General features: G+C 43.3%; 1 protein-coding gene and 2 non-coding genes across 3 annotated transcripts; all 3 read left to right on the forward strand.

Annotated features, from left to right (window-relative positions):
* Positions 1-31,610: 31,610 nt before the first annotated feature.
* Positions 31,611-110,903, forward strand: SUPT16H (SPT16 homolog, facilitates chromatin remodeling subunit). Its single transcript, XM_073631619.1, has 26 exons — positions 31,611-31,963; positions 32,439-32,531; positions 36,159-36,329; positions 37,528-37,683; positions 38,425-38,571; positions 40,430-40,581; positions 43,913-44,085; positions 47,193-47,283; positions 50,398-50,471; positions 63,321-63,433; positions 76,641-76,706; positions 77,194-77,289; positions 77,431-77,546; positions 79,052-79,205; positions 82,690-82,817; positions 83,330-83,465; positions 83,645-83,771; positions 84,243-84,361; positions 84,449-84,574; positions 102,309-102,421; positions 102,541-102,616; positions 102,734-102,903; positions 105,461-105,590; positions 105,683-105,812; positions 105,964-106,041; positions 110,027-110,903. Exons 1-26 carry the CDS (start codon positions 31,898-31,900, stop codon positions 110,134-110,136), a joined length of 3,111 nt encoding a protein of 1,036 aa, XP_073487720.1. The 5' UTR covers positions 31,611-31,897; the 3' UTR covers positions 110,137-110,903.
* LOC141125039 (small nucleolar RNA U6-53/MBII-28) lies at positions 32,228-32,324 on the forward strand. The gene has a single exon (XR_012241341.1). It is a non-coding gene; the product is annotated as a small nucleolar RNA U6-53/MBII-28 (small nucleolar RNA).
* LOC141125038 (small nucleolar RNA U6-53/MBII-28) lies at positions 50,736-50,833 on the forward strand. Its single transcript, XR_012241340.1, has one exon. It is a non-coding gene; the product is annotated as a small nucleolar RNA U6-53/MBII-28 (small nucleolar RNA).
* Positions 110,904-121,896: the final 10,993 nt, after the last annotated feature.

The following is a 121,896-nucleotide window of genomic DNA, read 5'->3' on the forward strand; positions in this document are numbered from 1 at the left end:
CCTATAAACTTGCCACAAAGGTAGATAACAATCCAGGGAATGCCTTACATACCAGGCAGATACTAGTTCCAGACTTAAAAAGAAGGCAGGAGGGACATTAATAGGCACCAGTAGATAATCACCACAGGTAGCAGTTTAGGCAGTATATCAATCGGATAGCCAAGTTATTATAAAAGATTGTTCAAAACATTGGCATAAACAGTATATGCCCAAGGTTGTAGCTACATCTAAAAATATACCAATGATACACTAGGTAAGGATGCAATAATATTGCATTTACTAAAGATATACCGTATATACTCGAGTATAAGTCGTTCCGAGTATAAGTCGAGGCCCTAATTTACCACAAAAAAATGGGAAAAACTTAGTGACCTGAGTATAAGACGAGGGTGAGAAATGCACAGCTACTGTAAGTGGAAAAGAGGGTCAACAATGCCCATTTGCAGCCTCACTGTGCCCATTTGCAGCCATAGGTCCCCCAAACTTCCCAAAAGGGTTCCTAGATGCCCCCTAGCTGCAGCCAAAATTTGGGGTCTCTGAACCCAAATGGTCCCGAAATGACATTGCTGCAGATGGACACAGTTGACCGATTTTGGGGCCCCGTATCTCACTTAGTTCTAGGAACCCCAAATTTGGTGTGCAAACTCAGTGGAACTAGCACCATAAAATATTCAAAGCTGGGGTTTCTAGCACCAAGTGTCCCCGAGATACAGGGCCCCAAAAATCGGTTCAGAAAATGTCAAGCACTTTTCTGCAGCAGAGAATGACATTTTCCGAACCGATTTTGGGGCCCTGTATCTCTGGGCCACTTAGTGCTAGGAACCCCAGCTTTGGATATGTTGTGGTACCAGTTCCACTGGGTTTGCACACCAAATTTGGGGGTTCCTAGCACAAAGTAGCCCTGAGATACGGGGCCCCAAAGTCGGTTCAAAAAATGAAATTTATTGCTGCAGAAAAGTGCTTGACTCGAGTATAAGTCGAGGGGGGCACTTTCAGCACAAAAAAATGTGCTGAAAAACTCGACTTATACTCGAGTATATACGGTACATTCACTTTTGAACAGTGATCATTAAAAGAAAATTATAATCTCACCTAATCAATCAAGATAATTTGAGTAGAAATCACAATAGATGGATCAAACACCACGATCAATGGTCACAGCAGAGGAAGTAATCAAGAAGCAGACCCTGAGAGACAACAGAACATGTAAGGCAACTGTGACAAGGTGCTCCCAAATACACTCACCGGCCACTTTAGTAGGTATACCTTGCTAGTACCGGGTTGGACCTTTTTTTCCCTTCAGAACTGCCTTAATTCTTCGTGGCATAGATTCAACAGGGTGTTGATTTTGGTCCATATGGACATGATAGCATCACACAGGTGCTGCAGATTTGTCAGCTTCACATCCATGATGTGAATCTCCTCTTCCACTACATCCCAAATGTGCTCTATTGGATTGAGATCTGGTGACTGTGGAGGCCATTGGAGTACAGTGAGCTAATTTTCGTGTTCAAGAAATCAGTTTGAGATGATTTGAGCTTTGTGGCACGGTGAATTATGCTGCTGAAAGTTGCCATCAAAAGATGGGTACACTGGGTATGAACATGGTCAGCAACAATACTTAGGTAGGCTGTGGCATTTAAACAATGCTCAATTGATACAAAGGTCCCCAAAGTGTGCCAAGAAAATGTAGCGATGATGGACTATAATCGTAATATAGTATGTTTCCTCGTCATTCCCTACCTGTAGTTGTATATCTTTAATGCTGGGCGCCAGTGACTGTCATCATATTGGTGAGCCCAACCCAATGGATTGTGGGATTAGTAGTCTTTCTGACCAGCGATTCCATTGCCTAACCATACACCAGGACTACACATCCCAGGGATCCTTGCTACCAGTCGAGGAGACTTGTGGGAAAGCCTATAAAGGAGACCAGAGATCCGCCCCATGCTCGCTTCTTCCTGGGCTTGCGGAATGCACACCTCTCTGTGACGGGGAGAGAGAGGCCTACCACGCGGTGTTCAAGTGATTCCAGCCTGGCCACGGAAGGCCCAACTCTAATTGCTGTTCACCAGACATCTATGTGGCACCAACTCAGCAGCTCGACATCACATTAATCCACACTCTGCACCCGTGGGTCATTGCTGGTGGTTCCACTGATGGACGTTCCCGGTTCGCTGTATGCAAGGCATCTAATTCGGTTCAGTCGTTGGTGAGAGGGCAATTGCCCAACTTATGCAATCTTTCCCTGGCCACTGTATTTGAACACTGTATACAGACACCTTTACCTTGGGACCATTTACTGCAATTCTATTTGAACACTGTACATAGACACCTTTACCTACAACCATTTCAAGGAGTACCTGCACAACATCTGAATCCAGTAATGGCTGGGCATCATCAAGGAGCAAGTGGCTGACGCTGTGGTCAAATAACTACGGTGACTCCTCAATGGCTGATGTTGGGGCTATGGCAGGAATAGATGTGGACAAGGAGGCAGGTTTATCCACTCTGGCAACTGCAGGGGACTGCACACTTGTCTCTGCTTGCCTGACAGAGGATGAGGAGGATGAGGAAGGTTTAGTAAGCCAGTCCACCACCTCCTCTGCATGCTGTGGCTGGATAGCACGGGCAAACTTACTAAACAGAGGAAATGATGCCCTGCCTGAGGACTGACCACAATGTCCACCTTTGCCTGTGGACACATTTGTTGCTGGTCCCCTTACAGTGCCAAAGGAATGTCTGCCTCTCCTTGTTGTCCTCCCAGACATTATTGGGAGGGAGGGGGCGGTGCTTATAAGCAGATGTAAAGAAGAAGTTGAAATCTGTATGTAGATGCACTTTAATCAATGTAAAGAGGTGTTTGGTGCACTTTCATTTGAGTACTCACACTACACAGACACACTCCACGGATACTCTATAATATACTGCAATATAATGCGCCAAACGTACAGTGACACACAGAACTACAGTGGGGACGGAAAGTATTCAGACCCCCTTACATTTTTCACTCTTTGTTATATTGCAGTCATTTGCTAAAATCATTTAAGTTCATTTTTTTTCCTCATTAATGTACACACACAGCACCCCATATTGACAGAAAAACACAGAACTGTTGACATTTTTGCAGATTTTATTAAAAAAGAAAAACTGAAATATCACATGGTCCTAAGTATTCAGACCCTTTGCTCAGTATTTAGTAGAAGCACCCTTTTGATCTAATACAGCCATGAGTCTTTTTGGGAAAGATGTAACAAGTTTTGCACACCTGGATTTGGGGATCCTCTGCCATTCCTCCTTGCAGATCCTCTCCAGTTCTGTCAGGTTGGATGGTATACGTTGGTGGACAGCCACTTTTAGGTCTCTCCAGAGATGCTCAATTGGGTTTAAGTCAGGGCTCTGGCTGGGCCATTCAAGAACACTCACGGAGTTGTTGTGAAGCCACTCTTTCATTATTTTAGCTGTGTGCTTAGGGTCATTGTCTTGTTGGAAGGTAAACCTTTGGCCCAGTCTGAGGTCCTGAGCACTCTGGAGAAGGTTTTCGTCCAGGATATCCCTCCCTCGATTGCAACCAGTCGTCCTGTCCCTGCAGCTGAAAAACACCCCCACAGCATGATGCTGCCACCAACATGCTTCACTGTTGGGACTGTATTGGACAGGTGATGAGCAGTGCCTGGTTTTCTCCACACATACCGCTTAGAATTAAGGCTAAAAAGTTCTATCTTGGTCTCATCAGACCAAAGAATCTTATTTCTCACCATCTTGGAGTCCTTCAGGTGTTTTTTTTAGCAAACTCCATGCGGGCTTTCATGTGTCTTGCACTGAGGAGAGGCTTCCGTCGGGTAACTCTGCCATAAAGCACCGACTGGTGGAGGGCTGCAGTGATGGTTGACTTTCTATAACTTTCTCCCATCTCCTGACTATCTCTGGAGCTCAGCCACAGTGATCTTTGGGTTATTCTTTACCTTTCTCACCAAGGCTCTTCTCCCCCGATAGCTCAGTTTGGCCAGACGGCCAGCTCTAGGAAGGGTTCTGGTTGTCCCAAACGTCTTCCATTTAAGGATTATGGAGGCCACTGTGCTCTTAGGAACCTTAGGTGCAGCAGAAATTTTTTTGTAACCTTGGCCAGATCTGTGCCTTGCCACAATTCTGTCTCTGAGCTCTTCAGACAGTTCCTTTGACCTCATGATTCTCATTTGTTCTGACATACACTGTGAGCTGTAAGGTCTTATATAGACAGGTGTGTGGCTTTCCTAATCAAGTCCAATCAGTATAATCAAACATAGCTGGACTCAAATGAAGGCGTAGAAACATCTCAAGGATGATCAGAAGAAATGGACAGCACCTGAGTTAAATATATGACATGTCACAGCAAAGGGACTGAATACTTAGGACCATGCGATATTTCAGTTTTTCTTTTTTTAAAAATCTGCAAAAATGTCAACAATTCTGTGTTTTTCTGTCAATATGGGGTGCTGTGTGTACATTAATGAGGAAAAAAATGAACTTAAATGATTTTAGCAAATGGATGCAATATAACAAAGAATGAAACATTTAAGGGGGTCTGAATACTTTCCGTTCCCACTGTATATGGCATTAAACTGGCAGTATCGCAAACAAAACTGTATGACGTTAAACTGGCAGTAACGCACACAGAACTATATGACGTTAAACTGGCAGTAACACACACAGAAGTAAATGGCGTTAACTTGGCTTTAAAGCACACAAAACTATATGGCGTTAAACTGCCAGTAACGCACACAAAATTATATGGTGTTAAACTGGCAGTAGCGCACACAAAACTATATGGCATTAAACTGGCAGTAACGCAATTTAAATAGATGGTGTTCAACCATCACTACACTGACACTATCTGAACTGTCCCTACTCTACACTAATGTATGTATGAATGACACGGTCTCACTACACTGCAGTGAAACTATCTGAGCTGTCCCTACTCTAACTGCACACTATGCAAAGCTGAATGATGGTCCTCCTCACTACACTCACACTATCCCTAGACTGACACTAAACTAATATTCTACACCAACAATTGAAGCAAAATAGCACAGTATAGCACACTAATAGCACTGAACAGAGCCCTGTTCTAACTCTCGCCACGCTAAAATCGCACTGAAAATGTCTGCCATTGAAAGAATACTTTTATACTGTGGGGCGGGAATGAGCCATGATTGGATAAAGTCATGATGACAGTGTCCAATCGTGACTCTGACAGTGCTCTGTGCCCTGATTGGCTGAAGCTTTCACTGCTTCAGCCAATCAGAGCTTGCAATGCACTGTTCAGCTACGCAATGCATTGTGGTCGGTTCGGGGGGCCGAACAAACGGTCGAACGACCCGTTTGCTCGGATGTTTGCCGAACAACCGAACGAAAGTTCAGCCCGAACTTATGCTCAGGCTGAACCATTCGTCCATCCCTAACCAGCACATGCGCAGTGCCAATACTGAAGCCGCCAAAGAGCTGGGCGAAACCCTGCTCAGCGGTCAGACAGGCAAGTGGAATGAATTTCCACCGCTCAAGAGATCGCATGCTCTCCAAACGAGAAACCACCAGCGCCACCTATGAGCTTGGCTCATAATTCCATCAAGCCCACGAAAAAAGATGACCAAAACACCACCAGCAAAGCTCATCAATAGCAGGAATGACGTAAATCAAACTGCATCAAAAAACAATTTGTATGGTACAACAAAAACCATATACAAGGAATTGGCATATATACAGGGCTTTTTTCCTGGCAGAATGCCGTTCTGCCACCTATGCCAGACATTCCTCCTAATCCTAACTGTATAGCCTGTGCCCTGCCTCCTGCAGAGGGATCAAACAAAACCGCCGTATCTGTATAGTCCCGCTCGGCTCCTCCTCCACCTCCTATGCCGTCTGCTGCGCACTGCCCCGAGGGATGAAACGGAGGTTGTGAGAGCGGAAGGCGGAGTGAGCTGTACTCTGCGGCTCTGCCCCGCCTCTCAGTGCTGTGTGGGAGATCGGGTTGGCGCCGTATGTCGGATGATGGATCGTGGATAGTGGTAGGTTACGGTAGCCTGTCAGGTGGTCTTCCTCCTCCTCCTCACTAGCTGGTCTGTGGGCTGGGTGGTCTCCTGACTGGGTTGGGCAGTCTCTTTCCTGGGCACTCTTTGCTGGGCAGTCTCTTTGCTGGGCAATCTCTTTACTAGGCAATCTCTTTGCTGGGCAGTCTTTTTGCTGGGCAGTCTTTTTGCTGGATTAATCTGGGCAGTCTCTTTGCTGGGCTGGGTGGTCTGTTTGCTGGGCAGTCTTTTTGCTGGTGATCTTTTTGCTGGATTAATCTGAGCAGTCTCTTTGCTGGGCTGGGCAGTCTCTTTGCTAGACTAAGCTGGGCGGTCTTTTTGCTGACAGTCTCTTTGCTGGACTAAGCTGGGCAGTCTCTTTGTTGGGCTGGGCGGTCTCTTTGCTGGACTAAGCTGGGCGGTCTCTGTTGGGTCTGTCTCTTTGTTGGACTAAGCTGGGCGGTCTTTTTGCTGGCGGTCTCTTTGCTGGACTAAGTTGGGCGGTCTTTTTGCTGATGGTCTCTTTGCTGGGCTGGGGGGGTCTCTTTGCTGGACTAAGCTGGGCGTTCTTTTTGCTGACGGTCTCTTTGCTGGGATGGGCGGTCTCTTTGCTGGACTAAGCTGGGTGGCTTTTTTGCTGGCGGTCTCTTTGCTGGACTGAGCTGGGTGGTCTCTTTGCTGGGAATGTCTCTCTGCTGCACATCTGAGAATGTCTCTTTGCTCAATATATGGGGGTGCATGCTTTGGTCCATGTGAGTCACAGGCCTAAGCTGGGCGCTCCTTTTGCTAGGCTATCGGTCTCTTTGCTGGACTAAGCTGGGTGGTCTTTTTGCTAGGCTGGCTGTCTCTTTGCTGGACCAAGCTGGGCAGTCTTTTTGCTGGCAGTTTCTTTTGCTGGGCTGGGCAGTCTGTTTGCTGGACTAAGCTGGGTGGTCTTTTTGCTGGCGGTCTCTTTGCTGGGCTGGATGGTCTCTTTGTTGAGTAGTCTCTTTCCTGGGCTGGGCAGTCTCTTTGCTGGACTAAGCTGGGTGGTCTTTTTGCTGGCAGTCTCTTTTGCTGGGCTGGTCAGTCTCTTTGCTTGACTAAGCTGGGTGGTCTCTTTGCTGGGTAGTCTGCTGGGCAGTCTCTTTGCTGGACTAAGCTGGATGGTCTCTTTGCTGGTGGTCTCTTTGCTGGACTGGGTGGTCTTTTTGCTGGACTGTGGCTGTCTCTAATGCACTAGGAATGTCTTCCTGCTGCAGATTTGGGAATGTCTCCCTGCTGCACATTTGGGAATGTCTTTCTGCTGCACATTATTTGTATAGCCCCCAAATTTTACTTGCATTCCTGTTCTCTAAAGGGGCAGTTCTAGGGGGCGGTCCTAGGGGGTGGGTAGAGGTGTGACCAGGGGAGGGGGGTGAGTTCCATCAACTTTTCTCTGGGAAAAAAAAGCCCCATATATATATATATATATATATATATATATATATATATATATATATATATATATATATATATCAATAACTCACGGTGGAGCTGCTGATTTATTACTGGGCCTATCCTCTGATCTTTTCACCCCTCTTAACTCATTCAATCCCCTTGACACAACTGTAGTGCAGTGTTGTAATGACACTAAAGCCAACTTTAGCCCACAATATACACTTATACATATATTTACCTCTACCTGATTGCTTGTAGCTCCACCTGCAGGAGAAATAACAACACTGCACTCCAACTTCTGTAATAACCAAAATAACTTCTTTTTTACTGAAATGATATATGTATATAAAAGTTATTATGGCTACACTATCACACCAATGTAGTGTGACAGTATAGTGAATAATTATGACAGTCTTTGTAACATACACAAATATACCTAAATATATATATATATATATATATATATATATATATATATATATATATATATTAGGGAGCCCCCCCCTGCTTTAAACCATAAAGTCACTATCCTTTATAACTAGATGCAGGGCCCTGCAATAGAAAAAAAATAGTCCTGACGTCTTGAATCTTCGCTAGCTATGAATCAGTAATTGTAATCCACAGAGAGTTCTTCTGGAGTGTTGCTCAGTGCAAGGTGATACACAAAGGCAATTATAATCCAGCAAATTGATTAAATGTTCTTATTTGAAGAAGACAGACATCCAGTATCAGTTCTTGGATATTGAAGTCTGTGTAAGTGTAATGTTTTCCAACTCAATTGTTCCGTGGGACTATCAGTCCCAGCAACACTCTGTAACAGTTTTAAATGTGTGTAGTGTTAAACAAACTTCTGGGTGTTAACCCTCTCACCGCACCAGATCCGGACAAATGGGTGTCTCCGTTTCAGCAGTTCTCAGTCCGTGTGGAGCCCCAACCACGCTGTCACGCTGTTCCGTTTTCTAACGGCCAGGAGTCCTCAGTTACCTCCTCCATGGGTCTCCGGAAAGATCACTTCTGTTACTTCAACACACTGTGATATGATGGCGGATCCTTGCTGCTGCTCCGCTCCTTCACAAGGTAGGCTGCAGCCCTGTGGGACACACACACCCACAGAGTTCTGCTGGAAGGCCACGCGTCCCAGGAACAAGAGACCTAAGATGGCCGCTCCCAGCCCTTTTATATCCTCCCCACAATGCAGTTCAGTTTTCTTCTGGTCCTTGAGCATTGTGGGTAGGTCATAGTTGATGTCCAGAAGTAAACAATCAATCACTTCCATGTCACTTCTCAAAATAATGAAAAATAAGCAGATTGCATCCTTATAATTAGCCACTAGATAGCGCTATATCAACTTATTACCTTTACAACAATACTTATGACTAGAAACAAAAGTTGTCAGCGCTATATATATATATATATATATATATATATATATATATATATATATATATATATATACATATACACACACACATATGGTACTGATCATCAATTCATTAAACAGATCTTAATCCAGGTAACCAAATCTGGGCAGATAAGAGTCAAAACCAAGAAATATCCTCTACTTATAGGGACTCTGCTTTGGTGGCTCTAACTACTACTAAGCTGGAGTGTACTGTTTGTTTCAAGCCTGGACTTCAAAATAGCTTATCCTGAAGAATATTTAAGTCCTCAGTTGTACATAGTTCTTGTCTTTGGTGTATCCCACCACTACCCTCAACCCTGTCCAAGTTCTCCAAAAAATAAAAAAACACAAAAACAACATCCCTGAAACTGGTTACTGAAGAAATATGAAAAATTAGCCTGTGTGCCTGTCGGGAAGACCTGGACAGTAATCCTGCGGCTCCTATGGGAATAGCGCTAAACATACAGTGCTTGAAAAAATATTTATAACCCATTTTCACATTTTGTCATGTTACAACCAAAAATGTAAATATATTCTACTGGGATTTTATGTGATAGACCAACACAAAGTGGCACATAATTGTGAAGTGGAAGGAAAATGATACATTTTTTAAAATTTTTTTTTACAAATAAATATCTGAAAAGTGTGGCGTGCATTTGTATTCAGCCCCCCTGAGTCAATACTTTGTAGAACCACCTTTCACTGCAATTACAGCTACAAGTCTTTTTGGGTATGTCTCTACCAGCTTTGGACATCTAGAGAAGGACATTTTTGCCCATTCTTTGGAAAATAGCTCAAGCTATGTCAGATTGGATAAAGAGCGTCTGTGAACAGCCATTTATAAGTCTTACCACAAATTCCCAATTGGATTTAGGTCTGGACTTTGACTGGGCCATTCTAACACATGAATATGCTTTGATCTAAACCATTCCAATGTAGCTCTGGCTGTATGTTTAGGGTCAATGCCTTGCTGGAAGGTGAACCTCCTCCCCAGTCTTAAGTCTTTTGCAGACTAACAGGTTTTCTTCTACAATTGCCTGTATTTGGCTCCATCCATCTTCCCATCAACTCTGACCAGCTTCCCTGTCCCTGCTGAAGAAAAGCATCCCCATAATATGATGCTGCCACCACCATGTTTCACAGTGGGGATGCTGTGTTCAGGGTGATGTGCAGTGTTCATTTTCTGCCACATATAGCGTTTTGCTTTAGGCCAAAAAGTAAAATTTTGGTCCCATTTGACCAGAGCATATTCTTACACATGTTTGCTGTATCCCCCCACATGGTTTCTCGCAAACTGCAAACAAGACTTCTTATGACTTTCTTCCTGCCACTCTTCCATAAAGGCCAGATTTGTGGAGTGCATGACTAATAGTTGTCCTGTGGACAGATTCTCCCACCTGAGCTGTGGATCTCTGCAGTCTCCTCCAAAGTTACCATGGGCCTCTTGGCTGCTTCTCTGATTAATACTCTCCTTGCCCGGCCTGTCAGTTTAGGTAGACGACCATGTCTTGGTAAGTTTGCTGTTGTGCCATACTCTTTCCGTTTTCGGATGATGGATGAAACAGTGCTCCGTGAAATGTTCAAAGCTTGGGCAGAATGAGCTCCACTGATTTCCACTGTATTTTATTGCTTGACAATATATCGCTACCATTATCTTTTTGTCAGTTGTGTATCACCACTGTTGCCTGCGCCAAGTCGCCATTGACTGTCATTTGTAAAATTCTACCACTGCTCCTTTGTTGCTCATATATTTTATATATATACATATATATACAGTAGTTCTCTTCCTCAGAATCTGAGGCTTATGTAGTTCCAAAGTGTTTAGGTATGTTGGGGAGCATACACATGTCTGATTTCAAACCAGATCAGAGGTCAATGATTCAGAAAACTAGCGGTAAATATAGCATTTTCAAAAAAAGTTAAAGTGATTGTATGGACACACAGAAGCAGCTGAGGAGCGAGCACGCATACTGTATGTATCCTCATAGCGAGCAGCTTGCTATGGTGGGCACTCGCTGGGGGGGAGGTCCCAGGAGCACCGGCGGGGGACCTGAGAAGAGGAAGATCGGGATTGCTCTGCAAAATCATTGCACAGAGCAGATAAGTATGACATGTCTGTTATTAGAAAAAACAAACAAACACTTATGCCCCGTACACACGGTCGGACATTGATCGGACATTCCGACAACAAAATCCTAGGATTTTTTCCGACAGATGTTGGCTCAAACTTGTTTTGCGTACACACGGTCGCACAAAGTTGGCGGAATTTCCGATTGCCAAGAACGCGGTGACGTCAACCATGTACGATGAGACTAGAAAAGGCCAGTTCAGAACCAAACGCGGCACCCTTTGGGCTCCTTTTGCTAATCTCGTGTTAGTAAAAGTTTGGTGAGAGACAATTCGCGCTTTTTCAGACTCATGGCTTTCAGATCGTTTTCTGCGGTTCAGTTTGTGCTTGTGGGTTTGTATCTGCTCTTCAGTGCGTGCAAGCAAGCTACGCGTGACTTTCATTAGTCATTGTGTTCTTGTTCGTTCGTTGCTGTTTTTCAGGTCGCTCTTCACAGGCCTTGCTGTTCTTCAGTGCGTTCTGTTACTTTGTTCTGAGCAGCCGACCATTTTCTAGCCATGTTTCGTATACGTACTCCTCGTAGAGTTCTTGCTGTGCGGGGGCTTGGTGTTGGGGTCCTTACCTTGACACAAGTCCAGTCCATGAACAGGGTGGGGAGGAGTTCATGGACCAAGAATTGGTTGCTTCAGCGTGACCAGTTCTGTCATATGCCTTTGCTCCGTGAGATCCGTGAGAATAATCCTGATGATTTCAGGAACTTTCTCCGGATGACGGACCCCGTTTTTCACCGTTTGTTGTCTTTGCTGACCCCCTATATCAGCAGGCAGGATACCTGCATGAGGCAAGCCATCACTCTGGAGCAGAGGCTCATCACCACCCTGCGGTACTTGGCGACGGGGAGAAGCCTGCAGGACCTCAAGTTTTTCGACAGGCATCTCCCCCCCAGGCTCTGGGAATCATTATCCCAGAGACCTGTTCTGCCATCATCCAGGTCCTGCAGAAGGAGTATATTAAGGTAAGATTTTTATCCTTTAATATCACATTGTATTTAATGTTTGATAATATATTGTATTTCTTTCCTCATTCCCTAATTACCATGATTGTAATATGCTGTGAATGTCCCCTTTGTTCTCATGCATGCTGGATTTTTATGTAATTATTTTTGTTGTCCTTCATACATATTTGCCTTCACTTACCTCCCCAGCATGCTCTCCTGGCCCTCTTTTCACCTCATGTAGTCACTTAACAATGTATTTTATCAGCTCCATAGTAGTGCTTTAGCCCAAACGCCCCTAAAATGTTATTAAAAGTGATTTGTGCTTTAAATTCAGGCAGAGTGCCAGAGGCTTTTTTTTGGGGTGTCCCCAAATCATTTTTAACCCTCCCTCCCCCCAACTGCTAAGTCAGCTGATAACAATTCTCTATCTATCCTCAATCATCTATCTGCTGACTTTGCCAAACCCATACACACTATACCCACCTCTTTTGTGCTCAGATTTATGGATGAATTCCCCAAAGCATGTAGTGCAAGGGCCTGCCTGTATACTTTCAAATGGTAATGTTAAAAGTTTTTGTATCCTATTATTATCTTGATAGGTAATAGCAGAATGTCCAAATGTGCTCAAATGTGTACAATGTGTATTTATATCTTTGTATTATGACACTTCTTACCTGTCCAGTGGGCTGCCAATAGTGTAACTAAGGAGGGGCTGTTCAAAGTAATACACATTATTTAGGCATTCATCTCTCAATGAAGTGGAGAGGGTTACCTGTCCAAGAGTCCCCCCCCCTATAATGTTAGAAATGGCCCAGGAGAGGGGGGGGGATGGGGAATATGATAGGTGTACCTTATACTTTGTTTGGTGTTGTAAAATTCCCCTTAACCACTTGAGCCCCGGACCATTATGCTGCCTAAGGACCAGAGGTCTTTTTCCAATTTGGCACTGCGTCGCTTTAACTGCTAATTGCGCGGTCATGCAATGCTGTACCAAAAAGAAATTTGCGTCCTTTTCTTCCCACAAATAGAGCTTTCTTTTGATGGTATTTGATCACCTCTGCAGTTTTTATTTTTTGCGCTATAAATGGAAAAAGACCGAAAATTTTGAAAAAAAATGATATTTTCTACTTTTTGTTATAAAAAAAATCCAATAAACTAAATTTTAGTCATACATTTAGGCCAAAATGTATTTGGCCACATGTCTTTGGTAAAAAAAAATGTCAATAAGCGTATATTTATTGGTTTGCGCAAAAGTTATAGCGTCTACAAACTAGGGTACATTTTCTGTAATTTACACAGCTTTTAGTTTATGACTGCCTATGTCATTTCTTGAGGTGCTAAAATGGCAGGGCAGTACAAACCCCCCCCAAATGACCCCATTTTGGAAAGTAGACACCCCAAGGAAATTGCTGAGAGGCATGTTGAACCCATTGAATATTTATTTTTTTTGTCCCAAGTGATTGAATAATGACAAAAAAAAAAAAAAATATTTACAAAAAGTTGTCACTAAATGATATATTGCTCACACAGGCCATGGGCCTATGTGGAATTGCACCCCAAAATACATTCAGCTGCTTCTCCTGAGTATGGGGATACCACATGTGTGGGACTTTTTGGGAGCTTAGCCGCGTACGGGGCCCCGAAAACCAAGCACCGCCTTCAGGATTTCTAAGGGTGTAAATTTTTGATTTCACTCTTCACTGCCTATCACAGTTTCGGAGGCCATGGAATGCCCAGGTGGCACAAAACCCCCCCAAATGACCCCATTTTGGAAAGTAGACACCCCAAGCTATTTGCTGAGAGGCATATTGAGTCCATGGAATATTTTATATTTTGACACAAGTTGCGGGAAAGTGACACTTTTTTTTTTTTTTTTTGCACAAAGTTGTCACTAAATGATATATTGCTCACACAGGCCATGGGCATATGTGGAATTGCACCCCAAAATACATTTAGCTGCTTCTCCTGAGTATGGGGATACCACATGTGTGGGACTTTTTGGGAGCCAACCGCGTACGGGGCCCCAAAATCCAATCACCGCCTTCAGGATTTCTAAGGGTGAAAATTTTTTATTTCACTCTTCACTGCCTATCACAGTTTCGGAGGCCATGGAATGCCCAGGTGGCACAAAACCCCCCCAAATGACCCCATTTTGGAAAGTAGACACCCCAAGATATTTGCTGAGAGGCATGGTGAGTATTTTGCAGCTCTCATTTGTTTTTGAAAATGAAGAAAGACAAGAAAAAACATTTTTTTTTTCTTTTTTCAATTTTCAAAACTTTGTGACAAAAAGTGAGGTCTGCAAAATACTCACTATACCTCTCAGCAAATAGCTTGGGGTGTCTACTTTCCAAAATGGGGTCATTTGGGGGGGTTTTGTGCCACCTGGGCATTCCATGGCCTCCGAAACTGTGATAGGCAGTGAAGAGTGAAATCAAAAATTCACGCCCTTAGAAAGCCTGAAGGCGGTGCTTGGTTTTCGGGGTCCCGTACGCGGCTAGGCTCCCAAAAAGTCTCACACATGTGGTATCCCCATACTCAGGAGAAGCAGCAGAATGTATTTTGGGGTGTAATTTCACATATTCCCATGGCATGTTAGAGCAATATATCATTTAGTGACAACTTTGTGCAAAAAAAAAAAAAAAATTTGTCTCTTTCCCGCAACTTGTGTCGCAATATAAAATATTCCATGGACTCGACATGACTCTCAGCAAATAGCTTGGGGTGTCTACTTTCCAAAATGGGGTCATTTGGGGGGGTTTTGAACTGTCCTGGCATTTTATGCACAACATTTAGAAGCTTATGTCACACATCACTCACTCTTCTAACCACTTGAAGACAAAGCCCTTTCTGACACTCATTGTTTACATGAAAAAGTTATTTTTTTTTGCAAAAAATTTACTTTGAACCCCCAAACATTATATATTTTTTTAAAGCAAATGCCCTACAGATTAAAATGGTGGGTGTTTCAATTTTTTTTTTTTCACACAGTATTTGCGCAGCGATTTTTCAAACGCATTTTTTGGGGAAAAAACACACTTTTTAAAATTTTAATGCACTAAAACACACTATATTGCCCAAATGTTTGATGAAATAAAAAAGATGATCTTAGGCCGAGTACATGGATACCAAACATGACATGCTTTAAAATTGCGCACAAACGTGCAGTGGCAACAAAATAAATATATTTTTAAAAGCCTTTAAAAGCCTTTACAGGTTACCACTTTAGATTTACAGAGGAGGTCTACTGCAAAAATTACTGCCCTCGATCTGACCTTCGCGGCGATACCTCACATGCATGGTGCAATTGCTGTTTACGTTTGATGACAGACCGCCGCTTGCGTTCGCCTTAGCGCGAGAGCAGGGGGCGACAGGGGTGCTTTTTTTTTTTTTTTTTCTTTATTTTTTTGCTTTTTTATCTTATTTTTAAACTGTTCCTTTCATTTTTTTTTTTTTTAATCATTTTTATTGTTATCTCGGGGAATGTAAATATCCCCTATGATAGCAATAGGTAGTGACAGGTACTCTTTTTTGAAAAAATTGGGGTCTATTAGACCCTAGATCTCTCCTCTGCCCTCAAAGCATCTGACGACACCAAGATCGGTGTGATAAAATGCTTCCCCAATTTCCCAATGGCGCTATTTACATCCGGCGAAATCTAAGTCATAAAATGCTCGTAGCTTCCGGTTTCTTAGGCCATAGAGATGTTTGGAGCCACTCTGGTCTCTGATCAGCTCTATGGTCAGCTGGCTGAATCACCGGCTGCATTCTCAGGTTCCCTGTCGAGACAGGAGAGCCAGAGAAAAACACGGAAGACGGTGGGGGGGGGGGCATTCCCTCCCACGGCTTGTAAAAGCAGTCTAGAGGCTAATTAGCCGCTAGGATTGCTTTTACATGAAAGCCGACCGCTGGCTGAAAAGAATGATACCAAGATGATACCTAAACCTGCAGGCATCATTCTGGTATAACCATTCAAAGTCGTGAATGGCGTACCTGAAGACAAAAAAATGGTTAACAATAAAGCACAGTAAACGGTAAAGTATAAAAAATTGCATACCTGAAAAGCAAACATGATAAAACATAATAACAATAAAACATTGCAGAATAGAATACAGTAAAAAAGAGCAGAACAATAGAGAGAGAGAATAGAGAGAGAGAGAACAATGAAACGACAACTATTTTTTTTTATTTTATATATTTTTTTTTTTTTTTACACTATTTTGTAACTAACTTTTATAACGGTAACCGGTTCCAGGTTCGGGTCTCTCAAAATGCGATGGCATCTTGGGAGACCCTGTGAAAGTGTGCCTAGTCTGTGCAATGCTGTACCCTACGTTAATACTCAACTAATGAATGGTAGCGTTCAAAACATTCACCAATGCAAAGACCAGGATTGTCAGGACAGGAGGGACAATAATAGCGGGTGTCACGCCTATATCCGCGCTTGCTGCAGACACAACATCTTTTTTGGGGGGGGTTCGTTGGGTAGGGGTACTCGGGAGGACATAAAGAAAATGCCTCTCATGCAGCCGACTGCATTTGGTTGGGGATGTGAATGGGGGAAGTACGGGCGCTGCAGAAGCGGTGGGTTCCCAATTAGGATTGGCGAATGCAACAGGAAGGGCACTATGGGCACGACGGGCCTGTGTTTGTCTTCTTGGTGGCAGCGCGACACTACTTGTGCTTGCCACCTCACCAGCTTGAACTGCACTTATGGGACTCGCCACGTCACCAAGTGTTACTGCAGTGCTGGTTTGACTACGACCGGGGTGTACTAGGCTGCTGGCGCTTGCCAGTTCAATAAAAAGCTACCAAAAAAACTGTTAGCGATCGCAGGGATCAGGCCTGACTCTGCGAACGCTGCAGTTATGCGTTAAGTGTTTTGTAAGTGACAGTGATCGATCGATACTGCATTTGGGTGGGCTGGGCCGGGCGGAGGGGCAAAATGCAGGTGCTAGCAGGTATCTGGGCTGATCCCGCTAACACTGCGTTTTTGGGAACCCTAAACTGCTGGGGACGCTAGTATAGATCTGATCGGATCAGATATTGATCCAATCAGATACTATACCACTAAGGGAGGCGTATGCTGCGTGCGTGGGTGTTAGCGGTACTGGCGCTAATCTGACGCTGCTTGGGGCTGGTGCTTGCCAGTTCACCAAAATACTACCAAAAAAACTGTTATGCCGCGTACACACGGTCAGACTTTTCGTCTACAAAAGTCCAACGGACGCTGACGGACTAAAGCTGGCTGGTAATCCGATCGTGTGTGGGCTTCTCCGGACTTTCAACTGACTTTTTCAGCCTCAAATCCGACGGACTTTAGATTTGAAACATGCTTCAAATCTTTCCGACGGACTCGAGTCCAGTCGAAAAATCCGCTCGTCTGTATGCTAGTCTGACGGACAAAAACCCACGCTAGGGCAGCTATTGGCTACTGGCTATCAACTTCCTTATTTTAGTCCGGTGTACGTCATCACGTAAGAATTCGACGGACTTTTGTGTGATCGTGTGTAGGCAAGTCTGTTCGTTAGAAAGTCCGCCGCAAGTCCGTCGAAAGTCCGTCGAAAGTCTGTCGGACAGGCTGTCGGACTTTTGTAGCTGAAAAGTCCGACCGTGTGTACGCCCCATTAGCGATCGCAGGGATCAGGCCTGACTCTGCGGACGCTGCAGTTATGCGTTTAGTGCCTTGTAAGTGACAGTGATCGATCGATACTGCACTTGGGTGGGCTGGGCTGGGCCGGGCGGAGGGGCAAAACGCAGGTGCTAGCAGGTATCTGGGCTGATCCCGCTAACACTGAGTTTTTGGGAACCCTAAACTGCTGGGGACGCTAGTATAGATCTGATCGGACCAGATATTGATCCGTTCAGATACTATACCACTAAGGGAGCTGTACGGTGCTTGCGTGTGTGTTAGCGCTACTGGCGCTAACCTGACGCTGCCTGGGGCTGGTGCTTGCCAGTTCACCAAAATGCTACCAAAAAAACTGTTAGCGATCGCAGGGATCAGGCCTGACTCTGCGAACGCTGCAGTTATGCGTTTAGTGCCTTGTAAGTGACAGTGATCGATCGATACTGCACTTGGGTGGGCTGGGGGAGGGGCAAAACGCAGGTGCTAGCAGGTATCTGGGCTGATCCCGCTAACACTGCGTTTTTGGGAACCCTAAACTGCTGGGGACACTAGTACAGATCTGATCGGATCAGATATTGATCCGATCAGATACTATACCACTAAGGGAGGCGTATGCTGCGTGCGTGGGTGTTAGCGGTACTGGCGCTAATCTGACGCTGCCTGGGGCGACGCATATCACCGCCGGGCGATCAGGGGGCTAAACCTTTATTCGGTAATAAACGGCGGGTGCCCTGACACTATAAAAAATAAACAAACTAACCAGCGTCGCCCGTAACATTTATACGGTGATCAGTGGTGAAAGGGTTAACTAGGGGGCCATCAAGCGGTTAAAACATTTATTAGGTAGTATATGGGGGTCCCTGTCGCTATAAAACGCTGACGGCGAACCTAAATATTTAGGTCCCTAACTAGCGTCACCAGCGACACTAATACAGCGATCAGAAAAATGATCGCTTAGCGACACTGGTGACAGGGGGTGATCAAGGGGTTAAAACTTTATTAGGGGGGGTAGGGGGGTATCCTAGACCTACAGGGGGCTAATACTAACTGTCCCAACACTGTAACTGTCACAAACTGACACCAATGCAGTAATCAGAAAAAAAAAAAAAACAAAAACAAAAAACTGCTGGTGTCAGTTTGTGACAGGGGGGGTGATTGGGGAGGGATCGGGGGGCGATCGGGGGGGGGGGATCGGGGTGTTTTGTGTGCCTGGCATGTTCTACTGTGTGTGTGTAGTGTTGTGCACTCACATACCTGTTTTCTCTCCTCGGGCCGGAACGGAAATTACCGAGCCGAGGAGAGATGACATCATTTCCTTTGCTGCTGTTTAGCATACAGCAGCAAAGGAATGATTCGATTGGCCGGCGGCGATCGCGAGGGGGGGGCCACAAACGGATGCCTCCCCCTCACCTCCGATCGCCGTGGGACAAAAGACGACCGCCTCGGGCACCGTATATGTACGTGATTTTGCCTGTCCGTGCCACCTTGCCGACGTACATCGGCGTGAGGCGGTCGTCAAGTGGTTAATAAATGTTATCTTGATGTTGGCCAAGAATGTTTGTGTCTAATCTGCTTTCCATGTTTTAATGTGCAAAAAGACTAATTTTTATTTTTTTTTCCTCCACAGTTTCCTTCCACACCACAGGAATGGCAGACTGTGGCCTCCCACTTTGCCCAGGGACTTTCCTAACTGCGGAGGGGCAATTGATGGGAAACATGTCCACATCGTCCCACCACCCAATTCGGGGTCGTACTATTATAATTATAAGGGGTTCAGCAGTATTGTGATGTTGGCTGTGGTGTCGGCTAATTATCAGTTCCTGTATGTGGACGTGGGGAAGAATGGCCGGATGTCCGATGGTGGAGTCATCGCCCAGACGGAGTTCTACAGGCGTCTCCAGAATGGCAGCTTGGACTTGCCACCTCCAGAAGACAATGTGGAAGGACTCCCATTCGTCTTCGTAGCGGATGAAGAAATTGCGCTGGGGGACCATCTTATGCGGCCATTCCCTATGAGGACCCTCACCCCGGACCAGAGGGTTTTTAATTACCGGCTGGCCAGAGCCAGAAGAGTGGTGGAGAACACATTTGCAATCATGGCCAGCCGGTTCTGCCTATTTCTTACACCCATCCATATGGCGGAGTATAAACTGAATCATATAATCCTGGCGTGCTGTGTTCTACATAACTTTTTACGGCAACATTCTGCCAACTATGCTGGCTCAGTTGGGCCTGAGGCCAGAATTATAAATGAAACAACCTTGACGGCGCTTGAAAGTGGCCGTCCTGGCTTGCCCTCCCTGAGTGCCCGTGATGTCCGGCTAAGATACCTTGAGTTCTTTGCGGGTAGGGGGGCCATCAATATACCAATTTGTGAAACCTTGATCAAATAAAAAAAAAATAAGCAAATCTTTGGTGACATTTACTGCTTGTGTTTGTTTTAGCTGACCCCGACAGAAATGTGGTGACTCCAGAAAATGGCGTGATTGAGTAACCTTACAAAGCACTGTTGGATGTTATTTACTAAAGGCAAAGACACTTTGCACTACAAGTGCACTTGAAACTGCACTGAAACTGCACTTATAGTGCAAAGTGGATTTGCCCTTAGGAAATAACACCCATTGTCACAGAAAGCAGCAATTAGAGCACCACAAAAGTGTTGTAGCGTTGAGACAATTATCCACACATTCTTGATTAATAACAATCTTTTTAATACCAGCACAATCACATGTGCATTTAGATAAGGTTTTTAAAACAAACCAACATGTTTGTTGTATAACAATTTTTGGGGTGGCATTATCAAAAATAGAAATGTCCATTTAAGATAAAACAGGCATGTTTCAAAACAACAAGAAAGACACAAATCTTGAACTTACAAAGTTCACATTTGGGAGAACTTGAAGGCAATATCAGACATGAGTATTTAGAAACTGTGTTTGATATTGCGTTCAGATGGGGTGAAGTCACCCCAGGAAAAGCCAAATTTTAAAGATGCACACCAATTTACGAATGTCAACATGTGCTAGCTGCCATCATGGGGGATCAAGGGACGTGTTTTGGGGGAGCAACCCCTTCCTCTCAGCTACTTTATTATTGAGGAAGGGGTTGCACCCCCAAAACGCGTCCATTGATCTCCCGTGATGGCAGATAGCACATGTTGACACACTGTGTGCCTCTTCAAAATTTGTCTTTTCTAAAAATCGCTAAAACATTTTTATCATTGTAGCACACCAAAAAACAAAGGGATTTGGAGGGGTTTTAAACTCCCCAAAACATCAATAATGTTCTTGTTTTTTTTAATAACATCATTGATGTTTTTCTTGAGGTTTTCCAATGCTAAATTACACCCCATGATCTCCCCGATCAGGATCTGTGCACTTTCCGAGGTGAAATGCCCTGGATCCACAACATCACGATCACCTAAAAAGAGAGAAACCAAAAAAAACATGTATTATAAATATGCCGGCATCCATCTCTTACCTGAGCCTGTGGTCGCAGACACTCACCTGTTGTGGTGACTAGTTCCACCACGTCTTCTTCCTCCTGCTCTGCTTGTGTTTGGGGTATTTCCCCTTCTTCCCGAGGTGGGGGGTCTCTGGTCTTCTCGGATGAGGGGTGTCCTCCGAGTCTTTTCTCCCCTATGTAAAAAAAAATAAGAAATGGTATACTTAGCACACAGATATTTGATGGCAGAACTATAAAGATGAAACATTGCTTGGAAGTGGGGTACAATTGTCTATTTCGGCAGAGTTCAAAGATGTATAATTTTGAGTGCCCTTTGTCAAGCTTCAATACTTTACCTGTTTAGTACAAGCTTCACAGATGGAGTCACCCCTATAGCATACACTGGAGCACCTGTGTGGGCCCCCTAATAAAAATGGTGTTCTTGTGTCCCACACTAGTGCTCCTGCGTCCAGATGTGAAAACTGCTGCTGAGTGTCCTCTCCTTACACAGAATCTAGTTTGCATTTCATTCTAGTAACAAACCCATCTACACAACCAAATTATTTTCATACAAGTAGGCCCTAAAAAATGTGGGCAAATGCATATGGCCAAAACAATGGTGTTTTATAGGCCGAAAGAAAAATGTTTGATACGAACGAATAATGTGCCCATGAACAGGAAAGTTGCCATTTTAAACTGTACAACACTTAAGAAAAGCACATGGAGCAGCACGAATGTAATAAAGACAAAAAGATTAGGAACACAGCACAACTACTTACTTTTTTGCAGCACTCTCCGGATTTTTCTGTACTGCTCGTGTTCTCATAATTTCAGGTCCGACCACCGCTTCCTGAGCTGATCTTTCGATCGTCGTACCCCGAAATTCCGGTGCAGACTTTTGACCACTTTCGCCATGATCTTGGCCTTTCTGACATTGGGGTTGGGGTAAGGTCCATACTTCCCATCATAGTCGGCCTTCTTCAAGACGTTGACCATCTCCAACATCTCACCAAAGGACATATTTGAGGCCTTAAATCTTCTCCTTCTTGATCCAGATGTTTCTGGCTCCGGGCTTTCCTCCCCCTGCTCCTCGTTGCTATAATTAGCACGCACCTGCTCTGACTCTGCCATGTGCTCTTCCCCCACTGCGCCGAATGAAAAGAGGCGGGGAATAGACTAGAAAGAACGTCAGGGGCTGGCGCAGTTACACGCATGCGCAGTGTGTATAAAGGGTAACACGCGTGCGTAGTACGTACGATCTGTGAGCGGAGGAAGGAGTATCGGAGGCGCCGATTGTGATAACGAAGGTAAGAGCCTATACTGCTTCTAGATTGAGGCCTATATTGTAACAAGATTAGGAGAGTTTTGCCTGACATTAGGGTTTGTCTTGTGTTGTGTCTTGCAGTGAAAATGGATATCTTGAAAGATACCGACTTTATGGCAATCTTTATAGATATGTTCAGGGAGCTGCCTTGTCTATGGGAGATAAACCGCCCACATTATAAGAACCAAACAAAAAGGAAGGCAGCACTGGATCAATTGCTGGAATTTGTGAAGACGGTGATCCCCACGGCAGACATGACCTATTTGAAGATCCTAATTGGTGGCCCGAAGAGCACTTATCTAAGGGAGCACAAGAAGGTCCAAGATTCCCAGAGATCCGGAGCAGCAGATGACATCTATGTCCCCAGGCTGTGGTACTATGACCAGACTGAACCCAGGTCATCACTCTCCAGTCTTCTTTCCACGCTTCCTTCCCCCCCAGCTGAGGCTTCTGACGCCCAACCTGGGCCTTCCAGGCAGCAACATGTGGAGGAGCCCAGCTTGAGCCAGGTATAGCATTCCTCTAAATATTTCTGATTGTCCAATCAATGATGTTAACTAGATGTTAGTTTGGAGTACTAATTTATGATTGTGATTGATGATGCAAAAACTAAAACCATGTCCCTTTTTCATACACAGGGAAGTCTCAGCCAGGAGGTGGCCGGGCCAAGCAGGCTGCCTGATATCCAGGTCCCTCCCCTACACCTGCAAAAACAAAGTGGCAGGAAGAGGAGTACCCTGGAGGAGGCTGCCATAGGCCTCTTTTGGAAGGCTACAGAGGCCCTGAGAGCCCCCCACACTGTGGAGGAGGACTTTGCTGGCATAATTGCCTGCAAAATGCAGCGGATGGAGGAGGGCCAACGACTACTGTGTGAGTCATTAATTTTGGAAGCTCTCAATAAGGGGTTGAGGGGCCAAATAACATCTGCTACCCACATTTGTGACCTCACACATGGTCCTCCTCCTCCTCCAGGTCCTACTACTCCTCCTCCTCCTCCAGGTCCTACTAGTCCTCCTCCTCCTCCAGGTCCTACTCCTCCTCCTGCCACATCTCCAACAGCAGAGCCACAGCCAGGAAGGAAGCGTGGAAAGAAGACCAGAAAGTGATGACCTTGGGTCCAGTCTGGTCTGGCAAAAGATGCAGGCTCTTGTAGTACCACAGCCTGGGGACACAGATGTCATCTGCTGCTTTCCGGTTCTTGGGGACTTCTGGACCAGACTGCACTCCCTTAGATAAGGACTCCTCAGGCCACCAACTTTGATGTTAAATAATTGATGTCTGCCCTGGGGGTCCAAGGCTTCACCCATTTCTGCTGTTTATCCAGCGTTGCCTCCCTCTTTGTTTGGTTCTGAGCCCTTAATAAACGATTTTTGGTTTCAATTATACTCGCCTATGTGTTTTTTCCTTCAAAAAAGGACAGTTTGTTTGTGAGGATTCAGGTACATTTCTAAAGTACAATGAGAAATTAACAAGGGACACCAACACCAAACAATCTCCTTGAGATTAAATAATACAAGATAATAATGGTGTTGTGGTAACTTGACACACAAAACACACCCAAAAAAATAATGGAGTAAAACTAAAAATAAAATAAAACAAAGATCAACCTTGAAAAAAATACAAACCTAAAAAAAAAAATTTAAATTCTGCCTTTAAACAAAAAAAATAAGAAAATAAAACAACCCAAAAATAATTTTGTCAGATGTGACAAATCCAAATATATTGAGGGAATCCCAATAAATAATAAAGAAAGAAGTTTGTGAGAAGTCTGTGTGAATATGAACAGCAAAACTACTTCATTCTCACATTATAAAGAAGAAGAGAGTGCGCTGTATTAAACTATTTTTGACATTGCAGCGTGACAAATAACGAAAGTGCTGTATCCATTCCGAACGCTAATTTTACCAGACCGAGCTGTTCCGTCTCGGAATTTCTTCTGAGCATGCGTGGCATTTTGTGCATCGGAACTGGCCACACACGGTCGGAATTGACGCGATCGGATTTTGTTGTCGGAATTTTATAGCCTGCTCTCAAACTTTGTGTGTCGGAAAATCCAATGGAAAATGTCCGATGGAGCCCACACACGGTCGGAATTTCCGACAACGCGCTCTGATCTGACATTTTCCATCGGAAAATCCGACCGTGTGTACGGGGCATTACAATCACTTTAAAGTAGAGCTAAAGGCAAAACTTTCTTTCATTTTGGATGGAATAAAGGAGGGATAAAACCCCTGTAAGGTTTATTTTGCCATCTGTGTCCCATTCAGGAGATTTTGCTTCACTTCCTGTCCCTTAGCCAATACAGGAAATGAGTGAAAATCACTCTAAAGTGAAGGAATCCCTGAATCCATGGGAAGTCATCCCCACTATTCCTGTTCTGGGGACAACTCAAACTTTTGAGAGGGGTCTGGCTGCAGGCTGGAGCTCCACTCTAGACACTCAAGCAGTGATCAGACAGTAGTGAAGGGGTGTGCTAAAGGGGCTTTTATTACTGTAATTCAAAGTGTTCTCTTTACAGGAACACATCTTGTTCTGAGTGCACTAAATTGTGGCCTCGTCATATAGACTGGCTCCCCAAGCCTTTGTTTACTAAATAAAGAAAATCTATTTAAAAGTTTATTTTTTTTCTTTATAAATGTCAGTTTTGCTGCAGCAGGTTCTATACACAGTACAGATGCGCCACTTTACAGACAGACCAAGGGGCCCCCCAGGCCCTATATTTAAAGGAAGTTTTCATTTTTATTGTTTCACCTTAGGCATTATTAAAATCATTGCTCCTTTAAAAATATTATTTTAAACTTTTTTTTGCATTGGTACATGTCCCCCGAGGGCAGTACCTGGGCCCCCATACCCTTTTTATGGCCAATAAATTGCATATAAGCCTTCAAAATGGGGAGTTTTGATTTTACAAGATCGGGTCCTATAGACTTCAATGGGATTTGCAGTTAGGGTCCGAACTTTTATGATGTTTGAGAGTTCTGGCGTGAACCGAACCGGGGGGATATTCAGCCATCTCTAATTCTAAGTGTTCTTGTAACGAGAACACTGTAATCTGTTAAAATTAACCCCCGATCGCTGTGGTTAGGGTCTGAGGCACACAGACACCCCCAAATTCGGATCTCACAGCACAGTTATCAAACAAAATGAACCCCTTCACTGCTTGCATGCAACAGTACCTGGCTGTGGACTGGAGCTCCACTCTAGACAGGAAACATGACAGGAAATGCAGATGTGACAGGAAACATGTGACCTCCACTTACAATAGGGAATATTCATTTGCTACAATAGGGAATATTCATTTGCTGTTGTAACACATTTGGGTGGGCTGTGAGCGCATTCTCTGCACCCCATGCCCACCCTAATTTGAAGCCTATTAGAGCCTCAGTGCTTCAAAAAAACACCCACCCCACATTAGAGTCCATGCATCCCACGTCCTGAAAGGGGCTGGATGCATGGATAGGGGGAGGCGGTGATGGACAGGGGGGAGGCACCCGTGCGCCCTTAATGGACGGACCACCCCTGGTCCAGGAATATATGGACCATCCTATCAGGTCTGCCTGAAAAACTGACATGTGGACCTGATCAGATCACCCGTGTGAAAGGGGCCTTATGCCTTGGTTGTTCTTTTTGGTCTTAAGCATTCATTCCTGTATATAAATGTACTATTTAACTGAAACAAATGTTGTACTGCACTTAACCTTTCAGTCAACCTTTAAATTAGTGTAGTTTTTATTTTGAAAATTATATGAAGGAAATGTAGCAGTGAAGTTTATCCTTCTGTTCCTCCAAATGATGACCTGCTCTGGCTGTACCTAATATCATTGACATGCAATCCAAAGTAGCAACACAAAAATAACACCGCTCTGATTTACGCTATATGGATAACAGGTAACTGGTAACTTCGGCACACCCAGAATCCAGGTGCTCTAGGACTCAAGATGTCCTTCTTACATCCAAATAGGCAAACTTGAGAAAAACTGAAGGAAGAGCCGGTGTTCTGCCGAGAAAGTTCCGCTTGGCGGATAAGGACCCCCCTCTACTGCGCAGGTGCAGCGCTTGCGCAGTAGGAACCGGCGGAAATAGCCGAAGCGGAATAGTTCTAAATCAGCTGTACACGGCGCCTGTAAGAGGGCCCCTCGTGGGCTCGCTTCGCTCGCCACACTTTGGGCACGGCCTCGCTTCGCTCGGCACTTTTATATTCTCCCTCTAGGTCCACTTGGATGGTGGGGCTTGAACCTGGACCTAGGGCGCAGGTGCCGTGTACAGCTGATTGAATGTTTTCAGCTTCGGCTACTTTCGGCGGCTCCTTAGTCGTTGGTACTGCGCAATCGCTGCGCCTGCGCAGTACAGGGGGGTCCTAATCTGCCGGGGAACTTTCTCGGCAAGACACTGGTACTGCTGGATATAAAATCTGTGATCTTTATGGTATCATAACAAGTATAAAAAGGACAAGCAGACGCGTTTTGGAACAAGCATTGTTCATAGCTCTCAGAGCTGTGAACAAGGCTTGTGCCGAAACGTGTCTGCTTATCCTTTTTATGTCCTTTTTTCACCAATGCTTATTATTCCAGCCACCGATACCGAACATAGGTCTTATTTTACTCACAATTTCTATTGTAAAACATTGCAAAGGGGGAAAGGTGCCACACTACTAGTCATACACCGTAAGGCAACAACCACTTTCTTGGGAATGCCTACTTTTTGGATGCACAGTTTTCCTTTCTGTATCTTTAACCCCTTTTCTGTCCAGCCCCTGTCCCTGTACACCAGGTGGGTGGGAAGGATCATGTGACCACAGTGATTAGCTTCATAAATCTCGCCAAAAAGGCACTAACAAATGTTTAAAAAAATTTTCACGAATGGAGGAAAAGTAAATGACAAAGGAGGGTACAGAAAAACGTAATGTGAAACTGTCATCATGGTACCTCCTCAACAATGCTGAAAACCGTTGTGGGGATGGAACAGCTGTTAGGGAACATCAGGCTGCAGTGCACGATCCAGTAACGGATCGGCGCCAGTGCTGGGATCGGATGCTGCGGGACGAGATTCCAATGTTAAACATAGGACGCGCTTGCGTCATGCAGTGGTAGCCGGGGCAACAGGAGACGCTGAAGTCCCTGGCATAACAGCGTGTGAGGGAGGTAACAGCGGCCGCCGACCTGTTGCCCAGCTACGACCGGCCCATCGCGCATGCGCGGTCGGCGGCCACTGCTGTTACCTCCCTCACATGCTGTTATGCCAGGGACTTCAGCGTCTCCTGTTGCCCCGGCTACTGCTGCGTGACGCAAGCGCGTCTTATGTTTAACACTGGAATCTCGTCCCACGGCATCCGATCCCAGCACTGGCGCCGATCCGTTACTGGATCGTGCACTGCAGCCTGATGTTCCCTAACAGCTGTTCCATCCCCACAACGGTTTTCAGCATTGTTGAGGAGGTACCATGATAACAGTTTCACATTACTTTTTTCTGTACCCTCCTTTGTCATTTACTTTTCCTCCATTCGTGAAAATTTTTTTAAACATTTGTTAGTGCCTTTTTGGCGGGATTTATGACGTCATACCAGTCTGGAGGTGGGAGGAGTCTTTGTTTTTTTTTTTCCTTTTCTCTTTTCCTGATTGGTTGATGTTTCTTTATATAATTTTCACTGTTTTTTTCACATTTATCACAGGTCCTGCGTGACTCCGAAATGTTGCACTCTCCTTGTGTTGTGATCATGCAATAAATTACACGTTTGGACGCTATCTACGCCGTTCCATGGTGTGCTGGCAAATATTTTCATTTTGACTTGAACCAGTATCCAGCTGGTTGTGGCTGCAGCACCCATATTTCATTAAGCCCATCCAGGAAAGTGTGCGATGGGAATATGAAGTATCACAGTGATTAGCTGTGACATGATCAGGACCCCACCTTACTGGCCCGTGTGAGCTGTCTTTAACAGCTGTGGCACTGTGGCGGAAGCATGCAGCAGGCGTGCTCTCAGCACAGAAAACTTGGCCACTCATGAATGCATATGTGCAGCATGTGGGCATCACAATCTGCTCTTTGCCACTGCACATAAGCATTATGCGAGCAGCGGAAGTAAGTTTCCCCGCCCAAGTGCTGGGCACAGCAGCCCATGGACTCGATTGAAAATTTAGCATAAGCAGCAGATTGAACATTTTCTATCTTCTGTATATGTCTGCATGCTATAGTTGTGTTTACCAATGCTCCAGTGTATACCTGAGTACAGTTATTCAAGTCTATGGTTGGCTGCACCTGGGCTTTCTGTGCAGGGGAAATACGCTGGAATCGACACTGATCAGTCATAACATTATGACCACCCACCATAACTCATTGAAGCAAGGACTTTATTAGATCTCTGAAGGTATGCCATCCCAAATAGCAAGGATAGCTTGCCACAAATTTGTGGCAGTGTTGAATTGTAAGTCTTGTTAACTTGCTGCACATTTTCATTGCTACGTTGTACACTTGCAGAGCACTTGAAGCACAAATTCTACTTGACACTTTTACAATGTGTAGCAAATTTGCTTGGCAAGACTCTAACAAGAGCAAAGTTGCAGTGGTGAGTCTACAGCAAGAGCTCTGCAAATCACAGTGACCCCCTGTGGTGGGATGACTATTGCACAACATAACTGAACCAGAACTTGCAGAAGACTTGCAGAATGTCTCCAAAGAACGTTCATCTGGAGTCATGCAATGCAGATTTGCTGCAATTGTGCAACAAACTTGTGAAGCCTGGCAAGTCTAGCAAAAGCTTAGCAAGTCATTTTCAAACTTGCAGCACAATTGCTTGCTATCCGGGGTGGTATCTGGCATCAAGCTGTCGGTAGCAGATCCTTCAAATTCCTGTAAATTACAAGGTGGGGCCTCTATGGATTAGATCTGTTATTCCAGCACATCACACAGATGCTCAATGGATTGAGATGTGGGGAATTTGGAGGCTAAGTCAACACCTTGAACTTGTTAATTCTTTCCTCTAACCATTTTTGAATTCATTAGCCCAGGTCACCTTCTTTCATTGTGTAAATATATAAAGCAGGTGAAACGAGCTGTCTCTTTAAAAAATAGCAGCTGACACAGCAAAAGATCAGTTTGCAAAGTTAAAAGACTATGGGGAAATTTCACCAGCACTGCATTTTTTTATACACATGGGGGTTATTTACTAAAGAAAAATCCACTTTGCACTGAAAGTGCACTTGGAAGGACAGTCGCTCTAAATCTGAGGGGTAGATCTGAAATGAGTGGAAGCTCTGCTGATTTTATCATCCAATCATGTGCAAGCTAAAATGCTGTTTTTATTTTCCTTGCATCTCCCCCTCGGATCTACAGCGACTTTACTTCCAAGTGCACTTTCAGTGCAAAGTGGATTTTCCTTTAGTAAATAACCCCCATGTGTATAAAAAATGCAGTGCTGGTGAAATTTCACCAGCGCTGCACTTTTTATACACATCACCTTCTTTTATTGGTCTGTGGTCCTGTTCATGTGCCCATTATAGGTGCTTTTGGCTGTGGGCGCGGGTCAGCATGTACACTCTGACCGGGCTGCAGTGACGCGGTCCTATATGCAACAAACTGATGTACTGTGTGTTCTGACACCTTTCTATGGGTAACAGCATTGAAGTAGAAGTCCACCCTAAAACTAAAATCCCTGCATCTACAGACATCGACGATCTAACACTAACCTATCTAACCCTGTGAAGAAGAAATCAGTATACATTCCTTTTTTTGCAGGCGATCCAACCGGATCCCACGCTGATCTGTCAGCCGTGGCTTCTCTGTAGATGCGGGTGCAGAGGACACGTCCGAGAACGGAAGCCCCATAGTAACTTTATGGGTGATGTCACTCCCCATTTATTTTACAGCAGTTGTTGGCCGTGTCCTCTGCAGAGCTTCCGCCTCTGGAGATCGGGTCAGAACGGCTTCAGAAAAGGTATGTATACTTTTTTCTTTTACAAGGCTAGATAGGTTAGTGTTAAAATGTGCAGGTCTGTAGATGATTGTGATTTTTAGTTTTAGGGTGGACTCACACTTTAACTTTTTCAGCACTTTGAGCTCCAGTAGCTCTTCTATTGGGTCAGACTATACAGGCCAGCCTTGGCTTCCCACCTGGATGACCCAACCTTGGCCGCTCATGACCCTGTTGCAGATTTACTGGTTTTCCTTCCTTGGACCACTTTTGGTAAATCCTGACCACAGCACTGGGAACACCCCACAAGAGCTGCAGTTTTGGACTTGCTCTGACCCGGTCGTCACCATTTCGGCCTATGTCAAACTCGCTCAGATCCTTAAGCTTGCTCATTTTTTTTCTGTTTTCAACACATGAACTTCAGGGACAACATGTTCACTTGCTGCCTAATATATACCGCTCACTTTTAGATGCCATTGTAACCAGCTAATCCATGGTATTACCTTTCCATGTCAATGGTCATAATGTTTTGGCTGATTGGTGTATGTGGCAGAGGTTCAGGTGCCTAGTTACAGAATGGAATAAATAAGGCTTGCAGCAATGAAGGATGAGGGGGTGATAAAAAAAATGATGTGCTCCTGCCACTAGTGATGTCTTATTATATAATGTAACAATGTACAAAGCGCCAGCTTCATTAAATAAGCTGGGGGGGGGGCTCTAACATCACTCTTCCACTTGCCCGGGTGGGGAAATGACACACGTGACCGAGGTAAACATCGAGCACCACCCACAGCCTCGTCGGATGGCCCTGTGAAATGCCTAAAGCCGGTGTTTCGTCAGATTCGGCGACCTATCAGTATGTGTAACGGAAGTGACGTTCCGTCGCCGCCATCTTGCTACACCCTGCACTTCACACACAGTAAGGAAACACTGAGAAGGGGAAAGCGGACATCTTGTTACACCCACCGGAGTTTTGCATTTTACACTTATTTTTAACAGTAAAGTGAGTTTATATAGTGAAATACAGTACTTAGACTTCCGTCTGGCTGGTTAGATGTTGAATTTTAAAAGCAGTGGACGTCTGTCAAATTATCAAACCTATGAGATGAGCAGTTCTTGTCGCTGCTTTTAAAATTAAACATCTTACTAGTCAGACGGAGTTCTAAGTACTTTATTTCACTATATAAACTCACTATAATGTTAAAAATAAAATGCAAAACTCCGGTGGGTGTAACAAGATGTCCGCTTGCCCCTTCTCACTGTATCCTTACTGTGGACGAGTGTGGGGTGTAACAAGATGGCGGCGACGAAACGTCACTTCCGTTACACATTCTGACGGGTCGCCTAATCTGATGGAACACCTGCTGTAGGGGGCGCTGTAGGCCGCGCGCTTTCTCCGCCTCTCTCTTAGTCCTTTCTCTCCGCCCCCCCCGTTCTCGCTGTCTTTCTGAGGTCGGCCTTTCCCGCTCTCCTTTGCTGTCGGTGCTGCCTGACGTGTTGCGGTCCCTCGCACAGGCGGTTGGCCCTTTCAGCCCGTGGCGTTTCCTAGGCCGGCTCACCTCAGCGAGCGCGCCCGGGTCGGTGTGTAGGGTAGAGGGAAGAAAGGCAGGCGGGAAACCCGGCCTGCTCCGGAGGGAGGAGAGGAGCCCCGGCCCGGGTGGAGGATGGCGGTCAGCCTGGATAAAGAGGCCTATTACCGGCGGGTCAAGAGGCTGTACAGTAACTGGAAGGTGATGGGGCCGCCATATTTGTGGATGGGAGATGAGTGGGCTTGGCTCCATGTGGTGTGTGTGGGGAGATCGGGGCCTGGTGTGGAAGGGGCTCGGTGTGGTAAGGGAGGAAGCATCGCTCGTCTATAGTGGAGGATACTTGGATTGATTCCTAGTGGACAATACAAACACGTGTGAGACATGGCTGTTATGTAAATAGACGTTACATTGTATCGTTGGAGAATGTTGTTGTTTGTGGTGGTGCCTGGCTCTCCTAGCTGGCCTTTCCTGTGATGATTTGCCATGCTAATACTGAGGCAGCAAGGAGCCTTTTAGGTTCTGCGCTGGCCACAACTGAGTGTCACATGCTTTACTGAGGAGGCCAACATGGAGAGCGCCAAACATCCCACCACTTACATCACCTTCACAAAATGTTTGGCTTTCATTGATTTTTTTTTTTTTTTTTTTTAATTTAAATTTTTTTCTTTTCCAACAGAAAGGCGAAGATGAGTTCTCCAATGTTGATGCCATTGTGGTTTCGGTGGGAGTGGATGAGGAGATTGTTTATGCCAAGTCTACTGCCCTACAGGTGAGAGTGATCAGTAGGACTGTTGATGCCTAAAGCTAATAGTACTTAATAATTTAAAGTGTTTGTAGACCCGAAAGCAAAAAAAAAAAAAAACCCCTGTAAAACAAAGGCATAACGAGCTAGTATGCATCACATACTAGCTCATTATGAAATACCTTATATCAAAGCTGTTGCAGCGGCCCTGCACACCGGCATGTCTCCTGGAATTATTTACGGGTCTGCGGGCTCCAGTTCTGTGATTGGCCTGGGTCGCAATGACGTCACTCCCACGCATGTGTGGCGGAGCCACCGGGCACAGCTGCTGAAGATTTGGCATGAGCAAACCATTTCTTCAGTGCGCATGCGCTTATTATTATTATTCAGGATTTATATAGCGCCAACAGTTTACGCAGCACTTTACAATATAAAAGGGAGACAACACAGTTATAATACAATACAATAGGATTAAGAGGGCCCTGCTTAGAAGAGCTTACAATCTATTAGGGTGGGGCAGGTGGTACAAAAGTTTGTAACTGTGGGGAATGAGCTGGTGGAAGTGGTAGGAGATTAGTTGGAGACGTGATAGGCTTTCCTGAAGAGATGAGTTTTCAGGGATTGCCTGAAGGTAGCAATAGTAGGGGATAGCCGGATAGATGAAGGTAGCGAGTTCCAGAGGATGGGAGAGGCTCTGGAGAAATCCTGGAGACGAGCATGGGAGGAGGAGACGAGAGAGCTTGAAAGCAGGAGGTCTTGAGATTTCGGCGTGAGCGTATATTGTAAATCTCTCCTAAACCGCACAGGTTTAGGAGCTATTTACAGTACCTACAGGTAAGTCTTATAGTTGTAACTAGGTTTACAACTACTTTAAGCCCTAGTTCACTCTGCTCCAACATGAAAGTCATGTGGCTTCCGATCCGACTTAGTGATTGTAGTCTCTTTTTTTTTTTTTCTATAAAAATAACTGGGCTGCTCTGTTGCAGTGGATTTGCAAAGAGCAGCCCAGATCTCTTCTGGCCACTCCCTCCTTTTCAGTTCCCCCACAGCAAGCAGCTTGCTGTAGGGGCATCCAAGCCAAGTCACAGCTGTGCCTCGCCCCCCCTCTCCCCTGATTGGCTAGCTGACTTTAAAAGCAGCGGGAGCCAATGGCACCGCTGCTGTGTCTCAGCCAATCAGGAAGGAGAATCTGGGACGGCTGAGACACTCGTGGACAGAGGGACCTCAGGTAAGTATTGGGGGGGTGCTGTGGGAGGCTGCTGCACACAGAAGGCATTTTATCTTAATGCATAGAATGCATTAAGATAACAAAAAACTTGCCTTTACAACCTCTTTATTGTGACTTTTTTACACTCTATGACATTGATGTCGGACCACTAGAGTGCAGGAACCTTTTCTAAACTCTGCGAGATTTGTCGGATCAGTTAAGACGGCTCTCGTAGGGATACGGTAAATTAGACCTATCATGCGACTTGTGCTCTTACAAGCCGGATCCCATGTCGCACCAGTGTGAACCAGTCCTAAAGTGGTTCTAAGTGCTCAAGATTCTTTTTACCTTTTATGCATTCTATGAATGAAGATAAAAAACCTTCTGTGCGCAGCCTACTAATAAAGCATTAACATCATAAAGTGCATGAAAAGTGCAATATCATAAACGGCCACTAGATGTCCCTAGCTGATTACATGCAAGTTTTAAGGGGTTGTAAAGGTTCAGGGTTTAAAAAAACAAACATGTTATACTGGCAGTGCAGTTGGTTTTGCACAGAGTGGCCCCGATCCTCCTCTTCTGGGGTCCCTCAGCGGTGCTCCTGGCTCCTCCTCTTCTCAAGTGCCCCGTCGGAGAAGCACTCTTCTTTGTGGACACCTGTGTGGGTGCACTCCCGTGTCCTGCTTCTGTGTCTATTGACTGTGTCAAATGACGGAGGGGTGGTGCGGCTCTTGTTCTGGGACGACATATGACATCGTCCCAGAACAGCCGCTCGCAGGGACGCGTGGTGTGGCAATTACAGCTAAGCCGTGTTGCTAGGACACGCGTGACCCCAATGTCTGTAAAGAGCCGCGCCCTCAGCTCATTAATCATGTGATTGGCAGTGTCCAATCACAGCCGGCCACATGTAAACACGGAGATGCCGGTAATCAGCGCTCCTTGCCTCACACTGAGAGACAAGTACACATGTAATCAGGGCACTGATCATCAGTGCCCTTATTACAATGGTGCCACCATTTCTTCTTCCAAAAATTTAGTGTTTTGTTTTTGTTTTTTGTAGAAAATAAACCCAGCATTGATTAAATACCACCAAAAGAAAGCTCTATTTGTGTGAAGAAAATGATAAGTTCACATAGTTGCAGTATCGCGTGACCGTGCAGTTGTCATTTAAAGTGTGACAGCGCTGAAAAATGGCCTTGGTAGGAAGGGGGTGTAAGTGCCCTGTATTGAGGTGGTTAAATAATACAATCACATAAAATGAACTCTAAAATGCTTATTAGTAAATATGCATAGAGTTACCACCAGATATCTCCAGTGGGTGACAATAAATTTAAAGTGCAGTGTCCAAAAAATTAATATTATTGTTAATAAAAAGTGCAAAGTCCAAAAACTTCTATCAAATGATTTCCAATGGTGCATTTGATTTAATTGATCCAACACTGAAGTTGGACTTTTTATTAACAATATAATAAGATTTTTGGACACTGCACTTTCAATTTATTGTCATATCTGGTGGTAATTCTATGCATATTTACGTAAAAGCACTTTAGGGTTCATTTTATGTGATTGTATTATTTAATTTTGCACGTAATCTGCGAGGGACATCTAGTGGTCGTTTATGATATTGCACTTTATGATGTTAATGCTTTATTAATTAGTAGGGTGCGCGGTTAATCTAATTTCAGTGAGCCAATGAACAAAGAGGGGGCACGGCTGAGTCGTGGCTCTGTGTGAATGGACACGCAGAGCAGCGGCTCAGGAGGGGCGTTTGGCAGGAGGTGGCATCCGGGAGCGCTGGCGAGGGACCTGAGAAGTGGATCGCGGCTGCTCTGTGCAACATTTTCTACTTCTTTTGCGATTTTTTTCATGCCGATTAGCTGTATTTGATATAAGAATTGAATTTTCCTTCCACTTGACAATTATTATTAATTATTAGGTGAATAATGATTATGCACTAAAGATGTTTAGTTTTACATTTAGGGGTGGTTGTAGGTATAACAGGTGAAACCATTCCTTGAGTAAAAGCGGTAATTGAATTAATGTGCTACAGCCTGTAGTGTTTAGTATAAAAGTATGTTAGAATTAGATCATTGCACAAAGCCTGATGAAGAGCATGCGATGCTTGTAACTGTACAGTAGCATGTAACCCATTTATGCCTTGAAGAGCATTCAATATAAATAAAGTCTTTCAGAAAATGTTTGCAAGTTTTAACTAATCTTCAGGCCTTTTTTTTTTTTTTGGCAGTAAAAGTTATTGGGTGTAAGCTTGTGACCACTGGGACTCTATAAATGATATATTCTGTAAGCTCAATATGTATACATTAATAAAATGTATTATATAATTTTATAACCTGCTAGCATTGATTCAGTTTTGCATAAAAAAAAATACATTTTGAGTACGAGTTGCCTTTTTACTATGCCAACATATTTTTGTTTTAATTTTTTAGACATGGCTTTTTGGATATGAGTTAACAGACACCATAATGGTATTTTGTGAGGACAAGATTATTTTTATGGCCAGCAAGAAGAAAGTTGAATTCCTGAAGCAGATTGCAAACACAAAGGGCAATGAGAATGCAAATGGCACTCCAGCTATCACACTGCTTGTTCGAGAGAAGGTAAATGCTTGACTTATTGACATTGTTTATTAAAGGGTTCATTTTGCTCTCTTGCGTTTATTGTTTGACGTGGTTTTCATTTTGTTTTGCAGTTTAGTTGTTGATGGGAAGAGTTGGTGAGGTTAATATAGCCACTTTCCTTGCAGAGCCTAAACCTGAATTTTTACCTCTTGTAAAAGGACTTTTACAACTGCAAGTTGCCAAATGGTGGAAACTTATTTACACTGTCCTTGTGTGTTGTAATGCGTAGGTGTACATGACTCTCTATATAGCAGTGATGGTGAACTTTGGCACCCCAGATGTTTTGGAACTACATTTCCCATGATGCTCATGCAGTGTAGTCGAGCATCATGGGAAATGTAGTTCAAAAACATCTGGGGTGCCAAGGTTTGCCATCACTGCTATATAGTTTCTTTTCCACAGTAAGTTACAGTGCATATGAATCATCCCCATAGAGAAAGAAATTTGATTTCTAATATGTCTTCAGCAAAATCCACGAGCTTTGCTGTTTGAAATGGACACGTGTCAATAGGCTCTAGAACTTAACTTAAAACGCACAGTACAATTTCCTCATGCAAAATTCATGTCCCATATAGTTAAAGCATTTTCTTGCCTGCAATGCTATTTCTGTTCTGATGGAGGAAAATATAGCCTAGAAATTACCTTATTTACTTTCCTCCTGCCAGCTGGTGGAGCCCAGTTATCACTGTGCTCAGGAGCACAGCATGACCAAATTTTAAATTTCCTGTATCATGACTGCACATGGATAAGTGCTTTTAATTCTCATCCTGTGCAACCCTTGTTACCTCTGCCCAGTAATTATTAGATGTTATGACTGGAAACATGGGCGGACACATGAGCAGTGCAAGAGGACCATAGTAGCTTTGTAAAGCTGTTTAACAAGCCTGTGTGTGTGTGTTTGTGGTTTTTTTTAAATTGTATTTATTTTTTCTACTGTTTTGGATCATCGTAAATCTCCCTAAAAGTGCAGTGTGTGTGTGTGTGTGTGTGTGTGTGTATATATATATATATATATATATATATATATATATATATATATATATATTTTTTTTTTTCTTTTACACCAAAAGTTTTATAAGTAGAATTTATATTTTTGCTTTTTGTAATTTTTTTTTTTTTTAAGAGTCTGTTTTGTTAATATGCCACTGCCATACTTATTTTCTTGTCCATTTTCCAGCAAAATGAAAGCAACAAGGCTAGCTTTGATAAGATGGTAGAAGCAATTAATGGCAGCAAGAAAGGAAAGCGCATTGGTGTTTTTAGCAAAGACAAATTCCCAGGGGATTTCATGAAAAGTTGGTATGACTGCCTGAATAAAGAGGGTTATGAAAAGGTAAGAGTTGGCGTGGCCTTTTGTTTGCTGCATGTATTTTTGTTAACTGTGGATAAGGGCTAAATGTTGGCACAGGTTTTTTTTTTTTTTTTTTTTTCTGTGCAAGTTCTTTATGAAATAATTTTAAACATTCTGGGGCCTGATTATAACAAATGTACTTTCAGTGGGACAAACCTTTGCACAGCCTCAATAAAGTTCTTCTGTCAAAAAAAAAACATGTTTGGGCTGCTAGATGGCGCTTACAATGAAAAAAAAAAATCATGATATGCGAAATGTGGCTTTTTTTTTTTTTTTTTTTTTTTGTGGCTTTGCAAATGTTTCGCACATAATTTTTTTTGTAAATAGAACTGTGTCACATCTAAATTGTTGTCTGAAAATTTTAGTCCTCCGTTACATTGCTGTAAAGAAAAAAAAAACCCTTTACAAGTGTTTTCTATTTATGGAACTGAACACAGTTGCGTTGATTTCATTGGAGACATTCACAAAGGTGTGTAAACATGCACTGCTTTCAGATCCATAACACAAAATCCAAAAGTCTGAGGGCATACATATACCAGATGCAGGTATTGGGGGGACAATTTTATGCAGGTATTTGCTAATCATTACGTAGGAACTTCTTTGCTAGAAAAAACATTTGTAATAGTATCAGTAAAGCTTTACATCCATGTGAATGTAGCCTTAGACACTTGTAAAATTTTGTTTGTGTAAAACCCGTAAATGTGTCTCATTTATTGTTTTTAGGTAGATCTTAGTGCCGCTGTAGCTTACACAATTGCTGTAAAGGAAGACGGGGAATTAAATCTAATGAAGAAGGCATCTTTAATTACTTCTGATGTCTTTAACAAGTTCTTTAAAGAACGGGTCATGGAGATTGTGGATGCTGATGAGGTGAGTAATTTTGATTAAAAACTATCCTACGGTCCCTTCTATCATGACCACAGTTCTAATGCAGTTTTATAACTTCCATAATTGGCTTACTACAGTTTACAGAGTAAGGTGTTTAATGGGTCTAAGTCTTCTGTGAACAAGCTGCTCCTCCTTTGGAAAAAGTTGTTATATAACACAGCATGTAACACAATCTCTGAATGGGGGAGAGTTTGATAAGCCACAGGATTCTCTCACCCATTCAGCAATTTTGTTAAATGTATCGTACACCATAAAGCAACTTTGGCAAATGGAAGAAGGGGTAAGTCCTCGTTGCCCCTTGCCACCCAAAAGCGATCTTGCAGCGAATCCCCTGTGGAGACCAATTTTATCTTAAAGTGGACCGCTCGCCGTGAATAAAAATACTGGGGTTATGGCAGCTATCTGCTGCCATAACTGTATTTAACATCAAATTTCTGCGGTGGGTGATCAGCAAGTGGTTAAAAATTAACTACCTTATTGGAATTTGTCATATACATTAAAAATGATTAAATTGATGAACAGAAACCAAGCCACTTTAAAATGCATGAAATAAGAATGGGTGCAAGTAGTTACCTATGTTATATTAATTTCTAGTGTCTTAGTATTCTAAGCTATCATTTAAGGGCTTTTCAAGTGCATTGGCTTTAGGAGTACAACACAATCGCATGTAAGCATTCAGTGATTTTTCCCAGTCAGCGTAGCAAACATTGTGTTGCCAAAGTGCTGCTTGTTGCATTTGCTACACAAGTAAACCCCAGTTGATTGCTTTTGACACTTTAATTGGTCAGACTCAGAACAGTGGAACTCTTGATAAATATTTTCTGTAAACAATAGTGTTGTCAGCTGCTGTCTGAGCAAAATATCTTGTATTGTAAAGCGCTGCGCAAACTGTTGGTGCTATATAAATCCTGTATAATAATATAATAAACATTTAGACCACATTAAATGATCTAAATGTATACAGGCAGTCCCCAGGTTACAAACAAGATAGGGTCTGTAGGTTTGTTCTTAAAGCGGAGTTCCACTGGTTTTTGAGTTTATTAAAAGTCAGCAGCTACAAAAAGTATAGCTGCTGACTTTTAAAAAAACAGCCACTCACCTGTCCCACGGTCCAGCGATGCGGCCGCCCAAAGCCTTCATTCTCTCCCCCTCCTCTTCGCGCCGCTGACAATGTGAGTGTGGGCGCCCGGCTGTGACAGTTTACGGCTTCACAGCCGGGTGCGAGCTGCGCTCCGTCAATGGCCAGGCAATGTTCTGGGACCTGTCACGTGTCCCAGAACATTACCGGGAGGGGCCGCCTAGGAATCGCCTAGGCGGAAGTGGGACAGGAAGTCCCAGCCCCCCCCAAAAAAATGGCTTGTCAGGGGGCTAGGAGTACTTAAAGCGGAAGCTCCACTTTTGGATGGAACTCCGCTTTAAGTTGAATTTGTATGCAAGTCCAAATGGGTACTTTTTTTTTTTTTTGTAGCTCCAGCCAAAAAGTTATTTGTACACCATAGGGAAGGGCGTCCTTTCAGGCCCCTGTAACATTTGTTTTGCTGTCTATGGCCCTTTCACCTCAAGAAGCTTTCACCTCACTTTCTGTCCCTATGACAATTGGATTTTGAAAATTTTGGGTTGTTGTTGAAACAAGGATTGGTGATAAAGCTTCAGTGGCCACACCTTTTTCCCATGATGACTCTTACAGGAGTGCATTTCCCTTCCTTTGGGTAGTTTTCCTCTCGTTTCCTGTCTCCCTCTGTAAGTAGGAGTAATTTGTAAGATGGATGTTTGTAAAGTTGGGGGACTGCCTGTAACTGGTTTTGAGTTTTAACCTGTTTGTGCATCTTTTCTATTACAGAAAGTACGGCACAGTAAGCTGGCAGAGTCTGTAGAGAAAGCCATAGAAGATAAAAAGTATTTGGGTGGTACTGATCCTTCTACAATTGAAATGTGCTACCCTCCTATAATCCAGAGCGGTGGAAATTATAATCTCAAATTTAGTGTGGTCAGGTAGGTTTTTACACTTCCTGCAAAAGTGTGTGTGTGGTTTTTTTTTTTTAATTTTTTTTTTCATTAAATGGTTGAAGTTGTTGCTCATCCGTGCAGGACAAAGTTTTTTTTTTTTTTTTTTTTTTTTTTTTTGGCGGTCCGCCCAATTGACTCCGATTTGCTCAGCGGGGGATCGAACCACTGATCCCCCGCTGAGCAAGCGGATGAAAGGTCCGTCTCCACTCACTGTGCCTTCAGTCTTGCTCTACTCTCCATCTCTCCATCTGTCTGGATTTCACGGACCGGTTTGGATTTCAGCGGACATGTCACCACTGACATCCGCAGCTCCATAGAAGTGAATAAAGTGTCTGATCAGATTTGCCTGAAAAACTGACAGGTAGACCTGATCGGAAAACCGGTGTGAAAGGGGCCTTATTGTGTTTTAATGCCTGCCTTCACAGCAGCATATACTGAACTGTCTTTTTTTGCTCCTCTGCTGCCTTATTTATAAAGCTGAGTGTATAGTTTGGGGGAGGAGTTAAGGGCACCACATCCTAATCATAAACGCATGACAGAGAAAAATCGCCTCAAAGAGCGGGGATTTTTCAGGCGTCAGTCATAGTCGAAACACATTAAAATTACATATTTTTAACCACTTCATCTGGAAGATTTGGCTGCTCAATGACCAGGCCATTTTTTGCGATACGGCACTGCGTCGCTTTAACTGACAATTGCGTGGTCGTGCAATGCTGTACCCAAACAAAATGGACGTCCTTTTTTGCCCCACAGATAGAGCTTTCTTTTGGTATTTGATCATCTCCTGTGGTTTTTATTTGCTGTATAAACAAAAGAAGAGCAACAATTTTGAAAGAAACACTATCTTTTTTTACTTTTTGCTATAATAAATATCCCACTTTTTTTTTTTTTTTCCAACAAAAACTAAATTTTTTTCCTCAGTTTAGGCCGATATGTATTCTACATGTTTTTGGTAAAAAAAATCGCAATAAAGCTTATATTGATTGGTTTGTGCAAAAGTTATCAAGCGTCTATAAAATAGGGGATAGATTTATGGCTGCTTTTTTTTTTTTTTAAAAATCTATCGGGACTGCGATATTGCGGTGGACCAATTGGACATGTGACACATTTTTGGGACCATTGACAATTATACAGCGGTCAGCGCTATAAAAATGCACTGATTACTGTATAAATGTCACTGGTAGGGAGGGGGTTAACTGTGTTCTAACTGTAGGAGGGTGGGACTGTCTAGGAGGAGAGAGAGAGAGATCAGTGTTCATACTTAGTATGAACACACGATCTGTCTCTACACCCCTGAAGGAACCGGGATCTGTGTGTTTACACACACGGATCCCGGTTCTCGCTCTCACGAGCGATTGTGGGTAGCAGCGGTCATCACGCCTGCCTGGCACCGGGCACACGCTGCGTACGCCCCTAGTGACCTAAAAGAAAAGCGTCGTAAGGTAACGTCGATTTGCTCAGCCGGGTCAACCTGCCGCAGAATAACTGCGGTAGCTGGTCCGGAAGTGGTTAATTGAATCAAAACAAATATAAAATCGCCATTTCCAATAAAAACATTCTCTCCTTTGTCATTTTTAGTTGAAGTATCCGCAACTTGAATTACTGTAGGTTGATATGGCGTTGTGATCTCGACATGTTTCACCTGTAAAGGCTTCCTCAGGAGATTATCTATCTATCTGTCTATCTATCTGTCTATCTATCTGTCTATCTATCTGTCTATCTATCTGTCTATCTATCTGTCTATCTATCTGTCTATCTATCTGTCTATCTATCTGTCTATCTATCTGTCTATCTATCTGTCTATCTATCTGTCTATCTATCTGTCTATCTATCTAGTAGCTGCATAGACTGAACAAACCTTTCATTAAATTACAAATTGTACATAATATGACAAATTTCAAAATTTGATGGAGAACATCTCTACCAATCATCAAAACAGGGTAGTTCAAGGATACTTTTAAACCAAAAATGTCTTGTAACATAAACCGGGCTATGTGGGTCAATCAAAATCCTCCCAAGAGGTGGCATCTGGTAATGCTGCCTTGTTTAGTTGCCAGGCGCAAATAAAATACTTTGTGCTGCATGGTGTTTTGCTATAGGGCAAGCGGAGAGTCCTCAGCCCTGTGGAAGTAAGCTTGTAATAAACAGACTTGGAACTTTATGCTGAGTTTTGTCAGAGCTTAGGAAAATTAAGTATATGCTGTTCAGGATAAAGGCATTACAATAAGTCTGTAGATTTTCCCTGCATGGGCAAAGCACTGTTTTGCTTTAAAATGCATTTCCATTTTTGCAGCCAGTTTGGGATTACACCTACTTTTATATTTGTTACATCTTCCCATTCACATAGCATAACATAAAATTATTTAAAAGTTTCTGTTTACAAGTGGATCTACCTGGAACCCCCCACCATTTCTTTGTTTACAGACAAAGTATATACTATGTTTTTTCACATGGAATTACTTAAACAAGTAATCATGGGCCAAAAACGCTTTAATATCTGGGAATCTTTCATTCAAATCTTGCCTATAGATGCCCAACAAGGGACTGTGCAATGTTTTAATATACCCAATTGTATTAAACCAGGTTGTTAACCAATGACCTTCCATGTAAACCAAAAAATATTTTGTTGTACTAGCTGAGGCCTCCTCCCTCTACTAGTGGTTTGACCAACCGCCATCCACCTCTGTATTAATGTTCATCCTTAGACCCAGCACTGCTAGTTTGTTTTTAAACTTTATTGACAAACTATACACTGTCATTTTTGTATTGTCTCATTGGCCAAATGTTGCGGCCACTCATTGTAAATTGCATTCTCATATTAAAAATAAGATTAAAAAGAATGTTTACTTGCTGCACCCGGAGAGGGTTGTACAGCTGCCGTGGCCAAGAAGCAAAACTTTTGACCCCCCCCCCCCCTGTTGTGTTCAGCAGGCAGTAGTTGCCGTATTAACCCCTATCGCATTTGGATAGCTCAAGTGAATGGGGGTGTGGTGTTTCAGGCTTTGTGGTTAAAACAGGTGGTGCGAAGGTGACTCGTCAAGGTCTACCACCAGTGTCAATCCTAACACAAGGCTTGGGCTCTGCATCGTATATTGAAACTGTCCCCACTTGTCACTCCACTTTTGATTTCAAATTACTTACAGTAGCTTGCAGTCTGCCCAAAGACTTGCTACAAAGAAACAGCTAGAAAGTAGGACCTTTTTTAAAAAGAATTTTAAGTATGGTGTGTGAATGGCAACACAACACATAAGCTTTTCTGAAATGTTACTGCAAAGCTTTAAGAATCTGTATGATGATTCTTTTATTTTGTTTTTAGTGACAAAAACCACATGCACTTTGGTGCAGTCACATGTGCCATGGGTGTTCGCTACAAATCATACTGTTCCAATCTAGTACGCACACTTATAGTGGATCCCACACAGGAGATGCAGGACAACTACAACTTCTTGTTACAGTTGCAGGAGGAGCTGTGCAAGGAACTCAAGCATGGTAAGTAGGACTGGAAATTTTGTGTGGGTTTTTTTTTTTTTTTTTTTTTGAGGGATGCAGGAGGATTGGACACGGGTAAACAAGGAAACTATTGGTCCGCCCAGGACACAACCCCTTATACTACCAGCAGCTCTGTTGCAGCTATTTCTTGTGTGGCCTATCCTAAGCTTGACTTCTAAAGTCTTGCCACTGAGCTTGTCTGAAAGTGACCCCTTTGGGCTCTGGGATGTGTGCGTGATGCTTTCCAGACCTCATTTAAGTGAGCTTTCTAGGTCCAGAGCCGTTGGCATTGGCCTCGGCGCTTATCCTGTCTCTGGCGACTGTCTGAGTAGGCTGATTGGGCTGGCACAGGAGATGCCTCTGTTTGATTTGCCAGGTGCTTTTGAAATTTCCATTTTCTACTGATCCAGTCATAGAAGGGGTTAACACTGAAGGACTTAGTGCAGACCTCATCTGCTGAGTGGAGAGTTGGCACTGAGCTCTCGCCCCATTAACCTTAAAGTGTATGTTAACCCAAAAAAATAAAAAAACATCCTGGGTCCCTTAAAGCAGATTAAACCGCATAGTGCTTGTGCTTTGTAATCTTCCCCCTTCTAAACTGTAAAAAACCTGCCTGTTCCTGCCACTTCGTGTATCCCCCCCTCTCTGCTCTGACCACGATAACCAGGGCTGCTGAGCCCTGACCACTGCGATCAGTTTACGTCCCTCCATCATCTGCAGCCCTGCTCTGTTCTCCTCTCTCCCTCACCCCCTCCTCATTGCCTGTTAGCTCTGTGTCTGTCTCCACTTGAGTCTTCCCTAACGGCCGTTGGATATGGCTGCCTTCTTGGTCCTTTTTCAAGGAGGTTTTCACTACAGCCGCGCATACATTTATTGCTCAAATCACTTTCAATAAAACTGCAACGCTGATTTTGTATATACTGTATATATTCACCACCTAATGTACATAACCCCTAACCAAATACAAATTATATAGTCATATATTGACAAATTAGAATTGACCTATGTGCTGAAAATGTATACAAAATTCAACACATTGCAAACACTTTTTCATGCTACACCCCGTGACAAAGTGAATCTCAATCAACTCCTATATTAATATAGTACAAATATTCTATCTTACAAAAGTATGTGTTATAATTTGTGATAGATTCCAATAGGTGAAGCACCCCACCTTCCACACTTGATTCTCACCTCTCACTTAGACCTATGTGTCAAATAGGTCAATATAAGCTGTTATACCTCAGGATCTGTCTGGATGTGGCAATGGACTCCAGTCACCTTCAGGATTTTATGATCTAAATCCTCTTCAGGAGTAATGGCCTCTCATCTCCTTCCTCCTCTCTCTCCCAGTAAATAGCTTTAAATAAACCTAAAACCATCATTGGGCTTTTAATAACTAATATATTTCTTTTCATACGTCAGTCAAGTGACTTCATCAGGAGAGAATTTTTAAATAAAAACTTTTACTGTGTGCACGTGAACATTTGAGTGCATTTTATGTTTTCTAATAAAGAAAATAGGATTTTTAAAACGGCTTACCTGTAAAATTCTTTACCTGTAAAATCCCTTAACAGTCGACACAGAATCTTTGGACATTGTAGTCTTGACTGTCCAGGATTTGGAGGATTGAATGGATCCTGAACTTTAGCAAGGAGTCAGTTGCAGCACTGATTTTTTTTTTTTTTTTTTAAGTGATTCATGTTTGAATGTTTGCCGGAATTTGCACCTGAATCGGAACCAAAGATGCACTGGACTCTTTCCAAATGCAGACAGTGGCCACCCTGGAGCTGTGTGAACCGGCTCCATTGAGAGCCGGTCACACTCTTCTGTCATGCAAATTGGATGCTGAGAATTCCACATCCAATTCTCATATGGTGAACTAGAACTGCACGATTAACTGTTAAAAAAAAATCGCAATCTGAATTCAACCCCCCCCCCCCCCCCCCCCATGATCTTGATCAAGCATTTCCACAATTCTATGTAAACCGTGCAGAGTCGTTCTATGCTCAGAGCTGTAAAAAAAAGCCGGCAAATGTTTATCAACATTGGTTAGCGCTGAGAGATAGAGATGCAATGTATCATTTGGTTCTTTTATCAAAGGGATAAACTTCTGTCTGTAAATAAGGTTCGTTTAACCACTTAGGGCTGTTTCACACTGCTGCGATGTCGAACATCGCATGTGATTCGCAACACACTGCTGTGCAAATCACATGCGATAGAAAATAAGAACCACGCTAGATATTAAAATATGAAGTCCATTTGGATTAAAGGGGTTGTAAACCTACGTGTTGTAAACTGTTGGAGCTATATAAACCCTGAATAATAATAATTCTGGATGGTCAAGTGTGCTCCTGCTACTCATTCAACTGTTATGTAGCTCAGACCTTTATTCAAGCTGAAGGTTTCAAGGATTGTGTTCCACCCTTTCTTAAGGCCTTATCCATTTGAACTGTGAGTGCCTCTTGGGCTTCTTGGCATCAGGCTTCCATTTCCCAGGTTTGCAAGGCTGCTCCCTGGTCTTGGTTCACAAGTTCTCTAATTTCTTCCCGTCCCGGTGTATGTTCAGGCCTCATCTGATGCCAGCTACGCATAGTGGCTGTTAGAGCTGCAAGCAGTCCTCAATTCTGTATTTTTTTTCTTGGTTCTGTTAGCATCTTGGTGTATTACTCACCTCTCAGGTGGAATGCTTTTGTGCATTCTGAAGGTTTAGATTTCCTGTGTCCCTTTTTTTTTTTTTTTTTAATGGACTAGAAAGAGAAAATTGGATTCTTGTGCTCCTGTAAAAAATACATTTTCTATGAGGGGCACAGACCCCACCCCTTTTGTGTTTATAGTCATACTCTCAGTACTACTTTGCTCCAACACTAAGGGATGCTGGTGTTTTACCGGGTTGGTCTAAAGTTTTGTTTGCCAGTGTCCAATCCTCCTTTAGCCGACAGTATAACCTGAAGATTAGGACACTTGTCCTTCAAGCGGTCAGTGAGATTTTTAAATGCACACCAAAATCCTATTTTTTTTTTTTTTTTTTTTTTTTTTTTTTTTTTTTTAGCTTTGGTTTTCGACCGTTTGTATAAATTATTTTTTTTTTATTTTTTTTTTAACAGGTTCAAAAATTTGTGAGGTCTATCATGCTGTTATGGATCAGGTTAAGAAGCAGAAACCAGAACTGATGAGCAAGATCACCAAAAACCTTGGGTATGTGCTTTGACAGCGCTGTAGGTGTGGTGGTAAAGGAAATCTTTTTTTGTTGTTGGACCTCCTTGTTCATTGCAAGAGGCCTGCCCTTTAACTATTTCGCTACCAATTCTATATTTGCATTTTTTTCTGCGCATGTGTTTTAAAAAATTTTACACCTGAAGATTATGTAAATCCCATAAAACATATATTTTTTGAAAGCAGGCACCCTATAGAAGTAATCGGTGGTGGTTCCAATTTTTTATGTCGCGCTATTAGTGCAACAGTTTATGAAACACAAAATTTAAGTAAAAAAAATACACTAAAGTGAATTTTAAGGTTCATATACACAATATATTACCCTATGTTTGGTAAATAGATGTTTGCGCTAAGTAGATACCCAACATGTTGAGCTTTAAAATTGCATCCTCAAACTTCAGTACCCTATATTTTCTATAGGAGAGGCTTTAAAAACCCCCACAGATCATCCCTTTTAGAGTTAATTGTAAATAATGGGTCTAGAATGATTGCACTCCTAGCGATATGTAACGTATAGCAAAATAAATGGCATTGTGTGTAGGTGCCCCTGATGCATTTACATGGGGGTGGGGGCGTTTGCAGGGTGTGCGGAAGTAATCCGGTGGCTGCAGCTGCTGTGAGTGGGTGTAGAACCTGTATGTTGGTGGCAGTAAAAGGGTTAAAGAAACACATAGGTCAGCCAAAAACTCCTTCCTTTCATGGGATCTAATCTGGTCTTTTCTACTATCCTCCATTCAAGCTTCAGGATGATACCACTTTTCACAAGAGCAAAAAGTGGGGAAGCATCACTGTCATCTTCCAGAAACCAATAATGCCCTACATGCAAATTCGGCCAGTGGGTGAGCAAACATCACTTCAGGAATTTCAGAATGGCATCTGTAGCTGAAGCATGTGGTCGGATAGCAGCAAGCAAGCATCCAGTAATCCAAAACTTGTGGTCAGAATGGATTAATTGCTCTTTCAGTTACTGAAAGATTAGTGGTTTGGGAAAGTTTAGTAGCTGTATGTCAATGCATGGGAGTTTTTATCAAATAGCAAGAATGAGACATCTAAACTAGACCAGCTTCAAGTGCCTGCATCATTGAATACACAGGTGGAAGCCAGCTTTTCTGAAATTAAATTAAGTAGATGCTGAAAATCTTTGGGTAGAAATGAGAAATGCCCTCTATTTGGATCAGTTTGGTTTAATTGGGAAATTTTTGTATATATTTTTTTTTTTTTTTTCCTTCTCAGAATCCTTGATCTGTTTTGTCTTAATGTGTGATGCTTCCCTTCATTCTTGAAGGTTGATACTCTTAAATGTAGGGCTCAGTCAATTTTTTTTACGGCTACATATGCGACAGATCCAAATTGAACTCCACAATCTGGGTTACAGTTCTGAAGGAAAGATGAGGTTGAAAAAGACAGTGTACAATTCCTTGGTTAACAGTGCATCTAATATTTGCAGAAAATCTTGGTCTAGCAATCATATCCCATATGTCCCTACTTTTTTTTTTTTTTTGGCTGTACAATAAAGATTTTCTTTTGCATAGTCTTTTGGTGTTCTCAGTTAATAGTTGGAAGCACTTCCAGCTTCTGCTTTCTGCCCTGTTTACTGGCAGACCTCTTGGTGGTGCTGTAGTGGACCAATTCCAAAAAAGTTGGGAAGCTGTGTAAAATATACATAAAAACCAAATCCTATGGTTTGCAAATCTCATAAACCCATATTGTATTCACAATAGAAAACATTTCCAATGTTTACATTGAGAAAATGTACCATTTTAAGGAAAAAAACATAATTTTGAAATTTATGGTAGGGCAACAAAACCTGGCAAAGTGCAACCCCAGTTCAAAAACAGTTTTGACAGGGCCATGTTTACCACGGTGTAGCAGCCCCTCTTTTAACAGCACTGTAAACGTCCTGGGAACTGAGACCAGTGGGGGGTTCAATAGAGGAATGTTGTCCCATTCTTGCCTCCGCATATGCTGCTCTAAAACCTGGATATATTTTTCAGCATTGAATTGTGCCTTTGCATCAGATGTGCAAGCTGCCCATTCCAAGCACACAAATGCACCCCCATACCATCAGAGATGCAGGCTTTTGAAGTGAGTGCTGAAAACAAGACAGAAGGTCCCGCTTTAGTCCAGATGATGTGGCACCCAAAAAGAATGTGAAATATCTATTCGTCTGACCACAACAATTTTCCACTTTGCAATAAACCGTTTTGAATGCGCTTTGGCTCACAGAAGACTGAGGCGTTTCTGGATCATGTTTACATATGCCTTCTTTGCGCGTTAGAGCCTTAACTTGCATTTTTTGGATGGCATATCAAAGCTGTCCTGACAGATTTTTGGAAGTATTCCTGAGCCCATGCAATGATGTCATCACAGAATCATGTCTGTTTTTAATGCAGTGCCATCTGAGGGCCTGAAGATCTTGGGCATCCAATATAACATTTCGGTCTTGTTCCTTTGCGAACAAAGACTTCTCCAAATTGACAGTCTTTTGATATTGTGTACTGTAGATGATGTATTTAAATTCTTTGCAATTTTATGTTGAGTGTTCTCAACATAAATTTTTGTTTAATATTTATAAATCTGTTTTTATTGTTTAACACAGCTGTTTCACAGATTGGTGAATCTCTGCCCATATTTACTTCTGAGACATTGAGATGCCCTTTTTTATATATATATATATATATATATATATATATATATATATATATATATATATATATATATATATATATATATATATATATTCTCCAAACATGCTACTGCCCGGTTGCCAGGTAACCCAATTAGTTCTTCCAGCTCTTCCTTAGTACTTTCTTAGTACCACTAAATTTTTTTTTTTGCCCTGTCCCAACTTTTTTGAGATGTGTTGGTTCCACCAATTTCAAAATCGCCTTATTTTTTCCTAAAATGGTAGGTTTTCTCATTTTGGTATTTCTAAACATTTTTGTTTTCTATTGTGACTAAAATCTATGGGTTTGGGATTTGCAAATCATTGTTTTTTTATGTAAATTTTACTGAGTGTCCCAACTTTTTTGGAATTGGGGTTTATAGAAAGACCTTTAATATTTTTGACAGCTTTTTCTTTTGTCTTTTTTATAGCTTTGCCATGGGGATAGAGTTTCGGGAAGGTTCTCTTGTGATCAACAGTAAGAATCAATACAAACTAAAGAAAGGTGGGTTTCTAACCAACACAAAGACCAAAATCATTTGTGATGGCATGTAGTGAAGTCAGTTTCTAACATAAAATGAAAATTTAATGTGAAGTAATAGATACGTTGTAGGTTATTTTTTTTTTTTTTTTTTATTATAACTAGAAAGAGTTTTTCAATGCAAGACTGAGCAGATTAGGATACACTTTTTTTTTATAATTTATTATTTTTTTTTTTCTATGCTTTCTTCTTGTATGTAACATGTTTATATACGTAGATATCTGGTGTTGCCAATGATGAGTTGCCATGCTAATACCGACACAGCAGCCAGGAACCTATTGTTTCTGTGCTGGCAGTGGCTGAGTGTAGCCAACTTACTGAGGCAGACAAACCTTGCAAAAAGTGCATCAGGTTATGTAGATTTTATTTTTCCCTTATTTTGTGTTGTAATAACCTTACAAAACAGTATTTTGACAACTGAATCTGTGCTTTCTGGACAAAGCATCAAGTTCACTTTAATGCCAGCCCCAATAACAGCACTTGCCTTTAGTTGGAGCTTAAACAGTGAAGATTCCCATTGCTACCACGTTTACAGGGCTTTTGCCTGAGCAGCTGTTAACTGGTGCTGTTGTGTAAGAGATGGGAATACCACTGCATGCTCTCCCCATACTGCATATTATTTTATCTTTTGTTCCTGTTGCCTGAATGATGTGGCAAAGACATTTCTGGGAATGTACTGATGGGGAGCCTGGCTTTAAAGTAAGCCTGTTTCTATGCTTTAAGCCAATTCTAGTCTGAAAGAATCAGATGTTTAGCAATTTTTGGCTGAGGATGATATCCGATATTTAGCTATCCCTTAATGATCGCGATTAAATTGGACCTATCTGTAATTTTACAAGTTTGCCCAAACACATTCCCAATGTCCCAATTTGCTGTAGGCAGAAGGATACATTTCTTTAGTTTACTGTCACCCAGTGATCACAAAGGATGATGACACATGGCAATTCTGCCGCTAGCAAGAAACCTCACCAGTGCCAGGATTGCTAAAAAGGCTTCCTGCCTGGGTGTCCCAATGGAATCTCCCCCTCTGTAGCCACGCACAGCAAGAGGTCGCTGGCCTGAATGCTACTGAGTCTTGATTGCTAGTAATGGGATTGCCATCTCTCTGCCTCAGAGAGGGAGCAATTCCATAGGGACAAAACAGCCTCGTAGTGACCTTGCAGCTGTTAATTTTGATTATCAGTGGCAGGAGTTGCTCGTGTGTCATCAGCCCATAACTAAATTTTGTTGCAAGTCACAGGGTGAATGGTAGCAGAAAGGAGCTGAATCGAGTAGGATATGCATGAAGAACATAAAGTTTACTGCTCAGGCACCAAAATTTACGTCAATGTGACTCCTAAGGGAAGGCTTTTAGTCTAGGATGTAGATACTAATACTGAGTGGCTTTCAAATTAATTGCTAGCCTTCTGTGAAGAATGGATCGGGGCAATGTCATAAATGCTGGACTCTCGGAGAAGCAATAAAACACCTTTTAAATGTTCTACATTACTTATGATGCGTGTAAAACATCTGATCCCTCTACCCCAAATTTTTTTCTTGTACGTTGATAGACCTAGTATGTCTTTTTTAACCTTTAGGATAACGTTCTGCCTAGAGTAGGATTGGACCCCAGTCATATCCTGCCATCTGATCCTTATCGGCTGTCTGGGTTTGAGTATGTTACCTTGCGTCTAGTTGCATTTCCGCCACGTGATTCCAACATGTCTGACTCTAGAAAAAGGGGGCAGTCCACTTGCTATGGATAACCTCAACTTTCCTAATAATGCCAGGAACATTTGCTCCTTACCCTCCGTGGGCGCATACATCTGTAATCAAGTGACCCCTCATCAGAGTACCTCTTAGTACTGTCAGATGAGGCAGACTTTTGTAGTGGAATTCACCTAGTTCCTTGCATGTACTGACCTTAAAGGCTCTTAGTGTGCTCCTGCTCCTTCCCGTGTGAAATCTATCTCTGACCTTCCCAAACTCTTAGAACACTGGTTGCAGTAGTGATTTTCTTGATTAGACTCATAAGAATGTTTGAGGCACCGCAGTCTCCGGCCGTTACCTCAAACTTACAAGAAACCGTTTTAGCTCTTATTGATGCACTACAAACTTCCTTACCCTCAGAGGATCTGCCTGGTGTCTCCCATCTTTGTGCCTTTCAGAACCCTTACTGCTTCAAAGAACTTTGCACTACACCTGCAAATTTCAGTATTCCTTTATGCAGACTTGAAGCCCCCTGAAGGATCCTGGGCCACACTGGAGAATGTGTTGGAACTGGTCGCCTTTGAGAGGTAATTTGATAATTGGTGGGCTCATACCCTTTGTGATTCTGCCAGTTAACCACCCTAACAAGAAAACCCACTATACCTCTAGAGGACATGTTTACCTTTAAGGATTCTGACAAGCAGTTGAAACCCCTCCCTAAATCCCAGTTTACTCTGAGCTTTGCCCTCCATCAACTGTTAGCTGCGACCTTAATCTGTCAAATGGTGACAGAATGGGTTAGTCCCTCTTTAAAAAAAAAAGATAGGCCTAAGGGGGTGTGTGTGCGCCAGATATCTGAAGTGTAATGCTTCATTTGTGGTGGCTTGTTAGAAGCATCTAAACTTGTGTCCTGTATGATTGTTTGGTGGTGTCTACCATGCACCTTACCCCTTCAATCAGTCTGCCTTTGTGAAATGGTATCCTTGGTTCATCTTTACATCCTCGGCAGCTTCTACTCAACTTCATGGATGCCCTGATGAAGTGATTCTCAGTTTCAACAATATTTTGAGTTGCACAGCTCTTGTTTCTTGACCTTTTTAGGTGGTCATATGTGGAAGGTTGGGGCCTTCCTATGAGACTGGCTGGTTTCACCTTTTTTATAAGGGCTTTTTCCCAGGTCCCTTATCTGGTACCTGTTTTTACATGGGCTTTATCCCTTTCCTTGTTTACCATGTGTGGTTGTTGGGTTTATCCCGTCTTAAAGGGGATTTGTTGTTGTACATCCCTTTGGTTGTTCAGGATGTCCAGCTTCCTTCTTGGCCTTCCTTAGAAAAGTGACAGCAGAAAAAGACAGTAGTACAGGGGTCTTCAAACTATGGCCCTCCAGTTGCTCAGGAACTTCAATTCCCATCATGCCTAGTCATGTCTGTGAATGTCAATATTACAATGTCTCCATGGGATGTGGTGTTCCACAACAGCTGGAGGGCCGTACGTGGGAGATCCCTGGAGTAGTCCATCGAGTCTGCCCATTTTTTAAATGTATTTTTTCCCTTTTTACTTTGTTGTCCAACTATAAATCCATGTTTATCCCAAGCATATCTTTAAGCCAATTAATGTTAACTGTCTCACTACCTCTGCTAGTACTTTATTCCAAGTATCAACTACCCTTTCAGTAAAATAATAATACTTTCTAAGATTAGTTTTGAACATCTCTCCAGTTTGAGGTAATTTCCCTGTGTTCTTGATTGAGATTTCATATTGAAAAAACTGCCTTCCTGAACCTTATTCACCCCCTTGATGATGTATTTAAAGGTTTTACTCATGTCTCCCATTTCCCTTCTTTCCTCCAAACTGTACATATTAAGTTCCTAAAGTTGCGCTCTATTATGTTTTATCCCCCAAACCCTTCGCCATTTTTGTTACCGATCTCTGGACTTGTTCTTATCAATATCTTTTTGTAAGTGATGTCTCCAGAACTAGACACAGTATTCTAAATGAGGTCTAACTAAAGATCTAAATAGAGGAATCAGAACCTCCTTCCTCCTGCTCCCCTCTAGTGATGCATCCTAGAATTCTATGCGCTTTTTCCACTGCCTGGTGACACTGTTTGCTCATTTTGCACGAGAAAATGGGGACAGACGCTCACAGCTAAAAGCTGGAGTCGGGCGCTGAGGGCACGTAAGGTTGATACAGGCATTTCCAGTACAGGAAATAACCTTGACAACAGCACTAAAGCTGAACTTTATTAGCATTATATTTTGCTAGACTATTTGCTCAGTGAGTGTGCATTTACTTAGTGCCTCTGGTTTTTTTGTGCTCAGCACTATGGCTCCCAAAAAAGACACGACAAAGGTACCAAAAATTACACCCCCGGGCACTGGGAACTCCAGTTGTGCCTCCACACTTTCATCCTCTCCTGAGATACCAGATATGGCAAGCCAGGGTGAGTCATTGGGACCAATTGGTGATGCAGCTGCTTCTTACATCTCAGCCCCTGTATACGTGACTGAAGATGCATTTTCCTCCGCCCTGCAGGTCCTAGAAGGAAGATTAGCGGCTTTAATCGCATCCTCTATCCAAAAGGATAGGAAGCGTGTTAGATCCACCTCCCCCACCTCAGACCCCTTACCAAGGAAACAATGGGTAGAGGATGAGGTGTTACCCTCAGGCGATCAGGAGGAAAGGCAAACCGATGACTCCTCTGTGGAGGAACAAACGGTAGCTGAACCTTTTTCAGCCTCGCAATTTGAGAAAATGCTGGTACAATCTCTTACGGAGGTGGTTCGTGCCTCTTTCAAGCTACCCCTAGCGGAGTCAGCTGAAAGTTCTGTTTCTTTTTTAGGTTCCTTAAAACCTTCACAGCTTTTTCATACGTTTCCTGTACATGCATTACTAGAAAAGCTTATTTATACGGAATGGGATCACCCGGATAAGCATTTTCCCTCTCCAGAGATCCACAGCACTCTATCTCATGGAGGAGAAATTCACCAAAAGATGGTGAATTTTTTTATTTATTTTTTCTCCTTGGCAGGGGCCATTACTCAGCCTGCGGTCGCTGCAATAGGCATCTGTCAATCCCTAAAAAAAACATTTAGACAGGCCCTTAAGGAGGTCCCTGCACAACAGGCCCACGAGTTGGCCGAATTACCAAGGGCATTATGTTTTGTCATAGATGCCATGAAAGACTATTCACTAGGCGTCCCTCCTTGCGCTTGTGCTAGTACACATGCGTAGGACCCTGTGGTTAAAAAAAATTGGTCAGCCGAAGCACCTTGCAAAAGGCTTCTGACTAGTTTCCCTTTTCATGGGGATCGACTGGGGAGGATTTGGACAATTACATCCTAACGCTTTCTAGTGGGAAGAGTACTCTTTTGCCAGTCAATAGAAAGTATAAACGTCCTTCATTTAAACAGACTCTTCTCCCTGCGCCAGGGGCATCCTTCTCTAGGCAGTCAGACTCTAGAGGAAAGCCTCAGGGTCAGGCCCAGGCACAGAAAACAACCTGGGGCTGGAAATCTGCAAAGCAGAATACTAAAGCCTCATTATGAAGAGGTGCCCCCCCTCGCCAGAGTGGGGGGAAGACTTCTGCAATACTCAGATTTCTGGCAAGAGGAAATTCAGGATAGATGGGTCATCTCCACGGTTTCTCTAGGATGCAAACTAAACTTTCGGGAGTTTCCACCGTCTCGTTTTCTGAGATCAAACGTTCCCAAAGATCCAGGGAAAAGGCATTCGCTGTTTCGGGCATTAGACAGATTACTGGCTCAGGGGATGATCATACAGATCCCCACAGAAGGGCAAGGTTTGGGGTTTTAATCAAACCTTTACGGTACCAAAACCGAATGGAGATGTCAGACCCATTCTAGATCTAAAGAATCTAAATCGGTTCCTGAAGATCCGCTCCTTTCGCATGGAGTCGATCAGGTCAGTAGTTTCTATCCTACAAGGAGGAGAACTTCTGGCGTCTATCGGCATCAGGGATGCATATCTGTATGTCCCTACATTTCCCGCTCACCAAAGGTTTCTGTGGTTTGACGTAGAACAGCAGCATTTTCGGTTTGTAGCCTTGCCCTTCGGGCTAGCTACAGCACCCAGGGTGTTGGCAAAAGTGCTGGCCCCACCTCTAGCCAGGTTAAGGGCACAGGGCATAACAGTCTTGGCGTACCTAGACGATCTATTGCTAATAGACCAATCGTGGCTTGTTTGGAGCAAAGTGTACGCATTACAACCAGTTACCTGGGAAGTCTGGGTTGGATTCTCAACCTAGAGAAGTCTTCCTTAAAACTGCTAAAGAAGCTGGAGTATTTGGGCCTGATCCTAGAGACAGCCCAGAAAAGGGTGTACTTGCCTCAGGCAAAAATTAGCTCCATAAGAGAGCTGGTGCGGATGGTCAGGTCGAAAGGAGACCCCTCCATTCGCCTTTGCATGAGGTTGTTAGGAAAAATGGTGGCTTCATTCGAAGCGGTCCCCTATGCCCAGTTCCGTTTGAGACTGTTGAAAAACAGTATCCTGTCTGCTTGGAATGAAAGGATCCAAGCTTTAGACTTGCCAATGTGGCTGTCCCAAAGCCTCAGTTGGTGGTTACTAACCCAGAATCTGCTGAAAAGAAAATCCTTCAGACCAGTTATCTGAAAAGTGTTAACGACAGGCGCCAGCCTTTCAGGCTGGGGAGCAGTACTAGTCCACTGTCCAGGGACAGTGGTCAAGAACCAAAAGAGCCTTGCCCATCAATATCCTAGAGATTCAGGAAAGTGCGTCTGGCTCTGAAGGCCTGGACTTCCAGGTTACGGGATTGTCCTGTCAGGATCCAGTCCGACAATGCCACAGCTGTAGCCTATATCAATCACCAAGGGGGCACAAAGTCTCGCAGCGCAGACAGAGGTGAACCATATTCTAACTTGGGCAGAAAGGAATGTTCCATGCCTATCAGCTGTCTTCATTCTGGGAGTAGAGAATTGGCAGGCGGACTACCTGAGTTGCCAGCAGTTATTCCCGGGGGAATGGTCTCTTCACCCCTACATTTTTTCCGGCTGCTTGCCAAAGATGGGGGACTCCAGACGTAGATCTTCTAGCGTCCAGATTCAACATGAAGTTAGTCAACTTTTTGTCCAGGACAAGGGATCCACTCGCATGCGGAACAGATGCGTTGGTGACCCCGTGGGATCAGTTCTCACTGATCTATGCATTTCTCCCTATTCCGTTGCTGCCATGATTTCTTTGCAGGATCAAGCTGGAAAGAAAGCCAGTAATTCTGGTAGCACCAGCATGACCCAGAAGGTCATGGTATGCAGAGATTGTAAAGATGGCATTGGAGGATCCATGGTCCATTCCACTGTGGCCAGACCTACTTTCACAGGGGCCGATATTCCATCCTATCTTACGAACGCTAAATTTAACGGCTTGGCTATGGAAACCCACATTCTGAAGAAACATGGGCTATCCGGGTCAGTTATCTCTACCTTGATTAATGCAAGGAAGCCAGCTTCCAGAACTATATATTATAAAGTCTGGAGGGCATATGTTTACTGGTGTGAATCCAAGGGTTGGCACCCTCGGAGGTATGTCGTAGGCAGAATTCTTGCCTTTCTACAATTAGGGGTAGAGATGAAGTTGGCCTTGAGTACTATTAAGGGCCAAGTCTCAGCTTTATTGGTCTTATTTCAAAGACTGCTTGCTACACATTCTTTAGTCTGGGGTTTTATGCAAGGGGTGATGCGGGTTAATCCGACAGTTAAATCACCTTTGAACCTTTGGGACTTGAACTTCGTTTTGTCAGTGTTACAAAAACAGCCATTTGAACCGATACAGCATATTCCCTTAGTCCTTCTGACAAAGAAGCTGTGGTTCTTGGTTGCTATATCCTCAGTAAGGAGGGTTTCGGAATTGGCTGCTTATTCTTGTAAAGAGCCATACTTGATTATTCATGAGGACAGAGTGGTGTTGCGTCCTTGTCCAGATTTTTTGCCAAAAGTGGTCTCAGGTTTTCACCTGAACCAAGATATTGTCCTGCCATCGTTTTTTCCAAAACCTTGTTCCAGGGAAGAGAAGTCACCACATTGTCTTGATGTGAGAGCGGTCAAAATCTATTTAAAGACAACTGCTCAGATTTGGAAGACTGATGTCTTATTTGTACTGCCAGAGGATCCTAAGAAAGGACAGGCAGCATCGATATCCACTGTCTCTAAGTGGATTCGGCAAGTTATAATTCAGACTTATGATTTAAGGGGTAAGATTCCACCTTTTCAAGTCAAAGCGCACTCTACCAGGTCGGTTAGTGCTTCTTGGGCAGCGCATCACCAGGCCTCCATGGCTCAGATCTGTAAGGCCGCAACTTGGTCTTCAGTACATACATTCACCAAATTTTATCAGGCGGATGTGAAGAGGCATGAGGATATCGCCTTCGGGCGCAGTGTGCTGCAGTCAGCAGTATAAGTCCTCAAGTCTGGGGGTACCCTACGGGTTGTCTCTCCCTCCCCTCAAATAGCATTGCTATGGGATGTCCCACATAGTGATTACTATGGTGCTCTGTGTCCCATGATGTACAATAAAGAAAATAGGATTTTTATAACAGCTTACCTGTAAAATCATTTCCTTGGAGTACATCATGGGACACAGAGGTCCCTCCCCTCTTTTTTGGGCTTTAGGTATATTGCTTTGCTACAATAACTGAGGCACTCCTGGAAGGAGGAGGGGTTATATAGGGAGTGAACTTCCTGTATTGGGTATACCAGTGTCCATCACATGAAGGTGCCTATATACCCACATAGTGATTAATATGGTGCTCTGTGTCCCATGATGTACTCGAAGAAAAGGATTTCACAAGCTGTTATGAAAATCCTATTTTTTCACTTAATACTTCATAGAAAGACCCAGCTTCCCTAGCCTCAGTAGTTAAATACCTTCAATACAGTGAGGGAAACAAGTATTTGATCCTCTGCTGATTTTGTGCGTTTGCCCACTGACAGAAATGATCAGTCTATACTTTTTAATAGTAGATTTATTTTAACATGAGACAGAATAACAAACAAATCCAGAAAAACGCATTTCAAAAAAGTTATAAACTGATTTGTATTTTACGGCGTGAAATAAGTATTTGACCTATTTGCAAAACATGGCTTAGTACTTGGTGGCAAAACCCTTGTTGGCAATCGGGTAAAACGTTTCTTGTAGTTGGCCACCAGGTTTGCACACATCTCGGGGGGGGATTTTATCCCACTCTTTGCAGATCCTCTTGAAGTCATTAAGGTTTTGAGGCTGACATTTGGTAACTTGAACCTTCAGCTCCCTCCACATATTTTGTATGGGATTAAGGTCTGGAGACTGGCTAGGCCACTCCAGGACCTTAATGTTCTTCATGAGCCACTCCTTTGTGGCCTTGGCAGTGTGTTTTGGGTCATTGTCATGCACGACCCATTTTCAATGCCCTGGCTAAGTGAAGGAGGTTCTCATCCAAAATTTGATGATGCATGGCTCCACCCAGCGTCCCTTTGAAGCGGTGAAGTAGTCCTGTCCCCTTAGCAGAATAACATCCCTAAAGCATAATGTTTCCACCTCCATGTTTGATGGTGGGGATGGTGTTCTTGGGGTCATAGGCAGCATTCCTCCTGCTACTCCTCCAAACACAAGTTGAGTTGATGCCAAAGAGCTTGATTTTGGTCTCATCTGACCACAAAACTTTCACCCAGTTATCTGAATCCTTCAGATGTTCATTAGTGAACTACATCCTTGGACAGCTCTTTGGTCTTGGCCATGGTGAAGAGATTGGAATCTGATTTGCTTCTGTGGACAGGTGTCTCTTATACACGTAACAAGCTGAGATTAGGAGCACTCCCTTTAAGAGTGCTCCTAATCTCAGCTCGTTACCTGTATAGAAAACACCTGGGAGCCAGAAATCTTGCTGATTGATAATCGATCAAATACTTATTTCACTCATTAAAATGCAAATCCATTTATAACTTTTTTGAAATGCGTTTTTCTGGATATTTTTGTTCTGTCTCTCACTGTTAAAATAATCCTACTATTAAAATTTTATAGACTGATCATTTTTGTCAGTGGGCAAACGTACAAAATCAGCAGGAGATCAAATACTTTTTTCCCCTCACTGTAGCTTGAAGTACCTGAAGCTTTTTTATGTACATGCCTTAAATTGCATGGTATGCCCACCGCTGTCTCAGCCAGTGCTTGATTTAACTGCCACTTGCAACGTTATGCTAATGCGGGACTACTCTTGCAAATATGAACCCAAAGCTCTACTATCCTAATAGGATATTTGTACCACATCCCACCGAAACGCCTATCCGCCATAACATGATGATGACCCAACTACCGGTAATATTGAGTAGTACCTCCTTTTACTACCAGAACGGAACCCTGACCCATCGTGGCAAGGACACCACTAGATCTCTGTAGGTCAACTGTGGTATCTGGCACCAAGCAATTCGTGGCAGATCCTTTAGATCCTTTAGGTCCTTTAAGTTGCAAGTGAGGCCTACATGGACCAAACTTTTTTCCAGCACATCCCACAGATGCTTGATGGATTGAGATCTGGAGGATTTGGTGGCAAAGTCAACACCTTGAACGCTGTGTTCCCCAAACCATTCTTGAACCATTTTTGCAGTGTGGCAGTGCACATTTTCTTGCTGAAAGAGGCACTGCCATCAGGGATTACCATTTCCATGAACGGGTGTACTTGATCAGAAATGTGTAGTTAGGTGGTAAATGTTTACTTGCTGCCTAATACTAATATATCCCACCAACTTTCAGATGCCATTGTAAGGAAATAATCAATGTTCACTTTTACTTTTCAATGATTTTAATGTTATGGCTGAGCTGTGTGTGTGTGTGTGCGCGCCAATGAGACTGACTGGAATGGTTAATCATCTAGCTCACCTGTATAATTTGTTGCCCTGCAAGCTGTGTACTTGCATTTAAGCCTTTTACCCCTTTCTGGATATACAGGGAATTTTTTTTTTTTTTTTTTGGAGGCTTGTTTTATGTGGTCTGTGTATTCAGCAGGTGACTCACTAGAAATAACTAGACGGGCCTGCTGATATACAGTGCCTTGCAAAAGTATTCACACCCCCCCTGCAATTTTTTGTTTTGTTGCTTCACAACCTGGAATTAACATGGATTGTTTGAGGATTTGTATCATTTAATTTACAGAACATGCCGACAACTTTGAAGATGTATTTTTTTTATTATTATTGTGAAGCAAACAAAACAAAATAACAGAAAAAGTCAATGCATAACTATTCAGCCCCCTAAAGTCAATACTTTGTAGAGCCACCTTTTGCAGCTATCACAGCTCCGATTCGCTTTGGATAAGTCTCTATGAGCTTGCCACATCTTCCCACTGGGATTTTTGCCCATTCCTACTTGCAAAACTGCTCCAGCTCCTTCAAGTTGGATGATTTGCACTTGTGAACAGCAATCCTTAAGTCTGACCACAGATTTTCTATTGGGGTGAGGTCTGGGCTTTGACTAGGCCATTCCAGCACATTTACATGTTTCCCCTTAAACCACTCAAGTGTTGCTTTAGCAGTGTGGGGTCATTGTCCTGCTGGAAGGTGAACCTCTGTCCTAGCCTCAAATCACACAGAGTGGTACAAGGTTTTGTTCCAGAATATCCCTGTATTTAGCCCCTTCCATCTTTCCCTCAACCCTGACCAGTTTCCCTGTCCCGACTGCTGCCACCACCATGTTTCACTGTGGGGATGGTGTTCTTTGGGTGATGTGCAGTCTTGGGTTTGTGCCAGACATATCGTTTTCTTTGATGGCCAGAAAGTTTAATTTTATCTCGTCAGACCAGAGCACCTTCCGCCATACATTTTGGGAGTCTCCCACATGCCTTTTTGCAAACTCAAAACGTGCCATTTTGTTTTTTGCTGAAAGTAATGTCTTTCTTCTGGCCACTCTGCCATAAAGCCCAACTCTATGGAGCGTACGGCTTATTGTCGTCCTATGTACAGATACTCCAGTCTCTGCTGTGGAACTCTGCAGCTCCTCCAGGGTTACCTTAGGTCTCTGTGCTGCCTCTCTGATTGTTGCCCTCCTTGCCCGGTCCGTGAGTTTTGGTGTGTGTCTCTCTTGGCAGGTTTGCTGTTGTGCCATGTTCTTTACATTGGTTATGATAGATTTGATGGTGCTCTTACGGTTCATCAAAGATTTGGATATTTTTTTATAACCTAACCCTGGCTTGTACTTCTCACCATTGTCCCTTACTTGTTTGGAGAGTTCCTTGGTATTCATGGCAGTGTTTGGCGAGTGGTGCCTCTTGCTTAGGTGTTGCAGCCTCTGGGGCCTTTCAGAAACGTGTGTATATGTAATGACAGATCATGTGACACTTGGATTGCACGCAGGTGGACATCATTTCACTAATTGTGACTTCTGATGGTAATTGGTTGCACCAGAGCTTTTTCCTCCTATGCTGCTTGAGGAAACAGTTGATCTGCAAAATGTTCAGCTCAAAACATCTGCCATTTCCTCTACCAAAAAACTACTTGTATATAGTATTTATCAAGTCTGATATTTTTACAGAGATATCAATATGCCCTAATCAAGGTTTTGTTACTTTGTAGGTGGATAGGCAGATGACAACACATGAATGTTGTAGAGAGAAACATGACCTGCACCATGGTTTTATATAATTTATTTTATTTAAGTTTTTAATACAATTTGATATATTTTAGATAATTTTGTCTCTTGTAAATTCCTTGATTGAGTGAGTCATACATGCACCTTCAAAGTCCCCTTGTCTTTAGATGGAAAGTATGTCCGGAAACCCAATATGCTCCTTGAAAGTGCAATCCTTTCAGTAAGTTAAAGCTATAAGATTGCAGATATATCTGCAACTAAAAAGCTATACAAACAAGGTTTTTTTCTGTTGAAACATTCAATTTTAAGGTCAAAATAACTTTTAACACTTGTGTAATTTTATATTAAAACTTTACATCCACATTGTATCATGGTCTTACTATTTGTGTATTGGATGACCATGTCTCCATTTCTACATTTTTCTGTTTATATTTATTTTTTTGGACTGAATGTGTACACTTTATTGGTGATTTTGCGTTTGCTAGCAGCACACCATAACCTCATGTTTATGGCAAACTGTTCTTCATGTAGGTATGGTATTCAGCATTCACTTGGGACTTTCTGATCTTCCAAACAAAGAAGGGAAGAAGCAAGAGGAGAAGACTTATGCCTTGTTTGTTGGGGACACCGTGCTTGTGAATGAGGTACATTAAATGTAATTGGTGTCTTTGTTCAATGAAACACATTTAATCAGCTGTCAAAGATGATTTTTTTGTGGAATTAAATTGTGTATGGAAGACCACTTAAGAGCTATTGGTCTATCTGATAGATACACACATTGTGTGTAAGATGCTATTGACATGAAATGTTCACCAAACCCATGCAATCCATACATACAAAGAGACCAAAACAAATAAGTTCAGAAATGTTATGTGTGAAAAAATGGAATGACACAGAGAAAAAAGTATTGAACACGCTAACTGAAATGTATTTAATCTTTCGTACAAAATCCTTTGTTGGTAATGACAGCTTCAAGACCCCTCCTGTATGGAGAAACTAGTTGCATGCATCGCTCAGGTGTTTTGGCCTATTCTTCCACAGTCTTCAAATCTTGAAGGTTCCATGGGCCTCTTCTATGAACTCTGATCTTTAGTTCTTTCCATAGATTTTCTATCGGATTCAAGTAAGGTGATTGACTGGGCCATTCTAGCAGCTTTGTTTTCTTTCTTTAAAAAACAATTGAGAGTTACCTTGGCTTTGTGTTTTGAAATCATTGTCTTGTTGAAATGTCTACCCTTGTTTCATCTTCATCATCCTGGTAGATGGCGGCAGATTTTTATCAAGAATGTCTGTCTTCGTACATTTTTTCCATTCATCCTTCAATGACCTGAAGTTTACCAGTACCATATGCTGAAAAATAGCCCCACACCATGATGTTCCCACCTTCAAAATTCCCTGTTGGTATGGGTTTTTTTTTGGGGTGATCTGCAGTGCCATTTGACCTCCAAACATGGTGTGCATTATGGCATCCAAAGAGTTCAATTTTGGTCTCATCTGTCCAGACTATATTCTCCCAGGATTTTCACAGGCTTGTCTGAATGTTGTGTAGCAAACTTTAAACGAGCTACAACATGCTTTTTCTTCAGCAATGGAGTCTTGAGTGGTGAGCGTGCGTACAAACCATGGCAGTTGAGTGCATTACTTATTTTCTTTGCAACAACAATTCTACCTGCCAATTCCAGGTCTTTCTGAAGCTCTCCACAAGTGGTTCTTGGCTCTTGGACAGCTCTTCTGATTAATTGTTTTCACTCTTCTGTCAGAAATCTTGCGAGGAGTACATAGTCGTGGCTGGTTTGTGGTGAAATTATGTTCTTTCCACTTCTAGATTATGGCCTCAATAGTGCTCACTGGAACATTCAGAAGTTTAGAAATCCTTCTGTAACCAATGCCATCAGTATGTTTTGCAACAATAAGGTTGCAAAGGTCTTGAGAGAGCTCTTTGCTTTTACCTATCATGAGATGTTTCTTGTGTGACATCTTTGTAATAAGATACCTTTTTTATGGGCCATCAGTTGAGACTGAACTAGCTGATATTTGCATTGACAAGGGGCAAGGTTTCTTTCTAATTACTTTTCTATTTAAGTAGTGTCTTGGCTTTCCATGCCTTTTTGCTTTGCACCCTCTTCCTTTTTGAGATCTATTTTTTTTTTTTTTTTATTACTTTTTGCTATAATATCCCAAATTAAATTTTTTTTTTTTCCTCAGTTTAGGCCGATATGTATTCTTCTTCATATTTTTGGTAAAAAAAATCGCAATAAGCATGTATTGATTGGTTTGGGGGGCAAAAGTTATAGCGTCTACAAAATAGGGGATAGATTTATGGCATATATATATATATATATATATATATATATATATATATATTTATTAGTAATGGCAGTGAGCTGTGATTTTTGGGACTGCGATATTGCGGCGGACAAATTGGACACTTTTTTTTTTTTTGACACTTTTTTTTGAGACAATTGACAATTCAGCGATCAGTGCTATAAAAATGCACTGATTACTGTATAAATGTCACTGGCAGGGAAGGGGTTAACACGAGGGGGCGATCAAGGGGTTTACTGTGTTCCCTAGGTGTGTTCTAACTGTAGGGGGGATGGGACTGGCTAGGGGAGGAGAGAGATTGGTGTTTATACTTAGTATGAACACACAATCTGTCTCCTCTCCCCAGAGACTCGGGATCTGTGTGTTTTACACACACAGATCCTGGTTCTCGCTCTGTCACGAATGATCGCGGGTGCCCGGCAGGTCATCATACCCGCCGGCACTCGTATCGGCTCCTCCTACAGCGTCTTAAAGGGCCATCAAAGAGTTACGGGGGCTCGCCCAGGGGGCCAACCTGCCACTGTATAACTGTGACGGCCAGTCAGGAACCTGTTAATTGGTTTTCTTGTTGAAGAAAAAAAAACCCGATATAACTGAAGCCCACGCTGGGGCGAGACCTTTTGGCCTCCAGTTAAAAAAAAAAGATAGATAACATATGCCAAAGAAAAAAAAAAAAAAACCTTTAAGCCCGGTTTCACACATGTGCGGTGCGAATTGAAGCTCAGGTTTCACTGGGAAGATAAAAATCTGTTCAAAGGCTTCTCTGCGTTCTAGCTGCGGATCAGTGAGCGGGGGGGAGGGCGAGGTGTAATGAGGAGAAGGAGAAAATCCTTGTTCAGAACGCAATGCATCTGCGAATCAGATGCGTTCCCATAGGAGGTAATGGGCTTGTAATTCGCACCGCAATGCCCAAAAACACACACTTTTTTGTGCAATGCGCAGTGCGAATGCAACGCACATATGTGAACCAGATACATTCAAAAGAATTTATTTTAAAATGTCCTGCTAATTGGATGCGGTGTAAGCCGCATCTAATTCGCATAGGAGTGAACCCGGGCTAATACTACTAAACTACTTCCCCCAATGAGGAGAGTGGGTTTGCTCAGGAATATGTAGGCTCAAACATTGACCAGGATACAAGGTTAGTGTTAGAGTTAGTGGTGCCATGACCGGTTGTTTAATAGAGGTCTATACTTTGTGTCATTCGGTTCGCTGCTTGCTATAGAGGAATCATTAAACCAGCATGACCAGACATTGGTAAACTTGTGGGGCAACCCTTGCTGGTATATGTGGCTTTATATAAAGGTAGGCTGGCCTTGATCAATCCCTTCCAACATTGGAGGGAGAGGATGCCGCCTTCCAATTCATCGTAATAGCTTTACAAGCATAGAACAATAAAAGGCTAATAAGTATTTGCCTGGCCACAGTTACTGACATTTGCTCCAACAGACAATATATTGGGTCACTTGGTTCACCGTTTAATCACTGAAGACCTCTTGCCAGTATTGTTGAATTGCCGGACAGCTCCAAAAGATCTGGAAGATTTTCACCAGGTTGATTTGAGCATCGCCACAAGCAAGTAACCGTATAATTGGCAAGTGGGTCTTTCCAGATCCATTACTTGAAGGATAGATTTCAGTTCAGAGTATGAGAGAGAAATTGGTTGACCCAGAAATTGACATCTGATGGCATGAGAAACCCTGAAGTTATCCAATGTTAGAATTTTGTATTTAGCCCAAGCCTGTGGGTCTGCGATAGTGAAAAAATGAGGGACACAGAGGGGTGTGCAGAGAGAAAGTGTGTGTGTGTGTGTGTGTGTGTCAGAGGTGACTGCATAGCCTCACTCACCCTCCATGCCTGTATGGTGGTATACATGGAAGGAGTAAGGTGATGTGGGGACTTTTCCCCCTGAGCAGGCTCCGTAAGGCCTCCAGGGATTTAACTATCGCTGCCTCCAGCACCACAGCAGAGTTCATATCAACAGTCCAGTAAAGCCAGACCCTCTCTGTCCACTGGTCTGGTTAAGGTGGCATATTTGTATCTAGGTGGCTTGGATCCCCAGATAAAGGACAAAAAGTTGTTAGATGGAGTTAAATACATTTCGTGAGCCATTGAGGGAGTTACTAAAAAATATATCTAAATTTGGGGAGAACCTTCATTTTAAGGAGGTTAATGCGTCCAATTAACGAAAGGGGGTGGTTGCTCCATGCCTTCAGTTTAGATTTAACTCCAGCTTGCACGGGTCCCAGATTATATTTCACAAAGTCCTTACTATGTCTGGCTATCACAATCCCTAGGTATGTAAAATGGTCAAACCCACTGTAGTGGGAGTGAAGTGGGTGAGGAAGACTTGGCCCCCTCGTCCACCGGGAATAGTAGCGACTTGTGCCAGTTAATTTCTCGACCTTCACGGGTCTACGTGTTATCCATGATCTTGAGGGCACTCTGCAGTGAGGTACCAGCATCATTCAAAAAAAGTAATAAGTCATAGGCATATAGAGCCACTCTCCTCAGCAGGCCATATAGCCTTATGCTCGCCCGGGGGCCCGAGTAAAGTGTTCATAGCCAGTCAATAAATTTTAATGGAAAACCCATCCTCATAACCTCCCACAGATACACCCACTCCATGGTATCGAATGCCTTTTCCATGTCCAATGTGGCTATCGTTCTAGTGCCTTGGTTTGTGTGAGGGGTGTGTATATTGGAGAATAGCCTTCGTATGTTATATCCGTAGACCTATCAGGCATAGAGCACGTTTGATCCGGATCTACAAGGGATTTAATGACTTTATTCAATCTTGTGGCTAGAAGTTTTGTGAGGATCTTCAAGTCACAATTAGGGATCGACCGACTATCGGTGGGGCCGATATTCCCTTTTTTTTAAATTTTTTGGTATCTGGCACAAACGTTCCCGATATTGCTTCAAGGGGTTTTAACGGGGTGATGCATGCAGCTGCTGCTCAACTGCCGCTTGGCTGTTATTACAAGCAGCGGGGGGGGATATCCCTTCCGCTCCTCACCCGGGGTCTCCCGTCCCACTGAGATGCCTGAGCAACCACCTGGCATGTCCACCGTCTGGCTGCGGACCCAAACAAAGCAGATGCTTCGTTCAGGTCTCGGATCTAGTAACCCAGAAGCGATGTCATGACATCACTTCCCAGGTTACTGGAGTCGTAAAGATCTTGACGTTTTGAATACTTTCAAGTGCAATGGAGGGGTTTGGGGTCTTATGGACCCCCAATCCCTCCATAAAGAGTACCTGTCGCTGCTTATTCACAAGGGATGTTCCTTGTAACAGCAATAACCGTGAAAAAAGTTTGTAAATTATTTATTTTTCTTTATCGTACATCACGGGACACAGATCACCATAATAATGACTATGTGGGTTATATGCTTACCTTTAGGTGATTGGACACTGGCAACCAATAGTAAGACTGTTCCTCCCATATAACCCCTCCTATACAGGAAGTGCCTCAGTTTTTTCGCCAGTGTCTTGAAGGTGATGGTCATGGCTGTTGAAACTCTTCAGTTTTCTTCAAAAGAATGTCCCACTGAGGATGTTATAATCGGATCCATTCGGATGGCTTACTAAGCTAAAGTGGATGGTACCCGAACCTCGGTACAAGAACGAGGTGTTGCTTGTAATGTGTCCTATATAGGCGCTGGACCCTTGTTAAAAAGTGGTATTCCTGGTCAACCTTGCCCAAGGAAATCACAAAGGGTGCTTTACAGGTCCAGGGGTGAGGACCCCAATATATGGGGTCCCTGAAGGTTCTTAGAGGCGCTACCTGCTGTGATGGGGGAAGATTGGGCCTGGCAAGACAGGCCCTGCTGCTTGGGATGGTGAGTACTCCCCTTTGGGGTCCTTTTATATATAGAGATATATGTATTTCCCCCTTTTTGTTTTTTAAAACTGCCAGTATAAGCCTTGATCCGGGGTTACAGAGGGCCGGTTGGCGTGCATTTTTTAAATTGGCATGCGAGTGTGCATGCGCGCCGCGTGTCCACCGCGTGTGCGCCGCCGGCGTGTCAGTGCGCTGCTACTGTCCACGTCATGGCGCCGCGTGTCTGGACGGCGCATGCGGTGGGCGGATCGCCGGCCACTGATGCGCTCGCTTCCATGTTAGGGCTTATAGGCATGGAGCTCCTGGAGTGCGCATGGAGGAGGCAGAGCGAATGGTGGGCACGTGAGTCTGATGGTCTTGGACACTACGGTGACAGGTTAAAGACTGGTTGTAGTTTGTGGGGAGTACTCCTTATTATTTCTCATGTGTAAGCAATGTCTTCCAAAAAACGAGGAACAGGGAACAAGGCAAGCCCAGGGGTAAGAGTCCCTCCACAAAAAACAGGAGACCAACCCCATATTGATGCAGCCTCAGTCTCTACTGAAGGACTTGCGGCTTCTGACCTGGCTGAGCCATTGCACTTGTCAGGCATAGTGGCCACTACCAATGTACCTGCCTCAGCTTATGTTACAAAGGATGATTTGGCATCTGCCTTAGCGGGTCTTGAAGGCAAAATAGCTGGCATGATTGCCTCTGTAACACAAGGGGGAAGGAAGGGTAATAGATCTCCCTCCCCTGAGCCAAGTGGTGAGTCGCTAGAGCCCCAGGACTCTTATAGCCAGATGGGTCCAGGTGACCTGGAACCAGAATGGGCAGAGGAAATCCGGAGGAGGTGGTCATAAAGGACCAAGAGGTAGGAAAGGCTGAAGATTCCTCGGCTGAGGACTCTGGCTCTAAAGAGCCAATTTCAGCCTCCCATTGCCAGAAATTATTTATCCAATCTCTACTGGAGATGGTACGAATTGGTTTTAAGTTACCCCCGGTTCAGGAGTCTGCACTCTCCTGTTCTACTCTGGGATCTTTGCGACCTAAACAAATTTCCCAAGCCTTTCCCTTGCATCCGTTACTGGAGCAGGGGATTTATGCGGACTGGGAGCATCCTGACAATATACTTACCTCCCAAAAGGTTTTCTATTTTATACCCTACGGAGGAAAAGTTCAGGAAGAAATGGAGCACACCTTTGGTAGATGCTGCCATATCTTCTGTAAATAAAAATTTAACCTGTCCAGTGGATAATGCCCAGGTTTTCAAGGATCCGGCTGATAAAAAGCTAGAGTCCTTATTAAAGGCCTCCTTCTCGGTTGCCAGTGCAGCCGTTCAGCCTGCTGTTGCAGCCATTGGGATTTGTCAATCCCTAAAGGATTGCTTTGAAAGGTTAGTGAAGAACATACCTTGCCAGGAGGAATCTGCCGAGGAGCTATCAGAGATCCCTCATGCCTTGTGTTTTGCGGTAGACGATTTAAAGGATTCAATCCAACAGATGTCTCGTTTTGCGTTACTATCAGTTCATATGCGCAGAGTATTGTGGCTAAAGAACTGGTCTGCTGAGACGCCATGTAAAAGGCTACTTGCTGCTTTTCCATTTCATGGAGGGCGCCTATTTGGCGAAGATCTGGATAAATACATCCAAAAGATCTCTGGAGGAAAGAGCGCTCTGCTTCCTATTAAAAAGAAGGGGAAGCAGCCCTCCTATAAAATTCCTAATCCCCCAGGGCCTGGTGCCTCTTCCCCTAAGCGGTATCGACGGCCTCAGCTGTCTGGGTTTAAAAAACCCTGGACCCAAAAGCCACCCAAGCCCAACTCCAAGTCTACCTTGTGAAGGCGCTCTCGCGGGTGGGGGGCAGGATTTGGTTGTTTGAGAAAGCCTGGGAAGAACTGGTTCAAGACAGATGGGTCATTTCCACTGTAAAAAATGGTTACAGAATAGAGTTTCGGGAGGTTCCCCCGAACCGCTTTCTACACTCAAGGGTCCCAGCGGATCCAGAGAAAAAAGGATGCCTTTCTAGCTTTACACCATCTGCCGAGCCAGGGAGTAATTGTAAGGGTCCCGCACGAGGAAAAATTCAAGGGGTTTTACTCAAACCTATTCACCGTGCCGAAACCAAATGGGGAAGTAAGGCCCATTTTGGACCTCAAGGCTCTCAACTTCTTTGTAGACGTCCGATCTTTCTGCATGGAGTCGGTTCGTTCAGTAATAAGGTCCCTGAGAAAGGGAGACTATTTAGCATCCATAGATATCAAGGATGTGTACCTTCATGTGCCGATCTTCTGTCTACACCAAAGGTTCTTGCGCTTCGCTGTAGAGGACAGTCATTTCCAGTTTGTGGCACTGCCTTTCGGTCTAGCCACGGTCCCCAGGGTCTTCACAAAGATTCTGGCCCCAGTGTTGGCTTCCCTAAGATCTCAAGGAGTCTCCATAATAGGATATCTGGACGATCTACTTCTAAGGGAATGTACTCGCCCTATACTAGTTCTAAACGTGTCAAGAACAGTACGGTTTTTACAACGCCTAGGTTGGGTACTAAATTTGGACAAGTCAGCTCTTTGTCCGACCCAAGCCTTGGTGTATCTGGGTCTGGTCTGGGACACCGCCCAAGAAAGAGTGTTTCTTCTGCCCTTAAAGGTCGCCTCCATAGTGGAACTTGTACAGAAGGTGAAAAAAGAACCAACACCTTCTGTTCGGCTGTGCATGAGGTTATTTGGCAAGATGGTGTCATCTTTCAGCGCATTGCCATATGCACAGTTCCACTCCAGAGTGTTCCAGAGCAGTATCCTGAAAGCCTGGGACAAGTCTGCTCAAACCTTGGATCAACCTATGGTTCTATCTCCACAGATTCTATGGAACCTCTCTTGGTGGTTCAGAACCAGCAACTTAAGAAGAGGGAAGTCGTTCCCACCAGTGGCCTGGAAGGTGGTGACCACGGACGCCAGTCTTCTCGGCTGGGGAGCAGTCCTAGAGGAAGCATCTGTTCAGGGAGTGTGGTCCCAGACAGAAAGGACTCTGCCCATCAATCTATTGGAGATCCGGGCAGCTCGTCTGGCCCTGCGATTTTGGACGTCCAGATTGCGGGGTTTTTCCTGTCAGAGTTCAGTCCGACAACTCCACAGTAGTGGCGTATATCAACCACGAGGGAGGTACCAGGAGTCAGGCAGCCCAAAGAGGTAAATCATATACTAACCTGGGCAGAAAAACGTGCCGTTTCTGTCGGCAGTGTTTATCCCGGGGGTGGACAATTGGCAGGCGGATTTCCTGAGTCACCAGAAATTGTTACCAGGGGAATGGTCCCTGCATCCCGAGGTTTTTCTTCAGATCTGCCAATACTGGGGGACCCCAGATGTGGATCTGCTGGCATCCAGATTCAATGCCAAACTGGACAGGTTTGTATCCAGAACCAAGGATCCGTTTGCTGTCGGGATAGACGCATTAGTGGTTCCTTGGGATCAGTATTCTCTGATATATGCCTTTCCTCCGATCCAGATTCTGCCGCACTTCGCAGAATATGGGAGGAACGGAAGCCGGTGATCTTAATGGCCCAGGAGATCATGGTACTCGGAGATTGTGATATTGGCAGTAGGGGACCCGTTGGTCCTTCCTTGCCACCTAGACCTGTTGTCTCAAGGGCTCATATTCCATCCTTCTTTACGGTTGCTGAATTTGATGGCCTGGCTATTGAGACCGGACTATTAAAAGACCGTGGTGTTATGGGTTCAGTCTTGTCCAGACAGACACTGCGGACATGGCACAGGAGATGGTCACAGACTGCGGACAATAATGCAGAGTTGTGGTGTGATGAAGGCACATAGAAGACAATTCTATGATATGGACTTGTGTCACAGCGCGCCCCCCCCCCCCCCCCCTCCTCTGTACTTACATGCTGCTCTGCCGGTGGCAGCCTGTAATGAGCAGGGCGATCTGCCTGCTCACCATCTCCCCCCCGATCTCCATTCGTGCGGCCGGTGTTCCGCCGGTTGTCGCATCTCAGGTCAGCAGTGAATTCTCCCGGGAGAGCGCTCCGTGCATAAAGTTGTTATTAGTGTGTGTATATTCCGGTCATGTGACTCTCAGCCGCGCCTCCCTCCTCTCACGTCTCTCCTGATGTCAGCCCCGCCCGCCTCTCTTCTGACCTGATAGCTCCAGTCAGTGGGCGGAGCTGACACCAGGAGAGACTGAGAGGAGGGAGGCGCGGCTGAGAATCACATGACCGGAATATACACACTAAAAACAGCTTTATGCACGGAGCGCTCTCCCGGGAGGGGGCGGGGCCAGACATCGATTTTTCGGGTCGCATGCATCGATGCCGCATCGGGGACACCCGAATCGCGATGCATCGATGCTGCGATTAATTTCAGCAGCCCTAATCCCTAGTCACAATTGAGAAGTGTATTTGTCTATATGAAGCACACAGCTTAGAATCCTAGTTAGGTTTGGGTATAAGTATAATATGGGCCTCCCTCGTGGGGGGGGGGGGGGGGGCAGAGAGTAAACAGGACTTGTACAACTCAGCCAGCCTAGGAGTAAGTAATTTAATGTGATTCCTATAGAATTCTATAGGCAAGCCGTCAGGGCCTTACCCACCATGAAGGACTGTGTGGCGAGTGTTACTAGGGTATCTAAGACAGTGGTCATAGACGTGGGGTCAAAGGCAGGTGGTAACGACGAGGTGTATAATTGTGTAGAAAACTAGTGAATTCAGTCAGGATTTCCTGAGAAACAAACACATTACCGCCCGCAGTGAGGATTTCGGAGACAACTGTGAGAGGTCTGTTGTGCCAGTAGCGCCAACAATTTATTGTTCTTGTCCCCAAACTCAAAATATTCCTGCCTGCAAGTTTGTATGCCAAGTCTACCACGCTCATGAGATGTAATTCACGTCTGAGTGTGGAGAGATGATCAAAATTTGTGACAGTTGGAGAGGAGGAGTATTGGGTTATGGCATGGTCAACTGTTGTCTGCAATGAGGAGATGATATCACTTTGCTCTGCCCTCACAGCTGCCACAGCAGAAATGTACTGCCCCCTTCTATGAGTCTTGAACACATCCCAGAGCATCTCAGGGGAGGCTGACTCTGCATTATTTAGCCAATACTCCCACAGTTGAAGGGGAATGTGCTCTTGAACTGATTCATGGTTTATCCAATGAGGTTGCAGTCGCCAAAGGGTGTGGTTGTGCAACCTCTGGGTTCTTGGTCAGTTTGAGTGGGTTATAATCAGGCCAGAGGGGAGATAACACGTCTCATGGACCTAACTAAGAAGGGCTGTGTTCGCAAAAGCCAGATCTATACGTAAAGAAGTCTTGAAGGTGGTGGAAAAGCAGTAATAAGTTCTGTTCTAAAGGATGCAACCATCTCCACACCTCAGTAAGGTCTGCAGCTTGTGCCCAAATCAGAGTTAAAGTTGATAGGGGGTGTTGCCCTGTCTAGTTCACGTGATAGGGTGGCATTAAAGTCACCCAAGAATAAAATTTGTGCAGGATAATGCAGAGCCATCTTCTCCAACCATGAGTATAGGGGCTGTATCTGACTGGGAGGAGGTAAATAAACATTCACTATGATATACTTCCTGTTACATACTTAACACTAGCATCACAAATTTCCCCTTGGGGTCCAGATGAAAATCATGAATTGTGCACGGTAAGTTCTTACTGATGTATATCGCATGAAACACCCTCTGCACCCACTTTTTTTTTTTTTTTTTTTTTTTTTTAGAGCCATTATTCTACTTCCCATCAAATGGGTCTATAGTAATAGTACTATATGTGGGTTGTGTTTCAGATATTGAAACAGCGATCGCTTGTATTTGGAATTGAGTCCCCTAACATTCCATGACCGAATGATCAGAGAATCTTTAGCGGTGTTGGCCATCATGGAATGATAGGGGGAGCAAATCCAGAACAGGGCCATCACACCAGCCATCAGTACACTATATATTAAGAAATTTGTCACCTGTTTGAGCCAATGATACAACACAATCATAAGCAGCAATAAAAGCATACACAGCATTGTAGCAACAGAAAATACCCACTATACAGTAAAAAAAAAAACAAAAACTCCCTACCCTTGCACGGTTTGAAAAAAAAAAAAAAATCAAAACCACGAACAAAAAAAATGAAAGGGAAAAAAAGATGCAGGGTTTACTTGCAGAACTTGCCAAAAAAATTGTAGACTTCATGTCTCTGACTTTGTGAAGCCTTGCACGCGAGGATGGTGCCAGGGGAGTCTCCAACAGTACCTGGCTCAGTTCAACAATGAGGGGGTAAAGAAACAGGGATCAAAGTAACATTGTGCCGTGAAGAAAAGGTGCTCCTTCTGAAGCATGTGATAATTATCAGGATCATGTTCCCAAGAATAGCTGCAACAGTCAGAATTGTAATCCGCTAAGGTGGTTAGAGTCATGCCAGGAGTCTGCGGCTGCAGGAGTGTCAGAACCATCAACAATTCTGAGCTTGCTGGGGTACAGGTGGCTGTATTTTAACCCATTCTCTCGGAGCTGTTTCTGGATCTCTGTGAAGGAGCGTCGATGCTGCTGCACTTCAGGGGAATAATCTGGATACAGCGAAATTCTGGTGTTTGCAAAGGTTAGCTCAGGCACACTTCTGGCGGCTGCCAGCAGCCTGTCCCTGTCTCGCTAATTCAGGACCTTTATCAGAAAGGGTCAAGGTGGGGCTCCGGGTATAGGCAGTGTAGTGGGGACCCTGTGAGCTTGCTCCACCATGAACGTAGCAGGGAGATCTTTTAGGCCTAGCAGCGTGGAGAGGAACCCTTCAGCGAATTCCACAGGTTTGGCACCCTCAGTCCTTTCAGGGAGCCCCACCACCTGAAAATTATTGCGACGGAGCCTGTTCTCCATATCTACTATTTTTTTTTCGTAAAGAGATTGTACCTGTTTTTGCAGTCAGTGTGAACCGTGTCCTCCACCTGAAAAATGTGGGATTCGCCTTGGACAGCCCGAAGCGAAATGTATCCATATTGTATCTGAGACTGACCTTCATGGTCACTGTGTCGATCTTGGAGGTTAAAGTTTCTAAGTGAGTTTATAACAGCCATCGGGTCTGCCAAAGAGTGCTCCCTGTCCCCCATGCCTGCAGGTGCCGTCTGAGTGCCCGCCGTCACTCTGGAGGAGAATGAGGAGGCAGAGCGCGTGATCAAGATGGCCGCTGCAGGAGAGGTGCCGACCTGAGGCGACGCATATTTTGCAGTTTTTCCGCTTCCCAGGAGCCATCCAGAGGATCAAGGATTATGTTGATCGGTAAGGGGACTGCTTAGCCACTGATATCTGTGGAAGAAAGCACAATCTGCATTGTCAGGGTGCCCCTAAGGATAAAGTAGAAGCGAAGGTCAGTTACTGCACATCCTTCCTGCTTCACATCTAGCCACGCCCACCCGCACCTCCCTTTCTTCATGTGTTCAATACTTTTCCAGCGGTGTCATTCTATTTTATTACACATAACTTAATTTCTGAGCTTATTTGTTTTGGTCTCTTTATGTATGAATTGCACGGGTTGTTACCAACTTGTGGTGAACGTTTCATGTCAATAGCTCCTTTAGAAATATATTTACCTAGAAAAATGGTGACATATTCAATACTTACCTGCTGTGTACTCCTGTGTGTAATTAAAAAAATATACATACATTTTTTTTTTTTTTTTAAAAAGACTGAGCCAGTGTTTTGTTTTTTGTTTTAGGAGGGACCAGCATCTGTTCTTACCAGTGTTAAGAAGAAAGTGAAGAATGTGGGCATCTTCCTAAAGGTGAGTGTAAAGTTCCGCTGTAGCCTGAACCCTTATATCTATACTGGTAATGTAACACTACATTAATGTACAAAACAACCTCTTTTGCAGTTTGATATATTGATACATTTCTGAAATGCTGTCTCCTTAGCACTACTGTAACCTCAAAAGCCATACCTTTCGCAAACATCTGAAGTTAAATTGTCATTATCTCAGGTTTTTGTTGTCGGTTATATTTCGTTCTTAAACATTACGTTTTTTTACCTACCATGTTATCAGCTCTGTTCACTCCATGAAACTAAATAGAATTAAGGAATAATTTTATACGGAGGGGTTTGGAGCTTCCTTTTTATTTTGGCTTGTATACAAATTGCCGTTTTGAGTGCTTTTTACATATCCGGTATTATATAAATGTTTACCTAAATTGTTCTTTGAAGTTAATAGACAAGTTGTGTAGGTTGATCTTTTGTCATCATAGCAATAAATAGGAAATCTGATCTTTCAACAGAATGAAGAGGAGGAGGAGGAGGAAGAGAACGATGAAGCGGAGGATCTCTTAGGCAGAGGAGCCAGATCTGCTGCATTAATCACGGAAAGGACCAGAGTATGTTCTAGATAAGGGAATCTAATCTGTTGGGTAGTGGATGCAGTAGCAAATTTTTCTTTCACCTTTATACTTTTTTGTCTCGTATTGATCTTTCTGTTTCGTTGATGTCATTGTTCATCCAGCTTATATATTTTGTAGAATGAAATGACAGCAGAGGAGAAAAGACGCACCCATCAAAAAGAACTTGCAGCCCAGTTAAATGAGGAAGCAAAGAGGAGGTTAACAGAGCAGAAGGGAGAACAGCAGACAATGAAGTGGGTATCTTGGTTTTGTAAATGTACTTGCCAGTACAGTATTCAAATACAGTTTCTTCTGCTGAGGTGCACGGGAATTGGTTATTCAGCTGCCTGCAGGAGGTTTAGAGTCTGGCATATAGAGAAGAATTATAAGCTAGGCCTTGTATAACCCCTCTATCCAGCATGCCTCAGTTTTCTGCTAGTGTCTTAGGAGGTTGGACACCTTTTTCTTTATCCCTGCAAAATAATATTTTTTTGCTATCTGCTTTTGCATAGTGGAATTCTTTTTTTAGTGACTTAAGATTTCTTGCTGACACAACAGTATTTCTGCAGAACTAGCTTTGGGGGCCATACCCAGACCCCACCTGACTAGACTTGGTAGGGCTAACCTGGAATGTGATTGTGACCAAAGAGCACTGAGCTCTGCATTGTGGCATTTTCCCAAACCTGAGTGTACTGCTAGTCTCGGAGTGCATTGAAGGTCTATAGTCACTGAATACTCGCTTAGGGCGTAAGAATGGTCAGGCTGAAGCACTAAGAGCTACCTCACTGTTTACACCATAGATGTTCTCTTCACATTATGGTCACCACTGGTTTTGAGTCCGAGCTGAGGATCAGAGTGCAGATGTCATCTATTGGGTTGAGTGGTGCTGTTCATCCTGTAGGGGAGCACCTCTCTTGAAAACAACCCATGTGGGGCTTACAGTAATTTTGTAGGCATTGGTGAGACCTGATTAACTTTTGTGCACTCTTCCCACTTTTTCACTCAGTCTGACTTTATGGTATCCTTATGGTATCCTATGGTAATCTACCAGTTTCAGGAGACACATAGCTATCATTATGGAATATTTTAATTGGGTTAACTCACTTCGTTGGGTTTCTCGTTTTGTGAAATTTGTTGCCTGGCCAAGCTGTCTTATTTTTAACATGCAACATTCCTTCCCTGAATCCTAAGGTGTGGAAATGCAATCTTTGTTGATATTCTCTTGTGGACCTTTTTTTTGTCGGATTCCCTCTGGGGTCTTGCCCTGGTTTTTTTTTTTTTTTATACAACCTATTGCTTATTTAGGCTCAGCGTTTCCTATGAGTTGAGTCACTGGGGGATATTGGCCTTTCAGGTAGTTCTGAGTCCCCTTTTTATGGGCCTGCAAATGACTGTTGCCCATCCCTCAGTTGGACAACCTTTGGATGGCCTGACTGTGTCCAAGTTCCTGTGTCCCCCCAATAGACGACAGAGAAAATAGGATTTTAGCAATTTTTTTTTCTTGCTGTCCTTCAGGGACATGGGTCCCTTAGTACTGCTTTTACACGAAGCTTGAGGCATTCTAGATAGAGAATGGGGTTTTACAGCGGCTGGCTTGCTATTTTTGTGTCCAAACCGCCTGCAGGTGGTGTAACTCGCTTTTATATAAATTCCTGTGTGCCTTAATGGATTAGATATAGATTTTATGATGAGCACAAATCTTATTTTTTACTAAAGCAAAATAACTTTTTAAATTTCATTTTTTTTCCTGTTCTGCTAGAGCACGCAAGTCTAATGTTTCTTACAAAAACCCTTCTCAAATGCCAAAGGAATCAGAGATCCGGGAGATGAAACTTTATATAGATAAGAAGTACGAGACTGTAATTATGCCTGTTTTTGGCATTGCTACCCCGTTCCATATTGCCACCATAAAGGTAAGAATTTTGCCCAAGTCTACTTCACTTCACCTTTCACACCTGTACATCCCCAGTGGACCAGAGCACTTTTTACATTTTTGCTGCAAACCAGTTCTACAATAACTTTTGCATTACTAGATAAAGTAATACATGTACAGTATTGTTAGGACAAACAAGGCTTTATTTTATATTATTTTGCAAAAACTAAAAAATTGTTAATGGTAGTTTAAAATGTCAATCTATTATTTGTGTTTAAAATGATGCTGAAATTATGAATCTGGTACAAACTATTGCAAAATGATTTACAAATTAAATAATGTGTTTTTTTTAATTTTTTTTTTTTATTTTGTACTTACAAGTTTAAATTGGTATTTTTTTTTTGCTAGAAAATCACTCAGAACCCCCGAACATATGTTTTTTTAGTAGGGACCCTTGGGATTAAAATGGTGGTCACTGCAACTTTTTATATCACATGGTATTTGCGCAACAATTTTTCAAACGTGTTTTTTTTTTTTTTTTTTTTTTTTTTGGGGCGGGGGAGTTTAATTAAAAAATAACAAAACAGTAAAGTTAGCACAATATTTTTGTATAATGTGAAAGATGTTACGCCGAGTAAATAGATGCCTAACATGTCACGCTTTAACATTGCGCACGCTTGTGGAATGGCGCCAAACTTTGGTACGTACATATCTCCATGGGTGATGCTTTAAGTTTTTTTTTTTACATGTTAGCAATTCAGTTACAGAGGAGGTCCTCGGCTAGAATTGTTGCTCTTCAACGCACGTGGCAATACCTCACATTTGTGATTTGAACGCTATTTATATATGGGGGGTGTGTCTTATGTATGCGTTCGCTTCTGTGCGCAGGGTCAGGGGTGCTTTACCCTTCTTTTTTTTTTTTTTTTTTTTTTTTTTTTTTGTTCCCTTTATTTTTTTACACACTCACTTCCCTTCCCTTGTAATAGGAATTGTGCATGACAGGTCATCTTTATGAAGACCCCAGATCTCTCCTCCTCCAGGTTGGAAAGGCTGAGATAAAAAAAAAAAAAGATTTTTTTCTTTCCAGCCGAGTCCTCGGCATTGTTTACTTCAGCTGGCTGGGCGTAACTTCATAACTTGACGCTTCCAAAGGTCATAGCGATGACTGGGGACCATCTGGTTACCGGAAACCTCTATGATCAACATCCGACGGATTCCTTCTCCAGCTCGATGATCGCACGGGCATCCTCTCCCGCCGTGTGTAAGAACGATCAAGTGGCTGAACTGCCGCTATGATTATACTTACGGTGCACAGAATCGCCGGCTGTAAAAGATTATATCTGAATGATGACTGTAGCTGCAGGCATCATTCAGATATCCCCACTGAAAGGCAGACGTCATATGATGTACTGCAACATTTCATATTTCTGATGTGTCTGTGTTACTATGTACTTGTATTAAAAAGCATTGTTCTATTTATGTTGCATCCTTTGAAATGCCAGGTGATCCCACCAGTCCTCCTGCTTTCCTATTTTAAACTGACCAAGCCAGGATGGGCATGCTTTCTTGGCCCTGGCATGGTCAGTTTGCATCTTTGTATTCTACTTGGGAGCACACAGTTTACCAGACATGCATCCAGTGGTCAGATTTCTGCTTACATGGCCCCCTGCAAGCTCTTCACTTGAAAGATCAGTGTCCTGCTGTTTCTCTTCCTCCACGCCATCAACAGCTAAATCTGGGGAAATCAGCACTTCACCAGAAAATATTTGCAGATATTTGTCTGTAGTCGGAGGCACCAGCTGTGAATCTTATGATGTCCAGATTTAACATCAAGCTGGACAGGTTTGTGTCCTGAAACGGAGATCCTCAAGCTTTTGTGTGGAAGTCCTGATGACTCATTGGGATCAAAATTTTCTCTGAACAATCCTGTTTTACAGTAGCTGGCTTTGACCGCATGTCTTTTGAAGCTCACATGCTGAGGGATAGGAGTGTTTGTGACTCTGTAATCCCTAGTTTCACCGTCAACAGTATGTCATGGGACACATTTTGGCTTTTCTTCAGTGTGATATGTTCTAACTTTTAAGTACTAGTGAGGGGCAGATCTTGGCCTTGGCTAGTTTTCAAAGATCTATTATCTTATTTCTTGGTAAATGCCTTTGTGCAAAAGTCCTAGTCTCCATGGTACCTTTTAATTTTGGTCTTGTCTGTTTTTGAAGACTTCTCCTTTTCCCTTCTGCTTCTTTCACACAAGGTTGTCTTTGCCGTTGCAGTGTAGTGGATTTGGGTGTACTTTCCTATCTATCGCACTCTCTTCTCTACATATCTATATAGGTCTGCCGCACCAAGATCCATAAGAGGAGACACTTAATCCATTCCATATTACATAAACAAAGGCTTTTGTTTCACGATATTGTTTCTAGATTCAGTCTAGCTGCATCTCCCAATGCTACCCTGACGCCCCCCCCAACCCATTTGTGGTTTGTTGGGGATGCCCTTCTAGTATTTCCTTCTTGCGTGTATCTCCTTTCATGTTTGCGTCTCTCCTTCTAGAGTATTTGGGAAGCGTCCTGCTCGTGCTTCTGATTTTTGATGTACTCGCTCACCAGTCTGGGCCATGGTACACCTCATCTGTGACTGTCCTTTGTGTGGGTGCCACTTGCTCACTCTTCCCAATTCAGGGTTGATAGTCCTGGTTTTCTACTAGTCTTCTGTTTGAGCACCTCTCATTTTTGGTCTTGTTTCCTCTCCTCTGGGTAGTGTTTTTCTTCCACTTTTTTTTTTTTTTTTTTTTTTTTGGTGGCTTTTTGATTGGTCCCATTGTACCTTCAGATAACCGTTTAATTTTGTCTTGGCCTTGACCACCAGGTTAATCCTCTCTGCTCTCAACTTGCTTGTCCCAATTTTTTCTTATCTTGCAAGGGCTTCTCTTAATCCAACCTTTACTTGGGCATTGGTCCTTCAGATGGCTCATCTGAAATGCATAATTGTTCCTAAATTAATGTTGTGCTCGATGTCTGTGCCCACCCCTCAGCTTAACTGCTTTAGCATCAAAGCTATTTCTGAATTGATGTGTCCCTGAGTGGATGATGACAAAAATATGATCTTTATACAGCATATTACATTTATCAAAAAAACCTTCATATACCCCACACTGTTTTTACCGTTTTTGTTTTTTTTTTGTTTTCCCCCTCCCCCTTTCCCTGGGGGGTAAAGAAAAAAGTTCTTCCAGTCTATGAAGAGACATAGGTCCCGCCCCTCTGTATAGCCCTATGTATTGTGTGCTCTCAAAAATTAGACTTGCTGGGCAGAGGAGTTCTACAGGGACTGGCTTACTTTTTTTTTTCTCTTTGCCAGCTTTGTAACCTCCTTTAGACATCAATATAAACTGACTGTTCAGAATTCCTGTGTCCCTCAATAATAATTTTGTGCCTACCAAAATACGGCTTTGTGCATTTTATTTTGACCAGTCTCAATCTTATACACAACTTTGAGAGAAATTGTTTATGTTTTGTGTTTTTGCACAGAATATCAGTATGTCAGTTGAAGGTGATTATACTTACCTCCGAATCAACTTTTACTGCCCAGGCAGTGCCCTAGGGCGCAATGAAGGAAACATATTTCCCAACCCTGATGCCACATTTGTAAAGGAAATGTAAGTGAATTTTCTTTTCCAATATTTTTTTCTAAGAATTAAAAAAAAAAAAAAAAAAAAAAAAAAAAAAAGCTACAACTTCAATACTTGCACATACGACAGTAAAAGGGCAATGCAAAAAAGAAAATTAACATAGTTTCCGGATAGTACAGTATTGTGCTATACATAACTCAGATGGTAACTATATAAGCCAATGAGGTATTGCAGACAAAAGCATAATTTCCCGTCCCTTCACAAATTGGTACAACAGAAGATGGCTAGGGGAACAATGTAGGGATATTGCATTCAATCATACATATACTCCTTAGACTTGGGTGGGACAGGATTAAGGTAAATAGAAGGCCATAGTGACTTAAGGCACACTCACACACACACACACACACACACACACATACTAACGTGGGCCTAGAACCCACTTATAATGCATCATGTCCATGTTGTAATGCCTAATAATAATGCAGAGAAGTCCGTAAAAGGACCAGAAGGTAAAGAAAAAATTTGGTTTTATTCAGAACCTATCGAGCCTCCAATATGAAGACCCCAGGTGAAACATCTGTGCCATCACTGAACTTACAGAATGCTTTCCGCATAATAAAGGAAGTGCAGAAACGATACAAGACCCGGGAGGCAGAAGAAAAAGAGAAGGAGGTGAGAGGATAAAATGAGTAGCCTAATTTCACACACACACACACACACACACACACACACACACACACACACATATATATATATATATATATATATATATATATATATATATATATATATATATATATATATATATATTCTCTTAATTGCATCTGTTTGATTCTTTTGCTCCTTTATAGGGCATCGTCAAGCAAGATTCTCTCGTAATCAACCTCAATCGTAGCAACCCCAAACTGAAAGACCTTTATATCAGGCCAAACATTGCCCAAAAGAGAATGCAGGGCTCTCTTGAAGCCCATGTAAATGGTAGGTATGCGTTGTCAGAGGTAGGCTTTTATAAAACTTCAAGCAAAGATGTGCAGACGCCAACACATGAGTTAAAAGTTCATTATGTTATAGTTCAGTTAAAGGTTTCGTGGGATGCAAGTGTAGGCCTATAAGTTAAACTCGTCTCTCTGGCATCGTTCGAAAGATGCAGTGGTGTTAAAACGCTGCTTTCCTTCAGTGTGTATGCTGCCTGCACACTTCCGGTGCTTGGCCTGTGCTTTCTGTTGCTTGAATTAGTGGAAGTCTTGGATTTCTTGACTTCCCACAAGCAGAGTGCAGTGAGGGAAAACTTGGTGCTAAAAAAAAAAAAGTAAAAGGCAGCTGAAATGACTCTCTTCATGATGATGGTGGGAAGCTACTGGTTGAAAACATGTCTTGCTACTTTTCATGTAATTTAAAGGGTCATTAATAATGTGTAGCCCCTATGCCTAATACAAATTGTTTATTTAGGTTTTCGCTTCACATCTGTTAGAGGGGACAAAGTGGATATTTTATACAATAACATCAAACATGCAATTTTCCAGCCGTGTGATGGAGAGATGATTATTGTACTTCATTTTCATCTTAAGGTAACAATTGTGTATCAGTGATTTTCTTGATGTAACCAGAAGTTTGGTTACTTCTACTAATATATACTGTTTTTGACTGTGAAACAGAATGCCATAATGTTTGGAAAGAAGAGGCATACAGATGTCCAGTTCTATACAGAAGTTGGAGAGATCACAACAGATCTTGGAAAACACCAGCACATGCATGACCGAGATGATCTTTATGCTGAACAAGTGAGTTTAGATGATTAAAGTCATTACGAAGATGTTGGATTTGTACATCTTTAACCGCTAAGCTACCGTCATATGACGGCTGGACGAGGCTTCTGTTGTTCTGGGAGGACGTCATATGACGTCCTCGCCCTCCCGAGCCACTAGGGGGCCGGTGCGCGTGCCCGGCGGCCGCGATGTCCGCCGGGCACCCGCGATTGCCGGGTAACAGAGCAGGAGCGTGGATCTGTGCATGTAAACACAGATCCATGTCCTGTCAGAGAGGAGAGGAGACCGATGGCGTGTCCCTTGTACATAGGGACAGCAATCGGTCACCTCCCCCAGTCAGTCCCCTCCCCCCACAGTTAGAATCACCTCCTTAGGTCATACATTAACCCCTCGAGCGCCCCCTAGTGTTAACCCCTTCCCTGCCAGTCACATTTACACAGTAATCAATGCAATTTTATAGCATTGATCGCTGTATAAATGTGAATGGTCCCAAAAATGTGTCAAAAGTGTCCGATGTGTCCGCCGCAATATCGTAGTCACAATAAAAATTGCAGATCGCCGCCATTACTAGTAAAAAATAAATAAATAATAAAAATGCTATAAATCTATCCCCTATTTTGTAGACGCTATAACTTTTGCGCAAACCAATCAATATACGCTTATCGCAATTTTTTTTTACCAAAAATATGTAGAAGAATACGTATCGGCCTAAACTGAGGAAAAAATTTGTTTAAAAAAAAAAAAAAAATTGGATATTTATTATAGCAAAAAGTAAAAAATATTGTGTTTTTTCAAAATTGTCCCTCTTCTTTTGTTTATAGCACAATAAATAAAAAACGCAGAGGTGATCAAATACCACCAAAAGAAAGCTCTATTTGTGGGGAAAAAAATGATAAAAATTTAATTAAGGTGCAGTGTAACATGACCGCGCAATTGTCATTCAAAGTGCGACAGCGCTGAAAACTGAAAAATGGCTTGGGCAGGAAGGGGGTGTAAGTGCCCTGTATTGAGGTGGTTAATATCCCAGACTGTACATCAGTAGTGGTCAACTTGGTAAATTATAGTGCAGCCCCAGATACGTCCAGAGGGATGCACAGTAGTTTTATAATTACAAATTTAATTTGCACTTGCACACAGTAAAAGCATGTTTTTTATCATGTGTAACCACAATGCACGGTAACTAGCAACTGTGTGTGCATTATGATGCCATTCATTTTGAATGACTCTCCAATGCACCTTTACAGTACTGGTCAATGCACCCGCACTGCAGCACACCAGCAAGTTCCATTAACAAATGACTGATTTTTATTTTTTTTATATGCGTGAAGGTGCTGTACTATCCCATTCAATACAGCCAAGGGCTGTATTATTGCAAGATGCATGTGTGTGCGATAATGCACCACAAAGATATGACGGGGTCCTTATGCATAATTTGACAAACTCGCATTATAGTAGCCTAAATGGTAAGCGTAGAGTGTGTCCATGGATCACACATTGTTTTTGATTGCCTCAAACACCTGTTATATATGTAAGCTGTTATGGGAGAAGGGGTAAAATTTAAATCCTTCTTGGAAAGTGACGGAGAAGATCATTTGCAGGTCATCAGTATAGTGGTTATGTGTGTGTGTGTGTGTGTATAGTTTACAGTTGTGCTCATAAGTTTACCCTGGCAGAATTTGATTTCTTGGCCATTTTTCAGAGAATATGGATGATAAAATATAAACTTTTCTTTCACTCATGGTTAGTGTTTGGCTGAAGCCATTTATTACCAATCAACTGTGTTTACTCTTTAAATCATAATGGCAACAGAAACTACCCAAATGACCCTGATCAAATGTTTACATACCCCAGTTTTTAATACCGTGTATTGCTCCCTTTAACGTCAATGACAGCTTGAAGTCTTTTGTGGTATCATGTGGATGAGGCTCTTTATCTTCTCAGATGGTAAAGCTGCCCATTCCTCTTGGCAAAAAGCCTCCAGTTCCTGTAAATTCTTTGGCTGTCTTGCATGAACTGCACGTTTTGAGATCTCACCAGAGTGGCTCAATGATATTGAGGTCAGAAGACTGAGATGGCCACTCCAGAACCTTCACTCTATTTTGCTGTAGCCAATGACAGGTCGACTTGGCCTTGTGTTTTGGATCATTGTCATGTTGGAAAGTCCAATTACGTCTCATGCGCAGCTTCCTGGCTGTTTAATGCAAATGTTCCTCCAGTATTTTTTGATAACCTACTGCATTCATCTTGCCAACAATTTTGACCACATTTCTTGTGCCTTTGTAGCTCACACATCCCCAAAAGATCAGCGATCCACCTCTGTACCTTCTCATCCTAGGCCTTGTTGACATCTCTCCAAAAGTAGTGTTTATGGTTGTGGCCAAAAAGCTCAATTTCTTAATCATACATCTTGTGACACAGAGCCATAGTAATTACTATGTGGGTTATAGGCCATCTTCAGGTGATGGACACTGGCACACCCCAAGACAGGAAGTCCACTCCCTAAATAACCCCTCCCACTAATAACGCTTCTCTTTCTAGAGAGCTAGACCCTGGGATCCAGTACTTTTTGTTTTTTTCAGCCTTAAGTTTTTTCTGGCGGGGTGTTTTACGGGTCCAGGAGGTGCGGATCCCCCGATAAAAAGGGGCCCAGTTCCTGAAGGTTTCTTAAACAGAGCCCACCGTGAGAGGTGAAGATTGGGTCTGTTGGTTTTACCACAGAAAACCCTGCGGCGGGAAAGGTAAGTGGAGATTTCTAAGGAAATTTTTTAAGTTTATTATGAATTGTCTCCATTAAAAAGTAAATGTCATGCCTAAAAGTCACCACTGGGGGGCTGTACAGAGCACGTACCTTGTCATGCTTTCCTACGCTGTCTTGGTAGAAGCTGCAGATTCCTCCGGCAAGCAGCCGCAGAACTCCAGTAAGATTTCTTGCAAAAACACCCCCACCTTCAAAAAGCTCTCCCCCTTCTCCCTGCATGGGGGGGCCTGAACAGTCGGCGATGGCGATCCATTTTTTACCGCCCCTGCACGGCGGTTGGATTACCGGATCTCCTACTTGCCATCCACCCCTACACAAGCTGATCCCGTCGGATCGGAGGCCCACGACCGCGTGGGGAACCGCTCTTTTTGAAAGAGAGGGGGCGCGATGTGATGGAGGGGTTCGGGGCTTAGAGCGGTGTTGGTGTGCAGCAACGGCCAGTGCAGTAGTAGGTTTTAAAAGCTCCATTATTTGCTGGCTACAGCTGTCGGAGGGACACAAGAGGAAAAAGGGCATTTAAGAGGTTGGTGACACAGGCAATTCCCTTGGCACATTTACTAAAAGCATTAGGCTGAGCCTTAATAGCAGCAGTTGCTGGATTATTTGCTCAAGCAGTGAATGCAATATCTTCTGGTAGTACCTCTGCATTTGTGCATCGGGCTGTGCTCAGAGGGGGCAATTAAAAACACCCCTAAAAAGGGCTCAAAAGGTACTCCTTCAAGCTCAAAAAAGCCTAAAATCATCTCTAAAATGGCATCCTCCCCTGAGAGATCTGAAGCGGCTGGTCAGAGCGAGCCATCAGGGACATCAGGTGGTGCAACGGTTTCCAACACTGCAGCCCCTGAAATTTCTCCAGTCGCCTTTCAGGACAACCTTGGAGAGAGCGCAGCTCCACCCATTTTCCAGGAAACATACAGCTTTTAAATCCCTCCTCTTGCACCATGGCCATGTGTTTCCTCCGCCATGGTAAAAGTGCATGCTGGAACCAGGGGCTGCGCTCTCTCCAGGGTGGAGGAGAAAAGGCTTACCTCAGTGTTTTGGCTGCTTGGAGTGCAGAGACCATCCCAGCACCCCCCCCCCCCTCCGGTACGAGCAGGGGGTGTTCTGGAGTCCCCAGCCTCTCCAAGCTCGGTGGAGCAGCGGTCAGCAGGAGGTGCAGCGTCGGGTGGCTGGGTGGTTCGCCGCAGTTGAACGACTGGGTGTTTCCGTATTACGGCTCCAGGTCTGGCTGTCGGGTGACGTTGCGACAAGTGGATCCAGTCACCTGGAACGCAGAGGCCAAGGGGGCGGGTCTAACGACCGTGCTTCTGCTTCCGGCCCGCGCTGATGACGCCAGAACCGGGAATCTTAAAAAAAAAAAAAAAACAGGAGTTTTTCTCATTCCCCACTGCGCTCTCTGCTACGATGGACAAGAGACCGTCAGCCACAGTGTAAACATGCACCGGTCACGCCAAGGTAAGAGGGACACAGTGGTGCCTTTATTCTTCTCCGTATGGGCTTATGCGGTGTGACTGTTTGTGTTCCTCCCTGTAGGGAGCCTGTTTCTGCAGGGTCAGAGGTTACCTCTCTTGGACCCTGCAGTTTGATGGTGGAGGTTTTGCTACGAATTGGTTTCAACACTAAGGGGCATCTCTCTCTCTTTTATATTGCTTGTGGTGGTCTGTGTGTGTTTAGGCACTAAAGGGAAGGAAGGTGTTCAGCATTTTAGTAAGATGCTGTCGCTCTCGTTTCAGGAAATTTTTTTTAGGGAAAACGAAACATTTGAACCCGCCAAGTCAAAGGAAATAAGGAAATGCCCTTCATGCAAGAATCCTCTGACTCGTGGCAAAAGGCCATGTGCAGATTCTGCATTAAGGATCTTGTCGAAGAGGAAACATCCCAGCAATATAAAGACTTGTTTTCCTCAGTACGTGAACTCACAAATTCACTGAGTTCAGTCAAATCATTGCTGGTCCAGCCAGCAAGCCAAGTTGAAACCCAGCAACCACCATCTAGTCCTAGGGCATCTTCCTCTAGGCCTGTAGAGGTTGTAGACTCAGAGGACGAGGGGGCAAGTACTCTTCCCTCCCTCGGGGATTCGGATGATGAGGAAGATGATAGCCGAGGCTCTAGGTACAAATTGTCTTTAGAGGAAGTGGACAGCCTTTTGAAAGCGATTTTACATGATCCTCAACATTCAGGAGGATAAAGTACAATTGTCGGTTCATGATAGAATGTACCAGGGTCTGGATGACACCAAACACAGGGTGTTCCCAGTCCACAGAGTTCTATCGGATGCGGTCAAGAAGGAATGGAAGGACCCTGAAAGAGGCCCCTTCTTTCCAAAACCCTCAAGAGACTGTTTCCCTTTGAAGACAAAGTCTGAAGTGCGGCTTAAAAAACCGCGGGTGGATGCCGCTTTTTCACAAGTGTCCCGTCGCACAGACCTAGCCTTTGAGGACATGGGGGTGCTGAAGGACGTGATGGATAAAAGGGAAGACTCCCTCTTGAAAAAGGCGTGGGATTCCACGTCGGCCAGCCTCAAACCATCTATGGCTTCCACGGTGGTGGCAAGAAACCTAGAATGCTGGGTGGAAAAACTGAAGAGTTATGTAGAGGTGGGGATGCCACAAAAAGATCTCTTGGAATCATTTCCGTTAATTCTAAAAGCAGTTAAATACATGGCCGACGCATCGGCTGAATCAATATGGCAGCAAAGTCATCAGCTCTGGTGAATTTAGCCCGGTCGGGCGACACAGCCTCCAAGGTTAAATTTTGTGGCCTACCCTTCTTGGGGATCTTCTTTTTGGTCCAGACCCGGAAACAATCTTGCACAGGACAGCTGACAAGAAAAAAGCTTTCCCTGCCAAAAAGAAACAAACAGCTAAAAAGAATTTTCATGCTGTTCAACAGCCCCGTAAGAGTGGAGAAGATAACAAGAACCGTTGGGCCTCCCAAAAGGGTAAGGGTAGAGGAGGAGTTCTCTTTAGATCTTCCCCAGACCAGCCCCCCAAAAATAAGTGACAGTCTTGTACCAGTAGTGGGAATGTTGTCTGCCTTTCTCCTACAGTGGAACAGAACATCTTCAAGCCTGTTCATAAGGAATGTTATCTCTCAGGGGTAGTCTGGAGTTTTCAGAGCCCCCCCAAGCAGGTTTTACGTTACGGCTCTTCCAAGGAATCAGGACAAAGCTTCGGCAATGATGAACCTATTACAGGATCTGATTCAGCAAGAAGTGATCGTCCAGGTCCCAAAACATCAGTAGGGTTGAGGCTTCTATTCCCATATTTTTTTGGTGCAAAAGCCATCGGGGAAGTATTAATTGATTCAGAACCTAAAGATCCTAAACAAATCAATTCATTACAAACATTTCCACATGGACACAATCCATTCAGTAACAAAACTGTTGACTCCAGACTGCTTCATGGCATCCCTAGATTTGAGGGATGCTTACCTACACGTCCCCATTGCTCAGGCTTCCCAACGTTTCCTACGATTGGCCATCAACCAGGGGTCATCGGTTTGGAATCTTCCGTTCAAAGCTCTGCCTTATAAACTCTCATCTTCCCCCAGGATTTTCACAAAAATAATGGCAGAAGCCCTGGAGCCTCTGAAGTTGAGAGGAATTTCCGTCATTCCATATCTGGACGACCTGTTGTTCTTTGTGGACTCCAGGGAACAAGTGGTGACAAATCTGCAGGTATCAGACTCACCTCAAGAACCTAGGGTGGCTCCTCAACCTGGAGAAGTCGAATCTAAAACCAAGACAGGAAATTATGTTTCTGGGTCATACAATAAACTCAGTGCTCCAAAAAGGTTTTTTTTTTTTACCACAGGCAAAGCTGGAGAAGATTTTTTTCTGCAGTAAAACAAATTCAGATGAATATCTCAATCTCAGTCTGATCGGCCATGGCAGTATTAGGACTTCTCACAGCATCGATCCCAGCCGTACAGCGGGCCAGATTTCATTCCAGACCACTCCAGTTGAACATCTTACAGACATGGTCGCATCCGGTTTCATTGGAAAAGCAGATCAGACTTACCTCGAAGGTAAAGCGAGCACTGTGATGGTGGAGGGACTCAGTCAACAAGACAAAAGGTCTCTTCTGGGTCTTTCCACTAGACAAGTGTCTAACAACAGACTCGAGCTCCTGGGGTTGGGGAGCCCACCTGGACGCTCTAACCTCTCGGGGGTTTGGTCCAGGACAGAAGCCCGAAAGTCGTCAAACTGGCGTGAACTAAAGGCCATCTTTCTAGGTCTCCTGGCTTTTCAACAAGCAGTGAAGGGACATCTCGTTCAGGTCCTTTCGGACAGTATGACTGTTGTAGCATACGTGCTCAAGCAGGGAGGAACCAGGAGCAGAGGTCTATTGGAACTAGCCAGTCATCTACTTTCCTGTAGAACAGAATGTGGCCTCTGTCGGCAGTTCACCTAAAGGGTTCTCAGAATCTGCTAGCAGACCTACTCAGCAGGAGGAGAGTGGTGGAAGCAGAATGGAGCCTGAATCAAGAAGTTTTCTTAATGATCTCCAAAACTTGGGGGCAACCCCAAGTAGACCTGTTTGCCAGCCAACAGAACTCAAAGGTTCAGGAATTCTTTTTTCTTTTCACAGAGAAGACCAGGCCATAGGCATAGATGCTCTGGTGCATCCATGGCATTACCAACTGTGCTATGCCTTTTCCCACTTCCCTCTGATACCAATGGTCGTAAGGAAATTCAGAGAAGAAAGAACTAACATGATCCTGGTCACTCCCTTTTGGCCCAAAAGACCCTTGTTCTTAATGCTACTAAATTTGGCCACAGAACCTCCGTGGAGGCTGCCGGAAGGACCTTCTAACACAGGGCTCTGTGATTTCATCCAGAAGCAGACCGGTTACATCTAACTGCTTGGCTTCTGAGGAAGATCTCCTAAAATCCAAGGGTTTATCCGATAAACTAGTAAAGACCCTACTTTTCAGCAGAAAGGAGGTAACTCGAGCCATATACCTGAAGGTCTGGAAGAAGTTCAATTCCTATGGCACCTCTAAAAGCTTTCAGGTAAAAAGCGTTGTATCAGTCCTTGAATTTCTCCATGATGGGATGGAAAAGGGACTGGCAGCCAGCACCCTAAAAACCCAGGTGGCGGCTCTTTCAGTTTTATTTTGAAAAGACTCCATGCAGAGAAGTCTTAATTTCGAGATTCTTCAGGGCACTAGCACGAAATAGGCCGGTGGCCCTCAAAAATTTTCCCAGCTGGGACTTATCTATTGTTTTACAGGGTCTCACGGGGGCTCCATTTGAACCCTTACAGGAAGCATCCTTAAAAAATTTAGTTCTGAAAACAATCTTCTTAGTGGCCATTATTTCGGCAAGAAGAGTCAGTGAGCTCCAGGCTCTGGCAGTCACGGAACCTTTTCTTAAAGTTTTTCCAGACCGAGTGGGTCTTCAGACAGACCCAGCTTTCCTGCCCAAAGTTTTTTCAAATTCTCATCGCTCACAGGAAATAGTTTTGTCCTGGCCGGCTACTTGGTCCAACTACTCAGCATTTCTCCGACATTATAGGTTGGACTTACTGTCCACCGCAGATCAAGCCTTCAGCAGGAAGGTACTGCAGGAAGTAGTCCCACCCTAGGGTAAGTTTCTCGGTTATCCTCTCCAAGGTTGTCTTGAAAGGCGATTGGCGAAAGGCCTAGTTAGACTTACCGGTGACAGTATTTCTAAGAGCCTTTCAGGACAACCGCTATTTCCCTTCCTTTGTATCTTAGAAGTGGTTTAAGTGTCTATCATGGTTGTTTGTGGTTTTCTCTTGCTTCGTTTTCCAGTATGTCAGAGACCACAATAATTGAGGCCATGGTGGCAGAGGAGGGATTTAAAAGCTGCATGTGTTTCCTGGAAAATGGGCGGAGCTTCGCTCTCTCCAGGGTTGTTCTGAAAGGCTCTTAGAAATACCGCCACCGGTAAGTCTAACTAGGCCTTTTTCCTCAACCATATTAGGATTAGAGCAGAGGTTAGCGGCTTTAATTGCATCCCAGAGCGGGACTAGGCGCAATAGGTCCCCTTCCGTTACCCAGGACCCTCAAACTGAGGAACCGGGGGCGGGAGATGATGAATTTTTCTCAGGGGACCGGGAAGAGGCTGATGACTCCTCTGAGGGGTCAAATGCGGAAGGATCATGTTTACAATCTGAAAGATTGATGGTACAATCACTTACTGAATTGGTCCGCTCCACATTTATGCTCCCCTTAATGGAGTCAGTTGATAAACCTAATTCTTGTTTGGGTTCGCTAAGGCGTCCCCAAGCTGCGCATGCTTTTCCTATCCATTCATTGATGGAAAAGCTTATGTATTCTGAGTGGGATCACCCAGATAAGCATTTTTAGCCTCCCAAAAAGTTTTCGACACCTTTATCCTATAGAGGAAATGTTTAATAAAAAATTGGAGATACCAGCAGTTGACGCTGCTATATCTTCTGTGAATAAAAGTTTGACTTGTCTGGTAGACAATGCTCAAATGCTTAGGGATCCAACGGATCCGAAGTTGGAATTCCAATTAAACACTTTTTCTCTGGCAGGTTCAGTAACTCAGCCTGCGCTGGCAGCAATTGGTGTATGTCAATCCTTGAGAGACTAGTTTAAACAGGTGCACAAGATTATTCCCAAGATTTGGCCGAGCTACCAGTGGCATTATGTTTTGCAATAGACATTATGAGAGATTCTATTCTCCAGGCCTCACGCCTTACACTGCGTAAATGCGTAAAATACTATAGTTGAAAATTTGGTCAGCCGAAGAGCCCTGCAAAAAGCTCCTGGCTAGTTTTCCTTTTCGCAGTGAACGGCTGTTTGGGCATGATCTGGATAAGTACTGTATTTATTGGCGTATAACACTCACTTTTTCACCATGAATATTGGGTGCAAATAGCGTGTGCGTGTTATACGCCAATACTTCAATTTTAGCTGCCTCGGAGAGGACAGGGAAGGAGGCGGGACGAGCACCATCAGATTACATACAGTGAGAAACTTCTGTTTACTTGGTGGCCTCTGTAATAGGAAGTCCCGTCTCCTGGGCTGCCATTGGACCACTGTTCTGTCTATCATAGGAGATTCTCACTGTAATCTGTCGGCGCTTGTCCCGCCCCCCTCCCTGTCCACTCTAGGCTGCAGATGGGCATCGATCAGGCTGCACTGATGGCAATGGTGAGGCTGCTGCATTGATGTGGACTGATGAGGCTGCATTGATGGCACTTGTGAGGCTGCAGATGGGCATTGATCAGGCTGCATTGATGGCAATGGTGAGGCTGCAGATGGGCACTGACCCTTATTTTGCTTCAAAGTTCCTTATTTAAAATGTAAGTTTTTTTCCTGAAACTTCCCTCTGAAAATGAATGTGCGTGTTATACGCCTGTGCGTGTTATACGCCGATAAATACGGTACATCCAAAACATTTCTAATGGGAAAAGTGTCGTTTTGCCAGTTAGGAAAAGGAGTAAGCGTATTTTCATTTAAACAAGCCTTTTCTCCAGTGCCAGGAGCATTGGCATCCACCGTCAAATTCAAGAGGTAAACCTCAGGGTCAACCCCAGGGACAAAAGCAGTCCTAGGGAAGGAAACCTACAAAACAAAATACTAAAGCCGCCTCATGAAGGTGCTCCCCCGCTCGCTTGAGTGGGGAGAAGACTTCTGCAGTTCTCAAGGGTCTGGCAGGAAGAGTGTCAAGACAAATCGGTGGCTTCCTCAATTACTCTAGGGTACAAACTAGAGTTCTGAGAGTCCCCGTCTCCTCGTTTTCTCAGAACAAACATTCCCAGGCATCCAGAGAAAAAAAGAAGTCTCTCTTTCAAGCATTGGACCATCTTTTGTCTCAAAAGGTGAGATCGGTGGTCCCCATGGAAGAGCAAGGATTGTTATTCAAACTTTTTTACGGTACCCCAACCAAATGGAGATGTCAGACCCATTCTAGATCTCAACGATCTAAACCAGTTTTTTAATATCCGCTCTTTTCGCATGGAGTCAATCCGATCAGTAGTCTCCATCCTACAAGGTGGAGAACTGGCGTCAATCGACCTAAACAATGCATACCTCCATGTGACCATTTTCCCCGCTCACCAAAAATATCTTCAGTTTGACATAGAAAATCTTAATTTTCAGTTTGTAGCTCTGCCATTCGAACTAGCTACTACTCCTCGAGTATTTACAAAGGTTCTGTTCCCTCCTCTAGCCAGATTAAGGGCTTAAGGTATAACGATTTTAGCGTACCTAGACAATCTGTTCTTGGTAGCCCGCTTAGACCAAAGTATGGTCACCACAGTCAACTACCTGGAATACCTAGGTTGGATTCTCAACTTAAAGAAATCTTCCTTAAAACCATCAAAGAGATTCGAATACTTGAGTCTGATCATAGACACAGCCCAGAATACGGTATTCTTATCGCCAGCAGTTGTTCCCGGGAGAATGGTCTCTTCACCCCGATATCTTCCTGACAATATGTCAAAGATCGGGGATTCCGGATGTAGATCTGTTTGCGTCCAGGTTCAACAAAAAGATCGACAACTTTGTGTCAAGAACAAAAGATCCAGTTTGTGGAACAGATGCCTTGGTATTCCCGTGGAATCAGTTTTCACTGATTTATGCATTCCCTCCTGTTCTGCTGCTTCCACGACTTCTTCGCAGAATCAAGCAGGAAGAGAAGTCGGTGATTCTTGTGGCCCAGGAGATCTTGGTTTGCAGAGATCATAAAGATGGCGGTAGGGGACCCATGGACCCTACCACCACGTCCAGACCTTCTCTCGCAAGATCTGGTATTCCATCCTACCTTACAAACGCTAAATTTAACAGTTTGGCTATTGAGACCGACATTCTGAAAAAGCGTGGGCTGTCAGGTTCAGTGGTATCTTCGTAGTTTAATTCAGGTGCTAACGCAGCTTAATTCCTCCGGTTAGGTCACCCCTAAACCCTTGGGACTTGAATTTAGTTCTGTCAGCATTACAGAAACAGCCTTTTGAGCCGATACAACATATCCCCTTGGTCCTTTTTGACAAGGAAACTAATTTTTCTGGTAGCCATATCTTCTGCAAGAACGGTATCGGAGTTGGCTGCTCTTTCTTGTAAAGATCAATTTTTAATTATTCATAAGGATAAGGTAGTATTGCGTCCTCATCCTAACTTTCTACCGAAGGTAGTGTCAAGTTTCATTTAAACCAGGATATTGTTCTACCTTCATTTTGTCCAGAACGCGGTTCTACGGAAGAAAGGTCACTACATTCTCTTGATGTGAGGAGAGCAGTCAGTCTACTTGAAGGCGACTGCTCAGATTCGAAAAACGGATGTTTTGTTTGTATTGCCTGAAGGTCCTAATAGAGGACAGGCAGCATCAAAATCTACTATTTCTAAATGGATTCGTCAAGTAATTGTTCAAGCTTATGGTTTAAAGGGGAAGATTGCACCTTTTCATATCAAAGTGCACTCCAGAAGGGCTGTTATTGCTTTGTGGGCAGTGCATCACCAAGCCTTCATGGCTCAAATCTGCAAGGCCGCAACTTGGTCTTCAGTCCATACATTTACCAGATTCTATCAGGTAGATGTAAAAAACCATGAGGATATTGCCTTTGGGCGCAGTGTGTTGCAAGCTGCAGTATAAGTCTTAATCTCTTGGTGCCCTAATTTTGTTGTCTCCTTCCCTTCAGTTGGCATTGCTCTAGGGCATCCCACATAATAATTACTATGGCTCTGTGTCCCGTGATGTACTAATTAAGAAAATAGGATTTTTGTAACGGCTTACCTGTAAAATCTTTTCTTTGAAGTACATCACGGGACACAGAGGTCCCTACCTTCTTTCTGGTATACACGTGTATTGCTTTGCTACAAAAACTGAGGTACTCCCAGTAGTGGGAGGGGTTATATAGGGAGTGGATTTCCTGTCTTAGGGTGTGCCAGTGTCCATCACCTGAAGGTGGCCTATAACCCACATAGTAATTTCTATGGCTCTGCGTCCCTTGATATACTTCAAAGAAAAGCATTTTACAGGTAAGCTGTTATAAAAATCCTATTTTTGCTCTCATCACTCAAAATGACTTTGTGCCAGAAGGTTTGAGGCTTGTCTCTGTACTGTTTGGCGTATTGTAAGTGGGATACTTTGTGGCATTTGCATAGTAATGGCTTTCTTCTGGCGACTCGACCATGCAGCCCATCTTTCAAGTGCCTCCTTATTGTGCATCTTGAAGCTACCACACCACATGTTTTCAGAGAGTCCTGTATTTCACCTGAAGTTCTGAAGCTTCTTTGGGTGATTGTTGCGTGTAGGGCAGCTCATTCAGGTGGATGGGCTGCCCTTTGTGTGATTTGTGAAAATGCTCCAACACACCCCCTTGTTAAAAAATAAAATAAAAATGCATGAGGAAATGCGAGTTCCTGCAATGCAGAGATGTGAACTGGGCTTGACAGCTGAATGTTTCTGTCCACTCCCTCCTATGTACTTGCATAAAGATAGCCATGCGCTATGCAATCTGATTGTATATTGTGTATTTATTGAGAAGGGTGATCACTGATTGCATTTCATTTAAAAAACGTGAATAAATGTTTTAGCTCCTGGTCACGTAGCAAGTCAAAAAAATGATAGTATTAAGGAGCTAGACACTATAACCCAGATATTGGGCACCAAACATCAATACAAATAAAGTGCTGCGCTAAGTTATGCAAAAAATGACCCCATGTATGAATGGCATGTGTCAAAGTGCAAATCTGCAATTCAACATGATTAATGTGTAATATTACAGACAAAAAAATGCATATATGACAATGCAAATGTGCAATTCAAAGCAATAATACAGACAACAAAATGCATATATGACAATGCACAGGTGTGCGTTTAAAAGTGCAGATGTAAAAAGTTCATGTGTAGCTGACATCCAGTGGCAGGGATCTCATGTGCTATATGGAGCGTAGAAGTGCTTAACACCATGATACCAGTCACCTCATTAGGATAAAAGGCTTACCAGAGAGCCTGTGACCTCCCTTATTCAGGGGGTCAAACAGTGCTTAGTAGGATCAAAGAAGATCCACTGAAGAAATATTCAGATGTCTCCCACCGGAAGAATGCATACACATCAGATGGTAAACCAGACAGCATCAATGGCAGGAAGTGAAAATATGCAAAAAGGGAAAAAAATTCCAAATAGTGTAGAATGTCTCTTAAGGCTTTTTATTAATAGAATGCTACGATGCTGCAGTCATAAGAGACTGGAAAAGATTCTCTAATACAGGTAAACAAAATGTAGTTCCTTACAGGTAAAAATCCATACCGATTGGAGAATCTTTTCCAGTCTTTTATGAATGTAGCATTCATAAGAGAAAAGAAACAGGCAACATTATATTGTGATTCAGGATCATGCTGTTACAGGGCAACCACGGCAGTTGCTTTCTGCTCTACTTTTTTGTGTGGATGCACTAGAACGTGTATTGAGGCAAATTTCCAGAATGGCGCTAATATCTACAGTCCATATTCCCATAGCACATGTTCAAATCTCTGCTCCTTCACTTTCTTTTTTCAAAGAGGAAGCTCTGAACCACCTTGTCCTAGGGAGTAGTTGAGCCAGTACCTCGAAAAGACCGGTCCAGAGGTTTAAACCCAAACCTGTTCACTGTACCAAAGCCCAGCGGGAGATATTAGCCCTATTTTTAACCTAAAATCCCCACCTTCAAAATTCCCCATGGAATCTGCCAGGTTAGTAATTTCTTCTCTGAGACAAGTGTAATACTTTGCATCAGTGGATATCCAAGATGCCTATCTGCATGTTCCTTTAACCTATCTCATCAGCGCTTTCTGCACTTCACAGTGGCAGAAAAGCACATACAGTTTGTCACACTGATCTTCAGCCTATCCTCTTTTCCGAAGGTTTTAGCACCTCTGCTGTCCCTGCTCAAGACATGGGCTGTCTAGATTACCTTCTTTTGAAGGGCACCTCTCCTGGTCATTTGTCAGAAAACGTTCACAGGACAATTCATCTGCTCCAGGCTTTCAGCTGGGGGATCATTTTTTAAAAATCTGTTTTCCAACCTTTTCTCATGGAATATTTGGGTCTGGTCCTGTACACATGGTTCCCATAAAATATTTTTTTTGGGCTAATGCTCAAGCGGAGATCCAAGAGAAATCCCAATTGAGGTTCACCATGGGAGTTATAGGACTAAAGGTCTCCTCCTTTGGGGCAGTACCTTTCACCCAATTTTTTTTAAGAACTCACCAACCAAACATTTTGTTGGCATGGAGAAAGCAGGTGCTTTCCATCAACTTTCCCATGCTTCAATCCAGCCATCAAGAACTTCCTTTTATCTTGGGGATCATCACCTCAGCCCTAATGTTAGGGGAGGAAGGATTTCCCCATCACTGGAAAGCCCTTAACCACCTCAATGCTGGGCACTTTCACCCCCTTCCTTCCCAGACCAGTTTTCAACTTTCAGTGCTTTCACACTTTCAATGACAATTGCGCGGTCATGCTATGCTCTACCTTAATGACATTTTTATCATTTTGTTTGCACAAATAGAGCTTTCTTTTGGTGGTGTTTATTCACAACTCCAGTTTTTAATTTTTGTGATATAAGAGAAAAAAGACCGGAAGTTTGAAAAAAACCCCCAATATTTTCTAATATTATAAAAGAAATCCAAATAAAATCTAATTTTGTCATTAATTTAGGCCAACATGTATTCTGCTACGTGTCTTTGGTAAAAAGAAAATCCCGTTACATGTATAATAATTGGTTCGTGTGATCACGGACATATGTACGCAGATGATCATGTACAGACGTGCGCAGGTGATCACGGACATGTGTGTGCAGATAATCATTGGGACATGTGATTTTACTGTTAAATCGGTGGGAGACAGGTGTTTTTAATATGTGGGGACATGTGTTTTACATTGCGTACATGTGTTTTACATTTGTGGACGTGTGTTTTACATTTGTGTTTTACACTGGTGATCAGTGAGTAAAAAGCTGTAAAAAAACAGCTCATAATCACTGATCACCAGCCGACTGCAGCGATCCGCTCTCCTCACGGACAACTTCTGTGTGAGGAGAGCCGATTGTCTAGCAACCGGCTCTCTGTTTATGACGGCTGTGATTGGACACGGCCATCATGTGACCGGGGGGGCTAATCACAGAGCCCTCCTACCAATCAGATGCGCCGTGTCCGGGTGACACGAGCGCATAGGGGCTGTGCGGGCAAGCGCATGATCCGCCTCCTTCTGAGAGATGTTCCTGAACGTCCACTCAGGAGAGAGCGCCCACCAGGCCATTTATGTGCAGTGGCCGGGTGGGAAATGATTAAACCAGTGCAACTATATTAGGCTGGGGAGGAGGGTTCCAATCTTTTACAGTTCAGGGAACATAAGAGAATAAAACCATGCTTCCCATCCAACATGCTGGAGTTCAGAGGAGTTAGATTGTGCCTGCTGCACTGGATTGTCCCTTCTAAAGGACACCCAATTAGGGTACTTTTCAGACAATACCACCATGTTGGCGTGTATCAACTATTAAGTGGGTACATGGAGCCTGGCTGCCTTGAAGGCAGCAAGCCCAGTTCTCTTGTGGACAGGCATCACCCGGTACAGTTTTTTTTTTAGAGCCGGCGGTTGGCTTTCTTGGGATAACCACCGATGCCTCCAGCTGCCTTCTACGACTCGCCCGGACTCTCCCATCCCGCAGGCTGGCCAGAGACCCGGATGAAGCCAGAATCTGCTTTGATTGGGTCTCGGATCTAGTAACCTGGACGTAATGTCATGACATCACTTCCAGTTTACAGAAGACTTAAAGGCACCAAATTTTTAAAAAATGACAGTATTCAAAACATCCAAATTTGTCATTTTTGAATGCTTTTAGGTAGGTGCAAAGGAGGAATTTGGAGTCTTATAGATCCCAGATCCCTCCATAAAGAGTACCTGCTACTGCCTTGACCAGTTTCTTGGCCACTTTTGGCTGTATTCACTACATGATCTTTATAATTGCAGGTCTGCAGCAGGAGGAGGAAGATACGGACTTTTCTTCTTTTTTTTTTTTTTTTTTTTTTTGGGTCCCCAGCTTGCAGTCCTGGTTCCTACCCCCCTGCCAAGTGCCCCAATAGCAAGCCTCTTGCTGTAGGGGCACTTGAGCAGACTCTCTCCCAAGCCACGGCTCAGCCTCGTTCCCTACTCTCTTAATTGATTCACTGGCTGTGACAGCAGCAGGAGCCAGTGCCTCCTGCTGCTCTGTGAGTCAATGAGGAGAGAGACCCGGGAGAGCTTCTGCTCTGATGCACATCACTGGATCGAGATGGGGCTCGGGTAAAAGTAGAAGGGGGGCTGAGGGAGCTGCACCCAGAACTATTTTTACCTTCGTGCATAGAATGCATGAAAGTTAAAAAAAAACAAAAAAAACAAAAACCTATCTTTAGAACCACTTTAACCGCTTCAGCCCCTGAAGGTTTTACCCCTTCCTGACCAGAGCACTTTTTAAAATTTGGCACTGACAACTTTTGAAAAATAACTTTTACTTTTTGCTATAATATCTTTTTAAAATTTGGCACTGACAACTTTTGCTATAATATCCCCAAAAATGTTTTTAAAAAACAAATTTCTTTATCCGTTTAGGCCAATATATATTTTCTTCTACATATTTTTGGTAAAAAATAATCGCAATAAGTGTATATTGATTGGTCTGCGCAAATGTTATAGCGTCTACAAACTATGGGAATGATTTATGGCATTTTTATTTTTTTACTAGTAATGTCAGTGATTTGCGATTTTTAGCGGTATTGCGGCGGAACAGATTGGACACTTTTGACACATGTTTGGGACCATTGACTTTTATACAGCGATCCGTGCTATACAAATGCACTTATTACTTATTAATTATTGAGTCTTGTTTCCTGATTTGACCTCATGACATATGGGGCCAGGCAGCCAAGAAGCCTACTTGTAACAGTTTGTAGCTGTTTTGCTGCTGCAGGAATAATCCTTAATTTTGCAATGTAGATGCACTGTATAATATATACTTTTGTTTTTTTTACAGCTGGAGCGTGAAATGAGACACAAGTTGAAAACTGCGTTCAAGAACTTTATTGAAAAGGTTGAATCTCTCACTAAAGAGGACCTTGAATTTGAGGTTCCTTTTAGAGACTTAGGGTAATGTTTGTTCTTCCTGATCCATTTTTTGTTTAGTTCACATTAATTTTGAAAGTGAAACTGTTTTTGAATGTACTTTTACAGTAAATGTAGTATGAATCCTTATTTCTGTGCTTTAGGTTTAATGGAGCTCCCTACAGAAGTACCTGTCTCTTGCAACCCACCAGCAGTGCTCTAGTCAATACTACTGAGTGGGTGAGTATGAAGTCTGCCTCCATTCTGTGACCACAGATGCAAATATGGAGCACATGTATACCTAATTATTGATTTTAATGTCCTGTTTTAGCAATGTTTTTGGTCTTGTATCCACAGCCACCATTTGTAGTAACTTTAGATGAAGTGGAACTTGTGCACTTTGAGAGAGTCCAGTTTCACCTGAAGAATTTTGATATGGTCATAGCCTACAAGGATTACAGTAAGAAGGTTACAATGATCAATGCCATTCCTGTGGCATCACTTGATCCAATCAAGGAGTGGTTAAAGTAAGTATGCCAAATAAGTAGCATTTTGAGATCACATGTACTGTTTAAACTGACAGGTTATATTTAGTAATTGCACATTTAAAGCAGAAATAAACCCGCTGATTTAAAGTGGAACTGAAAGTAGCAAATGCCCACCTTTCATCCAGTGGTCCCGTCCTGTGCTGGCACCTTCTGTGTGGTGGTTTTTGTCCATCTTCACTGACCTGCGCTGGATTGTTACTCGTGCATGCGCAGGAGGCTGTCATTTTGGCAGTGTTTAGGGGGGGCTGCTGTAAGCTGAGCTGTGCATGTGCAGTTCAGTTTACATGTGAGAGGTTGCTGAGAGCAGGCAGGTAGGTGGATTTTTATTGTATGTCTCTTAGGCAATAAAAAAAACCCCTGCCTGCTCCCAGTGAATAACAGCAGAAGTAGTTCCGCTGTAACAGTTTCTCAAAACCGTTTATATACACATTATGCCTTGAATAACTGATTCAATTACTAATGTGTAAAGCTGAAATCCCATAGCAACTTGATAAAAATGTTCTTTAGCAAAATCGTACAGTCCACATTTAATAATTATTATGCTGACAAAATTAGTGTGTGCTGTTCATTACCTCCAGCATCGCTGCTGTTTCTTATTGCTGTAGGCTGCCATTTTGCTGAAGCTCAGAGCCCTTGAGCAGCAGTAAATCTTTAGTCTGTCAGCAGATCGGCCTCTACATTTTCGGCAGAGAAGGGTGACACTGTATTATTGGATTTTAAACAGTATAGACACCTAAATTTTATTCTACATAGCTATACCTGCAAAAGGGGCCAAAATGAAGTGATCTATCTGGACCTATGTGTCTGACTAAAGTTCCTCTTCAAGTTGGCTCTTAACTGAACTGTCAACTCAAAAAATAGCTGGCGTCATAACTGATCATGTGTGCAGCGCCATGGCAACTGCAGATCAAACTAAGGCCAATATGGCAGCTTCATCAGCTGTGAAAGATAGTTTAGTGCTATAGTGCTTTAAAGTGGTTAAACTAAGACATGAAATCTGAATTTAGTACTTCCATAGTGTTTACCTCTCTCCAAAGCACTGTCATTTCTCTCTGAAATGACTGAGTCATGAGTCAGCTCTGACAAGTTTTCCTGACACCAAGAGCTAAAAAGGTGATGGGAGGCATCTCCAGCACATAGCCTGTGATTACGGGCCTCAACTCTGTTCTTGTGTGCTGTGTGAAGGGTGTGTCCCTTCCCTCCAGTCAGCTCTCAGATTTTGTACAGTGTTGAAATGCAGCTCCCTGCCCCCTGTTTTGTGAGTCTGTCAAAAATCCCTTTCATCTGAGTTTTACATGGATGTACAGGACAAATGGCTGCAGAAAAACAGGCACAACTTATGTAGAAGACACTATAAAACAATTTTAAAGAAGCACTACATTCACCAAGTGTCTAGTTGCAACCTTATTTTCAACAATAAAATAAATCAAATCATACACCTAAAACACAATTCAGATACATATTATTAAAGTGCAACCATAAACATGAGTTCAGTTCATAAAACGTCCACCAAGTAAATATTGAATTAAAGTGAATATTGAATTAAATGGCAACAGTTCATATGTTTTACATAGTTACATAGTCCATCTAGTTCAACCATAAAAAAAATAAAATAAAAAATATCATACAATCACATATACCTAATCCTATACCCACAGTTGATCCAGAGGAAGGCGAAAAAAACCCCAGAGAGGCCGGATCCAATTTGCTACAGCTGGGGAAAAAAATTCCTCCTTCCTGATCCCAGAGAGGCAATCGGATTTTCCCTGGATCAACGTTGCCTATAAATGTTAGTACCCAGTTATATCATGTACATATTATGTTTACTCGATGTGCATCCACCCTTCTATTGCCAAAGTGTAAATCTGTGCTTCCATCACCATTAAAAAGGCCTCTTGCAACATGTTGTGGACCATTACACTATAAATGATCAAAAGCGCTCAAGCTCAATATTCTTCCAATGGCCTCCTATAGTGCAAGCTCCATCTGGATAACCTCCAGGCCTCACCATCAAAAGGAATAACAGTACAGGTCCATAGTGAAAAACCTGCCTTTATGTAAATGTTTCAAAGTGCGTTTGCATGACAAAACATCTAAAAATGCATCTCTGCAGTGGTATCTTTTTATTTTTCAATTTTTTTTATATGTAAATAAGGTTGCAACTACACTTTTTGAATTTAGGGCTGCTTTAATTGTTTTATAGTATTTTTTACATTATTGGTATCACAGCTGCACAGTGGCAGCTTTATTCTTTGTATTTGGGGAAAAAAATTCCTAACTCAGATTTTGGAATATAACTTCTGTAGGAGATTTTTTTTCACCTCTGTATCATCTGAGAGCAGTCACTTCACTGTGTACAGGTAAGGGTTTACAACCACTTTAAGGCTTAAATTTCTTCATGTGGTTTGATCTTAGCAGAACGCTTTATGTAGTTGCCAAAAGAGACAAAGAATTCTTAGTATTTTTCAGTGTCCAGGTGTATTGTGAAAAGAGTAGAAAAGGAATGTTAATGCTTTCATTCTGTTCGTTTATGCAGCTCTTGTGATCTCAAATATACAGAAGGTGTTCAGTCTTTGAACTGGACTAAAATTATGAAGACTATTGTGGATGATCCTGAGGGGTTCTTTGAACAGGGCGGTTGGTCCTTCCTTGAACCAGAGGGCGAGGTGAGCCAAGGATATGTACAGAACTTGTAACAATTTTGCAGAGCTTTATTCCCTTTTATTTTTTTATGGTGGTTTCCCTTTCCCATTCTCAGGGAAGTGATGCAGAGAATGCAGGTTCAGAGTCTGAAGTAGAAGATGAGACCTTCAACCCATCTGCTGACGAATGTGAAGAGGAGGAGGAGGATAGTGATGAGGATTATTCTGATGAGACAGAAGACTCTGGTAAGTATAGTCAATGATATATCTTACTGATGACCAATATGTACATCCAGGGCTCCAGTGTCATAGAACAATTTGAAAGGTAGTGAAATCTTTGTAGGAATGGACAATATCTGTGCTTATGGCTGTACATTTATAGCTCCTATTTTATCAGTTTACAGTGAAGAATCCTTGGGTACTGATGAAGAGAGTGGGAAGGACTGGGATGAACTAGAAGAGGAAGCCAGGAAAGGTAAGTGGTTATATATATATATACATATATTTTAAATCAGATAGTGGAATTTCCATTAAATGGATCACAGAATGTTCTGATCTTGCTGATGTGATCAGCCAAATGTGAAAATATGTTAGTCCACAATGAAGTAGGTGCAAAAAATGCTTCACAAACTTGCAGGAGTACAGTGACACCCCATTTTGCATCCCCACTCACCAGAACAGGACGACCCCCAGCTTTGCAGCCAGGGGTCACTTCAGGCTTGTAAATGGTATCCCACACACATGGATTGGTGTCAAAACATCAGGTGGTAGATCGGTGTAAACATCAGATGATAGATTCCAATAGGAGGCTCTCAACAGGATATACAGGCACCCAGAAATGAAGAGGATGGACTAATTGTGAAGTACTGTTGGCATGGATATAGATCTGTAGATACAAGAAGCAGCCATTCATAGTGTGCGTTCCACAGACCGGAAGTGACGTCAAACCAGGAAATTATGTCAATTCATTTCGCCCTCCCTCAGGCCGTCATCAAGGACCTAATTTCCTGCTGATAGAGCTGTCCTTAAATACTGGGAGAGAGAGAGAAACTCCCCTACTGAAAACCAATCAGAATGGCATTGCGGCCATCTTGTTGGTCATATAAAAACTGTCACTACCATGGATGCGGCCATTTTGTTGGTTAGATAAAAACTGCGTCTACCATGGATGGAGCATGGTCCATAAGAGACAAGGTCGCCATGGACTTGGTTGGAAAAAAAACTAACTTACAAAAAACTTTGACGTCATTCCGGTGACATGGTAAAATTGGTGCCAAATATAAATATACAAAAATACCTAAACTAAACACATGAAATGAATAGAAATAGGAAAATAGGGAAAAAAAAGGAAAACAAAATGAAAATAAAAGTAAAAATAATAATGATAAAAAATAGAAAAAAAGATAAAAATAAAAGTAAAAATAAATGAATACCAAAAAATGAAAAAAGAACGATAAAGTAAATAAAACTAAAAACAACCCCTAACAGGACAACAGCTCTAAACCTCCCATACTAAAAATTGGACAAGAAACAGTTCAGGTCTAGTTCGATGTTCAACCCCTGAAGGCTCATAGTTCTTAAACGATGGATCCACTGAGTCTCATTGCTAGAAATGGCTCTAAGATTACCCCCTCTTCAATGCCCTTCAATTCTGTCAATACCACAGAAGGTAAGCCCACTTGGGTCCTTACTGTGGACCAACTTAAAATGGATAAATTGGATAAACTATGATGTTTAAACCCTTTTAAATTCTGTTAACATGTTCACGTAGTCTGACTCCCAATGCCCTAGTGGTCCTGCCTACGTACTGAAGACCACAGGGGCAGGACAAGAGGTAAGTGACATGGGTCATACCACACGTGGTGAACTTGTTGATTTTAAAAGACTCGCCTGAGGCGTGTTAAGTGAAATCCATAGTTTTCCTTACCCTATGTTTGGATGTTTTACACATCACATACCTCCCACAACTAAAAAAAACCCACCTGATCAAAAAAGGTACATGTTTTCTTAGGCGGATTGAAAAACGTTGGGTGCCAATCTCAAACGTAAAGTGGGGGGTTTGGTGTAGATACTGTGGTTTGTTTGGTAGCACCTTAGCGAGATCATTATCCTTCAACAGAAGGTGCCAATATTTACGAATTACTTTTTCCACCTGTTTGTACTGACGGGTGAAACCCGTCATAAATGAAATGCCAAAGTCTCTATTGTCCGCCACTTTTTTCTTAAACAGATCGTCTCTATCAGTGCCTCTTACAACTGCCAAAGTCTTATTTAACTCACAAGGGGAATATCCTTTTTCCAAAAAACGGTCAAACAAAACCTTAGCCTGTAGGTCGAAATCCTCGATTCTGGCACAATTCCGCCTAACCCTCAGGAATTGGCTTTAAGGAATTGTGCTAAGCCATCGGGGGTGGAGACAGCTTCCTAGCGGAATGTAGTCATTTCTGTCCACTTCCTTAAAATAGGTTTTAGTGGACAGTTGATGGTTCTCTTTGAAGATGACTAAATCCAAAAAATTTAAGCTTTGATTGTCAGAAGTTGATGAGAAGGAGATGCCAAATCTATTCTCACCAATTTTTGACAAAAAACTTAAAAATGACTCCTTTGATCCTGCTCAAACAATAATGATGTCATCAATATAATGCTTGTAAAACTTAAGCTGAGGGAAATTACTACTAAAGATGGCATCTTTTTTCCCAGTAACTCATGAACAAGTTGGCAACTAAGGGGGCGTACTTAGCCCCCATTGCTACCCCTCTCTTTTGCTTATAAAACTGCTTGTCATGCCAGAAAAAGTTATGAGTTACGACCAAATGTAAAGCATGAACCAAAAAATCTAAAAACATTTTTTTCCTCAGTTTAGGCCTATACGTATTCTACATATTTTTGGTAAAAAAAAAATCGCAATAAGTGTTTGGTTTGTGCAAAAGTTATAGCGTCTACAAAATAGGGGATAGTTTATGGCATTTTTATTGATATTTTTTTTTTTTACTAGTAATGGCGGCGATTAGCGATTTTTATCGTGACTGCGACAATATGGCGGACACACCGGACATTTTTGACACATTTTTGGGTCCATTGTCATTTATACAGCAATCAGTGCTATACAAATGCACTTATTCCTGTGTAAATGACACTGGCAGTGAAGGGGTTAACCACTAGGGGGCAGTGTAGGGGTTAAGTATGTCCTAGGGAGTTTTTCTAACTGTGGGGGGGCGTGGCTACGTGTGACACGTCACTGATCTCTGCTCCCTGCTCCCGATCACAGGGAGCAGAGATCAGTGACACTGTCGCTAGGCAGAACGGGGAGATGTTTACATTAACATCTCCCCATTCTTCCTCTCCGTGAGAAGATCGCGCGTATGCCCGCGGCGATCAAGTCTGCGGGACCCGCGACTCAACTCGCGGAGGTCCTGGCCGGCGCGCACGCAATGGCACTGAGGCAAATTTAAAGGGATGTACGGGTACGCCTATTTGCCCAGCTATGCCGTTCTGCCGACTTACATCGGCGTGCTACGGACGGGAACCGGTTAAGTTAGAAGCAAATTTTCTCCCATGCAGAGCTGCACCAGATTTTGCACACTCTAGTTTTAGTAAATTTTCCCCAGTATGTTTAACTGCTTTCGGACCGCACACATTTTTACTGTGGGCGGGTGGCTCGTACAGGAATATCGCGTACCTGTACGCTGGCATTGTCTTTTTTGGTTCAGGGTGGGCACGCTCTCCCTCAACCCACGCCGACTCCTCCTGTGTTTGGACACTGATTTTGTCAATGGGTTTAAACCAATCATTCATGGCTGAGACCTACTTATCGGATGTGTCCAATCACAGCCCAGAGCCCTGTGTTGACAAACAGGGCTCTGTACAGAAGGAACAATTTGTTTCTTCCTGCAAAGCAGGGCTAACAAACAGATATTTAGTAAAAGGCTGCACACAATGACTTGGAGTCATTAGTGTAAAGAATATTTATTCCCAAGATCTTCCAGGCAGACAACACAATTTTGTGGATTGACAGAGGTACTTTGAGACAACACAAGGTGCTTCACTTATTGAGGATAGTGACGGGTCTTATGTCTTAACTGGACCTGTTGGAAGTACAAGGGTTACCGTTTCTAGCCTCCTTCTGAAAATTCTAGATGCTTTACTTTTTGTCTGGGTTTAGGTTAGACCTGGAACATGGATTCTGTGAATGCATGTCAGAAAAGTGTCTGCAGTCTTTACCTATACGTGTTCTGGGACAGCTACTTGCGGTATTAAAGCCAAAGCATCAGCATGACAGCCAGAGAGTAGCATTCTCAAATGGAAATGTCAGCAATAATTACATTCTCTTGTGATAGATTCCCTTTTAGCCTTGCCCAGTAAAATGTTTTTGTTTAATTTGCATTGGTATGCATTGCAATTGCATGCACTTGCAAAAGTAATGTAAAGTTTCCTAATTAATGGTGAATGTTTTCCTACAGCTGACCGTGAGAGCCGGTATGATGAGGAGGAGGAGCAGCAGCAGCAAAGCAGAACTAAGAGGAAGGGTCATGGACATGCTCCCACCCCAGCAAAAAGGAGGAAGAAGTAACATTTTCAGCTCTTCTATCCCATCCACTCATACTTATTTTTTTTTTTTTTACTTTGGAGAAAATCCCCAGTTCTACTCATTCCTCCCCCTTTTCTGTCCTTTTCTGAAGTTCTTGCCTTTCCCACACCTTATCCTGTGAGTCTGAGGTGCATCGGTTTTGCTTTGCTGCTACAGACTGCTGGGATGCTATGTGATGGTTTAATGGACCAATAAGGCATTCATTTTATTACTAATTGCCCTCTAACCTTTGTTGAACTGGACTGATCGCATAGTAGAAACCATAATGAATTTCCATGGCACACAAGAGATGGCTCACCAGTCTCCAGAAGGATTTGTCATTGTATCTATACACCCTTCCACTTCTACATGGACTATGATGCTGTGTGACGTTTGTGGGTGAAGATTGCACTGCCAGCCTGTGTGGTTGGTGGTGTGCCTGTTTAACCTCTGCATTTGACCAATCTCTTTGCCTCATCTAATAGCTTGCCCATTCTCTTATTTCCTGTGTTGCTCTGTTAGGATTTCCTGTAAGTTGCTTATTATTTGCAAAATATTTTTGTTTAAAAGTATGCAGTCTGTCGTCATTCTCCTCGCTGCTTTTCCCTTTACTGTGACTTTTGGCTCTGCCAAGGTGTGACTTTTTCCCCTGAATTTCCTTTTTTCAATTTCAGCTTTCTCCTTTTTTGTTCTCTATAGCAGTGAGGTGTAAATGATGTTTTTCAGACTTTGGAGAAATGTAAACAAATAAAAAATGTTTTTGTACCTTTTCTTTCCCCGTTTGCAATTTTTTGAGATTTCTGTGGTAGATGCAGAGCATTTTTACTAAACACTTGGATTGTGTTGAGCAACACTTGTAAATGACACCTGGATTGTTTAGTCCTGTTCTAAGACAATAAAATAAGATTCCTCAGGGATACTACTACACTTTTTCATGTGTGGTTTTCTGTGTTGATTATTATTGCAGTAAGTAAGCAAAAGGGTCTGCTTACCACCCTTGGTCATGAGGAATGTGGAGTATGTAATTGTCAGTCCCGTGTGCCCGTTACAACTTCACACATGACGATCAGCACATCCACTCATGCAGATAAAGGTTCACATAGATTGTCTAAGTGTATTACAATTAAACAAAGTCTTCGGACGCTTAAGTACCATGTTTGACTCTAAAGGGTCTTGTTCCACACTTGGGGGTTGATTTACTAAAGCTAGAGAAGAGAGTGTGAAATAAGGCTCACTTCTGCATAGAAACCAGCTTGTTCAATTAAACTTTCGCAGTAAACCCTGGAAGCTAGTTGGCTTTCTTGCAGAAGTGAGCCTGATTTTGCGCACTCCAGCTTTCGCAACTAAACTCAACTGTGTGGTTACAAGTGTGAAGGAATGTGATGTAGATAATAATAATAGTAATCTGAAAATGTCTATTTTCTTATGTGCATACATATTTTTCTCCTTACTCATTATATAAGTATACAGATTTGCTCTGTTCCTATATTTTCTCAAAATGGCGTGTACCCCCTACCTCCCACACACAGAAGAACGCGGAACTGGAGATAAGAACAAAGAGAGCCAAACCTCGTTATGAAAATTATCCATCTTCTTTTCTATCTTAACCAATGAGATGTACCTATTAGACTGACATAGCAATGACGTATTTGTGTGTATAAAACATTAACACCGCCTTGAATAAATTAGAAGTGTAACAGTAACGAAACTGAGCGTGTCTCAGTGTGTTTACTTTTATATGCATGCATATCAACACTTTTCAAATTAGAGACAGCAGCAGATAACCTTGAGCTCGATTGGAGCTCTTAATCATTTCCATAACAGATGGTGCCGAAACCCGGGATCTCAGGCTACGGTCGAAGTTATACCGTGACAAGCATTCGGGCGTTAACTGATTAATGAGAGTGGGGTTTGCGCAGCCCTAACAGTACCGGTGAGTTGATTGATATTCTTACCACTGTACGACTCTCTTATCTTTCGGTTGACGGCTGGATTCTGTCGGTATGCTGAGACTGTTTTAGAGGCAGGTATTTCCTCGCCTGAGGTTGTTTTAACGAACCTGCCAATGGGTTTCTGCTGACTGTATTCTTTGTTCACTGTCTGCCATTCTTTGGGCTACGAAACTCAGCAGTCTAAGGGTGCTACATGTGTGAATGGGTAGTCTCATCTCCAGATGAGCTTTTGGCCTCTGGCATGAGATTGTTTCCCGTGTAGCAAACGTTGTAGACTTGTTACTCTAGGTTCGACGAACCTTTGAGGGGAATTTCAGCTGCTGGCTTTGCAGCCTGAAGTGCTACATGTGTGAATGGGTAGTCTCATCTCCAGATGAGCTTTTGGCCTCTGGCATGAGATTGTTTCCCTTGTGGCAAACGTCTATAAACGTGTTTATTTTGCAGGGTGGTCTGCCCTTGTGGTTATTTTAGCCTGCTGAAATTTTGCAGTTCGAAGAGTGGCAGGTGTAATGTCCTGTCGTGATTGTATTATGTATGTATAGCTGATGATATGTTGGAACTTTAAACAAAGGAGGGGAGGGACAGCACTGCCCTCCGTCTAACAACCACTCCTTTCTCACCACCCAAGCACAACCCACTGTGACAACTCAGCCCGGCGGCCATCTTAGTGCACCCATGCCTTCACTTTCTACCCAGTCCAGTGCACTTCCTGCCGGCGGCCATCTTGGTACACCCAGTAAGCTTAAACAGCCTGTACCCAGCCCTCCCTGTTTTAGACCAAGATGGTTCATACCACACACCTGTCTTCCCCAATACGGGAGCATCACATTCCCAGGCTGGATATGTTAATGATGAAGAAGCATCTGAGTGGGAAGCCCGACAGCAGGCAGCAAGGCCACCCACTGATTTAACCCCCAATCCGGCTCCAGACTCTCAGTTCCGAGAGGATCTCAAACACATGCTGGCAACCGTAAAGAACAGTGCCTCTTGTCAGCCCCCGCCCCAACAACAGTCTCGGTTACCAGAAGGGGCACCAGTGATGTATGTCGCTTTTACTCTATCACAAGCAGCGGCCTTAGTGACAAGTCTGCCTGACCCAGAGAAGCAGCCAATTCCCTTCTACCACAGGATAGTGCAAATACAAGAAACTTACTCAGCTGCCTGGAGAGACTTGATCAGCCTATGCCAAATCAAAGCAGGATATGTCTTTTGGCCAGTCATGCAGATGGCCTTCAATGATGCCTGCCTGACAAGTGCCACTTCCTACACCTCAGGCGTGGAGTTCTATGCACAACTCCACGACTGGGCAAAGGAGAAGTTGACGGATCAGAAGACCACAATCCAAGATATTACCCAAGATAAAGGGGAGTCTGTGAAGAAGTATCATGCTAGACTCATAAAGGCACACACACACATGTTATCAACTGCTTTTGTTTCAGGGCTCAGAGAGGATATCAGAAAAGGCCTGATGGTGGCCCGCCCTGAATACTATTCAATGAAAATGTCTGATTTATTGTTGGTGGCCAGAGGTATAGAAAATCAAAAAGGTAAAAAACCAACGCCCCTCATGGTAACCCATGACAAAGATCCCACCTACACTCGTCCACCACCACTGCCCAATACCAGGGAAAGGATCACCTGTTACAACTGTGGGAAACGGGGCCACATAAAGAAAGAATGCAGAGCCCCAAGATGTCCCAGACGAGGCAGGGAACCCTATGCAGGGCAACGGGGACATGAACCACCACCACCACGCCCCAACTCTCACTAGGAAATGGGCAAACCCGTGTCACCCCTTATGGCAGTGTCCTCAAGTGGAACCGGGGGACCCTTAGCAAAAGTCACGTTACCCATACAAGGAAAACCTACCACCTTTCTACGGGTACAGCCAGAAGCGTGTTGAGGGCTGTGGACCTGCCTGATAATTCTTTCCTTTCCACTATTGATGTTTCCTGCGTAGGAATGGATGGGGTGCCCCGCTCCAGTCCACTTCCTGATTTGCTTGCCAAATTTGTGGTGTCCTCTACATGTCCCTTGAATCTACTAGGAGCTGATGTGTTGTCCAGACTACAGGCCTTAATCAGGACACGCCTGAAGGGGGGGTGAAGTTACATACTCCCCTATTTTTAGAAGACTCATCTGCTTTGTGTTCTCAGCCTCTCCTGATGACACTTAATGAAGCAAAAACTTCAGGTTCAATACTGCAGGAAGTACTTGACAGAATCCCTGCGTGCCTATGGTCCACAGGACCGGAAGACAACGGTCACTTAAAAGGTGCCACCAGTTTCAGTCAAGCTAAAAGAGGGCGCTTCATTGCCCCGGAAACCACAATAACCCCAAGAAGAGAATCCTAAAAAGAGAACCAGGTACCTACTGTGGATGCCTTTGACTGCAAAGTACCTCACAGAGGTGGACCTTACAAACGTTTTCTTCAGTGTCCACCCTCACCCCTCCTGCTGGTACCTTTTCGCATTCATCCACGGAAAGAAACGGCAACATACCTAAACCGTTGTGCCACAAGGGGCACAGAACTTTCCAAGCCAGTTTGCAAAAGCTATGGCTATCATCCTTGACACATGACAAGAGGAACACCCGGAAGTGATTCTCTTCCAACATGTTGATGACCTTCTCCTTTGTGTAGCTGACTTACCCCCTGTTGAAGTCACCTCAGAAAGCCTGTTGTGCTATCTTGCCAACCAGGGCTGCAGAGCCTCAAAGCCCAAATTGCAGTGGTGCTCAACACCTGTCATTTTCCTTGGACTAATTTCCTAGTGCAGAGCATGGATTCCAGAAGCCTTCCTACTGATGCTCTGCAATCAGACCCTTCCAGATGTCTCCTGAAGAAATATCTAAAGTTTGAAACCCTTGAGTGCGCCACCCCCGGCGCTAGGGCTCCCAGCCTACGACAAAACGCTCAAGCTCTTTGTATCCGAACGTCTGGGACATGCTGCAGGTGTACTCACCCAATCACACGGCATCAGCCTACGCCCCATAGGATATTATTCCTGTCGGCTGGATGCGGTAGCAAGAGGAGGCCTATTGTGTCTGCGAGCTGGATTTGCTACACAAGACTTGCTTGACAAAACTTTGAACTTGGTCCTCGGACACTGCCTCGTTCTGCTTGTTCCCCATGACGTTGTTGCCATATTCAACCAAGATCCAGCCGAAACACTTGTCCACTACCAGACACTTGAGACTCCTGTGTTCCCTCCTACTGGACAGCATTACTCTATTAAGTTGTCAAACACTGAACCCTACCACCCTTCTTCCACTTCTCGAGGGGGGAAAGGAGGAGGAGGAGTAGAGTCTTGACTTGTTACCCCCGTGACCGCACAGGACACGCGGTCACCACTGAAAACACTTCTACAAGCTGAAGCCTTAACACCGGTGATGTCTACACAGGAGGCAGAGCTATAAGCACTTACTACAGCACGTAAATGGGCAGAGGGAAAAAGAGCCAACATTCATGGACTCAAGATATGCTTTCAGCATTGCCCATGATTATGGTGTTATCTAGGACAGAGGATTCCTGATGGCTGCAGGAACACCTGTGAAAAATTGATTGATGCCTTGCTTCTCCCAACCCAAGTGACTATTCTGAGTAAAAGCACACGACAAAATGAACTCAAAAGAAGCTTAAGGCAATCATCAAGCCAATACAGCTGCCAAACAGACAGCTGGTGGTCCGCGGGAAGTGGACAGCAGGGTGGTAGAAGAAGACCACCCCGTGCTTACCTTACAGACTTTCCCAGTGGACAGAGTTTATCTAAAAGAACTACAGGAAACAGCAAGTCCGGATAAGAAGGAAAGCTGGAAACGGAGAGGAACAACTCTCAGAAATGGACTATTCGAGTGCAACAAGAAGCCTTGTCTACCCAGGAGTATGTACCCAGCCGTGGTGCAATGGGCACATGGAGCTGCCCACTTGACAAAGACTTTTATGAACTCTCTTATCAACAAGTGTTGCACCAAGAGTTACTCCACTGACCGACAGCTTCTGCAGATCATGCATTATCTGCACCAAATGTAACCCAGAATGCACAGAAGAAGCACCTGGCAAAAGCCCTATACCCCATTCCAGAGGATGCAAATTGATCATTCTCAAGTGCCAAGAAGTGGCAGATTCGAATACGCCCTAGTGGAAGTGGTCATGACTGCCAGGACCACAGCTAAGAAATTACTGAGTGAGATAGTATGTAGATTTGGGGTCCCAGAGGTGATATTGAGAGATCAGGGACCAGCCCTAACAACAACCCTTATTAAAGAGATTTGGGCAGCACTGGGGGTTCAGTTGGCACTACACATCCCATACCACCCTCAAAGTAGCGGGAAGGTAGAAAGGATGAATGGGACACTAAAAACAGGATGTTAAAGATGGCCCAAGAGACTAACATGAGTTGGCCAGACAGTTAGCCCATTGCCCTGTTCAGTGTCAGACACACCCCCAGGGGAAACATGCCCTATCCCCTTATGAAATTTTGTTTGGTTCAGCTCCCAGACTTGGTTGTTACTTTCCACAACAGTTACAGTTACAGTCTGATGTGTTGACTAATTATGTAACCACATTATCACGAGAATTAACCTGAATGCATGTCCAGGTGTTTTCTTCCATTCCAGATCCTGAATTAGATACAGGAACACACCAACTACTGTCTGGAGATCCTTGAGCCAAGTTATGATGGTCCATTCCAAGTTTTGCTGACCACAGCCACCTCAGTCAAGTTGGCCAGGAAGAACACCTGAATGCACGCTTATCACTGCAGGAGAGCGTGTTTTCGGGTGCTGCATATCCTTTTTCTGTTTGATCTAGGGGGGAGGGGCCCAGGAGGTGGCCATCACAAAAATGATAACATAATTACGTTTTGGTGTAACTCTTCAGGTACACATGTGACCACCTTTACCTTAGATTACGGTGACATAGTACCTTGTCCGTTTGACCCTTCATGGTGATGCCATTGGTACAGTGATATCCCTGACGGTAAGGACATATATGTATGCCATACATACAGTTACTGGGGACAGAGTTGTGGTTTCTGTGGGGGCCAGTGGGTTGGAACACAGGGCCAGACTGGGCGACCACAGAGTGTATTAGACAAAAAAGATGAAAATAGAAAGCCCCCATATCCTAACCAAAGATACCCCTGATACATACACTGACCCAGCACACAGTCAGAGGAGGAAGCGAGCAGCTCTCTCCGGAAGCTTTGATCCTCATGTATACATACATGTCATAGGGGTTACAAGGGGGGTCCCTGATGAGTTTAAAGGCAGGGATCAGGTAAAAGCTGGTTTTGAGTCTTTGATCCCCATAACAACTGTCAGCAAGAATGTAGATTGAATTAACTACATGTCATGGTTATGCAATAGAGTTTGTCGATCAGCTTACCTGTCTCCATGTGTTCATCTCTAGAGACCAGCTGACCCTCACCTGACTGCTTTTGTAACCTCCCCTCTAAGCATGGCCCCACCCCAGGCCCTATCAGGGAACCCTATATTAACCTGTGCACTGCAAGCCAGCAGTGCTGATCAACCACTGTGTGTTAGCCTATGTGTGTACTTGCTATGTTTCCTACATCTGATTTCTGTTACCGACTTTGGCCTGTTCCCGGCCATCCCTGTTTGCCTGTGACCCTGATGTTCCAGCCAGCTCCCTCCTTCCTCTGCTCCTGTAGTCTACCGTGAGCGTGAGCTGTGAGACCCTGGGGGCCGCGACCTGGAGCCAGACTGCAGCGCAGTCCATCCTCACCACTAGAGGCTCTGGTGAACACCTGCTGGCTCTTAGACTCCGCGCCCTGGGGAATCTATGCTCTAGCTCCCAGTGGGATCTGTGTCAGTGATCCAGTAGACCTGCTTCCTGAACCTCCCAAGGTACAATCCGCAGCAGTCACCCGTAGGGTCCACTACCTTGCAGTGCACTCCTGATCCCAACGGTGTGCATCTGTCACCCAGCCTCTAGGTGACCTGACACTATACATATTATAACCAACAGAGATTTGTAAATTACTCTAAAGATGCCCTCCAGGGAATTTCTGATCAGTTAGCCCCCACTTCCTACATGACATTCCAGGACCAGATGGCCTTAGACATGGTGTTATCTGGGAAAGGAGGTGTTTTGTAAAATCATAGGAAAAAACGGGAACCTGTTGTACATACATTCCTGATAATATTGGCCCAAATGGTAAGGTTACTTTAGCTATAAAGAAATTAGAAGATCTGTCACTAGAGTTGAAGAAGAACTCAGGTATCACAGACCCATGGGATCAATATTTTAGCTGGATGAGTGGGTGGCAGAAGGTGTTCGCCCAGATACGGGTAACGGTATTAATAATCCTGGTCCTTTTAGCCCTGATTATATGCTGTATTCTACCTTTTGTAAAAAAGTTAATGAGCAAGGCTGTAGACAATAGCACACCTACATTTCTCCACCAAGAAGAAGAGGACCCCCTTATGATGGAAGATGACAAACCCTTCACTCCTCTACAATCACTCCCTGTCCATAATCTCACAATCCTATAGGGTTATAGGGATAGATAGCGCCTGACTGCACCTCTCCAGCTGTATCGAGGAGGGAAGTGAACAGTTGCTGCCCAATTCTATATACAGCCTAAAAGAGTTGCTGAGGAGAAGGGCCAGGCTAAAAAGTAGGACCTTTAGTATTAGGGACAGAAAAGAGAAAATAGTCATTTTAGGGGGGATTGTGAAGGAATGTGATGTAGATAATAATAATAGTAATCTGAAAATGTCTATTTTCTTATGTGCATACATATTTTTCTCCTTACTCATTATATAAGTATACAGATTTGCTCTGTTCCTATATTTTCTCAAAATGGCGTGTACCCCCTACCTCCCACACACAGAAGAACGCGGAACTGGAGATAAGAACAAAGAGAGCCAAACCTCGTTATGAAAATTATCCATCTTCTTTTCTATCTTAACCAATGAGATGTACCTATTAGACTGACATAGCAATGACGTATTTGTGTGTATAAAACATTAACACCGCCTTGAATAAATTAGAAGTGTAACAGTAACGAAACTGAGCGTGTCTCAGTGTGTTTACTTTTATATGCATGCATATCAACACTTTTCAAATTAGAGACAGCAGCAGATAACCTTGAGCTCGATTGGAGCTCTTAATCATTTCCATAACACAAGTAATTGAATGAATCTGTAGCAGAACGCCAATTAAGCATTTCCTCAATGGACACAGTTAATACCAGTATGCTGATCCGTTCACACCAGAATACGTAAAGGAAAATCTGTCCCATGCGCGTTTCCTGCGCCGTGTTTGAAATGCACTGGGTGCGCAATTTGCTGCTGGAATCCATGTAATCCTAACACCCCAAACGCAGCGTGTTTGCCTGCACCAGATTTTTTTTACTTTTGGTACAATGCTATGCGATTTCAGCCTTTTTAAATGAATGGGCTGAAAAACGCATTGCACTGAATCACACAGGAACCAGCACTAAAACCAAACTTGTAAACAGGTCCTGTATATGTATGCAAACTTTAAAACTCCCCAGATAAAGATATTCCTACCCACAAAAGAAGGACATCTAGTAAACCCTGTATATAAATTCATGTCCCAGGGATAGTTCTGTTTAGGGCATTCTGTTGGCTAAATGGGCTAGCCAATATGTGACTCTTAGCAAGCAGACTCCAATATCACCCCATCATACTACTGGAGAGTGAGTTTAGTTGTGAAAAATAATGCAGGAAAACATACATAAGATGAAAAGGAGACAATTCATTCATCAAATAAAAATACCTAAATCACCATTTACCAGGCATCTAATGGTAGGATTGTAGAGCAGAAGCTGAAAGACTGCTATGAGATTTGGCAACATTTTAACTAAGCACAGGTCCACAAACAGTCTCAGAAACCTGAAAACTGTTTATTGCCTCTTAACAATTTTCCCTTCCTGACATGTGCACTGGAGCAACATCATGGGTTTCTGCTCTCTGCGCCTCCCTTTATTAAAATCTAAAAAACACGCACCACTAAAATGTTAAAAATGCTGTGAAACAAAAAATTCTCATGCCAATGATTCTATTAATATATTCTATTTAGAGGCACACCGAATGGATATTTTGGTGCCAAAATCAAAAATGCAGGCTGCACTTGGCCAAAAACTGAAAATGACAGTTTTTTTTAAAAAAAAGAGATTTTTCTATATAATTGTATTGTATTTGCCTTTTTAACCGCTTGGCATCCGGAGGACGTCATATGACGTCCTCGACTTTCGGGGCTTATATCTGAATGATGTCTGAGGCTACAGACATCATTCAGATACCGGCATTTTCAGCCGGCGATTCCGTACACCATAAGAACGATCATAGCGGCTGTTCCTCCGCTTGATCGTTCTTACGGGTGGCGGGAGGGGACGTCCCCCCCTCCCGCCGCCCTCCGGTGCTTCTACCGACTCACCTCAGCGATCGGTGAGTCGGACAGCGGATCCGCCGGCACCGGATGTTCACCATAGAGATTTCCGGCGGACCAGATGGTCGCGGGAGTCTCTATGATCGTTCGGAGGCCGGGCGCGATGTTATGACGTCACGCCCGGCCTCTGCATTAAAAAAAACCGGCGCCGCTTTGGCTGTGAAGCGGCGATCGTTTTATTTTTTTTTTTTTATTTTAGGCTTCCCAGCCTAGAGGTGAGATGTGGGGTCTTATTGACCCCATATCTCACTGTAAGTAGGACTGATCGTGTCATATTCCTATTACAAGGGATGTTTACATTCCTTGTAATAGGAATAAAAGTGATCAAAAAAAAAAAAAATTTTTTAAAGTGTAAAAATAAAAATTTTTAAGTAAAATCAACAATAAAAAAAAAAAAAAATTTTATAAAGCGCCCCTGTCCCAGTGAGCTCGCACGCAGAAGCGAACGCATACGTAAGTCCCGCCCACATATGAAAACGGTGTTCAAACCACACGTGAGGTATCGCCGCGAACGTTAGAACGAGAGCAATAATTTTGGCCCAAGACCTCCTCTGTAACTCAAAACATGTAACCAGTAAAAAATTTTAAAGCGTCGCCTATGGGGATTTTTAAGTACCAAAGTTTGGCGCCATTCCACGAGCGTGTGCAATTTTGAAGCGTGACATGTTAGGTATCTATTTACTCGGCGTAACTTCATCTTTCACACAATGCAAAAAAATTTGGCTAACTTTGCTGTTTTGTTTTTTTTTAAAGCATGAAACTGTTTTTTTTTTTTTAAAAAGTCTGTTGGCTTCCATTGTGGTGTTAAAAATCCAGCTTTGTGCATTTTTGGTCATTTAAAAAAAAAAACGCACCTCCCAGTTCTAATGCATTGAAAACGCAACAAGAACACATGATTAATTCACCAATGTTACATTTTTGATGCAGTTTTTGAGTCACATGACTATGAAAAACACCCCAAAAGTACAGTCAAATATGGTAAGATAATGCGGTGCGTTTTCGGAGCCATTATCTTATCTTCACCTTTTTCTCTTATCTGCCGATAACACCATTTGCGGCTGAAATGTTTTGACGGCTGAAATTTTGGTGCATCTCTAATTCTATTAGGTGTAGTTGTGTGTACAGTATTCACACCCCTTGAAATTTTTCCACATTGTCATGTTACAACCAAAAACATAAATGTATTTTATGTGATAGACCAACACAAAGTGGCACATGATTCTGAAGTGGAAGGAAAATGATAAATGTGGCGTGCATTTGTATTCAGCCCCCTTTACTCTGATACTCCTAACTAAAATCTAGTGGAACCAATTGCCCTAAGAAGTCATCTAATTGGTCCACCTGTGTGTAATAGAATTACAGCTGTTTTGT

This window comes from Aquarana catesbeiana, linkage group LG01, assembly GCF_042186555.1.
Source record: "Aquarana catesbeiana isolate 2022-GZ linkage group LG01, ASM4218655v1, whole genome shotgun sequence".
Classification (NCBI taxonomy): domain Eukaryota; kingdom Metazoa; phylum Chordata; class Amphibia; order Anura; family Ranidae; genus Aquarana; species Aquarana catesbeiana.

Bases quoted from the DNA above. Each gene is read 5' to 3' on its own strand.
- SUPT16H (XM_073631619.1), top strand. From the start codon at position 31,898: ATGGCGGTCAGCCTGGATAAAGAGGCCTATTACCGGCGGGTCAAGAGG. The intron at 38,572-40,429 runs GTGAGTAATTTT...TTTCTATTACAG, and splicing joins AGATTGTGGATGCTGATGAG to AAAGTACGGCACAGTAAGCT. The intron at 102,617-102,733 runs GTGAGTATGAAG...TTGTATCCACAG, and splicing joins TAGTCAATACTACTGAGTGG to CCACCATTTGTAGTAACTTT.